Here is a 138,970-nt window from a genome sequence, read left to right as displayed (position 1 = left end):
GAGACAAAGACAATAAACACCATTTATTTGAAGCAGATGGGAACTCGGAAAAGGCTCTCCAATATTTTTTTTTTTCAATAGCCAAAACTAAACAACGTTCTGAAGAGTGCCAGAGACCTCCCATCCCACGAAAACACCCAAAGTCTCAAATGGCCCTTTGCTGGCCAGGCTGGAGCGATTACACCACGCTGTCTGAGTCTCTCTCCACAAACGCTGCCCTTTTCCCTCAGAAAAAGGCACCATGTTTATAAAGTAAAGCTCAAGTAGGAAAACATTGAGCCAGGCCAGTGCAAAACCAAGCCTGGGAAAAGGTTAGGATTAGCTCCTCTAGAGCTGAGCAGAGTTTGTTTCCTGAAGAAGAAGGAGCATAAAGATGGGTTGTCAGTGAGCGCTAGCGAGGGTTGCTGCAGTTATTTATAGAAGGCATTCATTTCCTTCATGATCTGGATAAATATCCATTAGCTTTTGAGGTGATGAATCAAGTATTAATTAACCTGCTAGGGGAAAAAAAATAATATGGATATTAATGTTTTAAAAGGAAGCTTCCAGCTGAGGGAAAAAAAAAAAAAAAAAGGAAGAGAGCTAAGCTGAACTTTTCAAATAAGGCCTCATTGTATTGGAAAGGAGCAATGAGCAAAGGACAGACCTGTTGGATACACTTACTGGGTACGTCAGCCTCTGCTTTGGTAACAGGAAAAAATAAAACCTGTGATCTTGGCATGCCGACAGAGCTTTCAGGGTGGAGAGGAGCTGGGAGTGAAAATGTAATGGGTGTTTTTCACCTGGCAGTGACAGCACCCACACCTCACAGCTGCCACCTCCGGGCAGGGCACAGCGGCCGGGTGCGGGAGCCAAGGCCCCGGCCGGCACGGAGCCATTCTCCCCAGGAAACCATCACACACCCTGGCAGAGAGGGCAGAGTTATTTCTCCTTCAGACACTGATGCAACAACTGTTTTTTTTCCTCTACGTTCCCTCTAAGCTGTTCAAACTACAGACCGGACCCTTCTTTTAGTGCAAGCAATAAAAATCCAGAGCAACCATCAGGAAATCAGCAGAATAGCCAGAACATGCTCTGGCTGTTACACACTCACGTAAATGGGAGGAGACCTTGGCCCTCTGACACCCCGCCTTCCCTCTGCCCTGCTGAGAGACCAGCTGAGCTAACTCTTCATTTTTTGGATTTTCTGTAAAGCAGCAGCATCCCTGGTGCCTGAGCCTCACCCTGAGACTGGTACAGCTCAGCTCAGCCTAAGCATGAATAACATGGAGAAAAGAGACCTACGTCCTGAAGAAGATGACTAGAAAAAAAATGCAAAAATGAGATTTCTCACCAAAGCTGAACAGCAACAAGAAACAAATTTCCTGGTGGCACCAAGACTTGCAAGACCACCACACTGTCATGCTCCCAGCACACTGGCCTTGGCTCCATCTCTTCTCCTCTCTGCGGAGCAAGGCAGCTTCTAAGTGACAGAAATCAGAAGTTTGGACTGATTATTTTGCAAACTGAGACAGAGCTCTTCTGTAGCCGAAGAGGCACAGTGTTTAATGAAGCACAAAACATCCTGTATTAGATGCGGTCTTCAGGATCGACTTCCTTTGCCATGCCTGTGCTCCACCCCCACATACCCAAATCTTTAACAACTTCGAGCTTTTTTTTTTTTTTAACTTAAGAAAAAAAAAAACAACCTATGCAGTCAGCCTGTTCCTGCCCATTTTTAGCTTTTTTTTTTTCCCCTCTGCATATTCCCCAGTTCTCTACCCACACATACCCACACTACAGACAAACTATCCTAAAAAAATGTGAAAGAGGTCTGAAAAACCAACAGTAATCGAGGGCGTCATCAACTTCCAGGAATGCAAACTGGCTTAAGAAACCACAACTTCTTTTTGTTGTTGTTATTTTTTGTATGGGTGGGTTGGTTTTTGGGGTTTTTTTTTTTAGTCTTTTACAATCTTCATTTTTTAAAAATGGCATAAATTCACTCCTCCTTCACCCTCCTCAGTCCCCTCTTTCCCCAGCTATATTCAGAAAACATTTCTCGCCAGCCTCGTTTAGCTCACATTTCAGGGCAGAGCAGTGTGTGTGCATGGGGAGGGGGGGGCAGGGATGATGAGTCAATTAGGCACCTAATAAAAATCCGATTTTAAAAACTCCCTTTCCAACTGCAAGCGTGATGCGAGCTGCAACAATCACAAAATCAGCGCCGCCAGCTTGGTCCAGCCTGCCCAGTGCCTCCCTTGCAGAGAGAGAATGGGTTCCTACAGAGAAACCACTCCCATCCTGCATTAAATGTTGTGTACGATGAGGCATCTGCCACTTCGTGTGAAAGACATCATCAGAGCCTAATAAATCACATTGCCAGAAGGATTTTTGTGCTGTCACCAACGCTCTTGTAACTATATGGCCTTCCCCCTCCGTATGTTCCCGTTCATCACCCTGCCTTGCAGACCTCACGTGTTATAGCTGATTAACTCCCCCCCAGAACAGGCAGCTGAGTTAAGCCCTTTGAACCCACTGGTCTTGCAGTGACCTCTTCTGTTCCCATCACTCCAGCCCCAACTTTCTGAGTCTCCAAAGGGAAGCCCTAGAGATGCACCATTTGTCATACAGATTCCATTTATTATACAGACAGCACCTACCGCTGCCTTTTTCAAGACATGCCCGAAATTGGAGGGGGTGGAGGCGAGAGATGGTGCCTGTTCATCCTCCTTGCAGATGGTCAAGCCACAAAGCACCCAAGCGAAGCCGTGTGCTTCCTTCCAACCTCCTTGCCTTGGCCGAGACCCAATCCACCCACTGGTGGAGTCATGTTGGACTTGCACACTCTCTCCTAGTGCATAACCCTCTCTCATGGTGCAGCCGCCCTGGCAACACGTCTAAATGTGTTCGTTTCTCATGTATGCAGTGCAATTCGAGAAATGTGAGGATTTCGGGTTAGATTTTTGACTTCATGGGACTGGTCAGGTTTAGAAAGAAAATGGAACAAAATGCCCTGAGCTTTGGCATGTTAGAGCAGCAGTAATTTCAAGCAGAACACAATGCTTCAAAATTCATACTAGTAAAAAGCCAATTCCATATTAAGAAGAGCTCAATTTTTAAAACGTCACTGTAAAACCAGCCATTTCATAACCAATAACCCCGCAGGATGCAACCAACTTGGACAGATATCACAAAGAAGCGCAAAGACATTTCTGGGACTGCATCAGCCCTCCATGAAGCCTGCTACGAGGCACATCACCCAGCCACACTCACCGGCACCTACTGATGCCAGTAGTCAACTGGACTGGGATGAGAACTGGTCTGGCTCTGCTGATCGTAGTCTGGAAATCACGGAGGAGTGGAAGGCCATAGGATCACAGCATGCTTGTTTCCTTCAACAGCTTAACATCCCTCCCATCATCTGGAGCTGGTGGTTTCCTTTGTAAAACAGACTATTCTGTTGCACCAGGAGGGCCCCTGTTTAGTTTTGCTCTGGTTAAATATGACCAGCTTTGTGGCTGGGTAAAGACACTTAACTCATTCTTCAATCAAACTTGCTTGGATTTTCCTCTTCCCTCAGTGAGCCCTGGGGACTCCAGGAGGATTCCAGGCAGGAGAAGACCCTGAACAGGCAACAAGCCATGACCAATGGCCAGGGCAGCTCCAAACCCCAGAGAGGACAAGGTCCACGGAGTCAATGCCAGTGCCAGAAAACAGAGCAGGAAGAGCATCAGCCGTGTAAGGATTTATCAGCCAGCCCAGACTAATGGGTATATTTTCTACTGGACAAGTCTAGCCTCCATTTTTTGGACCAGCATAATCCAGCCCATGGGAGTGCAGGCCTGCATTACAAAACTTGGGTTTCTAGCTGCTTGCTGGGGATAGCACATCCCAGAGTAACAAACACAGGAGAACGATACTGCCCTTGGATCTGTCCTTTTCAGCCATGAAAACAAGTTAATGTTGGTGTAATTAGAGTGACCGTTATTTGCCATTGAGCTTCATAAAAATGTGAGGAAAGATGTATGCATTTTAATTAAATTCTGGGAGAAAAAAATGTGTACCTGGCTAGACTGCAGACAGATGAACTCATTACTTCATCCATGTCTCTGTCTGCTGCCTATTTTCCTCTGCAACAGAACGATCAGCCTCGGCTGCAGGCAGCGAGTTTAAAAAGCAAATAATCCCTCCGAAAGAGCCAGGCCAGCACTTTATAATTCCTGCGTCTTGGAACTGGGAGTCTTCATACAGCCACACGTCTAGTGAGACTGATGGGCAAGCATTCAAAATCTTAGAAATCTGACGGGGAGCACTCCCCAAATCAGGGCATCAGAAGGGGACCCCGACAGAGCTCACTACAGATTTTTCCAGCAGCCAGACGGCTCCTGCAGCTGCCAAACTTTTCCATAGATTGCCCAGGTCTGATTTTCTGCTACGAAACAGCCTGGGCCTGAGCTGCCCTTTTCATCTCAGGAATGCACAGCTGCGAAAGTGAAGGCTCAGTTCCTCTTGCAGAACGTGGCTCCAGGAGTGCAGATTTGTGCCCAAGCCATCGAGGCCACGCTGGGAAGGGGGTCACATTCGTACTCTCGCTGCATACGACGAGTGAAGGGTATGGGGGTGGGGGGTGCAGACACTCAGTTGCCTTTGGGTGCGTGGAAAAAAGAAATGGCAAAGCTCATCCAGAGTTTGAACAGCAAAATAAATCAACCTAAACCCTTAACTAGATCTAGAAAGTTTCTAGGGCATAGAGAAAGGAACAGCAATCGTCATCAGCTTCCTCTCCCCCGAGAGTCAGCTGAGCAACCTTCCGTGTGAGAAAACACTTTCTGCTCTTCGCAAACATTCAGACAGATCCTCTGTGAAAGTCGCTATTCCTCTAACAGTCATATTCAGAGTCTGTGGGATTTATAAAGACTAAATAATCTGCTTGTTATTATTGCTCCTTCTGTGATTAACCCAGAGCAGGTAGATCTCACGCTCCGAGGCGCCAGACGATAGTCCCAGGGAGGAAATCCCGTGTAGCCCTCAACGGCACTGCCCCACCCGATGGGCCAGAATCCTTCCCCAGCCAAACACACCTCTCTAATCCCCTTGGAAATCAGTGAAACAGATCTGTGACCTTACAGTTAAGCACCTCTTTAAGCGTTTGCCAAATGGAGTTTTGTGGAGCGAGCACTGAGGTGGCCAAGGCAATGTCTTCAGCTCCGTTTGCCGCGTGGGGCGGGCTGACACGATGGTCCAGACAGGGAGCGCTCAGCGCAGCAATGGGGCTGCACCTTCACAACATCTTTATGGGTAAGCGAGTGCATCGCTGAGCAGGCATCTCATGTCCTTCATGGTAGATGATAGATACCTTCCTGGTATCTATTTTAGATACCAGCCCTGCCCAAGGTGGGACGGTCTGGAGCAAAAACATTTCACAAAGAGCTGACAAAACTGGGCAACTTCTAGTTCTCTACCAGTGACATGGTCTTTGCAGGCAGGGAATTGAACCAGTCCCTAGAAGCTGCAAGACCCAAGACCACAGCTCTGAGAGATGCTGGCGTGTCAAAGCTGTGGAGGTTCAGCTTTGCCCAGCACGGACACAGGCTCCCTGCCTTTCCCCATCCTGCTGGGAAGAGCTTGGCTCCAAACCCAGCGGGCTGACCACAAACCCTGTCTGCATGAATATATTTGTTAAAACGCTCATTCACACTGTAGCCACGGTGCTGGCTGGAAGAACATATATCAGGTTTTTTGTCAAACAAAACCCATTCCAACTGTCTGGGAGGACAGTAAAATCTGCCATCGCACTGCTTTGAAGGGTTTGCAGTTCACTGCAGCACTTTATATCTGCAGTTGTTTCCATAAGCAAGTCCAAGAGGGCCTGTGAACAGGGAGGAATTAGGCACTCATGCAAAGACCATTAAAGTCAAGGGGAATCTTTCCATTGACTTGAGAGTGTTTGGCTCCCAGCCCTGGATATCAGGGTCTGCTGTGCGGGATTTAGAGCAGGAAATGGGAGCAGGACTTTGCAGGTTTTCTCAGCATTTGTTACGGAGTTTAGCACAGAAGCTCTCTGCGCCCGTTTCCCTGCATGTAAATTAAGAAGTGAAGGCTCATCCATGATGCGAGGCCCTAACTGACCATCCTTCTGTTCAGTCTAGGCACCTCCTCCGTCCTTCCTGGGACAGACAGACCTGACACTGTAACAAGCTGGTCTAGCCCTTTCCCATAGCCACAAGATTTCTTTATGGGTCAAGTCAGTTCCCGATGCATAACCCATGTATGAGATGTCAGTCAAAAGGCAAAAATACGACAAACCCGAAGCTTCAGGTGGTCTGAAAATTTCGTTAATCCAAAATTCAAATTCACATCGGGGCTGAACCTCTTACTGGGATCTAGGTAGAATTTTACAGATCTCACTTCTGCCGGTTCAGTTAGAGCCAACAGTTTTGCACAGGGATGCCCTGCCTCTGGATGGAGTACAGGAGCGTGCACCGGAATGACAAAAGGCCTGAGCTGCCTCCATTCTCACCCAAAGAAGCCCAGATCTGATCTGTGTTGTTTGGGACTTAACCTCTGGAAGCTGATGGTCTGCGAGAAGCGTCTTCCCAGGCACCCCAAACTGCCAGCACACAAACGACAAAGAACTCTGGGAAATTCCAGGCTCTTTTAAAATACAACCAAGATCCTCCTTTCCTGCTAATAGGAGCAGCGATGGTTCTCCGGGCGTGCAGTGAGGCAACCTCTCAGGTGAGTTTGGTGAAGTGCTGTGCCAGGTCTCGGTGACTGCGAGTCGTTGGCACTTGGAAGACGATGGTTCATTTTCTGCCTCAAGCCCATGCCCCCGGCTTTGTTCAGCTCTGTCACTTCCTTACCTCCTAAAAATCAGGGAGGACATTTCTCCACTCTACATGCCATGGGAAAGGTCGTACCAGAACTCCAGTGAGAGCGAAATGAGGAGGCTTTGACTTGGTGCTGGAGCAAAGGCAGTGAATCTGGCCAGCGCCGTGTTCCCGTCGGGCGGGGCTGCTCCAGGCAGCGAGGATGCGGTGTGCTGACGGCCACACACTGCTGGGTGCTTTGGAGGAGGCAGCATCCAGCGGTTAGAGACGTCCTTCCCACTCCTTGTGGGCAGCATGCATCTCGGAGAGGAGCAAGGCTGTAAAAAATGAGTTCTTCAAACCACGGGCTTAGGGAAAACCTCTGCCTCCTGGCAGATGCTCATTACTTGGGCTGGATTTAGAAAAACAGAGGTGGCCAAGCCCTGCTTCAGCCTTCAGTGGGAAATACAGAGACAAGAGAATGTTTAGCTGCAAGAAACTTGATCCCAGAAAGAGGAGAAAAGAGGGTGGAGAAGGAAATACATCCGAATGCCAGGGGTGACCCAAACCAACTCTGCACAGCTGAGCTCTGCCAGCAGACTCGTGGAGCCAGACAGGACAGAAACATCTAAAGAACTGATTGCTTTTGGTGGCTAAAACCTCTCACAGACAGCGCCGTGTTCAACGGGACGGGCTTTGAGCAGCAAGGGTCACTTTTCCAAGGTGACTCGACAGCTCTTTGACTCGAGTGTGAGGAGCCAGTCCAAAGATCACCTCCGCAGAGCAGTGTCCTGCACAGGACACCCATCCCCATCCCCGGGCGTCTCCGGGAGCCTGGAGGGAGATGCGGTTGCCCCACTACGGGAAGTCAGGCATGGTTTTCTGTTTCCAGGGGGATGTAGGTTTAGGAAACGAGCTTTGCTACCACCTGCTGCAAGTTCACCGGTTTAGTGGGAGAAATTGCCAAATTTGACAGGAACTAGGGTCTCATTAGTGTGACTGAGGCTTTGGCAGAGGGAAGGCTTCTCAGCTTCCTTTTATAGGACGCGCGGAGAGACGCCGTGGCAGGAGTTCAAGGCAGGGCGGTGTGCACCGTTGCATTATGAAGTCTAGACAGCACTGGAGCCCCGCAAGCCCAAAGAATGCCTTTTCCCTGCCCTCCCATACTTATTCAAAACCCAGCAGCATTCCTCAGCCAGGAGTGATGCAGGGAAGTATTTAATTCCCTTGTTCAAACACACCCTTTTGCACCATTGTCTCCCTCGAAAACCTCCAGAGCTCTGCCTGGAAGATGGGAGGTTGCCAGCGCTGCTGCATGCACGCCAACACCAACTCTCATTTGACCAAACACTGCCAGGATCCTCAGAGGAAGGAAGTGGGGAACAAAAATTGTAAAATCTGCCCTAAACTCCATGTTTTTATTCCCACCTGGAATGAAAACAGCACCTTTGGAGCAATTCTTGAAATATCTGCTTTTAGCTAGTTTTATTCCTCCCTTTTCTTCACTCTGAGCTGAGCAGGGAAACCCACCTGCCTGAGACTTTGCTGCCTCCGTAGACCTCCGAGCAGTGCTCCCTCCTCTGCTAAAACACACCCAGCTGAAAAACGTCCAAGCAGCTGTGCTCATCAATATCTGCAGCCAGGCTCAAAGGGAGCAGGTAAAAGTTTGAGCCTAAAACAAAAAAATAAAACAGAAGTAGCTTTAATTTATTGGGAGATTTCTGTTGGGCCTAAAGAGCTAAACACACTTTTCATGAGTTGAGGGGCAACTTGTGCTTAGATAGCATTTCAGCAGCTCCTGAAGACAGCCTGGGTCAAGGCTGGGGGAAATGGGGCAGCACTGTCTTACCCAGCACCAGACATGGGGATGACATCTGGGCAATGCCTCCCCACCTTTAAATGTTCAAACGGTGGCAAGGACTCGGTCATTCAGCAGCAATTCAAGGGAAAAGAAATAGGATCAAATGATACTGCTTTAGAATTTACCAGGCTGCCTCTGACTGCACCGAGCATGTATGCTCTTTCCATAAGTGGATTGATAAGCACTCTGAATCAGTATTAACACATGCCAGATGCTGGGGAATCATATCCCACTTATGGCAATTACGAGGATGTCCCAGAATCCAATAAAGCAACTGAGAAGATGAGCATCTGGTGGTGGTTGTCAGGCCCTGACACAGTGAGATAAATCTATGTAATAAAGAGGTGTGATTTTTTTTTTTTTTTTTTTTTTGCTTGAGTCATATGCCATTTAGCACTGGGTACGTGTGGTTCCTTCTCCCTCTGAGGGCTCTCCTCAGGAGGAGATGAGCAGAGCATCCTTCCTCCAGCGGGATGTTGAGCTGCTCCCCCCACCCTGCCCTTTCTCTGCCAAAATCCACGTGCTGATGATCCCCCGACTCCATCAGCATCACCCAGCCACAATTCTCCAGAGATAACTGGGCAAAGCGACCCTGCACAGCCATCAAACAGCACCTCGAGCCAGAGAAATCACCAGGTGAGACCATCTCCCTCTCTCTGACCTTGCCCACTCCATGCTTCCAGCCAAGGGCAAAACTCCACAGCTCAAGATAAGAGAATCAGATTTGTTCAGATTTGTTAAAAGACGTACAGAGCGGTGAAGCAGGGAAGGTTACTTCCTACATAAATCAGCCAAAAAATAATCATCGTGCCCAGGGAACGCTGCGGATTACACAACAGTGATCCCATCTAAGCGCAAACACAGGGGCAAACACGTGGCTGAGCAGCATTTTAAAAATACTTAATGGAAGATTCTGAGGAGTAATAGCCAGCAAATTTTATTCGTGTGAAAGGCAGTAGAGCTGAGCTGTATTTAATAGAGGAAAGAAGATAAAAGTAATCTCCAAAGGTCTGATAATGCAGACTCTGTGCTTAGATATACTTCAGTACATCTTTACGCAGTAAATGCCAGCGTAGCTACAAGGATGTTTTTCTCGGTTTGGATAGCAATTCAGGGACTCATTGGTTTTAAGATCTGAAGCAGCCATTAAAACATCTCGTATGAGCTGCTCTCCGCTACAGGCAGAAACGCTTCATCCAATAACCGAACAGGGTTGGAGGTTTGATAATTTAGTGCTATTTGCAAGGAGCAACACGCCAGCCTTTGTCCACAGGCAAGGGCCAGCCGCGCTCCAGCCGTTCTCACTGCCAGGGCCCTTCTCCCACAAAAGGCTCTTCTTTAATTATTCCCTGCTCTCACAAACAAATTTTACTGCTGTTTTCCTTCCCAGAGCTTTCTCAGACAACATGAGGAAAATGAGCTGAGGAAGAGAACAGCATGAAGAAAAGTCAGCAAGCAAACATTGGGGACCATCAGTGCCAGCAAATGCCGCCCCTCTGGGACCACGTGCTCACCTCTGGAGGCCCCAGCTGCCACCGTGAGCATCCTCCAGGCGCCCAACCCTCCCACTCCACTGGAAAGCATCCTGCCAGGACGACTTCTAGAAGACTTTCAGACTCAGCAGTCCTTGAAGAATCTCCTCCTTTTCATTCCATTTTCCTTTGGGCTTTTCCTAAAACAGAGCTTTTTTTTCCTCACAAAATTTCCTACAAACATCTGAAAAGAAACATGACCAGCATCTGTTGTAAAGGCAGCATCCGTTTAAAAAACATTGAGCGGACCCAAAGTCACATAATACACTTCCAGCGTCACTTACAATGTTAACGTTGAAACAATTTTAAAAGTCAATTTTTATGTAAATTTGTGCTCATTGTTTACTTTTGGTAAGATTAAAATTCTTGGCATTACTTCCAGGTTTTCAGGACTTTGGATTCAATTTGCAGAGGGTGCCTGGGAGAGAAGGGGACATTTTTTCCTAGAGAATAATACTGGTTGTTTGAAACATCTTAAAGGCTACGAAACAATCAGTCCGGATCCTGGCTTATGTGAAAGTCAAAGGTGGTTTTTTTTAAAAAAAAAAAAATTACATTTGGAGTCAAACTTGCTTTTTTCCTTTCAAGAAGCTGCTGATTTTCTTCTTACACCTTGGTTTAACTTTGATCCTTTCTGTGTTTGAGATCCCTGTCTCTGTGTACCCAGTACCTGGGCTAATGAGTTCCCCTTCTATTGCCTGGGATATTTGACAGCACAGTGTTACGACTATATTAGCTACACACACTTTTAATTTCCCCATTAGGGGACACTAAAAATGGGCTTTAAAGTATTAATTTAATGACTGACCTGGGATAAAATTTAGAACATATGCAATATTTGACTTAAAAAGCATTGTGTAAATATTTAACCAATTAATGCACCGAGTCCCATTGCAAGGGAACACAGTTAAGCTATTTTGGCTCCCATTTTTCAAAAAGTATATCCGTGAGAGAGCTTTCCTAAGTGTTTGACGCAAAGTGCTATCAGCAGCACCAGCTGCAAGGCTCTGCAGAGAAAGATGTTTTTGGGAACCTAAAAGGTCTGACCCCAGGAGCCCAGGGCTCATCATGGCCAAGCCACCCTGCTGCTCCCGGGAGCCCTCAGCTTAACTAAACCCAACCATTACAACTGGTTTAGGGACCTCTACACTATTTAATAAAATGCAGCATTAACATCACCCAAGACCACAGATTGAGGTAGCGTTGGGGTGTTTTGCCCCACTGAGGTCGGTGCAGAGAAAGGAAAGGGAAGAGTGCGTTTGGCCAGCTGGATGCCTTCAGAAAGCACGTCCATCTCCGTGCCTCTGGGTACGTGTCTGTAACGTGCTGAACAACAGGAAATCATTTGACTTGTATCAGACCAAATCCAGAGAGTATCAACCCTGCAATTAGCTATAATTAGAAATCCACTCCAGCAGTGCTCCCCCAGGCAGAATCCATGCACACCCACACGCGCTTCTGTGCTAAAACGATGCTGGCAGAGACACGCGTGACGACCACCTCTCCCAGGGGTGGTCGGTGTGCTCACTGCAGGTCCCTGTCCCCCACGAGGTGCAGGAGCCAACCTGAGACCAGGGCTTACCCGTGACCTCCCAGATGCTGAGCAAGGAAATGGTTTGTACCACGGAGCCAGACCTCAGGTCTTTACAACTAAACCTTCCAGCCAGGCAGCTCCCTTCCCTGCTGCTCAAGTAGCCATCCCAAGTCATCGGTCCCAGGCCCAAATTCCCCTTGGATAAGCACATAGAGTTGTTTTTTAATGTGCTTTTCTGCACTGCAGCTTTTCTGTCTTTAATAAGAAAAGATAACCTCCTGATGTGAGCTCCCCCGGTGAGCAAAAGTGAATTAATTCCCCAGCCTCCCACTCCAGCCGTCCTCAGCCCTTCTCCTCCACCATCACCCAGATACCAGGAGGCTCCTCAACCAGCAACTTGGACACGGCCAAACCCAGTGCTATTTTCGCATTGCTAATGCCCCTCAGAGCCTGTGCCAGCTCTCAGAATAACATCTAGAATATAATGGGAGAAGCTCAGTCCAGACAAAGAAAGATTCAGCTGTCACCTTATTTTCAAGGAGATTTTGCACTTGTGATTCCCTGGCAGTTAGGATGCGTTTTGAAATCTCCCTACTTAACTGTGTCTCCAGCTAAAGCTAAACATTGCCATATGAGCAAAAAAACCCCAGCGCTTATGGGATCTTGGTACTTAAGAATCTAGTAAAATGACAGCAACCTCAGCTATAATTACTGCCCTGTAATCTGGCTGTCATGAATAACGATGTAATTCAGCAATAGCTGCAATCACTGCACACAGTTATTGGCTCTTTGCATTGAAATAAAACGGTGGGGAAGATGGACAGCAATTGAGTTTCTGTGTAAATATTCAGTCATTTTCAACCTTTTTCTATCAACAGACCTTTAACATTTTTCCTGCAGAGCCCCACGCAACAAATAGAGGAAAGGAGTGCACAGGCTTGCCTCTCTGAGATATCTTCTGCACAACCCCAAAACCACCCGTTAGCCACAGCGCGAGCTGAGGGCTGGGAAGAAAGGTGGGTAATTTGGAAAAAGAAAAAAAAAAAAAAAGAAGACTTTAACCACAACTAAAATTAAAGCTTTTTTCTTGCTGTTCTCTGAGCCATTTGGTTCACAGATGTTTTTAACAGCTTTCAGAGCGTGAGAGTCAGAGCCAACCGGGTACCCACGTCACGGCCAAGGGGAAAAACTTGATATTTTGATCTCACTTTGGGCACATGGACTAAATGTTCATGTCTTGTGAAGTGAAAAAGTACTGAAAATTTTGATTTGTAGACCGTGAGAGGCCCCATCCAACACAAAGCCAGACTCCTCTTGTACCTCCCAGATCTGCTAGATAAGGTTATTACTTCCAGCTATTCAGCACATCTTTGCACATCAGTTGGTTTCCTCTACAACTTATTTTTGATGAAATAAGCCAGGTTAGCTCTGCAGCCAAGCTCAGCTTTTTAAAATGCTTACAGCCAGCTGGTACCTTCGCTGGGCTGAGACGGGAGCGCTCGCAGGAGTCTAAGGGGAGACCAGATGGACACCAACCCCCGGGCACGGGTGGTGCTGAGGGTGACACCAGCCCAGGAGCCACAACAACTCACCCATGTCAATAACATCAACTCACAGTGGTACAACCGGAGGCCCCGAGCTGCAATTCCCATGAGGCAGGTAGAGATCAACCTCTGAACCTAGCCAGAAAGAAACCTTTCCATGTCATCAGAGATTAAGTTCAGCAAAACTAAAGCTGTTGCATAACTGCAATTCCCACTCAAAAAAAAAAAAAAAAAAAAATCGCATCAACAGAAACCTCCTGACTGTGCTAATACATCCCACGCAGGACGGCATCCCCAGCACATGACAAACACAATGACTGAACGCTCCACTGCAAAAGAAAAAAGGACAAGGCCAAATTCAAGATTTTCCACTGCTAAATCCACATGATTCTGTTGGATATAATGGATGTTTATTAAATTACATACAATTCAAATATTTCACTAAGACTCTTAGTGCTTACAAATGCCTCCGTGTGCATAGTAGCAGCAGAGATGGACAAAATGGTTATTCAGTGATCGCACAGCTCCTTCTTTCCCAGAATGTCATTTGTTCATAGACTGAAGAGACCCTGGTGTTTTAAAATTTTAAAATAATACTTATTTTAAATTAAATGCAAGACTGAGGAGAGGAGAAAAATCTTCCTGCGTGTGTCAGGTTTCCTTATATCTTGCTAATTCTCCCTCCAGAGCTATAGCTGTTGGTACTGACAGACATAAAATCAGCTGAGCCGAAGACCAAAGCCCTGCACACTAGAGGGGTGCAGTAAGAAATGCAGTAGGAAATACTTTCACACTCGAGCCAGGAGGATCATGCACTGAGCTGCTGAGGTTTCGCTGACCTCCACACCACTGTGTGCTACAAAAAACACGCTGAATTCCAGCTGGCACCACTAAGCAAGCATCAAAATTTGAAGGGAATTTTCGTATGTGAGCTAAAACACGGGAGCAGAGAGATGGTGTAAGAGGAGCCAAAGGATCCCGCTTGCTTGAGCAAATTTGGAGGACAGGAGAGAGCATGAGGAGGTGGCCTGGTCATGAGACCAGCACCCAGGTAGACAGGAGGTCCCTCACCCCTCTGAGGCCAAACTGTCCCTCTGCCCATCACCCTCTGGCCGTCAGAGGTTGCTCTAGGGTGTGGAATGGCTGGCAAACAACGGGCATATTATGAGCGATCCAGATCGAGTGGCCCCACTGTAAGAACAGGCTGTAGCTGTTGTGAAGAACACCTGCAAGGCCAAGGGGCTGAGAAACTGCGTGCGTTGCAAAAAGATAAGCAAGCTGGACTGTGGAAAACAAGATGTTTGCCTAACAGAAGAACTGCGCATGGACACCACAACGGGACCAATCACAGAGGGCAAAAAGGGCGCGTGGACAAGTAGTTTGAGCCTATTAGCAATCAAGTAGGTGCGTGTGCGCTTTATGGTAGTTTATAAATTGCTGCGTATCCTTTAATAAAGTGGCATTAACTTGATCACATTGATCGCATAAGTTGTGTCCAGAACTTCCGTGTCAACACTAGGGTGACAGACAGACCCAGAGGAACATCTGGAGCAACAGCAAGAGATAATTTCATCAGTTTGCAGGAACAGCTGGAGCTTCTCTTACTGCCAATTAAACAGTTTCCCTGATCATTTGTGGTGAAAAGATTAGACATCCCTACACATCATCACGGCTCCGCAGTTCCACCAGCCAGGACACCAACAACAAGGGCTCCACAGCTTTTTGCTTCCCACCATCACAGAAGACTAAGGGCAGAAAGAAATACTCCCTCTCTGTGGTTATTGCACACAGCAGGTGAACAAGTTCGTTTCATTGGCATTTGCCTCCGGATGAGCAACAAAAGCAGAAATTAAAAACCCAAGAACAAGCAAAAAAAAAAAAAAAAACAAAACAAGAGCTCTTGTGTTACGCCTGGCAGCTCGTTGGAGAAATGTGATGCTATAGAAATACCTTGGCTCCAGCTGAATCCATGTGTGAACATGAATTATTAAGTGGAATAACTCATTGTGCATTGACTTTCACCACGGGTCCTAAGATTCAAATCCATGTTCTTTCCAAATTACTGTAATCGTCAGCCTATCTCCTGTGATGATGTACATAGCCAGCCTGAAATCCCCCTGTGGCACTTTAATAAATAGTTTAACGTGAGGTATAATTTACTAAGATTTAAGCGTGCATTCAGGAATATCTATTTCTGTTGCAGAAACTTGTACTAAAACTGGCATCACTTCTGTCCAAGGCTTCCTCCGCCGAGCGCGCTGTGCTTGGGTGGAGGAGGTTACTTGTGCCCTTTCCTGGGGGCCGCAGAGGCTTGAAAATATGGAGAGAAATAAGGTTAAGGACATTTTCTGTTCTTGGAGGTCCTAGGAGAGGAGAAAAGTGACCTTCTCAGGCCCTGTCCGGAGACCCTGGCTGCACCCCAGGCTTTCATTGCAGCACCCAGAACTTCACACTGCTGGGACACGGTGAAGCAACAGAGGCAGAAATCGGCATAGCTGAAAGTGACTAATATTGCCCTAAATCCCAGCAAAATATGCCAAGGATTAACCACCAGAACCTCCAGACTGGGTGCAGAGCTGGCAGCTCACCCAGCTGAGGTTACCAGCTTGTCCCCGTGTCCCCTCTTCATAAGCTGCCCCTGACATCCATCCCGGCCCTTTTCTGTGAACCTCAACCCTTCAGTCAGCAGCTTTGTTCAAGCGTTTTTCTCAGGAAAACCTGCTGATTTGACAACGCGCCTGAAAAATCAGTGCAGTTGTAAACAGTGCGGGTACTTCTGTGTTCACTCTAGTCTCCAGATCAAACTTTTCCCTTCAGGCAGCAACTCAGTCTTTGCTCTACAGTATTCCCTGGCCTTGGTGGAGACTAAGGGTTTGTTGGAGACAAGACAGGGTTAATAAGGAAGTCAAGGAAGGACTGAGTTGAGTAACAGCTGAATTTTCTGCTGATAAGAGATTCCTCCTTCCAAGGCTCATTAAAACCACCCTGATTATTTTCTTGCTTCAAAAAATATCTCATTGCTGGTTCTCCAGCAAGACAGTGAATTTTCTGCATCTACATTGGGCTGAACCAACCCCTCCACAGTAACTGACCCCTAAAGCTGTACTAGAAGGCAGATTAAGTCAAAGAGCATCGTTGTGGCTCAAGAACCCATGTCTAAAATGCTAGAGACACTTTATACAGAGACATTTGAACGTACAAGAAGCCCCAGTGTCATAAATGCATCTTAATCTGATCCGAGCACACAATTGTGCTGAAGACAGACACAAGCTCCTCCCAGGAAAAGACATAGGCTCAGCAGTTCTTCAGCAGGATGCTCATTTTCTGTTAGTGCAAGAGATTCACTGATCCTCCTTATTTTTATTTTTATTTTTATTTTTTTTACCAGTAGGATGTAAAGCACAAACAACTCAACACTACCCTTGACTTCCAATAAAGTGAGAAAACGGGAAGCAGAACTGACAAGCAGTTAAGGCCCAAATAGTTCAAGCTGTTTTGACGGCAAGGACACCCAGAGAAGCTGGCAGGCAATCAATCTGGATGTCGATCGCCCAGACCCAGCAAACATCTATTCTGGCATCGTTAGGAACGGGGCACTTGTCCTCTTGAGGTCCATCCCAGGTCCTCCATTTTTTCCGATTTTTTTTTTTTTTTAATTTATGCCGCATTTATTGCAGAATAAGCTATTTAATAAATTCTTGTGGCATAAGTCCCTGCACCAGCTCTCTGTTCCAAAATCACGGCTTCTATTAGTGAAGAAGAACATTCTACTATGTCCACAAAGAGAGTGACCCCAGAAGAGTTATTGCCAAACAGCTCATTCCCATCGGCCAGCTGCCGAGCCAAGGTTAAGACGACCCTGGTGAGCAGCAGAGATTAATACAGTCAGGAGGGGAAAAAAAGCAAACACCAAAAAAAAAAAAAAAAAGCAAAAAAAAAAAAAAAAAAGCTCAGGAAAAGCTGAGTACGGATGTGGTGCCACAAAGGTTGCCTGGGAAAAGGGAGGATTTTCCCCACTGGCTGACATGGTGCTTACACACACACACACCTACGAGCATCCTTCCCTAGTGGGAAGCAAAGGATTGCTGCTCTGCAGTTTGCTTTTGACCATCCCGATTTACTGGGGCTTTTTGATTAACAATGTTAACTGTGGACTGAAGTTGAAAGGTGTTTCCTTTGTTCCCTCAGTATAACAAACAATACTGAAAAACAGCCTGTGATTCAGAAGATCGCTCCCTTTGTTTTTCTTTCCCTTGAAGTTTTGAAACACAAAGGCGTTTCCAGAAAATCAAAGTATACAGAGGTGCTGGAATGAGACACTGATTTATTATTATTGCTTTTATTACTATTATAACTAGTCTTACTATTATTAGGCATAGACTTTCCTTTTGAAACTTGTGACTAAGACCCAACCCAAACAAGTGCATGACTGACTTCAGACTGAAGCTTGGAGGACTCAGCTCTGCTCCCCAGCCCACTTGTGTGCAACCACAGAGGAGGTCTGAAGCATTTGCGGGGTTCAGAGGCCCAGGATCTCCTGCCCTTATCCCCACCCTGCTCTGCCACAACCATTGCCTTGGCAGAGGTGCCCCCACCGACGAACCAGCCACAAGCAAAGTGCCTGCACAACCCTGAGGTCACGGCTGGTTTTCACCCTTTTATTTCTTTTTTTTGGGGGGAGATGCCATCTCCTCCATCATTTTCCTCTTTCTCCTTCTGCAGTGCCCTTTTCACTTGAAAACACACAAAGCCAAGATCAAACTTCATCCCACGACTGATCCCTTGGCACTTCCAACGCCACCCAAGGTCCTTCTCAAACCCACAATCTCACCTATAACAATATGTCCCCAGGATAAACTAAAGGCATCCATCCTTACCTGGTTTTACAGTTTCACTTTATCTTCCTACTAAAAAACAGCCATCATTTTACAGCCCGTCTGCCTGCGGTTTTCACTGGGACAAAAGGCGCAATCGTAATAACAAACAGCAGCCAAGCCTCTATAGTTCCCTCTAAATAATTTAAAGGACTGTTCTTGCAGACAAAGAGGAGTCAGCCAGCCTCCTCCATGGAGTGGCATAATGTATAAACGACTTTTAACTCATGAGAGAACTTATTATCTACTGATAAATTAATGTTTGGGGGATTTTTTTGGAGAATAGATACTCCTGAGGATAAAGGTGTCCCAGTTGCTATCACAATGCCCTACCATGCCCAAAAAACAGAGATTGGCTATTTTCCTTTGTGGTCTGGATGGACCGGCACTGGGCTGGGAGTCAGGGGTTTGGGATCCATCTGTGATTTTCCCATCAATGGAAGAAAGCACAAAGCCCTTCATTTTCTCTGGTTTGTAAGCAATCCTTGTCCCATCCACTGACACGCTTTTAAATTATTATATAGGGAGTCCCACTCCAGCCCTTGGTGGTTTTACTAAGAAACTGGTGGGCAGATGAGCTGTTGCAAGGTTTGGAAAATGTTACAGCAGCTTCGGAGGGAGGTTCAAACCCTTTGCCCTGGGTTTGGGTGCTTGGCCCAGCCAACAGCAAAGGGAACATCTGTGCCTCTTCCCAGCCTTTCGGCTTGGTTTCCACTGCACTGTCTGCTAACAATAGAAAAGAAAAAAAAATCAAAGTTCCTCTCTTTGAAAGCCATTAAAATAAAATAAAAACCTCTGCAAACAATCTGCATTTTATCTTCTTAATGGCTCTAAAGCCTCCACTTGTATCCAAAAATAATTGCACTCAGCAAGGGTTGAAGAATATTCTTTTCAAATCATGGACCAGATGTTCCACCGAGACCATTACACAGTTAACTACCAATAAAAGTAATTCAACAAACTAAATACTGATTAAAGAATGCGCACACACAGCCCAGCATCATTTGCAGACAAGAAATGTGATTTGCTGTTATTTAACCTTTAACGACACAGACGCGCTGTTCCCCTCCTCCCTGGCGAAGGCGACGTCAGCCAGCGAGTCCGGCTGTTGGGGAGGGTTGTTTTGTTTTTACTGTCTCGGAAATCAGATGTCATAAACTCAATGCAAGCTGAGCCACTGGCTGGATGGCCAATAACCCCCCAGCATTGCTTAAGAGGTCAACGCTGTTTTCCAGTCCGCGTCAGCACGTCCAAGACAAACAGCTCCGTGTCACCCGCTCTGCGGGGGACATACAGGCAGCGGCGAGAACAGGCAGCCCTGCCCACATGCAGGTCACCACCACCTTTCTCCACGAGCTCTGATTGTTTACAGACCTTTTTTAGGCGCTGAGGGTTGGTGTCCATCAGCTGAAGTTCGGACAAGAGCAGGTGCCTGGGCAGCACAGCCAGGGCCTCCGCGGATCCCATGCGCCGGGTAAGAGTTTCGTGACTTGGTCACCGTCTGTATCATCCCTCCTGAGACAGGATGGTGTCAGCACCTGCCACAGCCACCCAGACCTTTGCTCTAAACACTAACACCAACTTCAGACATGTTTAGAGGGAGAGAGGTGCAAGGGGAGAAGCAAAGTTGCGCTGAAGGAGACGACCCTGAAACGACCCTGGCCCACAACAGCCGCTCTCTTGGACCGCGAATGTGGTTTCATCTTGTTTGTGCTTAGCAGTGCAAAAGCTAATTGCCAAGTAGAATAGGAACCACCCAGCCCCCCGAGCCCAGAGCAGCTGAGAGCTTGCTGAGGCCAAGGAGACGAACCTCGAAGCACAGCCAGGAGAGGTAGAGGAGGAAAACAAAACCACGAGCTGAGGGGAGCTGCTGCCAGGGCCCGGCAGGTTGGATGAGGGAGCGTTTGGGGGGGGGGGGGTGTTGTGCCTGGGGCATCTCTCACCTTCTGCCTTCCCCGTCCTGCAGCAAAGGAGGCTTCGGGCTGCATTCCCACTTTGCATGTTTCTAAGCGCTTCCTTTTATACCCTATAATTGCATTTTTGTACTAAAAGATCCTCTGGAGTGAATAGGCTTCCTCTCTCAAAAGATTCATCTCCAATGCAAGTGGAGAGGCACTAATTGCCCTATCAGGGTCTCCAGGGCTTTCCTCTGTATTGTTAGCTAACAAAAATGTGTTCTTAATTTAAGCACTTAGCCCAAATATTTCATTTTTAATTACAAACTGAAGCAGAGCGCGAGACAGCCCAGAGCAACAGCGACCACTTCCCCCACCTAACCGTCACAGCAGGGACCGGGGCAGGATTTCACACAACCCTGGTGATGAAAATCCCCCAGCCCTGGGGGGGTTGAGGCAGAGGGTGACCCCACCAAACACCCTAGGAGAGGTGTCGCCTTCCCTGGGAAATAAACCCCAGCCCCTGCAAGGGCACAAGGCTGCGCCCAGCCTGGTGGATGCACTTCAGAGAACCCCAGTGATGCCCCAACACCCTCTGCCCTCCCCAGCTGCTCACAGGCAGCACTTTTATAGGCAGCACCACTCCCTGATTGGCCCTTCCTGACCACACCTATTGGGTGGAGCTCCCAGCCCGTGGCTCCTCCCCCCACCCCAGGGGCTGGCAGAGACTCCTGCCTGCATCCCTGCCTGCATCCCTGCCTGCACTGCTGCCAAAGGGGGGATCTGCTGCTCCGAAGGGGCTTCGGGTCCGGCAGCCAGGCTGGGAGCGGGTGCTCGGCCCTGGGAGCAAAGGGGAAAGGGGGGATGAAACCCCACGAGGGTCTCGGGCACCTCCCTGAGCCCTGAGCGCAGTGGCCAGCACGTCTGTGCTCTGTCTGGGGCCCTCCCTTGCCAAAAAACCCGGGTTGGATGCGACCACTGAGCACCTGTTGTAGGGCAGGAGCCTGAGCAAGCAGCTGCATCTCCCCAATCACGTTATGGGTGGAAAGGGCGCACGAGGGGAGGGTGGTGGAGGTGGTCGGGACTCACAGCCAAAGCTCCGCGGAGGACAGGAGGGAGCAGCTGGACACGCGGGGACAGCCCAGAGAGCCACAGGGGCAGCCAAAACAGCATCACGGGGTCAGGGACACGGCAGAGACCTCGGATGTGGACTCACGTTCCAGAAGAGCTGCGAATCAGCCTGGCTTTTCCCCGGGAGGGTCCAAGCTGCAGCTTTGCCTCTATTTCTAGCCCTGTGCTAACACTTCCCGAGGGCTCTCTTGCTCCTTGTGGGCTTTTCTCCCTCCTCACCAGGGATACAGACCGGAACCATCTTTTTTCAGCAGCTCCATGTGAAGAGCAAACCCCTTTCCCCACTGCACCATGGTGTCCCCCATGGTCCCCCATCACACCCCTGTCCCCCCACACCATGGTGCCACCAGCACTGAGCAGCTCCACGGGGTAAAGCGGGAGAAGCTGGACCTGGTCCTCCGAGCCCCGCCTGGATCAGCTGGGCTGGGAACAGAACTGGAGCCGCGGGACGTGCTTCTGGCGTGGCTGCACCACGGTCTGCTCAGACACATCGTGACAGTGAAGGAGCAAATGCGGAACTTGGCTCTGATTCATTTTTTTATTTTCTGTATAATGTTGTATAGCTGCCTTGGCATTTAATCCTTGTAATTAATGAGAGAGGGAGAAAGGGATAGTTCTCATCTCTTTCTCATTCTTACAAACATTCTAATCTGCAGGGTGGGACTGGGTAAGTTCTGTAGCGTTTCAAGTAGAATAAAAAAGACAAAAAGCAGCAGACAGAGGATTTACCTTTTGGCAAGTAAGAAGCGTCTCTAAGGAGGATGGTTTTTAAATCAATAACGTGTGAAAGAATTCAAATTACATCCTTAACATCTCCAAATATTTTAAGTTGCATGACTGGAAAACAAGAGGAATATCTTTTGTTTATTAAAAAATGACTTTGAAAATGACCTGGCTGCGTTCTATCTGAAATACAAAGGAAGTCTTTCTTAATATGAGATGTCATCATACATTTATTTAAAGCTTTAATGATATGTTTTGGGACATCATCTACGCCTGAATATTTCTCCATTGCAGTTGTCTGGAAGAGGGAGCCTTTTTTTTTTCAGTCTTAAAATAGTAAATGAGGCCAATTATCTCATGGTAATTCCAAACGATAATTTGATTCCGCTTTAGCTGTCAGTGTCCTATCAAACCAGGTTAATTTTAGGAACACGTCCACCCGTCTCGGTCCGCTCCGATGAGCCCTGCTGAGACTCGGGGTGGGAAGCAGTGCTTTCCTTCCAGCCCCGGGACCGCAGCCCCTGCGCACGGCCCAGCTACGGCGACGAACCAAGAACCCAGAATATGGTGAGATGCTGAGGGACGCGTGCGGGATGGAGACGAGCTCCAGTGGGGATCCCCTCCCTGCTCCCACGGGAGCGGGCTGGGCTGGGGGCTGTGCCAGCAAAGCCCAGGTAGTGCTGGAATTACGGGGGCATCGCTGAGATGCTCTAAATAATAACGACAAGAGTGATTTTGCATCCTGGCGTGTTAGGAGCTGGCAGTCACTAACATTTTGGGAAGGACTGTAGTGCTTCAATTTCTTACAGATTAATGGGACTGATTTATTATTTTTTGCTTCTTTTTAATTAGTCTCATTAAAAAATGAAACGATCTTCCTGCGGAGCATGCAAACAACACAAAGACACAGGCCCAGCAGATGTTTTGTTCCTTGATGCACTCGTTCAGAATTAGTGTTGCAGACCAGAAAAGATTTAATAATGGTTTCTGGGAGAGATGAGCAACGGGGAAGCAGCTCGGGGAGGATTAAGAGCGAAGCAAGTATTAGCCAGTTTTTTGATGGAGTGTTTGTCAAAAGTTTCTCTGTAAGTTTGAGTGAGTCAATGAGTGCCCTTCAGAGGGCTGACAGCCACGGAGCAGTGTTTGCTCCTGGCGATTCATTCGGGTTTGCTGAATTCCTGAGTTTGCTAACTTCAGCTGGTTAATCTCATTGTTTTTTAAGCAAAAAATAATTTTTTAAAAAAGATGAATCCTATTGTTAGTCCCAGGCCGTGGAATATTATTGGGTTTATGATGATGCTGGCTTGGGGAAGCTGCCCAGCTGCCTGGCCCATGGAGGGGCTGAAGACCACGGTGTCCCCCCGCAAAGTCGCTGTGGCACAACACCCCTCTGCTGTCTCCTAAGCAACGTGGCCAGATTGCTGGCAATCATTTTCCCGCTCTTTACATCCAATTTTATGTCCTGAAAGCTTCTTCTGTACTTTGGTATCACAAGGATCAGCTCTAAGCGTGGTGGGAGTCCTTCCCGTCCTGCAGACCCTAACCCGGTGCCTCTGAGCAGAGACCCTGCCCATCCAGTGCCTCCAAGACTTTCCAGTACAGGCAGGACCCTAAAATTTTCTCTCTTGATACCTCATGTCTGGTTTAGAGCATAAAGGAACCAATTTTGTCCTCACAGAGCATGGAATTGAGAGCACAGCCAGTGACCCTGAGCAGAAGCACAGTGGTGTGGGGAGCGCATCGTTTCCTCTCGCCGGCCCTCGCACCGGCTGCAGTTTCTGCTCATGATTTTCCTGATATATTGTGGAAAATACATAAAACTTGATATTACAGGAGGAAAAAAAAAGAAAAAAAAAAAGCCTTAGAGCAAGCCCCCCAAACCTGAAACACAAACTCTTCAAATACCAAAAGACAGAGCAATTTTGAAACTGCATTTCTAAATGAGAGCATGAGCTACCCCTGTCTTCCAAAGATCAAGAGACCGAGGGCACAGATGTGCTCCAGGTCCCTCCAGCCACAACCCAGGGGACCATCTCCTTGCCCATCCTCGGCAAAAGGAGCCTCCCAGGCGCCGGGACAGACACCGACAGCCCCACTGATGCCTGTTTGCCCAGCCCTGATCCCAGCACGCTTCCCCCAGCCTCCCTTCGCGGTGCTGCATGCAAAACCGAACTCTGCCTCAGCCAGCTGAAAACATAATTGACTTTTCCCTCTTTCTGCAGTTTATTTTTTGTTCTCCCTTCAGCAGAGTGCCGGAGCCAGGCTAGTCTCGTCACGCTCCCTTTGTTTACAGCCAGTTTCTCCTCCATTTCCCTCCCTTGGCCTGGTGCTCCTCAACCTGCTCCTCGCTCCGCGCCGTTCTCCTTCCACGCCGAGCTCGGGGGGGGCCCAGCCCAAGCACATCCTCACTCCAAGCCTCTCGGAACAAACTGCCAGGAGGAGTTTCCTCGAGTAATTTATTTCTTTTATTTATTTATCTATTAGTAATTAAGAAAATAAAAGCAGAATCTGAACCACGTGCCCGAAAGCCCCGCAGCCGGGCTGCAAGCCCACCGCCCGACCCAGACCCTGCCCGCAGCACCCCCGCTCGCCGGCCCCCCGCTCCCGGTGGGGAGAGGTGGGCTCTCCCCCTTCGGCAGAGGGAGCACAACCCCCTGAGAGACCGCCGGGGGGTCCCGCAGCCCGCCGGGGCCGAGCCGGGGGGAAGCCCGGAGGCTCCAGCTCCTCCGGCCGCAGCGGGCGGCAGAGCCCGGGGGCGGCTCGGTGCCCGCCTCCCTCGGGGCAGCCTCCGCCGGGACCGGCACCCTAAAGGGAGACACCCCCCCTACACACCTCGTCTCTCTGCCTTCACCCCATCCCCGATCCCCCGCCCCGGGCCCCGAGCGCCGGGCTCGGTCCCCGCCCCGAGGTGCCCGCACCCCCCGGCTCCGCCGCTCGAGCTCCCCCGTGCGCTCTGCCCCGGGAGGCGGCGGCGGCGGCGGCGGGTCCCGGCGCTGTCCCCGTCCCCGTCCCTATCCCCGTCCCCGTCCCTGCCCCTGCCCCCGCCCGCGGCTCCCGGGGCACCGGCCATGCCGGGGCCGCGCCGGGACCGCCCGGCCGTGCTGCTGCTGCTCGGGGCTCTGCTGGCGGCCGATCTCTACTTCCACCTCTGGCCGCGGGCGCGGCGGGAGCTGGCGGCGGGACTCCCGGGCTGTCCCTGCCGCCGCCGCCGCCTCCCCGCTCCCGCCGCCCCGCTCCCGCCCCGCGCAGCCTCCGCGCTGCGGCGCCTCTTCGCCCACCCGCTCTACCGCGCCGACGGCCCCGCCGAGCCGCTGCTGCGCGCCCGCGAAGCGCTGCGCTACTACCGGCGGAAGGCGGCTCGCTGGAACAGGTGCGTCCCGCCGACACGGCACCCCCCCGCCCCGGGCACCCCCCCGGCCCGGGCACCCCCCTGCATGGGCATCTCCTGCGCACCCCCTTCCCGGGCACCCCCCCGGGCATCCTTTGTGCGGGCGCCCCTCTCCGGACACCCCACGGGCACCCCCTGGAAGAGCACCCCAAGTGCAGGCACCCCCCCAGGCACCCCCTGCGTGGACATCTCCTGGGCACCCCTTTTCTGGGCACCCCTCCTGGGTATCCCTTCCCAGGCACCCCCTGGGTGGGCATCTGCTGGGCACCCCCTCCCCGGACACCCCCTGCATGAGCACCCCAAATGCAGGTACCCCCCAGGCACTCCATGAACGGGTGCCCCTCCCTGGACAGCCCCCCGGGCACCCCTTCCCCAGGCACCCCCTGCAAGAGCACACCAAGCACAGGTTCTCACCAGGCACCCCCTTCCTGGGCACCCCGTGCCTGGGTATCTCCTGGTCACCCCTTTCTTGGGCACCCCCTGCAAGAGCACCCCAAGTGCAGGTACCCCCCCAGGCACCCCCTGCACGGGCATCTCCTGGGCACCCCCTTCCCAGGCACCCCCTGCAAGAGCACCCCCAAGTGCAGGTACCCACGGGGCACTCCCTCTCCAGGTACCCCCTGCACAGGCATCTCCTGGGCACCCCTTTCCCGAGCACCCCCCCAGCAGCCCTCCTGGGTACCCATTGCACAGGTACGCCCCAGGCACCCCCTTTCTGGGCAGCTCTCCCAGACCCCCCTGCTTAAGCATCCCCTGCCTGGGCAGACACCCCTGGGGTACCCCCAGCCCACCTTGTCCCCCACTTCCTGGCTCTCTGCCCCACCGTCACCCCCCTCCCCAACAACCAGCACCCCACAGGCAGGTGGGGCTGAGCGGGGGGTTCCTGGGGTGCCTCCCACCCCGCTGTTAGAGCCCCAGGGGAGGGGACGGGTGGCTGTTGGGGCAGGGGGTGAGACCCCACGAGCCGCATCCTCCCAGGGGTAAGCGCCTGCTTTGTTCAGCGTCGCCTTTTCTGCTCGGGGCAGAAGGGGAGACAACCCCCAGGCGCTGAACCCCAAAGCTGGGTGCACCCAGCACCCGCAGTCCCCCAGGCCAGAGCTCTGTGTGCCCGTGTCTGCCTCCTCTGATCCAGACAGCGGTGTCGGGGTGCTGGCACCCCGTCCAGCCCCTCGTCCCTGCAAGAAACAGTGTGGAGGCTTTTACTTTTGGGGAGAAAGGGATTCTCCTCTTGCTGCCTCTCCGGTGGCAAGAAAACTGCATCTCCTGCCCCTGGGGTGGGACCGTCACTAACCCCGGTGGCCCCAGCGGGGAGGGTCACCCACAGCACCAGCCCCTGCGCGGGATCCAGCCCCTGAGGCTTCACACCACGGGGCCCTGAACCCCTGACCTGCCCCCCCCCCCTCGCAGGAGGGCTGTGGCCAAGCTGGAGACAGCCAGCACCCTCCCGCGTCCCCCAGCTTCTCCCTGCACCCACCAGCTTCTTCCTTCACGCACAAGCTCGGCTCCAGCAGGGATGGCCACGGTGATGCGGTGCCGGAGCGGGTCACCGAGCTCTCAGCATCGTCCCGCTGCCCCTTCACGGCACAGGGACAGTGCCCACCTGCACGGGGACAGCAGAATCTCCTGGGGACCAACCTCTGAGGTCCCTGTCCTGGCACCTCCCCGCTGGCCAGGTTCGGTTTCCAGTGTCGGAGCCAGCCCTGCTCCTCCCGCCACACACGCTGTTTGCTGAGCAGGATTTCCAAGCTCCCACTTTCTCCACTTCGATGCATATTCCTCTTATTTCGGAGAGACTCACCCAGGCCCAGTTTCGGGTGCGATTCGCAGGAGGAAATGATGGAAAACGATAACGGAAGGAACCAAAGAAGGATCTCCAGGGCCTGAGCAACACCCACGGTCTGGAGCCGCCCGCTGCGCTCGGCCGGGGGTCACCCCTGTGAGGCTCATCCCTTGCCCAAGTGAGTCTGGAGAGGGTCAAATCCTCCTTCGCATGGCTCGCAGTCGGGGGGTTTGTGTATCCTTGGGACACAGGCCGTGGCCAGGCTGTGTCATGGGCCACCCTCGGGTGCATCTTCTCAGAGCTGAGCAACACCTCCTGAAGTCAGCAGGAGCTGGGCAGCAAGATGGATATTTCCCACGAAAAAGCCGGGTGGGGAAAGGGGATTTGAACCAAAGCAGATCACGGCACATACTTGACAGCTTCTTGAGCACCCCAGAAGCCCTGAGCACCCAGTGCCAGGCACTTGCAGCAGCACTGGCATTACGCCCGTGCCAGCCTTGCCTGCGGGACAGCCCCAGCTATTTGATAAGAAGTCTGCATTCCCTGACCTTATTTACCACTTGGTTTAAACGTGCTGTTTGTAACGAAGCTGTGGCTGCACGTTGCCTTTTGTTCTGAGGTTTGGTTATGATGTGGTCAGGAGGAAAGCTGTGATGCTGTTTGCCCTTGATTGACTTCGCTTTGCACCTCCGGGAAGGAGAAGGGAGGCAGAGTATTGATTATTCCTCAGTCACTTTGAAATAAAATATATGATGCTCATAAGCTTGTAAAGCCTTCAGAGAGCGTGCACAGGACGAGGTGACACACAACCTCCGCTGCCATTGGCGCTGCAAATTGAATATATAATAAGACAGCATTTGCTGGGGCTGATGCATTTTGTAAGACTTAATTTGCTGTGGGCTTGGAGGAATTTCTGCCTCACCAGAAGCACTGCAGAGCCCATGTCCCCTCCGACGTGGTCACTGAAAGAGCCGTCCCTGAAATTGCTGAGAGCGAAGGGCAGTGGCCTCTGTGGGACCCGGGAACCGTGGCTTCCTCGCCCAATCCGTAGGTTGAGCGAAGCTGCTGCTGTTGTTGGGGGTTGGAGATAGTGCCGCAAGGTCCACGCCAGCTCTCACCGAGGGGTGACCACATCCACTACCAGGTGGAAGAGGGTCAGAGCTGAGGGTCCCTGGGCCACCCTCTCCTGGTTGATGGCAGGTTTCTGTGCTGTTGGCGAAACAGCTTTCAGAGTGGCAGGATGCTCCTCTTGAGTGGAACAAGCTGTGGTTTAACCCTTGTACCTACAGCTCAGCGTGCCCGTCTTCATTTCTGTGGCCAGCTGGACATCAGCTGGGCTGGGACTCTGCCAGCTCATGGACCGGCCCCAGGATATGGCCCGATTCGCATCCCCGTGCCCAGGGGATCGCAGCAGCCCGTGTCCCACCTCCGCCGTGCTCACTGTGTGCTGCCCATCACCGTGCTTTTCCCCGGCTCTTCAATTAGGACCAGGAATTTGATTGCAGGATGCAGAACCAGCTGGAGAGACTGATGGGGATGCAGGAAGGAAACAGCAAAAAAACGATCCACACCTCTTCAAAACCAAAAAAACCATCCTCCTTTAAAAGTCTGGAGCTTATTTTTATCCTTTAAGGAGCAGCTTGAAAACCCCAAACTCTGTGGCCAGCTCGGTGCTGGGGGAGGCACGGGGCGAGCAGACACCAGTGGCCTGTGCCCAGTGTCACCCCATGCCGTGCCCCGCAGAGCCCAGCAGTGAGCTGGCTGAGCAGGGCTAGGGCAACCCCAGGGCTATTTATAGCAAGATAGAAATGAGCCCAGTTTTTATATCATTATGTCTTTTGCAGAGATCTGTTCTGACAGGGAAATATTTCAGGAATCCTGAAGGAAATGGGAAGGCAGAGGGAGCTGTATTTTGGGTTTAAAGGCTGGAAAGGGGCTCGCTGGCCCTGCAGCCGCGCAGCCGGGGCAGGGACCGTGTGGGCGCTGGGCTGGGAAGCAGCCGCCGGCTGGGAACTGCCTCCCCTTGCATAACCGCTGCATTTTTTTCCCCATCAGTAATCTATTGCTCACTGCCACCCCGGGGGGGGGGACCAGCCTGCGTGTATGGGAGGCAGGAGAGCAAATATGGTAAAATATTTGGGTAGCTTCCCTAGGGAAAAATCCTGAGTCATTCTAAATTACACTGGGGTCTTTATCGTCCCTGGCTGCGGCGGGGGGTTAAGGTTGGGGGTAAGGTTGTGCCTCAAAGACTTGCCCACGCGAGACCTGGTGTGTGGCAGCACGATGGAAGGTCAAGGCACGTCTGCCGGAGCTGACACATCCCTGTGCCACGAGGACGTGCCAGCCAAACCCACCGACGAGTCTCTGCGTGCTCCCATGGCCGCCTCATCCCACCTCGGGAGAGCTTCTGCCCCCCGCGCAGGCAGCCCGAGCAAAGAGCCGGACCGACGCTCTCCTCTCTGACCACGCACACGTGGACTTTGCACCGTCGCTGACCCGATCCACCTGAAAGGCAAACAAACTGGGAGAGGGACCGGGCTGCTCTGACCTGCAGGCACACCACATCTCTCCATTGCTTAGATTTCTCCCAGGACGCTACTGAAACGTGTCCCTCACCGCCTTGGCTCATGGTTCGACTGGACTAACCACGCTGTTTAGCCTGCTTGGATGGAGGATGACGGAAAAAAAAAAAAAAAACAAAAAAAAAAACCCCAACGCTTTCCTGTTGGTTTGAAGCAAAAAAAAACCAGCCACACCCACGGGGCAGAGCTCTTTCCAGCTGCCAGTGCCAACACCTTGGCTGGTAATGCCTGGGTGCATGGTCAGCACCCGTGTGCTGCAGCCACACAGCACCGCAAACCCCGCGCACGCTCCCCTCTCCCACTGAGCTCGAAAAGCGCGGGCAGCCAGCCTCCCCCTCCTTGACACTTTTAGTTTTGTTTGCGTTGGGCAAAAATGAAAAAAATTAGGAAAAACTAAAGGCAGGCAGGGAAAAGTCTCTTTTTATCTCCCTGTTTCCCAGAGCGTGTTTTGCCAAGGGTCTGCAAGGCACGTGGCACCTCCCTCTCCCCAGCCGCTCCCTCCCAGGCTTGGTTAATGCCCCCCTCCATTACCACCAGCCCCCCTCAATATCAACCCCCAGCTCCTGTTTTCTTTCACGGATGTATCTTGGCACTTTCAGTGCAAACTGAACTTCCTTTTCCCTGTATCAGGACCGACTACTCCGTACATGGCTCGGGCGGCGTTAATGAGAAACTAACGCTCTGCCCTCCGCCGGGTGGAACAAGTGACCTTTCGATTGCAGTTTAGCGAAGCGCAGGTCCCAGCTGTGAAGGTCTCAAGGTTGAGGAAAATGCTGATCAAGTGGGGGGACGGTTTTGGGTTATCATTGAACTTGAGAGGCCCCTTCAGCTCCACCTGCCAAGAAAGGGCTGGGTTCAACCTTGATTTTAAGAGATGATGGGCAAGACACTCCTTGCATCCCTGCTTGCCAGACCAAGGGCTGCGAATCTGGTCACGGAGGCTATTTGTGGCTCTAACAGTGATTTTTTTTTTTTTCCCCCTCTTCCTGCGACCTCTGGCTTCAGGAAAAAGCTCTGTCAGAGATATAACAACCGTAAGGACAGACCTCTGCAGAGGCTCGCTCGGACAGGACCCTATTGTTCTCCTGGGCTCTGCAGGCACCTCACTGAGTAGTTCAGACCCAAGTCATCTGCTGTCACATCACATCCCCTCCCCAGGTCTGGCCTGGAGCCTGCAGTCCCTCTGGAAAGCACTTCATCCATCACTTAGGCCCGCCCTTGTGTTACTGGAGATGTGGTTTAGCTCCAGCCATGCCCTGACACCCCTCCTGGTCCTGATGGGACGAGGAGAAGACAACAGAGCCCCTTGTGTTCCCACTTGAGGCTGCTTTCCCAGGGCTTTGCAGAAGCAAGAAAGCAGCACAATTTGTGAGCCATTTGACCATCTCAATCATCACTCCCTGTCTCAGTTTCCCCTCGGGTAGCACCCATAGTCCTTATCCACCCCGTGCCCCCCAGCACCCTCCCCACTCCCCAACAGCCTCTGGGCTCAGAGCAGTAAGGGTGGCTCATCCTCATCACCCCATAACCACTTTCTTCCAGGAGACACAAGCTTTACAGGGAGGAGCTCAACCTAACCTCCCCCGCAGCACCGCTGCCGCTCCGGCCGGAGGCCAGTTGGCTCCAGTTCCACCTGGGCATCAGCCGGGATGGGCTCTACCCGCGCTCCAGCCCTGCCGTCAACAGGCTCCTCCGGGACATGCAAGACTTCACCACTATCAGTGCTGGTAAGCCCCCTCCTGCCATGGGGATGGGGCTGGTGGGAGCTGCATGGGGCTGGGGGGCTCCAGCCCCTCCCCAAAGTCACTTTTCAAACAAGGCAGGGGATGTTGCTCGCTGGAGGAAGCCCTGAGCCAGCTTCCCGGCAGGTTTTGGGCTCTGCAGTCGCCAGGCCCTTACCTTGAGATGGGAGAACCAAGCTGTGGCCCGTAATGCATCATTTTTTGGTGCTTGTCATGCTGGGGGCCCGTTGCACAGTCGTTCAGTCTCCCCAGGCTGCCTCCAAAGGGGACTATGCCCCAGTGGCACTGGGGCTGCCAGGCTGGGGCAGGCAGGGAGCACCCCCCTGCATGCCCAGTGTGGGAAGGGGGGGTCAGCAGCAAGAGACTGAGCCCAGCGGGGTCTCACCACTCCTCCTGCCCTTGCAGACTACAGCCAGGATGAGAAAGCGCTGCTGGGAGCCTGCGACTGCAGCCAGAGTGAGTGTGACACTGCGGGTCCCTGCTCTCCCCTCGCACGCCCTTGTTCCACAGAATCATCATCAAGGTTGCGAAAGACCTTGAAGCTCCTCCAGTCCAACCATGAACCTCACCCTGACCATTCCAACTCCACCAGATCCCTCAGCGCTGGCTCAGCCCGACTCTTCAACCCCTCCAGGGATGGGGACTCCCCCCTGCGCCCTGGGCAGCCCATTCCAACGCCCAACAGCCCCTTCTGCACAGAAATCCTTCCTCAGAGCCAGTCTAGCTTCAGCTGACCTCACTCCCCAACTCCTCCATCCTAACCTCAACAAGGGAAATGTAAAGCCAGGCAATGCCAGGCCCTTCTCCCTTCAATTAAAACCCATCGCCCCAGCAGAGGCTGGGATGTGGGTGCCACGACACCAGTACACCACTGGTTTCTGCTGGGAGACAAAGGAAAAAGTCCCCAGGAGGACGTAACAAATGGCTTGTGGGACAAGTGGTGGAGGGAAATCTCTATGGCACAGGGGAGAGGGAAGGTAAACTGCAGAAGCAGAGGGGACAAGGAAAGCAGCTGGAGGGAGCGATGGGATGGGCTCACCAGGGTGGGATGATGGATTGTGTCCGAGTGCACACCCGGTGCTTCCCCGCGCAGGGGAGGCTTTCCAGGCAGCTAATGTCCCGTTTCCTCCCCAAGTCGTGAAGCCCAGCGGTGTGCACCTGAAGCTGGTCCTCAGGTTCCAGGATTTTGGGAAAGCCATGTTCAAGCCCATGAGGTAAGACACGCTGGCAGAGCTTCCCCCGAGTCCCCCAGAGCCACTTACTGAGGCACCTGAGCATCCTTCCTCGCCTGCATTCACCTACCTTGACAACCAAAAATGTTTAATTGTTATTGACTGCTCGCACCATCCCAGGGACGCGCAGACAAACACCGATGTTCCAACACTGCTTATTGATGTTGGAAATTTCTCGGTTCGCAGATGCCAGACGGCGAAGGACCTTGGGACACTTGTTCTCCCAAGAGTTTTGCCCATTTCTTCCTCTTCCCCAGCTGACTTTGTGTTTTACCTTGTTTCTCCTTGGATTCCCCTGAGTATTTCCAAGAAACAGCCATCAGTCCCGGTCACCTCAAACAAGAGTTTCAAATTGCTTCTTGCACTTACTTGTAGCCCCTCGGGACTCTTCACATCTCTTCCCAGTCACTTTACTTTCCGTGCCAAGGCAGGGCAGCTGGCAGCACGCCGACTGGGATGGTTTGCTCAGCCAGAAGACAGCCAGCTCCTCTCCCCCTGGTTTCCATCCACCTCTGCCCCATGTCCGGCAGGTCCAGGAGGGGAAGGAAAGTGTCTGTGCACTCAGCTGAACCAGGAGGGCTCCGCTGTGCCTATGGGCTTTCCTGCAGTACACAGCTGCTTGGGAGGCTGAGCATGCAAATTCACATGCTGCACATATTGGGGCACTGTGTGACAGACAGAAAATGAAATTAAATGAACTTCTGTTCCCATCTGAGGGGTGAGAGGATCAAACCTAAGCTCTTCTCTGCCTCCCACAGGGAAACAAGAAGTGGAGCGTGGCCTCTGGGGTCCCCCCATGTTATACCCACTCGAAACGCTGTCCTAAGTACGTGGGTCTAAACTCTGGCACAGAAGGTTTTAAAGTCCAGAGTCAGCCCTCCAGCCTCCCTCACCCACCTGCCAACGAGACAGGGCACAAGTGCTGCTCCCCAGCATGGCGGGTGATGGCCTCAGCTCAGCACCAGGCGCTTTGGGTCCTGGCCTGGGCACTGCAGCTCTGCCCGGTGGCCCTGGGACCAGCGTGGTGGCCACACACCCCGAGTGCGGTGTCCTCGCGCCTCCGCTCTGCGTCCGGGCTCCTGCCAGCTGCCTGCAGTGCTGCTGCCCGCACTGCCCTGCTCCGTTAGGTTAACCCCCTTGCTCTTTCCCAGGCAGAAACGTGAGGAAGAGACTCCCGAGGACTTTTTCTACTTCGTTGACTTCCAGCGGCACAACGCGGAGATCGCCGCCTTCCACCTGGACAGGTAGGGCCCTGCCACGGTGCCAGCACCCCGTCCTCTGCCCACGGACAGCTCTGGCATGAGAAAAGCCGTGCTGAGCCCTGCAGAGCTGCTCAGCCTTAGATAAGCGAGGGCTTTGCAGCACCCCTTCGGGAGCTGATGCGCCTTTTGGGCATGGGGGTGGCTCTGGCTCTCCTCTGAAGCCCAGGGGTCAGCTTCGCCTTGGCCACTGCACGAGAAGAGGCTGGTGGGTAAAGTCCAGGTGGTGAAGGGGTCAGGTATTTGCCCGGCTACCACATGGCCACACGCTTGTCATCCCTCCCGTGCATCAAAGTGCAAAGATGAGCTCTGGGCACAGCCTGGATCCCCTCCCGGTGAGGGAGTCACACGCTCAATCAGCAATCAAGGAGTGTTTTGGATTGAGATAAACTGCAGCCATGCAGTTTCAAGCCCTCAGCTGATGAGCAATTAACCTGGCGCCTCTTGCCAGCTGGCTTTGTATTTAATAAAATCAAAAATACCCTTATTAGAAGAGCAGAGCAGCAGCCTTCTTCCCCTCGATGGGATGAGTACTGAACATCAAGGGAAAGTGATCCCTGATGATGGTCATGGATGGGGGTCTCCAGTTCCCACACCCAACTTACACAATAAGCAGGACTAGACTTAAGTCCTGCAGCTCAAGCTCCAAGTGAGGGAATGGAGAGCTGAATTCCCTTCCCAGCCCTGCCCCTGCATCACCACAGTGACTCTGGTTGACTCAGCTACCCTCAGCTTGTCTCTGCAGCCCAGCTCCACTGCCAGAAAAATGAGACCCGACTGCTTTTCTGAAGTGCTTTGTGGTTTTTAGAGCTGAAAGATGCTAGATGAAAGCATATAATATTTTTTTTCTTTAAACGTTGCTCAATAAGTAACAGGCTAAATCCTGTTTTGTGCCCGATTCTCAGAAGCAGAGGGCATTACCCAGGGAGCAAAGCACAGCATTAGCTGGTTCACGCCGTGTTACTGACTCAGCAATCAACAGCGGCTTTCCACTCACTGCCATGAATGCCTTTCTGCCCCAGGCCCTGATTTTTTCAAGAATATTTGAGATGAATCAGCCGGGCATGAGTGTCTCTGAGTGGGGTGATGCCTCCTCACCTCCCACTGTCTCAGTCGTCTTGTACCAGGTTCAACACATCTTTGCTCCATGTCAAACTCAACATTGTAGAAGGGCCCAAAAGGCTCTTCTGGCTCCCAAAGGACACAGCTTGTGTGTGAGGGATGGGAGAAACCATTTAGGGAAAAAAACATTAATCCTGGAGAACATCCAGATTGTTCCAGGCAGCAGCTATTAAAATACCAAAATCCAAACTCAGCCACATTTTGGTCCAGAGGGTAAAACGATCCTGGCTATTTTCTAGACAGAAGCTGGCAGAAAAAAAAAAAAAAAAAAATCCATGCAGGTACAGCCCTCAAAAGGTTTACCAACAGAAAGGACAGGGCAGCATCTGCCGTCCCACGCTGCCATCCTGTGTGGTGACATCCCTTTGCACCACAGGCTCTGAGCCGCTTCCTTTTTGTGCAGGATCCTGGATTTCCGGAGGGTGCCGCCCACAGTCGGGAGGTTGATCAACGTCACCAAGGAGATCCTGGAGGTCACCAAGAACGAGATCTTGCAGAGCGTCTTTTTTGTCTCGCCAGGTAGGCACTTGGCTGCCACCAGCTGGGATGAGATGTGTTGGTCCGTGTGGGTGGAAGAGCAGGATCTGCAGGCAGGATTTGTGCTGTTGAGCAGAGGTTAAATTCTTCACTGAAACATGCACAAAGACACGGTTACAGCAGGAATGTCCCTCAGCCTCCAGCTGGAATCATCTGCCAGATCTAGTCCCACACCCAGTTTTCCCTCAACTCTTCCACTAGCACAGAACTAGGTCTGTCCATCGACCAAACTCCAGGTATTGTCCACGATTTGGCAGTTTCACATCCACGACGTGCTTGCGTACACCACAACCTACGCAGTCACTGTCACACGATGGGGAAGAAGTCAGCCCAGGCTACCTTGCGGTCTCCTGCAGATCACAGCTCCTTTCCCCATTCTCCTCTCTCTTCTCCTCCCAGCCAGCAACGTGTGCTTCTTTGCCAAGTGCCCGTACATGTGCAAGACTGAGTACGCGGTGTGTGGGAACCCTCACCTCCTGGAAGGGTCCCTCTCCGCCTTCCTGCCGTCCCTCAACCTGGCACCACGACTCTCCATCCCAAACCCATGGATCCGGTCCTACTCGTTCGATGGAAAAGAGGAGTAAGTGGGTAAATGATGCTGCTTCCCATATCTGCGCTGCAGGGAGCACACGGGAAGGAGAATGAGCGGGGTACAGACACACAGACGTACGTACAGAAATTGTATGTCCAGGCAGAGGAAGGCCAAGGTTTAGAGAATGCCCATAATTAGTCTAATAACTCTTAATGCCTGGACATCGACTGGGTTTGACTTCCAGTCTCCTGCACTCACAAGGAGGGAGATCTAAGTCCTCCTCATTTCCATCTCCACACGGGAGACTGGCTTTGGGGTGCTGTTGGGACACGGCAACAGGAACCACTGAGTGTGTCTCCCCTTCTCCTCCATCTCCTGCAGGTGGGAAGTGAATCCGCTCTACTGCAACACGGTGAGGGAGATCTACCCCTACAGCAACGGCAACCGGCTGCTTAACATCATCGACATGGCCATATTTGACTTCCTCATAGGTATGGTGAAGGGGGAAATAACATTCCTTCCTTCCACGGGGGTTTTCAGCATCAGTCTGTCTGCCTTGCTATGCCACGGGGTTTCTTGAAGCCATCCCTTCTGCTCCAGAGACAGTTTTTGAAGACTCCTGTCTCCCCACAGCCAGCCAGCACGACCCCTCCTGATGTGCTGCCAGCAATGGGGGACCCCCCAGGCCCACCCCAGCCCACTCCCCGGGGGGTTCAGCAAGTTGAAAGCAGCAGCTCTGAACATCTTAGATGCTTCCAGCAAGGCAACAAGTATTTCATACAGATCTGGAAGGAAACATAGGATAGTTTAGAAAATTACTCCGTCACACGCAAGGGAAACTCTGTTGCTCTGTCTGCCCTTTACCAGGGAACATGGACCGTCACCACTATGAAATGTTCACCAAGTTCGGGGACGATGGCTTCCTCTTGCATCTGGACAACGCCAGAGGGTGAGGCTGTGGGAGGACTCTGGGGAGGGGGGGAAGGTGGTGGGCAGGCACTAAAGCTCTGTGCTCTCTGCTTCACCCACCAGGTTCGGGCGACATTCCCACGACGAGACCTCCATCCTGGCCCCGCTCTCCCAGTGTTGCACGTAAGTGCCAGGTTCATCCCCCTTCCCAGACACGTCGGTGTTTCCACCATAACAGACCAGCAGCGCTTGCTGCGGTAAGTCATCCAGGCCTGGCTCCATCCAGAGCGCAGGGAAGAGCCCTTGCTAATCCCAGCCAAGGGGGCAGGCCGGGCAAGTTGTCCCTGAAGCAGGGATTAAGCTTTTATATCAGAGTATTAAGCTCTAATGTGCTGCAGCCTGCTACGGTGTCATTCAACTACCCTTCCTGGATACTTCCCTGCTGAAGCTAAAAGGCAAGTGTAAAAGCTCTCACCGACAGACCAGGAGACACTGTCCGTTGGATCAAACCCTTCCAGAAGTGCGTACTGGCATCTCCCAGCCCATCAACACGAGGTGCTCTCAGCCCTATTCATCTGACATGGAGCTCAGAATCCATCCAAAAGCCTGGTAGAACTCTGATACAGTTCATCAGGTTTCTTCTTCCCATGGCATTAAGGAGAAGCTCATAAATTTTACTATCTGAATCCTATCTTCCCCCTTAATTCATTCACATAAATCATCCGCTGAAAGTCAAATTTAAGAGACAGAAAAAGCCGCTCTTCCCTGTGGTTTCTCTTTAAGGGATGCCTAACCTATTTCCTCGCTGTACCCGCTCCATCTCAGCCTCAGGGTGTTAACTGCACTCTCCCCAGACATTTGTATTACTGGATCTAATTTTAAGAACTGTTATTTGCACCCAGTGAGTCTTTTCATTTATAATTGCAGGCTCGCAGCGAATCCTTCTCTTGAACTCCTATTTTGTGCAGTTTAAATTAAGTCTACCTCTTAATTTGACCTGTATACAGTAATATCCACAGGTCATATATCCTTCCTATTCTTCCACCTCCCAGAAGCTCTTCTTAATTTAGTTCCTCTTGTTAAAGAGCAGTGGTAAGAAGACCTGTGAGTCGCACCTTGTAATAAGCCAACTAGGGCCAAGAGCAGCGTAAAAGCAACTCACGCTGCCCGAGGGAGACACAAAACCTCATTTCCCACAACAGCCAATCCATTCGGAGTAGGGGAGCATCCACAAACGCTTGGAAAGGCAGTAAAAAAGTTTGAGTAAGTGCAGAGGCCACAGATTTCACCTGAGCGGGACCAAAGTCCTCCAGCCACTCCAGACGAGAGGAACCACGCAAACCGCAGGGACGCTGAACAGGCTGCTCGCCCCCCGGTTAAACATGGTCATCTCCTTCCCAGCAGAGCTCTTCTCTGAAGTTTGGCTTCCAGCAGATTTAAGTCTGGTATTTTTAGCTTCCTTTCACAGCTCCCACACCAGTCCTTGTCCCACACGTTGAAGTCTGCTGCTCTCCTCTCCCAGCGTTGCTCAGAGTACAGTGAATGGCACAAATACAGCCACGCAGGAAGAGATGGTTCTTTTCCTGAAAGGGTCAAACCCCTCGACAAGGCACAGACAGGCCTGCAAACGGCCCCCAGTTAACCTGGCACATCTATCTGCTTGGCTGATGAAACCCCTAGAAGGCTCTGGGTCAGATCTTCAACAATTCAGTACCTCAGCAGGGCTCCCACTGCCCGCTGCCAGGATTTCCATCTCCGGCTCCATGTTCCGCCTTATGTAACAGTTCCAGCAATAACTCAGCCATTCCCCGCGGGGTCAGACTAGCCCGTTCTCCACCTCCGAGCCCCGTCGCTGTTGGGACCAGAGCAAACACAGCTGGTGTTTACCCACAGCAGCTCCTCGGCCACCCCTTGCCTAGACGGAGAGCGCACGCACGCTCGATTGCTGCGGTTCGCATCTGCTCCTCGGGCAGCTTTCTCCAGCAGCAGCAGCAGCAGAACCTCCCAGCTGTGATTTAAAGCCTTGTTGCTGGGCTTAGCACTTTATCAATTGATTTTTTTGCTGGGCTTTTTTTTTTTTTTTTTTTTTTGGTTATTTGTGCAAGCCAGGACAACAGCCGCAGTTTAAATCGCCAGCAGCGCGGAGGAGGCAGCCAGTCACAGCACCTTTCTCCCTCCTTCGTGCAACACCGCGGGCATCACGGACCAAAGATGAGCACTTGGTGCAGCTCAGCGGCTGCTCGGCCTGGAACAGCAGCTCCAAGCAGCCTCTCTTGACATCTGAACAACACGTGGCCTGTTAGAGCTGCAGAGAGCCAGATCGCTGTTCCCAATCGATGCCCTGGGTAAACAACAAGCATACAAAAGCAAATCCTGGAGCTGGTTAAAATGTTCCCAACTACACCTTTTTCCACCTGAAAATTCTGGCTCAGCTTTTAAATAGGAATGGCTCCACGGACACAGACTATTTTGTTTCCCAAATTTAAAGGGCAATAAGTAAAACCACTGATTAATTTCGGTATTAGAGATACTGAAGTCAATACACTTTTGCTGAGGATTAAATAAATGATTTCAGAATCCTTAGTTTCATTCCCAAAAGTGTTCTAAGATTATGGCTTTGCATCCCACTTTCTGGCAAAGGGATATAATATTTAATTTCAGTACCTATTAAGGTGAAAAGTCACAGTTGAATCAGTTCCAGGAACTATTCCCTCATTTTGCTCAGTTTTGATACAAGATTATTTTTCCCTCATTCATGCCTCTCCATTTTACCTCCCCCTCTGCCCGCACCCCATAAATGTCATCCCTGGGAACAGGGCACCACCCTGCAGCAATCTGGGGAACTGGGTCATCTCTGACTCAGAGGAAAAACACTCATTACTGAGAACTATCATGTTTTTCTCTCTGATGACAGAAATCTGCAGTACAAATACTCTGCAGTCTGGAAAAACAAAGGAAGCAGCAGAGGTTTCTGTAAAAACTTTAATTTCCTTCAGAAAGGGAAAGTTTTTGTCCGAAGTTTTTTTGTGAAATATCTTCACCTATCTCTGCCCTCCCTCCTTTCCCTACTACCAAGGGGCACAGACAGCTGGTTCTTGCTCGGCTGTCACAAGAAGTTTGCATTAAGATGTCTGATTTTTTATTTTTTCCCCCAGAATAAAGAGGACAACGTTATTACGACTCCAGCTCTTGGCCGAGCCCGAGTATCGGCTCAGCGACGTGATGAGGGAATCCCTCCTGCAGGACCGCCTGGCCCCGGTCCTCACCGAACCCCACCTCTTGGCTTTAGACAGACGGTTACAGCTGATCCTGGAGGCTGTGAGGAAATGCATAGACACGTATGGAGAAGCCAAGGTGGTGGCCAACGACACCACGCAGCCCGAGGCTCCTGCGTCCGACAGAGCGAAGCTGACCACTTAAACCGTCCTTAACTCGTGCTCAGAGGTAGGGAAAACCCCTGCAAGGCAAGTGGCGAGTTTTAATAGCTGGTAATTTCCATCTACAAACACTTGCGGAGACTGAGAGGGGCAACTCCTCAGATGTTTGAGCATCACACTGGGCTTCTCTGCTGGGTACTCAACCAAAGCTGCTGTGCTCCGGTGTGGTGTTGAGCTGTGGTCTGGCTGCAGCAGACCTTTACACCCTGAACACCAGCACTCTGGTGGAAAAGCAGGGATCTGTTCTGTAGCTGGTTGTGCCCTTGGGAGGGTGGGGGAACACATGGCCATTGGTTTGCTCAACCTGCACGAGCTCTCGGTCTTGTAGGTGAAGGACACAAACTAGATCCAAAGGTGAGGCTTGAATAAAGAGATGCCAAGAGCATTTTCCTCTTATTAAGTCTGTTCTGTAATCAAGACTGGGTATGGGAAAAGAGCAATCTTACGTCACAAGGGCTGTACCTGCCACGGAGACAACAGCACATTGATGGGGCATGGCCAGACTGGAGAGCGTTTGCACAGTATTCACCACCAAGTCACACAGTTGCCTCTTGGTCTTGATCAAGAGTGATCAACCCACACCGTTTTGATCTGTGTACATCCCTCAAAAGCTTCAAGGGCAGTAAAACCACTTCCACCTGTCTCCCGGGTAGAAAAGCCTGTCTGGGTTACAGGAGAAAGGCAGGTATATGTTGCCTTTGACCCCAAGAAAAAAAAAAAACACACACCAAAAAAAAGACAAAAACCCAAACTGCTCAGAGGCATATGACTGTACTTACAATTCAAGAAGCCACCCACTTCTGGTGAAAACATGTTGCCAAAGTCAGGGGGAATCTATCTCAGGCCATCTTCCCATAGCTTTAAAACTGCTTAAGTTGTCAGAATTCCCTGAAAAATAGTATCCGCCCCCCCCCCCCCCCCCCATCTTTGTGCATTTTGAGGGGATGCAGCAGGAACTGCAGACCAAATAAAGCACAGGGAGAGAGTTAACACAGACCTTCCAATTTGCAGTTTTCCCCTCAACGAAGGCTTAAGAACAACTTACTGAAGCTCTCTAATAGCTTTTTCCTTTAACTGTTCAAGAACGATTACACTGAGCCTTTTGGCAGCCACGGGAAAGTAGTTGAGAACTTGGTTGATAATTTATCATCCTTAAGGGGGAGGAAAAAAAAAATAAATTAAACCCAAACACACCTCACAACCAATCTACTAGAAGCTCATTCTAAACTAACCTTTAAGTTAAACAATCCCCACATACAGCACTGCAGAGCTCTCAGAGGAGAACGCTAAAACCCACAGCACAACCGTAGTCGGGCAGCAGGGTGGTAACAGGTTCTCAGCAAGCTGCTGCCCCCACCGCTGCCTTTTTCTCAGGGGCTGGAATTTTGCCCAAGCTAAAGGGAACCCGGTGACGCTGGCGGTAAGTCCCTGGATCATGCAAGGAAGGAACAAAGCTCGTTTGGCCACAGCTATCGTTTTCCACAGGGGTCTGTGCTGACATTTAATTCAACTCCACAGTAGTTGTACAATTGCCTACCTGTCTCCACGCTGTAAAACTAGCAGAGACACACTAGCTGTAACGTGAGTATGTCCCTACAGGTGCCTATTCTGTTCGTTTGTATGTTTGAGGAAGTTTAGAGTGTTTTTACTTAGCAAGGAGATTCCTCCAATATTCTGAAGCCGCAGAGGTTCACAAACCCAACCAATGAATTAAAAAAAAACCCAACCCACCACACGACGCTCCTTCAGCCTCTCCAACTCTTCTATTTCCAGCTTTCACAAAACCAAGGTTTTAGACAGCTTCAGTCAAACAGAATTCTCAGTGTTGGTGGGCTTACAGGCCTTTTTACTCTTGTGGACAGAGAACAGATGAAAATAAAAGGATTTAAGTCACCCAGCATGGGCAGTTGTTTCAGTCCAGGACACTGTATTCCCGAAGTTGGATCTCCCTCTACCGGCCACATTTTGTGAGTTTACCAGAGATAAGACCACAATTAATTTGGTCTGTGTCCTGGAATGGTTACTGTTGGCTGCTTGAACAGGAAGAACATGGCAAGAGAAGATAAGTTTAAGAGTAAAGTTGTAAGGTTAGAAACAGAAGTTTTAAACTTTCATTTTAGGTAATAAAAACAGTTTTCGGCCTTTTCTTTTTTTTTTTGGTCAAGGGGATGGGGGAAAGGGAGAGGCACATGAAGGAAACAAACCCATGGATGTTTAAATGGCTGGTACACTAACAGGGGTAGCAAGGTTTCTTTCTTCTTATTTTTATTCTCCCTTACACAGCAGCTTTTTAATGTCTCTTCAAAGTTGGGTGATAGCTTTCTCAAGAGCTGGCTGCAAAATATGTCCTGAGCTGCTTCAGGTCACCATTTCTCAAACTTTTCCTACTTCATCATAGCGTGAAAATCCCCCTCTTCTATTTTTCACTGTCTGTCCAGCAGAACTCATTAATGATTAATCATCACACGTTCAAAACTTTCATTAAGGGTATGCACAGATGGGAGCAGACAACTTACAGGAGCTTATGAGCTCCAAGAATAGTGGCTGGGCCAGGAATTAACAACCTTAAGAAGAGATCAAAGCAGCACGAGTTGTGGAGAGACGCTCGGGCAAGATGCAGGTACCTTCTCACTTCAAAAGCAGTGATGTGCACCCAGTGCCAGACTCCAGAGCAGTTCCTGGGTCACAGGCACGGGTTGGCTCGTGGGGACTGAGCTCTCCGGCAGGCTCGAGGGGCAGGTTCAGGTGTGCTGTAAGCTAAGACTTGAATTCAAGCCTCCAGAATTAACACCAAGCTAAACCATTAAGCTCCTTGGTTTCTACCATCTCATTAATAACGTATCCTCTGAGGCCGAGGGAAAACACAATTCAGGGATGGGGGGGGGGAAAAAAAAAAAAAAAAAAAAAGAGACTGATTGCATTTAAGAATTTAAATCATTTTATTGCTTTACCTGCCATTAGGACAATCTATAACAAAAGGAATATAATATAATATATTAGCACATACAGTAAATCAGACTTATATAGTCAGGTAACAATACAAAAATGGTCCTCTGGTTGACTATAGCTCTCTAGGGCAATAGACTTCATAAATTCGCTAAAGGTGGACTAGCAAAAAATTACTTCTAAAGCCCTGAATGTTAGCTAAGGCAAAACTATGCCAAGTGTGGTTTCAAACATATTTAAATTGCACACAAAGGTAAAGCTATAACTGTGATTAATATTTAACTCAGACTTAGCTGATTTATCTTAAAATCTTGTAGGTAAAACTACAAAAGGGAGTAAACAGCAAGCTAAAAAAGATGCAGTAGTGAAACTTGATTAGAAAGCCTTATATAAAAAAAATGTGCATTTTTTTTGTGGAGCTCTAACTAGTTTACACAGTTTTTGGTGCTTTAAAGTAACACAAAGAACACATATGAAGAAAAAAACCTGGATAGAGTCAAAAATTAAGAAAACAGTTTTACCATTAAAAAAAAAAAAAGAACCAAAAAGGTAGCATTTGCTTACTCCTTAAGGACTCTGGCAGATATTCGCTACTCAACATCTTCTGAATAGAGAACTCAAACCACAAATGTTTAATTCCCATTATTGGGATTTCAGGTTCAGAAATACCCTGAAACCTTTTGTAAAGGCTTGATACCCTCCCTATTCTTTTGCATCAAATATCAGACTCCTTCTGGTTATCTACATGCCTGGGAGAAAGTCTGTTGAATTCACATCACCTCAGAAAGGAAATAAAATGAGGGCTCCATCATTAGAAGTAGTTGCACAACAAATGCAAAAACTGCTTGCTGTCACTCCCAAATACAAACCTACGCTACGTTATATAAATTACAGTTTAAAGGAAACCTTAAAAATTACCTACCATTATTGAACTGTGGAATTCAGTAAAAACTTTTGGGAAGTATTGGTGCGCACGGAATAATGGAACACAAAGCTGGTAAATACTGAAATACATTTAAGACTCCGCAACATATCGAACTTGGAAAAAAGAGTGAGTATGAAATATGTGTCATGTAAATTCCATAAGTAAGGAGAATGCACCTTTTGTATTTAAGCTAGATTTATAATTTTAAAAATTATGAATTGACCGATTTTAAAAACTTAAAATAACCGAGCGTTGCAGGAAAGTTAAAACATTCACTTTTTCTGCCTCACATTCTCTACCAAGAATAATGGCATCTATACAGACCAGCAAGCTTGCCACCTGCAACTGGTGCTGGCCATAAATACTCAACATTTATTTTCCCTGGTAACAAAGGGTCACCTGAACCGATGATCATTTTTTTCAAAAGTCAACTGAGGAATACAAAGCAAGCAAAGAGTCGCAGGGAAAATAAAATGTTTGCTTCTGACTCCTACATCAATCTAAGTACTTGAACATTACTAACAGCCAGACAGCCGCACCATTCTTACACCAATCTATGTACTAGAGACCAAAGTTAGGCATTCAATGTAACATTTGGTTCTTGCCACTTTGAACAGGAAGAGTTTTAAATGGCATATCTATCGCTGAAGAAAGAACTAGAAAAAAAAAAAAAATCAGTTGCGGCAAGTCAGCAAATTAAGTAACAACTGCAGTAGTTCACCAGAACTATTAACCTTGAAAGCTTTGATTTACACTTGACAAAAACGTAACTAAGCAATCTTAAACCAGCAGACACAGGAACAATTATACTGTTAAATTCCAACTGTGGCTTTCTTAGCAGCTGATGCCTCACGATTGAACCCAGGATTACAGTACCCAAAATAAAAATGAAAAAAAAAAAACCCCAAGCCCCAAGAAGCTCAAGTACCAGGGCAGCTCTCATTCGAAAAGAAATACAGCAGATTATGACCACAACCTTAAAATCTGTCCGACAATTTGAGAAACACCTCGAAAAGAATTTCTCCACCCCCCCTCTGCTGTCACCTCCTCACTCTATGGCAACTGGCATGGTGGCAGGAGATCTTTCCCTCGCTGAAGCAAGGCTGCACTCGCCTGAGTTGGACACTTGCACAGAGAGAAGCCGTAAGAGCAAACGTCTCCATAGAACTTTTTCTATTAATTTAATGGGACAGAGAGCACAGAACTAATATGCTCTAAATTAAAAATAGTGCCATGATAAGCTGCTTTTTTTTTTTTTTTTTCCTTTTTTTTAAACAGACAGGAAGCTGCAAATGCCAGTGGCAATGTGGCTCTGCACAAGGGTAATAAAGCAGTCTGCATTCGTGAAGCATGTTTCGGATAGGGAGGAAGGTTTCAGACAGACAGCGATACAAAACTGTTGTACTGCTGGATGTTTCGCTTGAGAATATCCGAGCACGGACCCAGGACTCGTTCAAATCGGGGTCGATCAAGCTTTACACATTTCAACAGGCCACGAGCAACAACTGTGGCAGCACGGGGACGGTTCATCAACAGAGCTATTTCACCTAGGGCAACAGGAAAGTGCAAACAGTGTTAAAAAAAAATAATAAAATCAACGTGCAAAGAGGCGAAGCAATTACCCTGTTGTATTTCAAACTGCTGCAGGAATTGAGCAGAAGGTAATTGAGGTTTTAACATGGATCAGAGCAAGTATTTATATAGTGACATTAGAAGCAATTGTGAAGGCAGTGTAAAAAGACTACTTGAGGAACTGAATGAGGACTTTTTTTTAATTAAAAAGCCCATCTGCATTCAAGCCTCTCTGAAGGAGGAGTAAAGAATTTTCAACATTGGTTCCATTTATGAAAAGGTCATGTCTCAAATAACAACTGCTTCTTGACAAGGAAGATTGTGTGATTTTTCTCCTATGTAAGGTATGCTACTGTTCAATGCTGATATTTCTAGGAAACTCAGGACACCGAGACCAGCACAAGCCTTTGACCCACAGCTAGCCAGAATCAAGGATCTGACTTGGCCGTGGGGCTGTGGAAGATAAAGTCTCGGATTCTCATTTCATAAGTTATGCACAAACATGCCCAAAGCTTTGTTTCAAATAACTGTCACAACTGCTAAACAACGTATTTGGAAATGAAGTTTTCAACAATCCCCTGTTTCCATTGGTGATGAGGGCTCCCCCCAACACTTCCAGCAACAAGAAAGAAACCACAGCATCAACACGAGGGTTTGTTTTTAAGCAGTTGGGCTGCTTATCTCCATGTTCAGGACTGAGGAAAGACCTCACAGTGCTCCTTGGAGAATAAGTTTGCCTGCATTATCAGAAGGCACATTCAAAAGAAACTTTTCCTCTGTGCCCAATTAAAACTCTTGAACTCACTAGCCTCCAAAACACAGGCTTGCAAAAGAGTAAGTAGGTGCTAAGGGAGAGTCAAACCCCTGGGGGACAGGTCTGCAGCACCTGAACACGAGAGATAATGTTTAGTTTAAGAGTGGGAAACTCAAAGAGTACACATCAAAGGAAACACTAGAAGAGACAAAGGACATACACAGAACAAAAATCTAGTACTAGATACTGAGCTAAGCAGACTTTGGGACTTTGGCAGTACTATTAGTGCACTCTTGAGTACATCCCCCTTCAGGCCTTGCAACAGTGTTTGTTGATTACATCACCTACAAAGCCGAGGAACTGAACAACCAACAGGCTTCAGCAAAAGGACTACTTAAGAGCAATAAAGAGAAAGGATCCACCTTAAACAGGAGAAAAATGTTAGGCTTTTTGTTTGTTTTGAGAGAGAGGGGGAAGTATTTAAGCATTAAGTAGTAGATTCTAAACAGGTTGCTTGCTTTGTTTCAGAACTGCAAGCCACTTTTCTTCTGAACCCAAAATAAGGCCACCAGGCACATATTGTTATATACTATTACATTATACTGCAAGAATGCTTTGTGAGCATACGTATCCAGTCTTTATCTGTGACCCAAAATAAATCAACATGCACTAGATAAGTGATTAGTTCCATGTGAAGGTTATTTCAAAGTCTTCACAACTAACTACTTATAATAGGATCTTAACCTTTTTATTTGCCAGCATACTCAAAGTGTTTTCAAGCCAAAGCAACTTACATACCATGTAACTTTTAGGGGAGTAAGAACACCTTCAACAGAAGGAGAAAATGATCTGCACTTGGGAGAGCACACGCAGAGAACCAGTTTTGTGGTCTCCAGTACAAGATGCTGACAAAGCAGAGCAAATCCAGCAGTGCCACCCAGATGGTTTGGGGACTGCAGCACAGGATGTACAAAGAGACGCTGAAAGAGCTGCATGAGTCTGAGCCGGAGAAAAGAAGACTAAGGAGGGAATCTTATTGCTGTCTTCAGCTACATAACGAGTGATTATAAAGACAAAACTAGACTGCTCTGCACAGTGAAAAGTAGAGAGAAAGCAACAACTTGCAGAACAAGAAATTCTTGTTGAGCATACAAGAAAATTATTCACAAAGCCGGTTAAACAGTGAAAGAAATTGCCCAGAGAGGTTGTGGGATCTCCACCCCTTGGAGACACAAAAGGCTCAAATGGACACAGCCCTGAGCAAATTTCAAAATTAGCTCTGCTCAGAGTAGGGATGTCAGACCAAATCATCACCAGGCCCCTTCTAAATTAAAATATTATTGAACAACCACATTTCTGTGATAAACGAGTGAAACCACAGGAGTTAACCAAAACAGTACTTAAGCAAATCCATCCCATCACTGTCATCAACACAGCGCAGGTAAAATGGTGACCGTGGTGTATGTAATCACAGTTGTCACTATGCAACTCACCAAAATAATCAGAAGGTGCCAGTCTGCCCACTTCAACAAATTCTTCATTTTCTGATCGACGCTGTAACACTGCAGCTGTGCCCTTTAATAAATCACAGCAATTAAACAACTGGAATTTCCAGCATCACCTGAAATGTTGAATCCCACAGGGAATCGGCTGCTTTGCAGAAGTAACTGTTACGATGTCTCTGTCTTAAACCACTTCACAGTGCTTGCAGAGTTCACCAGACTGCCCTATAAAAACAGCTGGTCCTCCCTCCTCTCCAAGCATAAAATGTCTTGGGGATTTACGTATCCACTGCACTGATTTCTTCCTGGTTTTCCTCATGATACTAAGAATATTGTGGTATGACTAGCAAGAAAAACAAACAAATAACCGAGACAGAAGACAATGATACCAGTAGCAAGACATTACTAGCTATCTAGAATGGGTCTCTAGTTCTCTGAAAAAGATAAACTGATTTCAGTCAGAAACTTGTTACTTTTCCTGGAAGTACCATTTGTAAAAACAGCAAAACTAAGTATAAGCTTCTGCATGTCCAGCAATATTATATTTCTTTAGGGATTCTCTACAAGCACATTCTAACATGTTGTTTTTCTCCAAATGTCTATTTAATGGCAGAATAAGCCACATTTAAAAAAAAAAAAAAAAAAAAAAAAAAGAAGCAGCAAAATTCTGAGCTTCTAATTTTGACCTTCCTTACCTCCAGGATAATGAAGAACTCATCTCCCGGTTCTCCCTGGACCACAATCTTTTGCCCATCTTCAAACTGTACTGGTTCCAAGGCATCAGCTACAGTGAGACGCTCCCACTTGTCCAGAGATTCTGTAGAGTTAATGGTTCATTAACAGAGTATCTTTTCAAGGCACAAATTGTATTTTTTGCTCTGTCTTTATATAGGTCAACCTGTATAAAGGTCAAAGATTTACAGAGGTCAACCTATTTCTGTCGACATTTGTGCATCAGGTATCAAGATGTGAATCAGAATTATTTGGGAATGATGCAGAAAAGCAGGACAGGCTTTGGAGTCAGTTTTAACAGATTATCACAATAGCCTGTAATCATTATAATGCTGAATAACAGCTTTATCAGATTATGGTCACTTATTCCACTTCAGAACAAAAGTCTTCTCACTTACCCAATATAGATACTTTACTAAGGAATTCCTCATACATCTTCCTCTTTCTCAAAGTACTCCCCTACAAAAAAGAAAAAAAACAAACCCAAGCAAAGTAAGTTTGCTTTCTACTTCACGTTTTACACGATGCTTCAAATAAAACTCAAGACAAAAAAAAAATTTAACCCGACATACCGCATCCTGTCTCAGATCCCAAACCCACAAGATGAAGTGTTTTCAAATTTCATTTTAGAGTTCAGCAACGTTCATGAAGTACTTACCATTTATTGCAGCCTTAATGTTTCTAAAATGCATTCTAACTGGATAATCTTATCAAAATTCAGAACACCTGCTCGAGTTAGTTACAACTGTTGTTCACCCATACTACTTACAAACAGCAAGATAAATGCAGCACAGAACTGAAGTATCTGACATGTTAACCCATTTTTAGTCCTGTTTAATACTGCACTGGTATTTTTTTCACTAATCCAAGAATTCCCATGGCCCCAAGCCTGATAAATGTATGCCAAGTGATCAGTTCTCTGATTACAAAAGAGAGATAGCAGGATTTTGAATAAATAACTCCAGCAAACGACAGGCACGGGTAGAAGGTCAAAGGACCAGTATAAGTTGAGTGAACAGTAAAGCCAAAAGCATAATTCCAGGTCACGCACGCAGCTAGAGTCAACAGCAAAAGCCACACATCAGCTAGAAAAATACTTGCCATCAGGATCCTTCGATAGCTATCTCTATCAATGCCCCACAACTTCACGTTCGTCTTCGCTTTGACAGTTGCAGCACGGGGAGTTCCATATATAAGGGCAAGTTCTCCAAAGCTTCCACCCTCCCCGACGCTGGTGGCCCACTCGTTGTTCACATAAACCTGAAAGGCAGCACGTGGTGGTGAGCCAAGGCCCGTGGCACCTTGTCAGCTGCTCAAGAGACAACATGAAGCTCCTGCTACCCCTAGTTCCTTTGTAGTAAGGGGAAATTCTCATGTCTGTACAGCCACAGTTGACCATTTCAGGGTTTTATCAACACTTCACAGCCAACCCCAGCCCCAATTTTTACTTTCATCTACAAAAAGATTCTTCTACATCACGTGCACAGAGACTACACGTGCAGACTGCTCAGACCCTTTGACAGGAAATAAAATCCCAACAAAGTCTCTGTCAGAGAAAGTTGTGGATTAGTTGGACTGGAAAAAAAATTAAAAGCCTGGTCATTCTTAAAACCTGTCCCACACTTCAACTGGACTCCACCCTGCACTTGTAAAGCATTAGTATTGTGCTGGCGACTGAATCATTCATTTTGAAACCCAACACAACCCACAGTCTGTGCAGCCAGACTGAGCCATTAAGCAGCAAGGAGGCTCCAAAGCAAAACAAGCTTCTACAAGTAGAACTTTTTATGAGAAAAGCTGCTAAAGGAAGGACCCATAGAAGAGGCCTCAGAAATACCAGGTTATTCTTCTGCTAGGAATGAACATGTCATTAACAAACTACCGATAATGCTTACATCCATTTCTCCTTGATCAACGACATAGAAGTTATCACCTTCATCACCTAAAGAAGAAAACAAAAATTGAATACACACTAAGAAGAGTAAAACTATGCAAGCATTTGTGTCTCACAACTGGCATCTCTGTCAGCTTTGCTGTTTAGAATCTAACAAGGTTGGCAGAGACAAGTTTTGCACAGCTTATGGGGTGAAATTTCACATTTTGCTATTTCACACTCCCCTCAGCCTGTGAAAGAGCGCATCTACTGGTATGTGGGAGATCAGCAGCATTTCCACGATTACTGGAAAGGTGTACCAGATCCATGAACTGACAGAGTGTGTTCTACAGAGCCATCGAATGACAAGCTTTCCAAGAGGTAAGATGTGCAACAAGCCCACATCTTCCTACAATGGCTCCAGCCCTCACCTCTGCACAAGCTGTGCTTCAGATAACACAGCAAGAAAGGGTCACCGCATCCAATTTTTTTATATTAAAAAAAACACCAAAAAACTAACAAGAGCGCTAGGTCAGAGTCTGCTCACCATCTCCAACTTATTCACCAATGTAAATGTTGTCACTTGCCTTGCTGTATGACAGTCTCTCCTGCGATGTAAGTGACGGGGAACATTGCATCAAAGATGTCACTGAAGAGAAGGGTATCACAGTTAGAGAACTGCTCGCACAGCTGCCACGCATTCATACAACCCTACCTCCCACCCATCAGCACTCTTCCTCTGTACAGTTACACCGACTGTTGGAAAGAGGCCGTGCAGCTTTGTGCGTTATGACACATTTAGTTCTTCTGAAGCTTGCACTTTAAGAAACTGTCTTCACAAAGATTCATTCCTACCTTCTTTCGTTATCATCAAGATGGGCAAACAGCACGTTCTTCTCAATAGCTTTTGCCAAAGCAGCCATAGTCTTATAATCTTTTGGAATAACCTAAGATATAACCAGAAAAAGTGATTCATTTTTTCAAGAAAAATTTCTGCATTCCATAGGGTAAATAAATTGCTACAAAACACTGGCTGAGTTTTTCCAGTTTTTTGCAAGCACTACAGAACTAAAAAAGAAAGTCAATATTTACAGCCAGTTTGTGCAGAAGGTAAATAAAATCTTGTATTATTTTATACAACTGTAAAAATCATCATTCCATGCTAAGTCTGTAAGTATTTCTGCAAGAGTACAAGTATCTGTTCAACTTGGGGTTTCCTACGAATAGCAGCAGGTCTGCTCTGCCATTGGGCTAAATGTAATGTTGCTGCAGCTGTCAACTAACTGGAAGCACTTTATATATATGATATATAAATATATGTACATCTAAATATATATTACTTCAAAGGGAACACGTCTAAGTAAAGCATAAATGGTTTAATTGCAGGACAGTTTATTCCAACCTCCAGTTAAACAGCTCTACACAGAGGTCTTTTTTACAGTTATCACAAGACTCAACAGGCTACAGGAGCTTTGTGTTAAGACACTGGATAAAAGTTGGTCTCGGATTGTAGATGCAATTTCTAGCAGTGTTTAAAAGTTAGAGCACCTTTCTAACATATGATGCAGCATCCTCTTCTGTATAGACTTCTGCACTGATGGCCCCACGCCTTCTTCGGCCCTTAACCACAGGGTTCATAGGAGGAGGAGGAGAGATTTCATCCTCCCGTGAGTCTGAGCGTGAACCAGACTTCTGTTGATTCAACAACTGTTTTGTTTCCTCCTAAACAGGAAGGAAGACATGTTCGTGTCACATAATCCAGTAAAGAAAAAAAAAAAAAGTCGTTATATATCATATTCCAATTTAGCCTGCCAATGCAAAGGAGCTTCCTGTGTACTATTACTCCCACACTAAGGCAAACAGGAGACTACAGCAAGATCAAAGGCCTTCCAAAACAGACGGCAGATATGCCTCTCATCCATAACACTCGTATCACAATGGTGTTTATTTTAATAAGTTACACTAATAGTTAAAAAAATTAAGAAGTTTAAACAAGTTGATTCTAGTTTCCACTAGTCTATTCAACAGGCAATGAAGACATTCTGCAAATGCTAAAGACATTTTCCCAACTGTAAACCCAGCAGTCCTGTCCCTCAGCTACGAGGTGTTAAGCCTTTTTCGATTTGAAAGACAGAAAAGCAATTCCTCAGGAATCTGTGTTACAGGAGAAGCGTTTGAAACAAGGTCAAGTCATGGACCAACTTGATACTCAATAACCAACAGTTATTTTAGGAGAAAGAAATATGAACACTGCTTACAAAAGAGCTGGAGGAAGGATGCTAGAGACCAAACCGTAGGGATTTTTTTCTGCAAACTTATGCCAACTTTGCACAACGTTACACATTTCCCTTATTTCCCTCAGTTACCTATTCCGCTGTGTTGTAGTGATACTGTAGCAGACTACAATAAAATGAAGTCTAACTACAATAAAATGAAGTCTAACTACAATAAAATGAAGTCTAACTACAATAAAATGAAGTCTAACTACAATAAAATGAAGTCTAACTACAATAAAATGAAGTCTAACTACAATAAAATGAAGTCTAACTACAATAAAATGAAGTCTAACTACAATAAAATGAAGTCTAACTACAATAAAATGAAGTCTAACTACAATAAAATGAAGTCTAACTACAATAAAATGAAGTCTAACTACAATAAAATGAAGTCTAACTAACCTGACACACAGAAATTTGATTCTTCTATACATCAGAAGATTCACCTTCATCAACTAAAATCTGATTAAAACCAAAACATCCTTGGAGCCAGAGCATTTGCATCATAACAGCTCAAATGACTTTCGCAGCGTTAAGGAAACAGGGTTTTGGAACATGCCTTAAAAGAACAAGGAGTCATCTGTTCCCTGTGAGCTCCTGGCACTCTGAAAAGCTGGGTTTGTCCCAGTGTCCTTGATGAAACCATCCCCTGCCCAGGCGGGCAGCTCGCTGCTTGGCTGCCACGCTTCCCCCGGAGGTGCACGAGGCTATGTATAACACCAGCACTTTGAGGAAAGGGACATCAGATAACCATTACACTGTGAGTTTACATTTTACACCTCTCGGATGGCTGAAGAGCAAGCACTGATCCACCGACTTACATTTCACTTCCTGCTTTTTGCCCATTGATAAAATAGTGCTACGTTTCAAAATGATGGGAGCAAACCATATTTAAAACTTTGCTTCTGTCTTCTGATTTTAGAGAAACAAGTCTCAACTGAGATGAAGTTAAAAACAGCTTGAGCAGTAGTAAGTGTTCACTTTAAACTGCCTCCCTACAAAGCGGGCAACACCACCAACCACAGAAACATACTGTTCATTCACACACAGAATACTTAACCCAGGAAAAAAAAAAAAAATTGACACTCTTTAAAGAAGTGAACACCAGCTGCTGTGTTTTTTCCAGTATCACATAAAATACGGAGATCTTCGAACTTTCTGAGTTAGAAGCACTTCAGCAGCATTTAGCAAGGGAGCTGTGTATCAAAACACTGTTCAACTCATCAGGGTAATGACCCACTCAAGGAATGAGGAAACTGCACTAACAGAAAAAAAAAAAAAAAACCTGGTAACTTCTGCCTGATCTAACATTACTATATTAAAAAGTAGGTTAAGATAGGGCACAGACACAGAAACAAGTTACAGGTGGGTAAGATAATACATTAACTTAAAATATACCACCCATTCTAAATAGTCTTTATAAACACTCATCAAGAGGAAGATTATTGATGAATGAGTGTAATCTCCATATATTCACGTTACACATCAAACTGTGCCATGGAGTGCCGTGCTAAAATCTCACTGTTGTCACAGCAGTAGCTTTTCATGTATCCGTCTTTTTAAAATACACCTTTTATAATTTCCAGTATTAAACCACGTTACACCATCAGATCACAGAAAAATTACACCAGAAACTGAAGAAAGAGTGGCAGTTGTCACTCTCAGTTACCTTTAGCCAGTGTTTATGAGTGAGAAAAGGTATTTGTTCAGGTTTAGAAACTCCTCAAACTAAACACATAATAGACAAAGGCATTCATTTTGCTCTGTGCTGATCAGTATAACCATTACCAGGATTTTAAAAAGGGCTAGTAATAAAGTTAGCCCATTTATTACATCCAAGTGTTGATCCTGGTCTTTCAGCTGATCAAGCACTTCAAAGTTTTCAGTGGCAGTGACCACTGACTGTAAATTTTATTCTTCCTGACAAGAAATAGTTACTAAATCCATTTAAATTATTACAAGTGAGAAATATTAAAGTGATGAGACTTCACATACTCATATGTAAGTCTATCAGCTACCGAAGACAACCTTCACCATTTCAGAATTATGTTTTACGCTGTATAGGCTGGCATCTGGTAATTGTCATTACACCAGAAACAGTCTCAATTTCTGGCTAATTAGTATTTAATTTATATCAGCTCTCCAAATAATAAAAATAACAACCCAAACACTCAGAAACTAAAGAAGTAGCGTTGAAATTCTCACCTGCATAATATATCCTTCTTAACTACCATGTTTTGCAAAAGAAACACTTAAGAAAATAGGAAAATATTCAGGCACGTATCTGTGGAGGCAGGGCAGGTGGTGGGGAAGGGGTACAGTGACTAGGTGTCAATCACACTTCATAATTCCAGCTCTCTATAAAGCCCAATATGCACATAACTGCATTACACACAGTATTTCAAACATGCACTTACTCCAGCGGACAGCCATGTCCAATATCCAAGATCCATCTGGCAGGCTGTAATAATGATCTTTACATTAAATTTCCATAGCTCAGACTACATTACACTGCCAAGCACAGCACTGGACAGCTATTAGCTTTTAGTATGCATTGGTGTTACCAGACATGTTTGCACAGCCAAAAAACAGGGGCCTTAGTACACCGAACAGATAAAACTAAAACATTTATACAATCAATGTGTAGTAATTAGATTCATGTAACAGCTTTCGTAACTCAGAAGAGGACACGTGAATTCCTATAGTAGCTACCCCAATCTCAGAGGCAGTAATTTTAATGTTTCTGAACATAAATTCAAAAGCATGTTTAAATGTCTTCAGTGTATTTTAATAACATGACAGTGAATCAGCTCTGTGTTTGCGCTCTGTGGAAGAGATGACTTGTCAGGATAACTAGAGAGAAAATAGCAACCTCGCTTCAGTTTTAAATGGTGTTCCTTCAGAATTCAGTCTTAAAAAAAAAAAAAAAAATACTGTATCTCAACTTCAATTTCATCCAGCCTAACAGATTAACAGATTTAGAAAGTATAATAAAGCAGAGCAGCTTTTCAATAAATATATAACAGACATTACTTCTGGAAAGTGACGGAGATTCCATTTCAAATATTTTTGCTTTACCAGAGCTAAGTACCAGGTTAGAGCTGGTTAATAATAGTACTTAACATTTATGCTTTCCAGACACGGATGTCAGAGGAGTTCACGTAGCACAGGATGTTCACTCTCCTGTTACTTGATAGCTATTAAGGTACCACAGTACCTGGTTAAACTAAGACCAATCCGTTAGACTCAATAGTAAAATTACTGAAGAGAAAGCTGCAGCAATTTTTAAATTCAAGAAGGCAAGAAGAAAAATGCTATGGTTTCACTTGCAGCTATAGCTGCACTAGTGGGCATGCATAACCCATGCCAACACCACTCATAAAAGACCCTGACCAAAACCGTTAAGTGTAATTTAAAGGGAAAAAAAATTTACCTAAGCATTTTTATTTTTACCTCCCTTATAGCCTGAGTACTTAGCTTATTTACACCAGAATCAAATCATCAAGTTATTCAACTCCTGAATACATGTGATTAAGTTCAAAGCTAACTTCTTGTATTGCTGAAAACAAATTAAGTTTACTTTAATCTTAAAAACCACGCGTTGACCATAAATCCACTACACAAAAGCATCCAAACATTCCTATTTTATATCCTTATGTATATGGATTGGTTTAGTTTATTCTAAGTGGAGTAATGCAGTTTACTTTGTAAAGCTTTATATATCAACACTTGTGATGATGTTTTAAAAATTACCAATCTATCAGTACTCAGAAACTCCAGAATCCGAGGTGGGGAAGGAGGCACACTAACAGGCAGGGACAATGGATTTTTAAGACCTGATTACTACCTGGTTTGCTGCTGGCATTCTCTCTGAAATAGAATGTACTCAAGATGCAACTACCCCCAAAAAAAGTCAGACGTACCATGGAGTTCTTGTTCATTTAGTAAGCAAAACGTTCCTCAAACACATTGTGTGTTACAGGAGGGTGGTTTGCACTATTTAGTAATTTTCTAGTATCTACCTTGAACACTTCCATTAAAAGATGATTTCCACTATACATATTTATGCTCTCTAGTGTTAATTTCTTTCATTTTTATGTCAGCAAGTAGTAAGTAGCTAGAATAAAAATAAGAAAAAGCTGTAACTCCCATATACAAGTACTGCAAGCAGCACCTGCCAATGACTGCTGTAGGTCACAGCTACTTTATTCACAAATTGTGTTCCGAGTGGAGTCACTGTACCTAACCCCTCCTCCGCATGAGCCTTTAAAACCTCCCATTTTCATAGCAGCTTTCCTATCAGCTGAGATATCAATATATAAAATGAACAGTTCAAAAGAATATGAAATCACCATTTCAAACACGAGCACCGAGACGACAAAATGCTTTCCAATCCCAAGATCCCAGAATGCTTCCAACAAGAAAACCACCAAAGAGACCTTGAGGACAAACACAAGAGGAACAACAAAGCAAAACCCCAACACCAAGTTCCCAAGAGAAGGCAGACACAGGCTCGCTCTCCTACAGATTTGGAATGCAAATACTTGTGTCTGACTTCACCTAGGCCTGGGTAGCTACCGCTGGCTGACTACGGGTGCAGCTCTAAACCATTTGTCTCAACAGAAGAAACCAAACGCCTATTGCAGTGTCTAACCAAGGCCAAACGCCATGGTTATCATCTAGCTGCAGGCATGACCGTGTGGGCTCTTCTCTTAGCTTCTGTGAGTAAGCGTGAGGCAGGGATTACATCTTCATCCCAGCTGGGTTAAGTCTCCTTGTCATTTTACATTCTGCCCTGCGTGCTTTGTTATGACAGAGGTGCTTTTAAACCCTGATCAACTGGCCTGAAGTACTGGAAAACAGGATTTGTTTTCCAAAGGCATCAGTTCCCATTTCAAACAGCCAATACAAGCGCTGGTCAAATCTGACGCTCAGCCTCTAAATCACAAAGAGATGATGTACATTTATGTTGTTCCACTCCCCTCCCACCACATATTTTTTACCTTCTCCAATCTTTCAAAATATTCTCTGAGGAATCCCATGGGTCTTTCAGGTCTCACTGTGCATAACTGTACAATGCAATCCTTCAGAAGTTGCTGGATGTTGTGTTTTTGGACGTAAAGTTCACATTCCCGAAGACTACGCTCCTCCTCGCTACTGCTGCTGCTAGAAGCTGCCATTGCTGAAGAGATGGGAAAGAGAAGGTTAAATAACGAGCAAAAATGAAAATCCTGCTGCCCGATATAGTCAGGCATGTTATGCTGCCTAAAAGAAAGTTATGCTGCATCATCATGTTACTGATAACTCAGCACAGAACTACCTTCATCTCTAAGACTAGTAACTAAGCGAAACCATGAAAGAAAAAGCTATGAACTTACTTAGCACCTGGGAAGAAATAAAAAATCTGGATGCTCTGTAGCCACAGGCACAAAACGAAAAGCATTCGATTGAGCTGGGAAAGCTTCAGCAATTCAAGCCCTGCGAGCACTCAAAGCCAGGGAAGCTTCCACCTAAACTTTCTGCTGATTAAACCTACTATTTTGTAGGACTGGAGCTCAGTGCACAGAGCTGTACGGTCTGTATGGGGTCATGGGGATGATGACCAGGAGATCAGTGGGTGGAAGCTGGGAATCCGAGAGGCCGATATAAAAAGTATTAGGAAGTGCAATGTGTTAAGGTTGGAGCCAAAGCCAGTTCGCCAAACGCCAAGGCAGGGTCCGCTAAGGGAAGTTATGGGATTAGGTGTGTTACTCATAAAAAGCTACTCTCCAGTTTGAACTGGTCCATACTTCATAACTATACACTGCAATCCCCAAAATATTTTGTCAACTGTAAATAATCACGATTACATCTTTAAACACATCTGTTACGATGCCAGGTTTTCAAGAGGCTTTAAAATTATCGTGTCAGCTGTAACACTTTCAAAAAATATTCTTAAGAAGGTTTTTTCCCCCCTCCTTCAGGTAACAGAACCATTTTAAAATATATTTTTATATATATAAACATTTCACGTCATTTTTTTCAGAAAGCAATTAACACTGAGAGACAGGTTATTTTTTGCAGAAAGCAATTAACACAGCTAAAGAAACAGGAAAGAATTTCTCAGGGCATTTTTGATGAAATACAAAGTTACCTGGTACAGGGCCAGTGAGAACAGCTTATGAATATGCAGTAAGGTATGTTGATCCCAGGATCAGCTTTTGAAAGGGAAGAAAAAAAAAAAATTGATTCAGACAAAATAATTTTGAGAAATGACAAGTCACTGAAAAGCCAAGCGGTGCAGTCATAGTATGAGTTTTATCCTAGTGAGGCAGCAGATAGAGAAACACAGACGACACAGACAATATAACACTGTGTGCCTCTGAATTATGCTCCTAGAGATTACAGGAGAGCTGCAGTTAATACGAAATTGCTCACACTTCAAACAGGTTTCATTCTTGTCACAGTTAATCCCCGCGTAAGGACGCGCAGACAGATGTACGATGTGTTGCATAAACACCAAGTACGGGCTTCCCACCGACTGCAAAAGTGCCTTAAAAGTTCTCCAGTTACTTCTTTTGTTTTGACAGCTCGCACAGTGAAGGTCAGTTCTAATTAACAGCCCCAGAGAAACTCGGTGGCTCCATGACAGCCTACTAATTACAATCTCTGGAAAAAGCATCGCGCTGCTGACAGACGGCACACCCGGGCCACGGCTGCTCACGAGAGCTGCAAGACCAGTGCGGAAAATACTATAGAAATCGTCAAAACTCCAGCATTTTTACAAGGTTATGCAAACCCGAAGCTCTCCGGAGCCCCGTAACGCAGGGCTGCCCTCGGGCTGCCGCGGACCGCCCGGGCCCGGCCTGCCCGCCGCGGGGCTGCCCTGCCAAGCCCAGCCCGCCCCTCACCGCAGGGCCGGGGCTGCTCGCCGCTCCCCGGAGCCGCCGCGGCCCAGCGGTGCGGTGCGGGCAGCCCCCAGGGCCAAAGGAACCACCCGGCGTTCCCAGGCCGGGGCACAAACCGGGCTGGGGGAGCGGTTCAGCGTCCCAACGCCTGGAGGCGACGCCCGGCACGGCCCGACGAGCCCGCGGGGGGCCCCCACGCAGCGCGGCCGTTCTCCCCCCCTCGGACACGGGGCCTCAGCCAAGGCAGGAAAGGGGACGCTGCCCCTCCAGCCCGCCCGCCCCCGGGAGCGGCCGGCTCCGGCACGGGGCCGCTCCCCCCAGCGGGGCCGGCCCCCGCCCCCAAGGCCTCAGGCCTCCCGCTCCGCGCCCTTCCCGGCCTCCCCGCCGTCCCCTCAGGGGCTGCCCCGCCGGGCCGGGCACCGCCGCCGCCGCTCACCTGGCGCGGGCGGCTCCGCCGGGCCCTCACCACCGCCCCCCCCCCCCCCCGGCTCCGCGCCCGGCCCGGCCCTCGGCGGCAGCGGCAACGGCGGCGGCGGCTCCACCGGAAACCAACCGGGGCGGCCAATCCGCGCGCGCCGTGACGTCAATGCGCCTCGCTCTCACCCGGCCCCGTCGCCGCGGTAACCTTAAAGGGGCAACGCGCGCCGCCGCTGCTCTAAACGGGGCGTCTCGCTGAGCACCGGCGGCGCCTTTAAGGCGGGGAGAGAACGGCCGGAGCGCTGAGCGCCGCGGGCACCCGCGGCGGGCCGGGCCCGGCCCCCGGGGCGGAGGGAACCCGCCGGCTCTGCCCGGTGCGGGCCTCGTCCCGCCAGCGCCAGGGTTCCCGAATCCTGCGGGATAGCGCCGGGTTAAACAGGGACAGAGCCGCGGCCTTGGAACCGCCGGGTGAAGAGATGAGAGAGACTGTTGGGGAGAGGGAGGAACAAACTGTTCGAATTTGGCAGAGATTTCGCTGTGATCGGTTCAAAATCCGCGTGCAGAATTATTTCATGTGTCTGCGGCTGAGGCGAGCCGGTCGAATCCCTTCGCTTTGTGAACTCGAAGCCTCGAAGAAGTCACCGAAGATCTCGGCTGCGCTGGCCGGGAGGGACAGACCCCTCCGGGACTGGGGAAGGTGCGAAGTGAACCCCAAATCCTGCGTCTGCGAGTGTCCTCAGGACTGAGAACATAGCCCCCTTCTGCACCTCGGTGTTACGACTGCTGTGAGAGCATCTCAACCAGAATTCAGTGCTTAACTCATCAGAGAATCAAGTAACATACAACCAAAACAACTAGTTTAATGTATACGTCGAGATTAGACGATACTGGTGCTGTTGCAATGACGTGACGAGCCGTCAAGAACTACCAGCCGTGGCGTTTCTTGTTGACTAGTTCTCATATTAAAGAAATAAAGGATAACAGCTTAGGTGTAGATCTTGGATCTGCATTTACGACACACCAAAGCTAACCCCTGAGTTCACATTCCTGAAACGGTTGCTAGCTTCTGCCTGTGACAGCTTAATTAGAAACCAGGATCCAGGATTTTCTGACACCAAAACAAAATTTGGAGCTTGTACAAAAAATATGAATTGTAAGGAATCATTAATATTTGTGAAATGTATGTGAATATGTTTGTGAATAGTATTAATCAAATCTACTTGCTCACCTGGCAAGAGAATATTTCTCTAACTGAAAACTACTGGAAGTTTCTGAACGATAGAAAAAAGTTGTGTGCGTTCCCTCTTACGCACTTATTTTTGTGCCTTTTATCTTCCCTTTTTGCAAGCTGTCTATTGTCACATCTCACTTCTTGTTTGGACAAGTCCCGGTGCTGTTTTGGGATAGAACCCATCTGGAACAAAGATCAGACCCTTATGTAAAACCTGTTCTGCAACATTCTCTGTACGAAGAAAACAAGTATATTGTTGTACAGCGTGCTCTTGATGCAATCCTCTCCCCAGCTCTGGAGCCAGAGTTCAGATGGTGAGGCAGGAGTGTAATAAAGGGAACAGCACAGGCTTTCAAAAGGAGCCTTGTGATGCCAGCCTGAGATCCCTCATCATGCCGCCCGTAGAGTACGTTCATACATACTCGTGTTAATTCTTACACTGCTAAAGACATAAGAGAAATTAAAAACAAAGCCCTGTTCAATTTAGTCTGCTCTGAATTACAGTCAGACCTTGGTCTTAACTGTCTAATTAAATAATAAACATTCCTGAGAAAATAACTTGCATTACCATCAGCACCATTCCCACAACTTTCATTTCAAACAATTTTATGCATTAGAGTTTCTCATGAAGCCATCTGCTGCCTGAGGCTGTGCCTGCTGAAGAGCAGAGGAGAGCTGCCCAGTCTGCCAGCAGAACATACCAACGCAAGAATATATCAGTGCAAGAATATACCAGCACAAAATAAATATACCAGCGCAAGCAGGAGAGATGTAGCATGACACAGCCAGCAAGACACCTTAAAGAGGGTAAGGTGGAGAGCTATACTGGCTGTTTCTGGTGACATTTAACAAGAACTCCACAAAACCATTTTTCTAATTCAGTTTCATCTCCTATCTTGTAGCAGGGGCTGTCCTAAAGCACCATTCTATTAGTTTTTTAGACAAATCTTGTAGTCAGTCCTTGTTCAAACCCCAGTGACAAGTACTCTGGGTTAGCTTGGTAGTGATTTCAGTGATGGTAACCATCATGTGTCCTTAGCGGTAGGACATTCAGTTTTTGAGACTGGTAAATACTGGCAGAGCCTGAGCATGGAGGAGACGAGGCGCCTCCCCAGGCGGGGACTACGAATCATCATGCGTCACAGCAGGGACTTGTAGAAAACTTGCAGATAGAACTTCCTGGATTTTAGCAGCCTGATTGCTTTCATTTTTAAACCAAGAAACACTGCCCGAAGTATGATATTTCTAGGCAGATTCTGGATGAGAGTCCGGAGATATTTAGGTCCCTGCAAGTTAAGAGGAGTTGGCTACTTAACTCCCTTGGAGAACCTGAACCAGTACGTCCACTCATTTTTGTAAAGTACTCTACCGTTAGGTTTATGTATTTAGCCACTTCTGCTTCAGCCTCATAAAAAAAGGAGTGAAAAGCACTGATTTCATGATGAAAAGCAGCAGCGCTCTTCATCAGTGTAATTCCTTCATCAACTGAGTGATAATGCCACCTCATCACTCTTAGGCATTTGGCTCATCTCCATTCTACATTAAGTCATGTAGGATACATATTCCTGCTCTCATAAAAGACCAATAAATTTGTCTGTAAAAAGCATCTGAAATATCCCAAGTGGGAAGATAATTTGTTTGCTTTTTAACAAAGCTTCCCAGAAGTTCTTACAAAGACTAAATTTATTGCTCTTAATTTTTATGGTGCTATTTATCAACGTGGTGATCAACAGTAATAGAAGCTAAGAATGGTCACTGGGAAGGAAAGAAGTCAAAGCTTTCTATTCTGCTTGCCACTACGCAATCATAGAAACCCCCCGGAGATACTAACTCAGTATTATCCTGCAAGCACAAAGCATTGCAGCATTCACTGAGGAAGTAAATGAGAGCACACTGGCACGGCGGGTTAGCTGGGGGGAAGGAGATCCAGGGCACGGCGGCTGGGTAGGGCGGCTGTGCACGGAGCAGCGAGGATGACGTGGGGAGGAGGGCACAAGGAGCAGTGTTAAAGGGGTGTGAAGAACAGCTTGAAGCTGAAGTGGCTGAGGAGTTGCTGGATCCAATCTGAAAGGAAAGCGAAAAAAAAAAATCATAGATCACCAGGCCAGAAAAAATACCTCCATGAGTAATCACGCTCTGCCAGGAATAACAGTGGGGCAGCGATTGGGGAGCTCAGGGAAGAGAAAGTTATGTGAGCCAAGATGAGAAATAAGAGCATGCAGGAAGTGTACCCCTGCTGTGTGCGTAGAACAAAAAAAAGCTTCTTGACAGGTACATTAGTGGCAGCAAAATTTAACAGCACCTGTGGGCAGCTGGAAGGCTACCCAGGAGTTCTAATAGCAGGGGTTTGTACTGAAGTTTCCATCCCGACCTAGTATCATGCTCTGCCCACGAGGTACCGCCACCTCAGAGAAGCCATCAGGACTGAAAGCAAATGAATTGAGCAAGTGTCAGACTGAAGCAGCAAAACTTTGTGTCTCCCCCCCCCCCCCCCTTCCCAAGTTTTACGTGTTAAATCATGCAAATCTATCACCCTTGATGTACAAGCAGGGTCCAAAGAGGCACAGCCCAACACGCAGCACTGTCTTGCTGGGGGTGACCGTGCTGCCTTGGGGTGGGGGTGATGGGGAATGGAGAAGCTGTAGAGGTTACAGAGAGATTTCTTCTACCAACAGAAACTACCTTTAATCCCAACGGCTCCAAAATCCACATTGACCAGCAATGAGAAACTCAGTGGAAGTAACACCTGTGAGCTCACTGTGCACTGTGACAATGTCAGCGGTAGCGATCACGCTGTGTCCTTTGGGTGTATCTTCGTGTATTTTGTTTAAGCTTTGACTAGCATAGAAAATAACCACCTCTTGCTGCTGCACACCACGTCTCACTGAGACTATAGTGTAATTCATAGGAAGATCCACAAATTAGGGGCCAAAAGGCAGAAGAAAAAAAAAAAAAGTATTCCTGTTTAACAATAGACTATATGAGGGCTTCTGGGTTCCAGGCCAAACTCTGGAGTTGACAGTACAAACTTGACAGCTTTCAGGGTGATACTTCAGTATACCTGCATGCAAGGAGAGAAAAAGGGTACTTGGCACGCAGTGCCCAGCAGTGCACAATGTTTGCCAAGGAGTCTGAGCCTCTGGATGAGTTGCAGCATAAATAAATCTGGTATCAATGTCTGTAATTTTGCCACATGAAAGGCGATAAAGGAACAAAGCAAGGAACTGGTGTGAACAAAGGAATTACTGTGAACAAAAAACATACAGTCTGAAAGACAGCACTTGAGCTTCCTGCTCTAACCCCATCGTGACCTGTGCCGTGGGCTAAAAACCACTCTGGACTCTGAAAGATGGGGCATGGAAGCTGGCTTTGGTCTTGCTGCACGTCAGCTGGGCAGACAGTTGTGTGAAATGGTCCCCAGCGCAGAACGAGTTTGCTTTGAGCAGCAGATCTCAAATCATTTCCATATGTTACTTTGAAGAAGAAAATGACTGGTAAGATTCAAAACAGAGTAACCAAGAGCCAAGAAGAAAAAAATGCCCCGAAGTGCCCAGATCTTAAAGATAGGCCAGTCGGGAATCCATTTACATCTGCAGGACGTGCCTGCTGCAACACAGCCAGTCACACGCTCAGTGTGGTTCCCAGCTGGAAGGCTTCCAACACCCAAGGGGAAACGCTGGGAACATTTTACCTCCTGAGTAAATGCTAAACAGCTCAGCAGTGTGGTGCCCATCATTATCTGAGGTATGTCACAAAGCTGTCCTGTGTTTGTTTAAGAACAGGATCAATGACAGTCTGAAAAAGCCACGATACCCTGATTAAATTCTAACACAGATAATTGCGTTCTGCCTGCCATCCAACCGTGCTTAAACTTGAACTCCGTGTTCTCTCTTCCTTCTGACCTAAGGAGCTGTCTCCAGACCAGCAATTAACCTGCACCTCAACAGCGGGGCAAGAAGTTTCTAAGCACCCTCCTGATAATATTTATTGGAAACTCCTCCCTTAGGTGCCTGTGCACAAACCTGAAGGACTTCAGGGACATTCCTTCTGCTCAACTCTGAGTGAGGACAGGGATTAGCACAGTGGGAAACAGATGCAGGTCAGAGTGTGAGGCTGCCTCAAGAACTGGGAGATGGAAAACAGCATCTAAAACACAGGGGGAAAAAAAAAAAAAAAAAAAAGCAAAGCCCCTGTGAGGCTCAGGCCTCCAGAGAGAGGGGAGGAGATGGGAGAGCAGCAGATCTTTGCCTCCTGCAATTTGGATGTGAACTGTCTTTGTTTTGCATCATTGACTTTATACAACCTCTGGGCAGCTTCAGCAGTTTGTGAACTGCCCAAGCATCTGCAAATGCAATTCTTGACTTTAAAATCTCTCTGACGCAAACCACATTAAAGAGCAATGAGATAGTGTGCAGCTACTGTTGACCTCTTTTCCAGGAATGCGTGTGAAATACTACCAGTGTTTGTTCTGTAATAGAATGTAAATACCCCCATTGAAAAGCATCCTCAGTTCCCCCGCTTTTAACACAGAAGCAGTTTGGGGAGAGCTCCCTCTCTGAGCATCATCTGTGACACAGTTCTCTTGCAAGCTAAAGGCACACATGAAAGCATTCAAACCAGCCATTTGCTTCTGTGCTTGTCTCTGAAAGCAGGTGGCAAAGTAAACACATCACGCAGTCGGTCAGATCCGCTATTCTTGGTCTGGACTGACATCCAGACAATGTCTGGACCGACATCTAACAAACTGGCTACAGAATCAAGCGATTTCTGATGCAAGTTTCTGCCTCCCTCCCCCCCAAGATAATAGAACATTTTCCCAAATGGAAGGAACCCACTTTAAAAACAATAGGTCTTTGAAATGTCAGCTAAGGCTAGCTTGGCATGCGCTGTGCGCCACAGGAAAACGATATAGCCTTTTTCACTCTCCAACTGTAACCCTTAGATCTGAAGCAGCAAGATGATTAGGAGATGTAAATCCAGTTTCCTGCTCTGCTACCGATTTCCAGCCTCTCCTGTGGAAGTCACTCAGCCTCCCTCCATCTCCGCTCCCCCCGGCGGCATGAGGATAAAAGCACCTTCTGGGCTGAGGATGAATCCAAGCTCGTGAGACGTTTTCATGCCCCAGTAATGGGGATTGGTAGTTGAATTACTTGAACGAGCTTTAAACCAGTCACACGAGAACCGACGCAGAATGGTTTGCAAAAGAAGCCATGAAGCTGCATCTTGGAGGCTATGGCTAGCAATGGCTACGGCTACCTTGGCTCGGTGTACACCACAGTGGACAGTATAGATGCCTCTCTGCATTCTGTTTGAACAAGAACCAACTTGTTTCTGCTATGAATGTATTTATTTTACCCGTGTTTTATGCTGTTTCTCCTCAAAGCCCCTCCTTGTCTCCTCTAGCATGAAAGGGGGAGAAAGTCACCCAGGTCATGAGACTGCCCTACGTGCCAGGAGCTTGGGCAGCCTGTCCCTCCGCAGCCTCCCTGCGCAGAGCTGCTCCCCTGGTCTGCTCACACCAGGCTGTGCCCCTGTCTGCCAGGGCCTCTGTGTGCTCCCCGTCTCCCTCTCACAACGTTACTAGTTCTGATCCCTCACGTCAGAGCATTCTTTCATCTCTAGGTAATTACAGAGGAATTACAGTTAGTGCTGTATCCAAGAGGTAAGGGGTTGGCAAAAGTTTCTCTCTCCTCTCTTCCAGTTTTAACCCCTTTGCTCTCTGTGGTACAGATCTTTTGGTTCTCTGCTGAAGAGACTCCAAGGCTTTAAGGAATCCGGTGTGCACCCAAAAAAGACGTGGAGATCAGCCACCCCCAGCCTGTACCACTCCTGTGAGCAGCGTGTCAAACCAATTCGTGAAAGCCTCCACTGAGATAATCCATTACCAGGGTAAGTGTGATGCCCTAATCCTAGTTAGGGAAATGGGATATTTGCCAGAGCACGGACAAGATAAGGAGCATTAATCCAATTTACACGGAAACGCAGCATTAGGTTGCGAGCTCCTCCCTGACCTTGGCAAGCACTTCTGAAAGGGCTCCTCACTAACAACAGCTCATTAAATGGCAGGATCTGGCTCAGGGTCAGCATCAAAAACCGAAAAGGAAAAACTACTACAAAGCTCTCAAAACTTTGGTGACATTCAGACCAGCTGTGGAGTCAGGCATGACTGCTCTTGTCCTTCCATCACCCTGATGGATTTAAGTGCCAGCAGATGGCTCTCAAGGTCTCGATGCATCTTGCCTGATTTCTGTTCCTAAACAGAGTGCAGTGACACTGCTTGTGTGCACGTGGCACACACACTTCCACTCTGTACCCCTTCCCCTCTCCACGCTGGGTTAGGATCTGTCCAGACAATTTAGCAAGACAAGTCAGACTGCTGGTGACTGTCACAAGTAGGTTCTATCCATTGTTTTCTCTTTCCCACATTTTTATATTTGTTACAGGAATTGTGATATCCAAAAGAAAAGGCTTTGAACTGATGACTTCTCTGGAGTCTAGACCTTGTGATCAGGGTTCTTCACTCAGTCTGCCTTCTGACACACACAGTCCAGCTCTCTGCTTTCTTCTCACTTTTCCACTGTATAAGAGGAAAAAAAAAAAAAATTACCTGTCCTGACATAAACAAGTAGGAACTCAGAGCAAGTGGAGAATGCAAGGTGTAAATACCACTCTACAGCATTTTATTAGCAGGACTACTCGCCTCTCTCTGAAGTCAGCAGTTTTCCTACATGAGTACTGAAAGCTAGTGGAGGTGCAGGTACTCCACTGGATAACCCACGGAGTTACCCACAGACCGGCAAAGACTGCTCTGTGGAGGGGCTGCTCTCTCCATTTAGCAAGTGCCGTGTAGAAGCATCTCTGTGTGCTGCTGCTGGACCAGCATGAACGATGTGTGCAGCCGGACACAGGGCACCAGATGGCAGCATTTATTGTCTGGAGGGCCCAGGAGCAGCCGGACTGGCAGTTCAGTGCTTGACAGTTCATGGTATTAAAGCCCCTAAAGACGGGGCTGCAGCCCCTGCTTCTTCTTCCACCCCTCGATGATCGTTGTACCACTTGGTAAGGGTAATAGATAAAAGCAAAGTGTGGGTACGTGCCACCTTTCCCCACGCCTTTCACACACAGAAGATGGTTTCTTTGCTTTGAGATATGTTTGCTCTCCTTATTAGACATTCACCTTTTGCCTGTTCCCTCCTGCCCGTTTTTTCCTGGAAGGTTCTAGTCCCTCAAGAGGCTCCTGGTTATCATGAATACCAGTGAAGGATATTTAGCAGATTTAGCCCCTGCCAAAGATCTTTTTATTATTTTTTTTTTCAGCAGATATCATTCAAATAGCAGACCTATCAGTAGGAGCAGGGTTTTATCTGAGAAGGAAGAGCTTGGTTGGAATTTAAACGCTGAGCTAGGGGAAAGCCTAAAATCTGTCAGAAGGTACCTAACCCTTCTCATGTCGAGCGGCAACACGCAGGGCTGGGAAAGGCCCTTCTAGGCACAGGGGCTGGCTTCCCAGCTTCTCCACCTTATTTCCTCCTTAAGGCTTGAATACATACACCCAGGGCGGAGAACGCAAACCAACATCTGTCACACAAAGTTTTCTGCATTGAAAAATATTCACAATCAGATGGCCACACTCTGGACTGGTTTTAGAGTTAATGACTAAGTTGAGGTTGTTTCTGTCAATGGTTACTGCACACAAAGTAGAGTTACTGCAATCACAGGATTGTCAGGAAAGGGAAGCCAACTCCTGACATATTCTTCCCAGCAAATGCATACATCAGGGCAAGAACTATCCTTCTGGTGTCTGGCAGGGCTCTCTGCTGTCTCTGCCAGACCATTTTCCCCAGGTGTGACATATACCCAGATCCCAAGAAAAATCCTGGGATCTAACTACTACCCTAACTACCATCTCCTTCCAAAGCTGTGTTCCTGAAAAATCAGTTTAGCTGTTTCTTGACATTTGACACATTAGAGGTACCTCATTTCTTTACCAGAAAGACCCACAATTTCCACACGCAGCCCCTCAGCTTCTATTTCATGCCCAAAGCCCAAATGCCCCCATCTACCGGAGCACAGATCCCGAGATGTCCAAGGGCTCTTGTGAGGCTGGGTGTCACCAACACACAGAAGCTATTCCAGCCAGAGGAGCAGCTTGCCCTGATGCTGGTCCTGGTTTTAGAGCCACTGCCATCCCTGTGGCATGGCTGTACTCAACAGCAACACCTGCTCCAAAGGTCACCAAAGGTTTTCACACTGTAGCAGAGGACAAGAACTCTCTGTTCCTCCCACCTCTGCTAACTAAATGGCCCCTGTAGGCAGCTAGCTGAAAGGAAGATTGACCAACATAGTTGCATCAGTCGAGCTACAAAAACAATTGTGTTGCCCAAGTCTCAGATACTTCTGTGGCTCTGCTCTATCAGTCTTAATTTTAAAACCAGCTCATGGTGATTACCCAAGCAACAGTTGCTCAGAAGCTGGTTTTTGAACTACAAGGCACCGACTCCCTGGTTTTGTTTGTTGGGTTTTTGTTTTGTTTTGTTTTAAGCTTTTTCCTGCTCCACAACTCCATTTTCCATCTGACATCCCTGTTTCAAAATCCAAGTGTGCTGATCGACAGGGACAGTCTCAGGACATTCAAAACCAGCTATTCTGTTGAATTTTGGGGTTTTATTAGAGCTTCCCACTAGGCCCCTATGAATAGAAGATGTTTTCCCCCAAAAACATGATGAATTTAAAATTATTTCCCCTGCAGCAGCCCTTGCAGTGTCCCTCATGCGCTGTGTGTCCCAGGGACGTTCTGCCATCCGCCTCACTCCAAGCTAATGTTTTGAAGCTGTGTGTTTTCATACTTCCTCCCCATAATCTATCATTGTCACAGTTGCAGGTTATAAACTCTGTGACAGGGGAATTATTACGGACACTCGAAGGCCCACACGCTGCAAAGGGGGATTAATCGAGGCGGATATATGCGTCCACATGGAGTCTGCCTCATGGAGATGGTATTGCATGTGGCTCTTTTTTCCAAAGTCCTGTGGTGCACATCAAGTGATCGAGGGCCAATGACTTCAGCACTCACATGAGGATTACTCATCTAATGAGGGGGTTTGCAGGCTCTGCCCCTGCGTTTCTGTGCGCTGCTAATGTCATCGGACTGACTTGCAGAACATCGGTCATTTAGGGACTGGCTTGGGGTTTGTTTTTCCTTGCCTCCCCCCCCCCCCCCGGCCCAGTTGATGTGACCCCACAAGGCAGCAGCGGCGTTAGAAGCTGTTCCCTACGCAAACGTTGCAAGTTTAGCGTCTAAATTTTGTCAAAAAGGGAAAAACCGCCCCTTCGGAGCACCGGCCCGCGGGTGGGCGGCGGTGACAGCGGTGTCACCACCGGCTCCCCCATCCCTCTTCCCCCCGGGAAGCCGCCACCCCCCCGTACCGCAGCGATGCGCCCCCAGATGTGCCCCCCCCCCCCCCAACATCTGCCCGGGCCCGTCTGATGCAACGACAACATCACCACGTGGCCACGCGCAGCCGTTCCCCGCCGCCAGCCAATAGCAGCCGGTTCCGCTAACCCGGGAGGCGGGACCGACCCGCCTGCCCCTCGTCCATAGGTCAATCCGCGAGTCTATCCGCGGGTGGGGCGGGTTCTCCGGCGAGGCGCGGGCCAATGGGAGGCGGCGCCGCCCCTGGGCGCCGTGGAAGCGGGCCGGGGCCGGCGCGGGGGCCGGAGCGGGCCGAGCCGCCGCGCCCGCTCCATGGAGGCCGCGGCCGAGGCCCCGGGGGGGCCCGCGGCGCTCAGCTGCTTCTCCTACAACCAGGACTGCACGTAAGCGGGGCGGGGGGCGGGCGGGGGGGCGATGGCAGCGCGGCGGAGCCCGAGCCGGGCGGGGCTGGCCCGGCCCCACCGCCCGTGACAGCTCGGAGCGGGGCCGGCCCCACGGCGGGACCCCCGCGGGATTACACACACACACACACACCCCTCCACGGGTCCGCGGGGCCCCGGGCGAGGCGCTTCTCCCCACGGCCCGAACGGGGCTGGCCCCGTGGGGTCCCCCGGCTCACAAGGCCCTACCGCTCGCCCCCCGCTTTGGGCGCACCCGGCTCTCGGTTGACATCCCAGTCGCCCCCAGGTTGGGTCCCTGGGAGGCGGCAAATTCCGAGGAATGGCTGGTTTGTCGCTTCCCCAGCAGTCTGGGAGGCAGTTTGGATGGTCAGGGAAGTGACTCCCTCCGAGGGCTTTTTCCCTTGGCCTGTGCTGTGGCCACTTTGTAGCTGGCAGAGTTGCCCAGGGCTCCGTGCGGGCTCTTGGCAAGCAGCCTGTGCCAAAGCGTGGCCCCCCCACCACCTCAAGACAACAGAGGGTTTCCTTGGAGCCTCTCGCCCTTACACCGTTGCTAACCTGGGGTTTACCCGCTGCAGAGCCAACCCTCTAAGAACCATTTCCAACCGGGACGACAACCACCCCAAAGCAGCGAGCCACATCTGGCAGCCCTAGCCCGGATTATGGGGTACCAGATAAGGATCACAGATACCAGCCTCACCCCTGGAGATATCGTTACCTGTGCAGCCCCGCTTTGCATTTGCTGGGGCTAAACAAAGAGCGCTTTGATGGGTGGTGATGTGCTGCTGACAGGAACCTACTGGCCACCGCCACCAGCACAAGCGCTGTGCGGTGGTATTCTGGGCTGGCTGCTGATTTAAGACCTAGAGCTTGCTGCTTACTATATCTGGAACCGAGTGGAGCCAGCACTTGGCATGAGCGTGCCTTGCGCTGCATGCCTGCACCCACTGCTGTGGGCAGGGAGAGCAAAGCTTCCCCAGCCCTCACAACTCAGGGTGTCAGTGCAAATAGGTCAGCTCTCGGTTTAGGAAACAGCCCCTTTTTATGTCACAGAGGTCCTGTTTGCAGCCTCCTGGGTAGAGCTAATGCCTGTTTGTTCATTTACTAGCCACAGGACCATACAAATGTCTCAGTGGTTTACTTGCCTTCTGTTGGCTGCAGTAGCCTCAGATGGAAAGCTGAATTCTTGGGTTTGTTACTTTATATGCTTTAGGTTAAGAGTGGAAACTGAGGTTGTGCCTTCACAGATCCCTGTACCAGGAACTACCCATTTCCTCTCCCTGCAGGGACTCTTGCTGTCACCTGGAGGCCTTTAAGATCTGAACTAGCCGGTTTTTGTCTTTGCAGCTCCCTGGCAATTGGAACTACAACTGGATACAGGCTTTTCTCCTTAAGTTCTGTGGAGCAGCTGGACCAGGTCCACGAAAGCAGTAAGTCTCCTGTTTCACTGCAGTAGAATATTGGCTGACAGACTTTACCTGTATTACTGCACTCTGGTCTGCCTCGAGGGATGATTTTGCTCACTGCTGCTGCAGAGAGGGCATCTGTTTCTGCTGTACCCCTATCAGGAGAGGAACAGCTCTGGTTCTTGCCCATGCACAGCAACCTTTAGAGTGAGCTACAGCCTTGGAGAAGCTTCTGAACAGCCAGCAGTACTTTAACAAAGTTGAAGGGCTCCCGCAAGTTTAGAGTCTAGTTTCTTTTTCACTGCTGTCAGCCTGACAGGAGCAGTTTGTCCTGCAAACCAGCATTTGGAGGTAGTTTACCACTAGCATGTTTCAGATACACAGACAGGAGACCACAGACACCCAGCACAGACGCTGGATAACTTGCAGGCTTTTAGTCCAACATGGTATTTACAAGGAAGATGTTTTGAACAGGTTTCCCATGTAAGAAGGTCATTTACAGCAGGCTTTCAGCTATTAGCTGTGCTCAGAGCAGCATGCAATGCACTTAACAGCCTGAAACAAGTCAGGCCTCATGGAACATGCACTCTAGTCTGGTTCAGGCTGTGGCCAGAAGTGTTTCAGCTGAGATGCACTAAAGACACCTCACAGCTGGGATGTACTAGGCTCTCTCCACTGGCTATAGAAGGAACTCCAGCAAACAGATGTAGCTGCATCATCTGGAGCAAAGTGCAGGCTCCTTTCCTCTTTGCCTCACAGCAGCAGGCCATAGACTTAGATCAAAAAGTATTTAGGAGTTTGGATTGCACCTAGAGTCAGGCCAAAGAGAAGCAGATCCCTGCTGGTGACACACTCCACAGACAAGGTGATGGCCTGAAACACAAGCAGCCCTTGTACCTCCAACACAGCAAAGCCTAAGCACTGAGGACGTTCAGGGCTGCCTGCATGAGAAGCCCTAGTCACTGATGATTTAGGTACAGGTCCACCATAATCATGCCTTCTCAGGACAGCAAGAGCCATCCCAAACATGGTCTCTGCAAGACATACCACACCACTGTTCACCACAGCCATGCTAGAGCTCTCAAGAGACCACAACCCCAGTGACATGTTAAAAAGTCAGCCTAAATGTCCCTGAGGAAGCTGGGAGAAATCAGACACCATGCAGAATAAACAGTGGGTTACACACAGCTTGTTCCTTACCTCAGTAAGTCCTAGCTTGCTCACACCCTCCAGAAAAGTCCCCAGCCAGGTTGGGTGAGCTCCTCTTTTGTATATCCCGTTCCCAAAGATTAGCTTCTGGTGGAGGGCCCTGCCCAAGAGAGGTACGAGGGCCCAGTCAAAGGGGGCTGGCTTAAGTTCTACCTTTGGGGGAGGTTCGTTAACCCCTTTCTGCTCTGACCTAAATGTGCCAGGTAGAAGAAATTTTCAACAAAAGCACCTTAGCACAGAGTGTTCCAACTCTTGAGTTGAGTCTTTCTTGTTGCTGCAATCAAACCAACTGTAAGCCAAGCTAAAGACTCTGCCTTGGTTTCCTTCTGTGCCCAGATGAAATCCCAGATGTTTACATCGTGGAGCGTCTGTTCTCCAGCAGCCTTGTGGTTGTGGTCAGTCATGCCAAGCCACAGCAAATGAATGTCTACCACTTCAAGAAAGGGACAGAGATCTGCAACTATAGCTATTCCAGTAAAATACTGTCCATCCGGCTGAATCGGCAGGTAAGAGGTTGGGGAAGGGGTTAGCCAGGGTTGTCCCTCTCTGGTTCTCTGCTGGTGTTGATGGTGCCTGGGGAGGTGTGCACAGAGGCTGTGGAGTGGGACAGGAGGGGTGGGTACCTGTCCTCTCCGAGCAGCTCCGCTTCAGGCTCCTCTGACAGAGGAGCAGGATGGCTGGGGGTATCATCTGCCCTGACTGTTTGCTTCAGTAGAACAAAGCTAAGTCCTTGTTTTCACAGCAGTTACACAAAGGCTTTTTGTTGTCTGCCTTCTTGCCTATTCAGCATGCAGCCCTGCCAAAAAAACACCTTTTCATCTTCCTCCCTCCCTTGGATTCCACATCCTGACTTCAGGCCCACTTCTGCCATCTTGGTTGCAAATGAGACCTTCGAAATTGGTAACCAAACCCAGGAGTAACTTGAACTCTGTGGATGAGGTGAAAGGCTGCTTCTCAAATATTGCTAGCAGCCTTGTTTTATTTTTAAAGGTATAGAAAGCATTCAGGCCACTTAGAAGAAAGCTTTTAGAGCGTTATTCTCTGAACTGATACAGCCTCATGCAGCCCTGAGCCCTTTTGGAGGATTTTAAGTCATCTTTTCTTTTTGTTCATAACTATTTTCAAAGTATATGCCATAAGAAGCAGAGGAAATTTTACAATGAAGAAATAAGCAGTCTGTGTAATTGTATATAATCAGCCTCTCCTCAGTTAGCAACAGTGAGTCCTGCAGTAAGGCTCTCCCATAAGGAAACTCTGGGTTGAGCTTCCAGTAAAGCTGTGTTTGACCAGAAGTTCCTGTACTACAATTAAATCTGTCCTAAATTGATTTTTTTCACTTAAACTTACAATGAAGCTTTCAAAATAAGGACTTCCTTTGAATTGCAGATAGATGCATGTGTATAAAAATAAACTGGGAAGTTCTGCTTAGCAGCTCTAGGAGATTAGTGTGAGAATAAAAGAAGTTCAGGCTTTTCCCCATGCGCTGCTCTGGACATTGCCTGAAGATGACGCATAGACCCAGCCTTGCATCAGGGTTCCTTGGCTGCTTTGTGAGCTTGTGCTCAAATCCTGGGCTCAACTCATCCTCTAGTCGTAACAGACACACCTGGAGAGATCTGAAGATGCTACAGATACTTGGGTAGGCAGAAGAAAAATCACTGTTTCAGTCTATGTTCAAGATTTAAATGGGTGGCTGTTGGGTTCTGCCTGTGCTGTGACATGTGAACCCCTTGCCTGGGCTTCTGTATAAAAACTACTTCGTTAAAAGTCCATAGAAGGCTAAATCCCATACGAGGCATTAACACAGGAAAATGGTGGCAAATAAACCAGGATCAGGACTCAAACAGATGGTGCATGTTTCATTTTGATCTCTCTGTGAAAAGTGCTCCTTGTGCAAACAAGCAAGTCCCTCGGTGGTTGTTGATCCATGGGAATGCTTTGTTCCAGGCTCCATCTTAACTCTGAGTTAAGGTGGATTGTGATTTCTCTCAAAGCAGGGAATAAGGCCATGCTGTGGGACTGCTGAAGAGCTCCAGAACCTCCCTGGGTTTTCATTCACTGCTGAAACCCTGCAGAGCTCTTTGGAGAGGTTTGATACATTTTGCTGGCTGTGTCCCTACCCACCACATTTAAGCCCTCAACACACAATTCCCTTATCTAATTTGATTCATGATAAACTGAAGTACTAGAGAAAAATACCAGTGAGCAGTAACATTTTGTACAAGCCACAGTGCCTTGAACCCAGTGCAGCAGTCCCAGCACTGGGCACCTTCTCTGAGGCTCTGTCTGTGTGCACAGTGAGGATTAAACCCATTCCCCACCTCAGCAGGGCTTGTGCTGACATTAGTGTGGGCTACAGGGCTGCGTGGAGGGCAGGAGGCAGAGAACCAGCCCTCTCCAACTCGTGGTGAGCTTCTCCCGGCCTCCTTCGCCTGTTCAGCTCCCACCCCCATCGCTTTCCTGGATTTTTGTCCCTGTCAGCGCCAGCATCTTGCTGAGCTCGGGCTGCTGCTTTGCCATCCTCTGGCAGCCTCCCTTCACCTGTACAGCAATAGCAGCGTGTTTTGCAGTTCTGGGAAAGCACGTGGTGGCTTTGCCGAAGTCAGCTGTATAAATATTACTCTGACGGTCTCTGCTAGCAAGTTGATGGCTGTTACTGTAGAAAAGGCAAAGTCTTCCTGGAAATGCAAAATGGCTCTGACACAGCCCCAGATGCTGTGGTTAGCAGGAATAGAAGTGGGAAAGAGTTTGATCCGAGAGCAATGGTGGAACAAGGCAAAGGTTTTCTAATGTGGGTGTTTCAAGTCAGTGACTAAGCTCCACATTTAGATACTAAATAAGTGGCCTCATTTCTAAAGAGGTGGAGGCTTCCTGTACATGGATTCGGGTGCTCCAACTTCAGGAGCCTGGATGGAGTCTGGCCTTAACATTTTTATTGGGAGGTTTTCAGCACTTCTGGACACTTGGCACTAACGTAGGTGGAGCTGTGCGCTCACTAGACATAGAATGCACAACCCTTCAGGCAGATCCAAATCCTGGGCCCAAAAAAGCCTGTATGCAAAATGTTTCCCTGGTAACACGTAGAGATCTGGACCAAGCTGAGACATAAAGCTGAGTGGTCACTGAGATGGTGGCCCAGTGCTCAGGTTACAGCATTAGGCTTCCTTTCTCCTTCCTGCCTTCCCTCCCCATCGCTTGGCAGCTGGCTGGGTGGGTGGCTGTTCCTGACGAGTGCAGCAGAAGAGGTACAAGCACATGAACTTGGAAATACCCATCTGCCAAGATGGTGTAAATGTGACTGTCCCTGAACAACTGTTTTCCAGCCCAGTTTTTATGCAGTTCTGCAGGGGCGCATAAAGCAGAGTCTTGCCTGCTGGTCCCAAATGGGAAAAGAAACATTAATTTGCTGAACAGATGCATTAGGTTTAGCAGCAGTGGGAGACCCAGCACCTAAATGATCGCTCTCTTGTCAGGAAAAAGTCAGGGCAAGGCGTACATAGTCCCATCTGTAGGCATCCTGACAAGCAGGATCTTATGATCAAAAAGTAATTTGCTATGAAAAGAACTGCAAAGAAAAGTTGGGGTAGGTAGACGTCAATCAAGGCCCATGGCAGGGTATAACCCTGATGGGTCTTCGTGTTCCTGGGGTCTGGGGCTGTGGAAGATCAGCTCTTAGCAGAGAAGTCATGAAGTCTTATCTGCTTTCTGAAGGAAGACCAGAAGCAGGCAGCTCTCAAAAGCAGAGACATACAAAATCAAAGGTTGTCCAGTGAGAGGGGATGGAGGAATGTTCTGACGGTGACGGTTTGGGTGTGGGAGCAGCAGACAGAGGCACTGTGCCCATGCTGGTGAGGTTCTGTGCATGTCCCTTGTGTCCTTGCAGAGGCTGGTTGTTTGCCTGGAGGAGTCAATTTACATCCATAACATCAAGGACATGAAGCTTTTGAAGACTATTATGGATACACCTCCAAATACAACAGGTAAATGTGGGAGAACTGTGTGAAAGGGAGAGATCTGCAGGAGCTCTGTAGAGCCACAACACTCGAGTTAGAATTTAAACCAGCCTGTGGCTTGTGTATCCCAATGCGAGAACTGTCAGTGTTAGGTTAATGGTTGGACTAGATGATCTTCAGGGTCTTTTCCAACCTTGATGATTCTGTGATTCTGTAATTCAGCACTGGGGAGCCAAGAATGCGTGGAGGCAGGCAGGCTTGGGAGAGCAGAAACCCTGCTCAGTCCTGAGCAAACCCCTGCTCTGTCCTTTGCAAATATGTCAAAGGAGAGGAGAAATGGTCAGCGTGGTTTGACTTCACCTCCCAGGTCCGGTCCCTTCCCGTTCCCCCACGAGATGTGCGTACAGCTCACAGCTTCCCGCAGTGTGCCTTTATTCTCTTTCACAAGCAGAAAGCTCTAGGGGCAGGCCAGGGCCGCAGGTTTTCCTCCACACATATGACAACCTGAAATTCTCCCTCCGGGGCTCCCTGCCTTGCCTTCACCATGCCCTGCATCAGAGTCCCGTGGCGTTGTTGCTCTCCGGATAAAGGAGCCCCGTGAGTCAGTTCTGTGGTGTCACGCCGTGCTGCAGAGCTCCGTGCTCCCTGCAGACCTGCAGTTAACCCAGGTTCTCCTTTGCCCATGGACAACTGCTCCAAGGTAGAAAGCTCCTGTGATTACTTACAGGCTTGGGGTCAGTTCTCAAAGTGATTAGCTCTGTGAAGATCACCCGGGGCAGAAAATGCAGCCAGGCACAGCGCTAATTCCCTGCCAGGAATCTCAGGAGCCTGGGTTGCCACCTGATATTATTCCATATACGCTGCAAACCCCACGGGCAGGGCAGGTGGCTGCAGAGCAGATCCACTCCGTGCAGCGTAGGTGAATCCAGCTTTCCTGCTCATGGGAGCTATTTTTAGCCACGGAGAGGAAAACTTGGCGGAGCGCCTGCAGCGGCGCTGCTGTGTGTTGCTGTGATATCCCGGTCGGTCGCAGGCTGCAGCATCATTTCACGGGTGGTTGATTGGGAAGTTGCTGATGCGCTCACGCCTGGCTTCTGGGCTTTCAAGGGATGCTCTTCTGGTGGCTCCCCTGACCTACTTCAGGTCTCAACAGATGGCTTCTCCATGTGGATTAAACATACTAATACTGCAAATATAATTAAAGTTTAAAACCCTCCCAAGGAAGCCCAGCAGCGGCAGGAAGGGCAGGGATACCCAGGCCTGAAGCTGTTCTGCGGTGGGGCTGAATGATCAGGTCATGGTTTAAGAGCAACAGCAGTCACCACCCGCCAGGCCAGGACTGGGCTGCTGCAGGTCACAGAACTTCATACAGGCTTAATGTTTTAAAACCCTTTTACGGCAGCAGCTGTCGTTGAAATGAGCTGAGTGACAAGTGCTGTGCCACGCGTGCTCCCTTTGTCCCTGGACCATCTGCTTTGGTCCCAAGCTTGACCCCAGGATGGCATGTCCAGGAGGCCGAGGCAGTCCAGCCTCACCACACAACCTGTTTTGGAGTGGGGATCTGTGCTGGGGGGCTGTAGGAGCATATGGCAAGTGTACCACGCCCCCCCCCCCAAAAAAAAAAAAAGTGTGTGCCCTGGGCACGGTAACACCAGCACGGTGAGGACCGGGATTTGCTGCTCACCCCAGCCAGTCGCAGTTTCCTGGTCAGGACCCACCTCCCAGTCCAGCCTCCTCCACGCAGGAGAGGAGAATGCCCACAGGGGGCCAGCCTGTTGTTTTTCATGTGTGCTCAAGCATGTTGGTTTTCACGTGGCTCATGTCAGGGGCAGGATTTGTGCCGAGGAAGTCACCGTGCTCATGGTGACATGTGCCACCAGGGCACATCTCGGAGACAACTGCAGCTTTGGAAACCACCTCACGTGGCTCCCCCCAAGCCCCACATGCGCCTGGATCTGCTGGTTTGGGGGCAAAGCCAGGCTTCTCGGACATGGTAGCTTTTTTCCGTGCTCCTCAAGGAAGCCACCTGCGATGCGGCATTCCCAGAGCTGCCACCCTGAGCAGCACCAGCCTGCCTCCTCCCTCCTGAGCCTGCCACTGCATGCACCAACCCTCCTCAAGGCTGTGGGGCTGCCGAGAGCAGAGGAGCATCTTCAAAGGCTGCCCGTGTCCCTTGTGATCCTTGTTCTTTGTGTGTCCCCGAGGTCAGCCCAGTACACTCACATCTGTGTTTTCCCCTGGCCTGGTTTCCCGTCCGGCTCTCCCAGCCAGGCGTGGAGCAGAGGGAGCGGGTGACTCACCAGCTCAGAGCTTGCTTTGTTTAGCTCCAGCGTTCTCTAGATCCTCCTCTTGGAGAAAGGGCTGTGCTGATCCCCCCGTGCTGCCTGAGCCGGGGGAAGACCATCCTGAAAAGACAGGATGCTTATCACGAGCGAAGTCTCTGGACTGTCTTTGCCCTCCTGCTATCCCTCCCTCTTTGGGTGCCTTTTAATTGCCTGCGCTTTGCTGGTGCTGGTGCCTCTTCTCCCCGGTGCGTGCGGTCCCTGGCATGATGTAAATGCCTCTGATTGATAGGGAGTGCATCCCTGGGGCCCCTGGCTGATCCTGCAGCTCCTGGCTCCACTGCGGTCTCTTTGTTTAGTTATAAACAATGACCTAAAACGAGAGCTTCGGCCGATCCTTCCCCGCTGCTGGGCCTGGGCCAGGGCCATGTCCTGACACAACGGGTTGCACGGCATGTGGCCGCATGTCCGTGCATATACGTGCAGCATGCGGGCGTCCTGTTTGGGGAGTGTGGCAGCATCCCCCGCAGCCTTTAACCCCACGGCTTCCTCCACACGTGGGATTAGGTGGGACCCCCGGGTGGGGGCCAGGAAGCTCAGGTCATGCTGAAGCCTTGAGTCAGATTTGAGAGGACTGTGAGCACACGGACGTGGTGCAGGAAGCAAGTGAGACCCGTTGATGTGACAGGATTCACTGGGATGGGTCCTCAGCCAGCGGCAGAAATGAGAGGCAGGAAGAGATGCTCTTCTCTGAGGTCACCTGGGGGACAGGCAGATGGATGTACCCACACACACATCCATCCATCCGTCCCTGTCTCATCCTGTAATTCCTGCTCACTTTGAAAGGGGTGTTGGGGAACCTTTATGCTCACGTTGGCATAAAACCAGATGGCTGTTATAGGGAAGAATATCCTCTGTGGTTAAAATTTAGCTAGGTTCAAGTTCCTTGTCAGCCAGAAACTCCCTGCACAACTGTGGCATTTGCTTTGTCTCTCTCTGCTTCCCTTTTCCGTTCAGAGAAAAAGGAAACAGTGCTGCTCAGCCCCACAGCTGCTGCCTTGCCGTGCCAGCCTTCACGTGCCAGGCTTCGTACGGGGGCTGCGGCCCTGCTGCGCTGCTCCTCTGAGCTTCTGCCCTGGCACCTACACCCTGCACACACCTGGAGGTGCCCAGATGTGCCTGGGCACGAGTCCTGTTAGCCCTGAGATCAAGATGTCCCTTGCTGTGCTTCATGCGCCTATTCCTGCCTTCTCAAAGGAGATGATTAAGGGGGAGAAGCCAAGAGTGTGTCCAAATTCTGAGCAGGGTTTGAGGAGGGGCCAAGGGAGCTGTACTGTCCCCCACGGCCGAGGTGTGGCCAGCACACCCGGGGCCGGAATCTGCCCCAAGATGAGGCACAGCCCCAACCCCCTGCCATGTCCATGGCCACGTTTCTGCTTTCCGTCCTCCACCAGCAAACAACCTCCTCAGCTGCGTCCTTCTCGCCTTGCCAGGTCTGTGTGCTCTCTCGATCAACCACGCCAACTCCTACTTGGCTTATCCTGGCAGCGCGACCAGCGGAGAGATCGCGCTTTACGACGGAAATACTTTGGTAAGTGCGAAGCTCGCCCATTTGGATACCGGCAGGGACTGAAAACAAACAGAACCACAGCAAAGCCAACCCAACAGGGCCTTTGGGAAGGATAAATAAATACACTCCACCGAGCTAGACTGCAAGGGAATTGCTCGGAGAGGCACATTCCCCATCCCCCTTGCTTGGATGTCATGCGAAGCAGACAGACTCTTTGAGATCAGAACATCCATCTCCTGGTACAGGATATTAAGGGAAATGTGACCTGTTACCCTGTGGCCTGAGGGCTGCTGCCAGGCTGACAGAGGGGTTCCTATAGGGGGTTCAGCAGTGTATCCCATGGGAGTGGTGTGGCTGGGGTGCCTCGGAGAGGGTTGGGGTGGCTCCAGGCGCAAGTGCAGGACCTGGAGCAGCTGCTTTGCCACGCTGCAGGCTGGAAGAGATGCCAGACTCGAAGTCACAGAGAGGGCGAGGTGTCCAAAGCCCCCTCAGGAAATCTGTCCCTGGCTGAAAGCAGGGTCATGATTATCTGCTGTTTATGCCAGGGCTTTGGATTACATAAGGCTGTCGCTCTGTACGTGCAGCGGGAGCTGAGGATCTGCAGCAGGGGAGGAGCAGAGCGCAAGGGGAAAACACGCTGCTGCTGTGAGAGGTACTAGTGAGGGCCTGGGCTCCCTGCAGGCATCAGGGTGGTGGTGCTGCAGCAGGATTTGCAGGGAGGCTCCGGCTGGGTCTCTGCACAGAGAAATGCCAGGCTGTGGAGCGGGCGCAGCTGCGATCCCACAGCCTGGAGAGGTGGGGAGCTGAGGACCTCTGCCCCTGAAATGAGCTTTCTGCAATCACAGTGGCTGTAGTAAGCAGGGAGTGAGCTCAAGGCAGGGCAGAGATAAGTGCTGAGGATGTTGAAGGGGTACCCTAAGTGCGATACGATCCTGTGAATCCATACTGGCACGCCTGGATAGGGTATGAGGTGGGGAACACCCTGCCCTTACCCAGTCCAAGGAGCAGCGTGTCTCTGTGCTCACGTTCCCTTCTGCCCTACAGAAAACAGCCTGCACGATCCCTGCCCACGACGGGCCTCTGGCTGCTCTCACCTTCAACTCCACCGGCTCGAAGCTGGCAAGTGCTTCTGAAAAAGTGAGTGAGCGCTGCTGCGAGCACCCTCCCTGCTGCCTGTGGTCCCTGCCCGCGGCCGGCAGCGGGCACCCAGCCAGCTCTGGGGCATCAGCTGCCTGGAGTGTGGAGAGCAGGACCTCTGAGCTGCCCGTTCCTAAGCACGGCCAACAGGAGTGGCACTTAAAGGACTCTGACTTGGAGGAGGCCAGTGTATCGGGTTCAGATTGACTCCAGCTGGCAAACAGGAGGGGCCTTTGCACATCCTGGGTTTCCTGGGTGTGTCAGAGAAAGGGTTTATGCTCTTTGCCCTGCTCCTGCATGATCTTTCCATTTGCATTTTTTGCAGGGCACAGTCATTCGTGTATTTTCCATTCCTGGGGGGCAAAAGCTCTATGAATTCCGGCGAGGGATGAAAAGGTCAGTTCATTCTTCTGTCGGTGACAAGTACACAGAGGGCTCCCGGAGCAGAAATGTAAACAGAGGGACAGGGCAACGTCAGATCCTGGTGGCTTTGGCATCTTTTGCAGAAAGAAAACAAGAGCAAACGTATCAGATAGAAATGTCATTGCGCCAGACAGCCACGCTGTGCCCAGCTGCCTCCGGCAAGTTTAGTGATTCAATTCAGTGTGTCGCAAAACAGGGCGATGGCAGAGAATAGAGGTATATTCAGTCCATTTACCCTGTCCTTTCTTGTTTCTTACTTGAAATAATGAAGTCCCCAAAGTTACCAGCCCAACTCTTGCCTGACCAAAGGAGGTGCTTTGAAGCTACTAAGTCATTTGCTCAGAGCCCAAGTCTCGATGGCAGCAATGGGCTGTTGCTGCCCTTCTGCAGGCTCCCGCAGATGTTTTCAGTAGACCCATTCCTCACTTTTCCCTCTTCCCCATCCCTGGCCTGTCTGTGATTTTACACAAACTTCAGCAAGTGCAAAAACTGCCGTGACTGAGACACCCTGGCCCTGCTGAACCCGTGTGGGAGGAGTTGCCGTATGTATCCCACTGTCCAGTGGCTTTGGTTATCCTCCCCGGCCTTTGCAGTACGAGAAGCTTTAGCTGCTGTAGCGAGGCCGGCACAGATGTTCACTCCGCAGGCAGCTTTGCAAGCAAGGACATTCCCACCTCTCTGGCTGTTTGTCACTAGCTCGAGGCTCCCCCCAGCTCTGCTGAGCAAAGGGAAATGCTAGTCAGTCAGCCGGCAGGCTCAGCAGCAGCCAGGCAGGGTGCTCCTCACCACGTATGGGTCCTGTCCTCTTCTCTCTGAGCAAAACCAAGCGGTTCCCCCTGAGCAGTACGCCGTGAAGTGACCAGTGCTGTCCTTGCTTGGCCCTAGGTATGTGAACATCAGCTCTCTGGTGTTCAGCATGGATTCCCAGTTCCTCTGTGCTTCCAGCAACACAGAGACCGTGCACATCTTTAAACTGGAGCATCTCACTGACAGGTGAGGGGGTTAGCCTAGGTTAATCTGCCTGCCCCAGGGGTGGCTCGGCTTCAAAGGTCTGCCTTTACACAGCTGGCCTCCATTTCCTCACCACGTACTCTCCATGAGCAATACCAGCTGCAAACTGTCTCTTTGGCTTTGTGTCCTGAGGGACTCACTCCTTGGAAAAGCTACAGACTGCATCCCTGCTGTCTGCCTCTCCAGGCCTGCTCTGGGTTTATTAGCTGCCACTGTCCCCTGCCTCGGAATCACAGAATCATCTTGGTTAGAAAAGCCCTTGAAGATCATCCAGTCCAACCATTAACCTCACGCTGACCCTTCCCAACTCCACCAGATCCCTCAGCGCTGGGTCAGCCTGACTCTTCAACCCCTCCAGGGATCCCGGGGACTCCCCCCTGCCCTGGGCAGCCCATTCCAACGCCCAACAGCCCCTTCTGCCAAGAAATCCTTCCTCAGAGCCAGCCTGACCCTGCCCTGGCCTCCTTCCCGTGTGTCCAGCTAGGTGGGCACACACCGTGTGCAGGTGCTCCAAAGAAAGCCTTCATGTACCTCAGATCAGGATCATTTTGTCAGTCCCTGCTCTGTTTTGTCCCGCTGATTGCCGCAACCCCACTGATGCTGCTTTGTGACCCCCCTCAGCCGGCCAGAAGAGCCTCCAACCTGGAGCGGTTACATGGGAAAGATGTTCCAGGCTGCTACCAACTACCTCCCTGCTCAGGTATCGGGCATGATGAACCAGGATCGAGCCTTTGCCACTGTCCGCCTGAACATCTCCGGACAAAGGAACATCTGTGCCCTCTCCACGTATGTATCTGCATCCCTTCTGCCGCGCCAGGCTGTGAGCAGACACAACTATCTCTGCAGAACACCTCTCTCTGTGGCCCCTATCTTGCAGCCGTGCAGCAGGGGTGTGTGCTGTGCCTGGGTGGGAGTGCAGGTGTGGTTGGACTCATGATGCTTTTCTCATCAGGATTCAGAAGCTGCCTCGACTGTTGGTGACCACGTCAGATGGACATCTCTGTATCTATAACTTGGACCCGCAAGATGGAGGGGAGTGTGTCTTAATTAAGAAACACAGGTAACTGTACCTCCAGACACATCTGATCTTTAAAAAATTAAGGGATATTTCACCTGAAAGCATGAAACGGAGCTGTAGGAGCAAGAACGTTAGAACTGACTTTGTGATTTTAGCTGCCTGATCTGACGGATGTGGGTGGGGACCGTGTCAGCAGGCAGGGCCGTGGGGCTCCTCGCAGCAGAAACCAGAGACACCTCAGATCCCTCAGCAGCTGCGGGGCACCTGAGCTGAGCCAGCAGAGGCGGGCAGGCTGTGCCTTGGGAGATGCCTCCGGTGGCAGGGGGGCACAGCACCTTCCCCAGGCGCGAGCGGGTGCAGGAGAGCTGACTTTGGGGGCAGGATGGTGTGGAGCCACGCTGGGAGCTTCCGTAAACAAACCCGGCATGCAGTGCCAAAGCAGCGTCCTCCGTGCTGCTCCGTTTGTATGCAAATTTGATTAAGCACATACAGCCCCTCCTCCACCCCACACCCCCCTCATCTGGGCTACTTGGCTCCAGATGTGAAGCCTTTGGGGTGGGGTGCGATGTAACATGTGCTCTAAGCTGGGAGGTGGCTGACAGCCAGGAAAATGCCAGCAGTTTTTTGAAAAGCCACAAAAGAACCGGCACTTCAAAGCTGCGCTGTCCAGCGTGCTCCGGCCGCCCTCAGACACCGCTGACGCCCGCCCGCCCGCTCCCAGCCCGAAGCAGCCGTCCGGAGCTGGCGGAACAGCTTTGTATGTGGGTTCCTCTTAGCATCAGAGGACTGAAAAGGGCCCTTGGGTCATGAGTTACGTTACATCATACTATATCTCTGTTCAAACTCCGTCCTAAACTAGCCAGGGCTGCTTTTCCCATCTAGTCCGCTCCTGTTGGAAGCCCTTTGGAGCCCCCTCTGTGATTAGAAACACTGTTCGCCTTTGTAACCTAAAGCTTTTGTGGTCAATCTCTTCCCTTCTATTCTCGTGCCAGCATTGTCCTCTAGCCGAAGTAGTGCTTTCCCTATCTTCTGTTTCCCCCCCTGCTTTATTTGCAGAGCACAATGCTCTCCTCCTCGGCGGCGCTGCTAGGGCTGCAGGCAGTGCCTGGATGCAGTGATGTGGATGGGTGATGTTCTTCAAGGAGATGTGGGTGCCTGTGCTTGTCTTAGCTGGTGCTGAGGGAGGAACGGTTGGGATCAGAACTAACTCTTCTCCCTTCTCTTGCTCCTGTACAATTAGTCTGCTTGGCTCAGGAAAGACGGAGGAGAACAAAGAAAACGACCTTCGGCCTCCGTTACCTCAATCTTACGCAGCAACTGTAGCCAGACAAAGTACAGTGCCTTCAACTTCGACCATGCCAGGTAGGCATCATATCTGCCCTCAGGCAGGAGCAGAAAAGCCACCTGGGGCAAAGTGGAAAGTCTCCCAACTTCCAAGGGTTGGACCAGAACCACCACTGGCGCAGTGCAGACTGAGGCAGCAGGACTCTGGAGCTCACCTCGTTCATCCCCTGCCCCAAATCCAGGCCAGGCGTTTTGTGCTCTGCTTCCCGGGGCCCCTCGCCAGCACTCCCCCCCCCCGGTGAGAGCCGTACCACAGACGGGTCTCTGGCAGAGCCAGCACCACGGCCGAGCTTCCCCGTGTGTCAGACAGCAGCTGCTGCCGGGCTGGTTTCCCGGAGTTGAAACCGTGGGTGTAGAAGTCAGATCTCACTCATTTTGTGGCAAGATTGCCACAGGTTCTCCCAAACCTGTGACACCTTACCCTAACGAAGCTCGCACTAAATTATTGCAGAAGGCTGGGTGACTATCTCATTATATTCCCAAGTCTAAAGGGCCACACGCAGATGTGGATCTTACTCTGAAATTGGGGCTTACAGCCATGGTGGGAGGAGGAAAGCCTGTGCCACAGGAGCTACCCAGGTAGTCCACTCCCTAATCTGTAGTGTCCGTGGGGATCACTTTCTCTTCCGCAGTCCCCCAGAGTTCTGCCAAAAAGCCAGAGAAAGCAGCTCAGGGCGAAAAAGGTGATAACACGGTGTCTCCACTGTTTGTTTCCAGCCTCCTTCCATCCATTTATCCGTAACATTCTGTATTTTGACTTGCACAGGTTATTCGGAGGACGGCGGTGCCCTGCGAGGAGAGGTTATCCCAGAGCATGAGTTTGCAACTGGACCAGTGTGTCTTGATGACGAGAATGAGTTTCCTCCTGTGAGCATTCGGGACCCCTAAAACTGCAATTCAGCCCTCATGCTAAGAAGAAAGTATTAACCTCTTACAGAAGAGATACTGTTGCCCCCACCTTGTCCCAGCTCACTGTGAAGCCTAAAATAACTAATTAAGTTATAGGGACAGTGCCAGGAAAAGTACACCTCCACCTCCACTAAATGGCAGCTAGGGACGGGGCACAGCTGACCAAACCTAATTAGAGATGGATCTGAACGAACTAGCTGAATGAAGTGCAGCTGCACAATGACGTTCAGATCCAGATCTGACCTTTGTGCCTTGCGCAGATTTCCAGTATTACCAGGAATAGCTTTAATTTCAACAAAACCATCGTTTGGATGGGGCTGTGAGCAACCTGGTCTAGCAGAAGGTGTCCCTGCCCATGGCAGGGGGTTGGAACTCTATGAGCTTTAAGGTTCTTTCCAACCTAACCCATTCTATCATTTTATTCTACGATTCTGTGATGATTTAGAAATAGAAACTTCACACTCCCTGTTGCATTTACAGTCAGTGGAATTAGTTTATGGAATGCAACTGGGACATACCTGAACCTCACCAGTCTCTTCATTTCCAAGTTAACTGAAAAGAAAACTCCTTTTCCAAGTACAAAGATGAAAGTCATAATGAATTTTAAACCGTTTTATGATTTTTATATGGCACTTTATCAGTTACCATTGGAAGAAGATACTGGCCTTTTAAAATCTAACTTAAGCCTGGCAGTGTCTCTCCTGCTCCTCTTCCTGTTACACACGCATTTGTTGTGTTAAGTATCTAACCCCTAAATGGGCAGATGTTGGTGCCGTGCTATCATCTGGTTGTAATCAACGGTGTCTTCATAATAGTAATGCATTAATACAGCAGAATGGATTTCAAGTTGTAGACTTGGCAGACTTTTGAATCCCTTACTCCGTTTTTACATATCCTGCTGTTGGAGTTTTACCTGAAAAGGAGGAAGGAAAAACTTTTATCAGGATCCCAGGATTTGTTCCATATGCTGAGGCTGACCTCTGTGAGGCACTTTCCTATTAACTGATGCAAAGTGTAATTTAGATAAAAGGTGATTAGCTCACGACTCCCTTTGAAACAACGCTACCTAAATCCGAATCAAGTCGCATAAACCTTAGACCAATTCTCTTTTGTTATCTGTGACATAACCTGCTGCAAACTGAGAACAAGAGTTTTCTGCAAACTGAGAACAAAAGTTTTCTAGTTGTCCGACTCCCTTACCCAAGAAGGATATTTAAAATGTCTCCCCTCTGGTCAAAGTTGTGTGGCCACAGAGAAGCTGGTGGCCCAGGCCCCTGGAAGGAGCAGCAGGGCCAGAGAGAAATCCTTTGCTTCCTTCTGATGAACCTGCTCTTGAACATGTGGTTTGGGGACGAGCAAATGCCAGCAAGCAGGAATCACGCTGCTCCTGAATGAGCCTTCCTGCTGGGACTCTGCCGTGTAAAAGCAGCCCCAGACCCCCGCTGTACAACAGCAGGTGCTTTATTAAATGAACTTTGATCTCTCAAAATCTTGCGCTGTAATGAACCTGACAGAGCAACTCACACGTGTCACGTTAGGGAGGAGGTTGGTGTGGGAGGGAAGGCGCCTTCCAAAAATACTCCCTGATACGGTGCCTTAGCAGTTGGAGCTTCCAGATAAAGTCCCTGCAGCTAGAACTTAGGGTTTGCCCCCCCCGTTGCTGACGGTAATGTGTTCTGCATCTGGTCTACCAGCTAGCGCGGCGCTGGCTCCCGCTGCGTTAGTGCATACGGGGAGTTGGTCGGGATGTTTTGATGCTCTGAATTTCACTGAACTTCGTTGTTTTCTCAGCGCTGAGATGTTCGGTCTCAGTGACGTGTTCAAGGGGGGTTTCAGGCATCGGTCACTTCTGTGCGGAGAAGGAGGGAGAGAAAACCTGACCTTATCCAACAAAAATGTTTTGACAGCATTCTGCTTTGTGGAAACATGGGAAGGGTTTTTGTTTGTTTTCCAGTGTGCAACAAAAAGACATTTAAAAACCTCAAAACTTGTGACAAAATGGAATATTCACCCACAGCCCACGCCACGAGTATGGCTTTGAACTTAAGACATACTTTTGGAGAAACAGCAGTGCTCAGACCCAGCAGTTCCTCTCCATTTTGAAACATCTTGCCTTCCCCCTGACCTCAAGCAAGACTTCAGAGGCTCAGCTGTTAAAAGCGAGGAAAAGCAGCTTCAGTCTAACATAAAATCTGTTGCTAATTGCTGAAAACTGCCTCTTCATTAAACAGAAGGAGGGACAGATCAGAGGAGAGATGAGAAGCCCAAGGAGGGCTCATAAAAAGTGGCCTCAACAAGAGTGAATGTGGATGGTGCTGCTGATGGTGCCAGGACTGCTGAAGGATCCTGTGCCAAGAGGTTAAACAAGTTCAGTTACGTCTCTTGCTTGCGCTGATGGGGTGGATTAAGCGCTTTCAGGTCTGCTGTTGAGCTGATGCAGGAAGGACTCGGTGTTATTGAGGTGGACAGCAGGCTAAAGCCTTCAGAGAGAAGGTGCCGCTCTGGAGTCGTGCTGGGAGGAGGCTGCGTCGCCCTCGCTCTGCCTGTCAGAAGGTTTTGTGGGATGGGAAGAGCAAACCCAGCTCTGGCTGCAAACGGTTGTGGCAATTAGGGCTGTTTTTCTAGGTACCTGTCTGAGCAGCTGCCGCTTTTCTGTGGGTTTATGTGCGCTGGTAAGGTTTCCAGCAGCGTCGGGAGCTGTTGGTGTGTGCTTTGGGCCAGGCAGGGCATGGCTTGGCCAGCTCGTCTTTCGGCTCACCCCACCAAGGCACGGCCAGAACAGATCTGGGGTAGTGCTGGGAGGTTTGACAAAAGAAATCCTACAGGATTCAGCAGGCAAGATGGCCTGCGTGGACCTGAGGCATGCAGCCAGGGGATCTCCTTAAAACTTCAGGGATTCAGTAGGAAAGGTGATTTCTTCCAGCAGATTGCTCGGTCCTTTTCCAGGCACTCATGAGCTGTCCTGCGTCTGGCTGAAGCTTGGCAGCTTCAGGACCAGAGTTAATGGGCAGGCTTTATCGGGAGAGCCATTTCATTAAGTCAGGCTAGATTGCAAACAGCGGGCAGCTCTTCAAGGACAGCTTCCCCTCCCTGCTATGCAGATACCTTTCACATTGATTTTTGGCTACCTCCAAAACTGGGCAGCCTGCCTGTGCTGCCAGAGGATGCTGCTGCCTTGTGGCTCCTGCCTGCAGTGTTGGTTACAGGGTGCTCAGGGCAGAATGAAAACTCCCCCCGGCAGCCTCCAGCAGCTCCCGGGAAGGACGGACGGGCAGGATCAGGAGCTCCAGCAGCCCGTGCACCGCGGCCACCCTCGCCAGCACGACGTCCCCGCGCCGGCAGCGCTGTTGTCTGCAGAGGGGAGAAATCCGTGCCCCAGCGTGGGGCCCATACACATCCCTTCTGCTCCAGACCACGGGTCTTCATACAAGCAATCAGGTTTGCGAGTGCATCTTCTGCTCCGTGGGATTGGTCTTTGCTCAAGTTCCTCCTTGCTGTTTCCTGGATGGTGTTTCTCTCATTCTGTATTGTGGATATGTGACATTAATGCTTTTAAGTGATTTTTTTTTTTTTTTTTTTTTTTAAACAGCTGGCTGTTAGCAGAGGAAAAGCCGTAGATTTTACAGTGAGACTCTCCTAGTAGTCATGTTTCACGGGGGATAAGCAAATTTGGCAGAACCTGGCCAGCCTCTTCTTCCTCACGGCAGCTCCTGCCCTGGTAGCTCTGACAGGCATTTTGGGCAGCGGGGGCTTGCAGGATTAAGCCCAGCTTATCAGTACATTATCTGAGGCCCCTTGGGAAACGTGCGATCCAGTGCCAATGCTTGTGCCTCCAAACTGGGCAAGTGATGGTCCTGAGGCCTGTGGAGAGATGGAAGCCGGGAGGAGGAGCTGGGGCCATGGGGATCGCAGCCGTGCTGCTGGCACACGCAGGTCACGTCTGGCAAGGCTGGAGCTGGTGAAGGGGTGATCTGCGCCCTGGCTCGGGGTTGGTGTCCGCGGAGGCACCCGCTGGGCACTGCAGCAGCCCCACAGCTCTGCCCAAGCCTCGGCCAGACGTCCCTGCGCATCTTCCACCAGCATCCCCAGCCTCCTCCCGTGGCGGGAGTAGCTGATGGGAAGGGTTCGGGGTCCTCGCTGCTGCCTGTTCTGTGCACCTGCTTTACTCTTCCACTCAGAGGTTTTGCTGATACTTAGGCGAGGCTTCCCCTCACCTAATCCAGTCTAACATGTAGGTGTTTAACTCCAGGCTCCATCTGCAGACCCTGGAGAGACACGGTGATGCACAGCACACACCGGTCCCCTCCCACCATGCCAGGAGCTGAACTTTTTGGGGAGGACTTAGTGAGGCAAAGGGACTTCACCCCCAGTAATCCAACTCCCGCAAGCCTGGCTGTGCTCAGCCCAGTGCCAGCTAGAGGCAAGACACGCTTATCACCAAGCCAGATGGTTCCTGTTCCCAGGACTGTAAATTTGGGGAGGGGGAGAGTAAATAAATAAACCGCTCACAAATCTGCCTTTGAATGGAAAGTAAAACACTGCAGGACATCCCTCCCCCTTCTCCTCCCATGTGCGTAAAACCAACTTGAAACACACCCTGTTGCTGGGAAAAGTAAGGCCATTCTGTTTTGATTTTGGTAGATAATCTTGTGCCGTGGAGGTCAGCCGGGCAAAGCGAAGAGGTCATGATGAGAAGCAAACATCCGCGCTTAGGACAGCTGCTGGGAAGAGCTTTGGAAAAGCCATGAATTTCGAAGAACAAATTTGTGAGTCCCCGAGACGAGGAAAAAAAAAAAAAAAAAAAAATCCAAGGTGGGCCACTGCTTTTTCCTACAGTATGTTTAAGTGAATACCTGGCCCCTTGTTTTAATTCGTGTCTGGGTGGGGTGTCAATGTACTGTATGCACATCGCTATATTTAACAAACTATATGTTAGAACCACAGTGTAAATGCTAATTTAATCAGATTTGTACGTAACCAGAATTTTATATACCCGTTTGTCCCTTTTCTAATTTATGCTGTTTTATGTGTATAAATGTACTTATAGGAAAATATATTAAACTTATGTCTTTGTACAGTATATACATACTATTTTACCCAGGCAAAGTATTTTTGCAGTGATATTAGAGAAGATGCCATTTGCTATGTTTAAAGACGGAATAAAGTCACGGTCTGTCCCTGGCAGCTCGCTGCCCGTGCTCCTGCTGTTCTTTGTGGGGCCCTAAAGATGTCAGTCTTGATTAAGTTTTATGAGTGGGAGAGTGGGTTTGGGGGGGATGGCTGCTCCCACACCACCCGACCCCCCCGGCCAAGTCCACACAAGTCCACTTAGGGCTTGTCCAAAGCAAGGTCGGGGTGTGTAAATCGGAGTCAAAAGTTGTTTCAGAAAACCCTGACCCAGCTGCTGAGAAATCCCTGTGGTTTCTTAAGTTTCGGTTGCAACTTTGATTTTGCCTTTGCAGCACCCCAGGCCTTTGCATCTGCCCAGAAATGGCCCCGTCAGAGCTCTTCCCCCCCCCGGCATCACACTGGGATCTCCAGGAGCAGCTTCTCTGCCTGGAGCCCTGATCTGGGAGACCTCGGGGCAGGGACCTCTCCCTGACCTCAAAAAAAAAAAATAAATGCAGTTACACCATTGCTCTTTCCATGCAGAGTTGGTGAGAAGCAGCTACCCCAGCGCTGCACTGCAAACCTCTTCCCCCACACCCTCCCAAAAAAAGCCTTTTCCGAGCGCTGGGACTGGGGTGACTGTCTCGGTGTGATCCCTGGCCTCTGCTGTGGCAGCACCAAGCAGCCGCCAGACCAGCCGAGGAGGGCAGCACTCGGGGAGAGCCCAGGACACCCTTTCCTTTACAGACAGTTGGGTCTTGAGAATAACCCCGTTACTGAACCTCAGCGGGCAGCTGGCAGGGCAGCTGCTCCGCTCCCAAGAGCGCTCACCTCCTGCCAGCCAGGAATTTTCTCTCTGCAGCCACAGACTTCCAGGCTCTCAGCACCAGAAGCGATGCGGCCCAGAGGCTGCGGCTCCATCCTCCCCTGCCTTGTGCCCCCACCAGCCACCCCTGTAAGGTCCATTTTAGAGGAAAGCCAAGTGAATTTCCCAGAGGAATTCTCTCCCAAAGCCAGCTCTCACAGGAGATTGCTTTAGCAGATTCACAGAATCATCTTGGTTGGAAAAGCCCTCGAAGCTCCTCCAGCCCAACCATGAACCTCACCCTGACCCTTCCCAACTCCCCCAGATCCCTCAGCGCTGGCTCAGCCCGACTCTTCAACCCCTCCAGGGACCCCGGGGACTCCCCCCTGCCCTGGGCAGCCCATTCCAACGCCCAACAGCCCCTTCTGCACAGAAATCCTTCCTCAGAGCCAGCCTGACCCTGCCCTGGGCAGCTTGAGGCCATTCCCTCGGGGCCTGGCGCTGGGGCCTTGGCTCCAGAGACTCATCCCCCCTCTCTGCGCCCTCCTGGCAGGGAGTTGCAGAGGGCCAGGAGGTCTCCCCTCAGCCTCCTCTTATCCAGACTGAACCCCCCCAGTTCCCCCAGCCGCTCCCCAGCAGACCTGTGCTCCAGACCCTGCCCCAGCTCCGTTGCCCTTCTCTGGCCACGCTTGAGTCATACAAGTAATTTGAGTAATTCGCTTTAATCCAAGACCTGGCTCTGTCTCAGCTAAAGAGCCCTACAACAAGCCTGTCTCCTTCCACGTGCCCCAAGCCACCAGGTACTGCAGTGCCCTGCTCCTTGGGCTGCAGGGACAGTCCTGCCAGGGGGACAGTCCCGCTCTGCAGCAAAGGGGACACCCCGTGTGCTCACAGACCCACAACTCACTCACCTCCCTGTTCCACAGCACGGAGCAAAGGGGACCACAGGCTCCATCCCTCTCCTCCGCAGCCAACCTCCAGCCTGGAGCCACGCGCCCAGCGCGCCCGTTCGCAGGAACCAGACATGAGAAAGGAGCAGCCTGAACAATTATTTGGTTAAAGACAAAGTTTCACTCTTCTTTCCGTGCGACGGCCCAGCACGGCTGCGGGAGAGCCGGGCGCCCGGCATCGGCAGGCCACGTGCTGCGCGTCGCAGCAGGGCGTCGCGGCCGGGTCTTGGGAGTAATCCACAACCGAGACGTTGTCGGCTGCGATGTCCTCCAGAGCCTGGGCGTAAGCCCTGCTGACTGCAGGCAGCACTGCCTGATACTCTCTGGATGCCACGTCCAAAGGCTCCTGCTCCTGGATATCGCGGTCCAGGTTGAAAATGAGGGGTGGCTGGTGATGCTCCGCTGGCCCAATGCTCCCATCGCAAGCCATTGCCCCTCCTGGGGAGGGAAAAAGAGAAAAACATTGGAGTCCCGGGCTGCCCAGGGATCACCTCGCTATTCCTCACCCATCTGGGACAGCTCAGTCCCACCATGTCCCAGCTTTGGGAGCCTGGGTCCTGCTCCTAGGGGCACGTATGTGCTCCTCGCTGGGTCTGCTCCTGCTTGAATTAACCTGAGTTGGTTTTTACCTGTATCTGAAAGGAACCAGAAGGTTTTTTCCCAGACTTTATGCTCTCTAAAAGGCACGTAGTACCTGTGGTGTAAAACGCCTTGTACTGAGCCAGCCGTAGCGCCTCTATCTCGCCGTCCTTCCCAGCTGCTCCGCTGTTGGGGTGGAGCAGAACCTGAAGGAAGAACAGAAAAGCGCCTGGCAGCCTGTTCCAGAGAAAACCTGCTCTGTGAGACCCACTCCCTCCCCAGATGAGACCATGTCTCACCCGTGCACACTTTTAGAGACACCTGGGCTCTGAGCAACCAACCGAATTTTGCTCGCTGAAGTGTGGGGTGACAGCAAAAGGGGAAACAGCAGCATCTCTCTTGTGCCTTCCTGGCCCTGCATGCCAGGAATTCAACTCCCCAGACCAGTTCTAGGGATCATGAAGACGTGGGGGATTTCAGCAGAGCAGGGCAGAACATTTCAGAGCTGGGCCGGTCTCGAGTGCTCTGCGTCACCCACCGCTGCCCCATGCTGACGAGACACCCATCTCCTGGGTGCCCAGAGCTCAGCTGCTGGCAGGGACAGCTCAGGGAGCCGAACCGTTGCCTGGGGCCAGCAGCGAGGCACAAGCTGAGGGTGAGCTCATGCGAAGCGGAGGCTGCACGGGTAGGTGAGGTGCTGGAACATCACCCCCGGTCCGTCTCCACCGCTGACTCACCCCGCTGTGCGAGCGCTCCCTTCCCTAACAACAGCCGTCCCGGCACAGGGAATGGGGGTGAGAAGGAAGGGAGGAAGGGAAGGGCGGGTCGAATCTCTCCCTTTCGGTATTTAGGACACTTGATCCACGCAGGACGACAGCTTTGGCACATGGGAGGGAGAAGACAAGTGAGCTGGACGCTTCAGCGGGCTCATCTGTCAGATAATATCTGCCGCGGAGCCAATGGCTTCATTGAGGGGTGAGTCACTCGAGGTTTCCTCCCTGGGAATTTGAGTTTAAAAGTGATTCAAGAAATTTCCACTGTGTTAAAAATTAGAAACATCTGCCGAAGTTGTAGGCAGCTGCGGTGCCAAGTTTAGTAACAGCGTTTGCAGCTGACCGGAGCAGTAATGCCTTAACAGGTGCCCGGCACAGAGCCCTGCCCCGGCACGCAGCACCGCCGGGCACCCGCTCGGGCACCCCGAGGTGTCGGTCCCACGCTGCCTGCTCTGGGTGCGGCCGCCGTCCGGGGGGGCTGGTTGGTAACTCACCCAAGAAATGCCAGGATTCAGGGTGGGGGGTGATTTCCAAACGCTCTCGGTTTCCTGTATTGCCCTCTGGTGCGAGGTAAAGTTCAAAAAATAAAATAAAAAAATCTCCTTCTGGAGCTTGGTTTAAAAATCATATATTAGGGATAAGAGTTAAGGGTGTAAAGTGGAAAAGGAGGTGCTGCACGAAGGAAACCCCTGCTGCAGAGTCCCCCTATGCTGACACTCCTCAGCCTGAATTAAAGCAGCTCCAAAGCAGAAATCAGCAAATACTCAAGGGCTTGGGAAGCCAAGGTACCAGCAACGGAACCAATTCGGCTGCTTCCAGCCTTAAAGCTTTGCCTACACCTTTCGAAGCACAGTTGGGATGCTGCCATCTCACTCTAAAGGGACTTAAATCTCCCTTGCTACCAGCAAGCACATTCCTAAACCTGCCTCATGAAACCTCACACTAAGAAAATCTATTATAATTTAATGGATAATCCTGAATAATTAAGGAGCTTGTTTCGATTGAGCCCCTTCAAGAAACATTCCCAGGTCCGCAACCCTTCTATTGACCTGTGACTTTGTTATTTTAACAGAAAAAAAAAAAAAAAGGGGGGGGGGGGAGGAAAAAAAGCCTTTTCTCCCCAGAAAACCTGTCGCCTGAACTCGGCGTTCCGGGTTGTTTGCACAAGCGAGCAAGCGCGCGGGGAGCAGGCGCACACCCCTCTGCCATTAAAGCTGGTGGAAAGAGCTTATTTGTCTGACACTTGTACCCTTGATACATCTTGTAGGATGTGTTTGTTTTTACTGCAAATAGCCTTCGCTCCAAACAGGACCTTGGCGTCGCCCCAGCACCGTCACAGGTTGTGGCGGTGCCGAGCGCGCGGGCTGGGACGCGGAGCGAGGTTACCCCGGGCCGCTCGCGCCGGGGAGCCTCACCCGCCCCTGGGACCCCGTGAGGAAAGCGGCTGTGCGGAAACAGGAACCGCTTTCGGGAGGATTTGTGTCAAGGAAAACCCTGCAGCATCAAAGGGGGGGCTGCTATCAGCCTCTCGCCAGCGGGAGGTGAAAGGCAGAGAACCAAGAGGGGACGGAGCGGGGATACGTGCTTGATCCCGGTCACCCCGCAGGGCTGGGTGTCCCCCCAAGGTCACCCCGTCCTGCGGCAGCCGGATCACACGCCCTGGGGATGCCAGGACAGGCGGGGACAACTTGGCTGTGCGCCCCCAGCTCCCAGCCCCAGAGGGGTTAATTCCCCCCTGACTGCAGCACCAACACCCCCAAGAAAAGCTCTGGGCTGGGGCGATGCTGGGGAAGCCCCAGGAGCTGGTGGTGCATCACAGCTCAGGACTTTTATCCCTTGGTCTGAAACACGCCGGAATGGCTGACGCGGGCTCGTGCCCCTCCACTGTGCCCTGACACCCAACAAACCATCCCTCCCAGCAAACCATTCCCAGAAAACCACCCCTCCCAGAAAACCGTTGCTCTCAGCAAACCATCACTCCCAGCAAACCACTGCTCCCAGAAAACCATCCATCCCAGAAAGCCATTGCTCCCAACAAACCATAATTCCCAGCAAACCATAATTCCCAGCAAACCATTACTCCCAGTAAACCATAATTCCCAGCAAACCATCGCTCCCAACAAACCATAATTCCCAGCAGACCATCGGTCCCAGCAGACCCCCCGTCCCTGCTCCCAGTACCACGCGCACGGGAGAGGAGGGTTAATCACGCGGAGCACAGCGGAGCGCGCTGGCCGCATCCCATCCGCTTCCCCGCTTTATCTCACGGTTCAGCAGAGGGTTCCATAAATACAAAGCAAATACCAAAACCCTGATGGACGCAGAAAGCAAATCCAAGATCCCCACTGGGAGCTGGCTCGTGGTGCTCACAGGAGGGTGGACTTTAAAAGCAAAATCGGGCTTTATCTGCAGGACTGCTATTAAAGCCACTTTTTTTTTTTTTTTTTTTCCCCTTTTGGGTTCTGCAAAAATCTTGTGCAACTCTGAGAAAAATGCATCGCCATACTGCTCGTTCTGTAACTGTGTTTTTTTAGGCTTAAAGAAGCTGTCAGCAGCTCCTATTGTATGGGCAGAGAGCTGCAGGGTACGGGGCGAGCTGCCCTGCTCGAACATCAGCAATGGGCACGTTCCCCGGCCAGGGAGCTGGGGGGAGGAGGGCTTCATTATGGCTCGATCTGGCAAGATAAATAAAGCGGATGCAACTAGGTCCGAGCCCTTGGGATCTTTTCTTTCCCACACTGATGTATATTTTGCGACTGGGAAGGAGACACGCCGTGCCAGGCACCGTGGGGCTGCTGTGCGGGCACCCCTGGGCCAGCGGGCCCAGCTCACAGGAAGGCACGCCAAGCTGCCTGCATAGGCATTTTCACCTCTAATCCCAGATTTATGAACAAAGCGTAAACCAACTCTTCATTAACCCTAAAGCCCTTTAACCCCGGTTCCCTGAGCCCAGTCTTGGCTCTCCTCCTCCTCCTCCTCCTCCTCTGGGCCAGGGGATGATGCTCCTGCAGGGCCGCACGTTGCCAGCCCGGAGCTTTTTCCCCCACTTACCTGTTTTAACTCAGAGGCGGTGGGACCCGCTGTCAGGAGGGGGGTGTCACCGGGGGGGGGGTGGCTCTGCCTTACCTTGTGTCCCACATCCGACCACCCAAAGAGAACCGGGGACACGTCCAAGCCGTCGAAGCGCCTGTTCGGGGGAAGCGCCGCCCCAGCCAGGGCCACCAGCGTAGGGAAGATGTCCAGGGTGCTGGGGAAAGAGGTGGCTTTCATCAGAGCAAGGGGCAAAGCACCTCGGAGGGTCCCCCCAACCCCACCTGCACGCCACAGCCCCTCGCCTGGGGGGCACTGGGTGTGCTGATGGCAGGGGAGCACCTTGGTGGGGTGGGGGGGGGCCGGCTGCTTCCCAGCACCCATCCCAACAGCTGAGCTCTGCAGAAAAGGTTAAACCCAGCCTCAAGCAGCGGCTGGGCCCCAGCAAGCCCTCGCCTCACACACCTCCCACCCCCGGCGCCGGCAGCTCGCCAGCGGCGGGTTCAGCCAGGATCGGCCGCTCCCGCGCCCGGCAAATCCCACACGGGCACGGCGGGGAGCGGGGCAGCCCCCGTCCCTCCGCCCGGGGACACGGGGGGAAGGCAGCGGGTCACCCTCCGGAGAAAGTGCTAGCACAGGGACTTTTTACGCCAATGACAGCAGATCCAGTCGCCCCAGGAAAATGTGGTCTCGCTTTTGCATGGCGCAGCACGAGCCGTCGCAGCCAGAATGGAAAATGAGAGCGGTGCTATTTTGTGCACTCCCACCAAAACGCCCGTCAGCATTTCCACCGTAAACCTCTCGGGGTTTTTCAGGGGCCTCAGCCACAAAAGAGTGCTCAGGGCTCGTCCTTGGTCACTTCCCGGTGCGGAGGGATGCAGGGAAGGAATGGGTGGCCGCTGTCCCTCGGGCTCCGTGGGGATGCGGAGAGGGACAGTCTCTGCTTTCCCACCTGCTACCTGTGGCCCCGCAGCCGGAGCTCGGCCGCCGGCACGTCCCCGCGGTGCGGAGGGACCACGGGTCGAGCAAAGTCATTGCTGGGTGGGACGGGGATCACCCGGCCCTGCTGCCAGCCCCTGGACCAGCCTGGGCAAGGGCTTCCCCCTCTACTGGCCGCGTTGCCCGGTGGGCTCAACTCCAGCGGGACGGGGACAGCCCACGAGCAGCCCCCACATCTGACTTTGCCCCCCACATCCTGCTCCTGCGAGGCACAAGCATCTGTGTCCCCCCCACCACCACAAAGCGCATCCTTCCCTCTCGCAGATGTGGTCACGGGGTGACCCCGCACCTCTAAAAGAAGCCGCCGGAACTGGGGGTGTCCCACGGCCCCGGGGACAGCGGGATGTCGGTGTGGCCAGGTGACACATCCCAGCGCTCCCTCCCCGGGGACGAGGCCGTGGCACGGGAGCTGATGAGCCGGGAGCCACCGGCGCTGAGCGGCCGACGGGGACCCAGCCCGCACCCCTCCGGCTGCAAAACCCTCTTGGGGGATCAAAACCCCGGGGGCAAGGAAATCGCTGGGGGGGTGGGAAGAAAACACCGGGGGGTACACAGGGTGCTGCCACCCCCATCCTCCCCATCACCCTTCTGCCACGGCTGTGTGAACAGAGAGGGAAAAGAGTCCAGGGCTTAAGGGCCCCCGTTTCTGCCATTCAACAAGTTTTAATTTAGCTGCTAAGAGACGGCGAGAACAAATAAGAACAAACACTGCTGAGAGGCAGCCCCGGTACGGCACGCTCGCCGAGACGGCCCCAGCAACCAGGCGAGCCGGGAGGCGCCCAGAAAAATTCCAGCTCCCCGCTGCGCCCGAGGCAGGGCACGACCCTGCAGCACCTCGCTGAGGTCATCCCAGGTCCACCCCAGAGGGAGCCCAGGGCAGTCCCATGGGTGCTCAGCACCCTCAGGATCAGGCCCCCAGCGTGGTGCATGGTTGGAACTACTGGAAACAGTCACCGGGGTGGGAGGACAATGGGACTGTGGGCAGAGGTGGTCAAAGATCCCTCCCGGCCACAGGCAGATGTAACCCATGGAAAAAGGCATGAAAAAACAGGATTTTGGTCAAAGTTGGCATCGAAGCCAAGGCCTCAGCAGCAGGCACATCCTGGGAGCCAAGCTGGGGAAGCCACGCTTGCAGGGAAAGGGGAAGCCACGCTGCCACCCCCCTGCCCCGGCCAGGAGAGGTTTAATAAAAAAAGTCACTCCAGCATCCCGCTGCTGCCCCGAACGCGGAGGAAGAAGGCCCCGAGGGGCAGAGCTGTGCGGGTGCTGTGCAGGCGCTGAGCACCCCGGGCAGGATGGCGGCAGGGAGTGCTGCCCTGCCCCGGCGGTGACGGGGTGCAGGCAGCTGCAGGCAGCTGAACCAGCTCTCCCCACACCCCAGCCAGCTTGCCCAACCTGCCCAGCCCCACGCTGCTGGCGCAGCCAGGGTGGTGCAATTCTGCTTCTTCACCACCCCACTGACCTATTTCTTCCGTGCCCTACTTTGGGTTGGGGCAGGGAAGGGCAGAAGTACAGCAGGTGGCTCCGACAATTATATATAATTAAGAAAAGCCGACATGGCAGTTTTCTGCAGAAACCAGCGTGCAGGTGCAAGTCCACGGCGATACATCAGCATTTTTCTGCTTCCCTGGCCCCTGGGCACGCTCACCCCTGCTCACCGGGCTCTCTGCGCCGGGGAGGATGCAAAGCCGAGCGACGCCGGGGAGAGGCAAGGCACAGGATTTTGTCCCAAGCCGGGTGGCAAAGGCTGTCGGTATTTTCATAACCTCAGGGGCAGAGGGAGGCTCACGCAGGCAGCTAACGCCTGTCCTCACCCAGCCCTGCCCTGCGGAGGTCTCCCAGCTGCACCTGCACCCAGATGTCATCCCCTCCCCAGCGTCTTGGTCCTCCCCATCAGCTGCGGGGACAAGTCCTCAACCGCCCTGTTTCACACGCTTGTCCTGTGGGGGATGTCCCCAGGGTGACTCTAGGGGCAGAGAAAAGCCACCTGCCCTGACACAGTGTGAGCACTGACCAGCCCCTGCTCTCCATGTCCTTCCACGTCCCTCCATGTCCCTCCACGTCCCTCCGCATCTCTCCATGTCCCCTTCTCAAGAGCTCAGGCTGTGGCTGGGATCGCAGTAGTGACACATTTCTGAGCATGAGCTATCACTCATGTCCCCCAGGCTGGCTCCCTGCTGCCTCCCGAACAGGGGGTTGCCCCTTCCTGATGCCAGGACATCGCCCCACACCCGGGCACAGCCCCGTGGCAGTGCCGGGCTGTGCTGTGGAGGATGCTGGCTGTGCTGTGGCTCCTGGGAAGCTACAGAGCTGCTTCCCGAGCACCCAGCGTGCAGCACAGCCCGTGCTGCCGATGGCTTTCTAGATTTCCAGCTGTCTGACCTGCTGGACTGGAGCTGGGGAATGCAGGAGATAAGGTCTTCGAGGAGATAAAGGGAATGCCTGGGAGGAGGCCGGTGGGACAGGGGATGGGGATGGGCACTGATCCCGCAGGGGTTGGCAGCTCAGGCCATGTCCCAGTGGTCGGTCCATCCCCCAGCCATGGAGGGGAAGGGTTTGGAGGTAAATCCCAAGGGGTGCTGTGGGCACCCCATCCCCTCCACCACCTCAGTGCCCCAGCTCACACCTTGAACCTTCCCCCACTTGCAAAGATCCAGCTCCCAGAGCTGCCCTCAGGCCATGTGAGGAGTAAACGGCTCCAGCTTATCTCCCGGACCTTAGAAACACCCAACACCTCCCGGGGGCCCACCAGTCCAGACCAGCTTCCAGCAGTTGGGACACGTTCCCAACTCCCAGCAACCCCCCCCGGCACCACCACCCTGACCTCCACCGTGTGCTTCAAGGGCTGAAAGGGGACGGGGCATCCCACTGCGCTGCCCCCAGCCCAGGCTGTGCCCCCCCTCGGCTGCGTCTGCTGCAAAGGAGGGCTGTAAGGAGGGGTGCACTCCGCATGGAACGGTGCACTCGCTGCACGCAGAGGTGCAGTATTGCTGCAACAGGGACCCCTCCACGCTCCCCGGCGAGGCGAGGAGGGGGAGGCAGCAGCCCCTTCCCTCCGCTCTCTCCGGAAACAACAAAAGTCACTCGCTACCTCCCAGCCCGGCCGCATCCTGCGCTGATTGCAAAGCACCATCTCTCCGGCCAGCCTTTCCCACAACCGCACCCTCCTCCACATAAAGCCATTCACAGACCACAAAGCCTAAGCCTGCTTCTTGGTGGAGAGAGAGAACATCGTCATCTTTTAATTATCGGGAGGCCCTCAGCCACCGCGGCCAGGAGGCACACGGAGCCCAGTGGCTGCTAACGCCAACCCGCCAGCCTCACAAAAAGCCCTTTCAGTTCCTCTCTGCTGAAGCATTAAGTCTTACGGGCTTGGGAGAGGACGAAAGTACAGAGTCTGGCACAAGGCAGGCAATAACCAGTGCGGGGCAGCTGCTGCTGCCAAGATCCAGATCATCACCTGGGTCTCAGCACGGGGACGGTGGGTGCTTCCAAAAAAGGGGGCTGCCCTGCTCCCCGACACGATCTGTCCAACCTCTTACCTGAGCAGAGCGTGGCTTGTCTGCTTGGCAGGGATGTGGCCAGGCCAGTACGCCAGCGCCGGCACCCGGTGCCCTCCTTCCCAGGTCGTTCGCTTTGCTGAGCTCCCACCTGCAAGAGAAAAGGGCAGCACTCAGCATCCCGCTGCCCAGGAGCTCTGTGTGGAGGGGAAAAACCTCCTGACCCCAGAGTTTCCCTGGGAAAGGAGCTATTCAGAGGCAGAGATGGAGTAAATGACCCCAAAGGAGGGTGATTTTGGTGGAGAGGGAGCTGGGTCAGGGAGGGAGGAGAGTTACAGGGGGGTTTTAAAAGAAATAGGGAAAGGGGGCTCAGTTCAGCAGTGCCTTGTGTTTCTCCTCTGCCCCAGCAAGAGATGAGAAATGCAGTCACTGCCAGAGCCACCACAGTTCCACCCATTTTTGATACTGGGTGAGAATACAGTGCAAGCAAAAAATAGAGGAATTCATGCCAGGGGCTGCCTGCGCAGACGGGCTGCGGCCCTCTGTGTAGTAAAGCACCAACAGCCCCCCCAGCCTGCTGGAAACCTGCTTCGTTAAAAACACCGTCTTGCTGATAACCCTCCTGCCGGCTAATTAACATGTTGAGTTGTTTCCCTGACATCACCCAAAAGGCCCCTGCTCTGCCCTTGGGTTTGAGATGCACAGCTCAGGGAAGCTGCCTCGTCCCTTCCTCCATCTGGGAGGCTGAGCACTGAAACGGGGGTGCTGAGCAACAAAACGGGGGTGCTGAGCAACAAGATGGGGGTGCGGGGCACTGAAATGGGAGTAGTGATCATCGAAATGGGTGGAAGGGCGTTAGAGAGCCTCTGCTTTGGCTGTAGCCCAAAGGGCCCCAGGCAGCTGCAGGGGGAAGGGGCTGGGAATGGGGCAAACAGAAAACCCCGACCCGATTCACCGAGCAAACTTCCCAGGCGCAGCCTTTGTCCACCCGCCTTTCAGCGTGCGCATGGCAACGGCGCTCGCCCAAAGCCATTTCCTCCGGGCCGAGCCAAGAGCGAGGCGACGTCCCTGCTGCGGCACGGCCACCCCGCGCTCCCCAGCCCAGCCTGGCCTCCCCGGGAGGAGCACTGGGACTGATCCTGCCCCCCCCGAGCGCTGCCGCCCTATGGAGCCAGAGCGGAGAAGGACACGTGTGCCACGGATGCCGCGGTGCCGGCGGCACGAGGAATAATCCAGGGAAAAGGTTTCTGACCCTGGTGCCCGTCCTGCCAGCACGGAGCAAGCACATCCTTGATCTCTACCACTCCCCACCCAAACTTTTGGTGTTTCTCGCTGAGGAACATCTCTCTGGGGCCTGAAGCAGTGGGGCACAGCCGGTACCGAGGTCTCTTGTGGCTACTGGAAACGTAACTGCGCTTCCAACACGCGTCACGTACAGATTAAGGAAGGTGCCTCGCCTGCCTCAGACACCTGAGGAAATTATAGCAATTATAGCAATAAATAACAATTCTCCTCGCTGAGCTTAGATTAAATAACTCATCCTCCCCGTAAGGCAGCTGCATTTCAAGGGCTTTTCCATGCCTGGTCGAGGGGTCTCTGGGAGGACATTGGGTGGGTATTTCCCTCCAGCCACCCGAGTCCCTGTGGCTGGGCAGGAGGCTGGAGCTGCCTGTGAATTAACTCACGTTAACACTTCAGGCAGTAAATGGGGCTGAAACACCCCAAACCCGACCAGGGATTTTTCTCCAGAGCAGGGATGATGCAGCCCTGCTGCTGTGGGGACCACGGAGGCCGTGGCTTTCCAGGAAAACTGAACTGAGCATTCCCATGCTGGGATGAAACCCCCGGTCCCTCTCCTGCCACACACAGCAGGTCCCCGGCACAGGGACACCAGGTCTGGAGCCTCCCAAACCTGCCTCAAAACACACTCAGCATCACATCCCCAAAACGTGCATCTCCATCCCGGCACCCCCTTGTTGGGCTCTTAACCCCGAGGTGGGAGACGGGTTTTTGGGGCGGGCTGGAGGCCACGGGAAGCTCCCCACCAGGAGAAGGGGTCAGCACACACAGACGTGCTGCTCTCTCCGTGCGAGGACCGACTCCAGTGACCACCCGAAATCAATGGAAAACATCTCTGGAATTTGGGTTGGACCCTAAAAGGAAACGCCAAGCTCTGTGTATAGAGCGCGGAGCAGCCCCTTGCCCCCTGCCCTCCTGCTCCTCAAAGGGCTTTTCCCAGCCAGGGAAGGGGGGGACACACACGCATCCCACCCTGCACACCAGCGGGTGTTTGCAGCGTTAGACCAGCCGGCAGCAGACAGTAACACTGGGCTGGCTTTCAAAACATCCGTGCAACCCCCAGCCGAGGGATTTCAGAAGTCATCCTTCCCAGGCAGCATTTACAGCCAGCTCCGAGAGCCCTGCCAGCCCGACCTCCTCCCCAGCCTCCCGTGATAGCGAGGGCTCGGGGTGTTTTTGCAGGGCAGCGAGAGGCTGGAAAGGGGCCGTGTTTTCCCAGCTTTGTTCCCAAACGCTGGACTGTCTGTACCATCTGCTTCGACTTGTGACCGTTGGTTGCTCAAGAGCAACCCAGGTCGTCAGCAGGGTTTGTTTACTAAGAAAAAAAAAAAAAAAAAAAAAAAAGGAAATAATTAAGGTTACAATTTCATCCCCGGGCCAGCCGAAGGAAGGGCTCTGGGAACGGGAAAGCGAGCCAGCCTGGCGGCAGCGTTTGCCCAGGGAAGTGGCCACGGTTGCATCGCCGGGGTGTCAGGAAGCGGAGGAGGAAAGAGGCGCTGCCGCCTGCGGCCCCTCGGCCGCCGCTCCCTCCCCGCTGACCCCGAGCAAAGAGGGGAACCGAGCCCGGCGTGCGTTTACACTGCGTAATACAAGCAGAAGTGGGAAACGCCTGACTCATGCATGCTTCTGGCCGCTCCGACTGAAATAAACCCACCAAGCAGATGGCTTGGCCGGAAAAGGAGGAAAGGCAGGAAAAAGAAAGAAAAAACAAATGATGGAGAGAAAGAAAAGCAAAGTTCCAAGGTGCTGAGAGGGCTGCCGGGCACTCTCCTCTGGGTGGGATGGGGCTGGGGGCTGCGAGACCCTGCCCGAGCCGTGGGTGGTGAGGGCATCCCAGCCCCAAAACCAGCAGCCACTCGCCTCAACCTCCAAGGTAACAGGGAGCAGGGGGGGGCCCCATCCCCCCACACCCCCCCCAGCAGCAGTTTTAGGGGAAAACTTGACTGTTTGAAAGAATAAAATTATTCTGGGCTGTCTTCAAGGCAATGCACCCCAGCCAGCGGAAACTTTGGGGAGTGAAGTGTTCCCCATGTCTTCCTCGGTGGGTGATGAAGGGCTTTGTGGAGCAGCCCCCCCTGCACCCCTGGGGACAGGGGTACCCCCCCACACACTGCCAGGTTACCTCGCTGCCTCTGCCAGGCCCCCACGAAGGGACCCAGGCGTCCTGCCAGCTCACACTTCTGTGCCCAGGGCCCGTTGTCACCTGCAAGAGAAAGAAATGTCCCCGTGAGAGACACCGGGACCATGGGGCTGGGAGGGGACACCTCTGCAACGGGGGGAGGGGGGGGGGGGTGGGCAAGGACAAGTGACCCTTCCATCCCTCCTTCCCATCCCCATGATGCGTTCCCACATTAGCAAGTGCAGTGGGTCGATTTATTTTTGTTTCTAAAAGTTTATTTTCAAGGGCTGGGGCTGCCCAAGTCCCAGGTGAGGGGCTGGAGCAGAGCTGGGGTGCAGGGGGGGGCAGTTGCCACCAGCTTCGGGCGTTAATGAGCGGCTGAGCGGTTCCTGTCATCAGGAGCAAGACATCCTCATTAGGGAGGCTGCTCAGCGAGAGCGGATTTGGGCTTCTTAATGAATGAGGATTTGCAGTTTAATTAGGCACGGCCCTGCCGGTTCAGCCTCGTGGCCGAAGGGGGGGTGGCGGGGTGGGGACCCGGCTGAGCGGCCGCAGCCCCGCGGGACCCCCATCCCCATGATGTGATGGCGCTGGGCAGCTCGGCTGTGGCTGCTGGTGTCCCCCCCAGTCCGTGGAGCAGCTGGGAGCACGGAGGGCAGGGGACAGACACGGGCCGTTCCCCGGCGTCGAGCACCGCAGCCGGTTGGGTTTCCTGCTGTACCTGTGAACCACAGGAGCGTGTTGCCCTTCCCGTGGCTGTCGGCGACCTGCTTTATCCGTCCTACCAGGGCATCCATCTCGCTCAGGGAGGCTCCGTAGATGCCCCTGCCCGAGGCGGGGGGTGGCGGCGGGGGGACCCCCAGCGGGACGTGCATATGGGCCAGCGCCAGGTAGAGGAAGAATGGGCGGCCGCTGTCGCTGCGCAGGGAAGAGGGGGAGAGCGTTCAGCCGGGCTGGGGAAGCAGGAGGTCACCAGGGTGGTGGCACAGCCGAGCCTGGGGACACAGCCCTGGCGCCACCCCTGCCTCTGCCACAGCTCGGGGGGAAAAACCTCCCCGGTGTGCACCAGAGGCTGCAAACCCGCCGGGCACCTGCTCCCCCTGCACGGGCAATGCTTGGTGCAGTGTGAGCCGCTTCTGCCCAGCTCCTGCGTAAACCTCCCCGCATTGTCCACTGTCCTTCCGTTCGGGATGGGCTCGTCCCTTCCTCCACCTCCCGGTGTCCCACAGCCAGCGGCATGCCAGCCGCCAGCCAAACACCCGCCCTCGGTGCACCCCTGGCACCCACCTGCCTTCCTCCCCTCTCTCACGGGGCCCGTTCTGGCCCTTCCTCTCCCTCCCCAGCACGCACTTGGCCCTCGCCGGTGATTTTAGCAGAGGCCGAGCAGCAGCAGGACACCCCCATGGACCCTGAGCGCGGCCTCGGTGCTGCCGAGCAGCCCCGGACAGGGAACGCGGCACGTTCGCTCGCCGCGCGCTGCCCCGCTGCCTGTTTGCTTTTAAATCATCGGAGGACATGTCCTGTTTTCTTGTTTACGGCTATATTTATCTCCTCCAACGAGGCCTGCTCTTCCTCAGGGACCTCCGAGGGGAAGGGTGGGATGGCGAGCGGCGGGGAGGGGCCGGATCCCGGGGACGTGCCCCGGCCCGCGCACGCGCCCGGCTCCGGCCACCCCATCGCTGCCTCCAGAAAGCTTTCGGGGCCCCTCCGACGTGCGTTTCGGCACTTCCTTCCTTTACCCGTCACCCACCTGGGGATGGAAAATGAGTAAATCCCATCCTGGCCAGAGCTGCCGCATCCTTCCCCAATGGCACCAGAGCCCTGCGAAGGGTCGTGTCCCCCCGGCTCCCTCCCCAGGCCCTGCAAAACGCTGCTGGGGTGCTGATGCATCGCCCACAAATCACGGCAGCACCTTTCCCCTCAGGATGCCGGAGACCCTGGAGCGGGGAGATCTGCTTCCCCAGCTCACATCCCTCCCAGGAGCACCCGCTGGGCTCCAGCATCCAGACAGACTCATGACCACAGCGTTCAGCTGAACATCCCCCTTGCTTTTCACATCAACATTTCAGAATTCTCCTGAAAATTGAGCAAACATTTAATCAATAACTTAAGACAAACGCCCCTGGCTTTTTGCTCCCATGTTCGCTGAGCTCAAAGTGTCCCAGACAAAGATAAGTTTCACTGCCATGAATTGCTCAACCTTGACACGACTGGTTAAAAAAACACCGAGATGACAAATCCGGTGTTCTTTTGTTGCCCCATAATGAACGAGTCAGGCAGAGGAAAACTAGAATAAGCCATCAAAGAGAAGGAGAGAGAAGGCAGGCACCTGCTTAATCCTGTTCTCCATGAACGCAGATAACCCCAAAACACTGTTGTGCAGTTTAAAGGTTTTTCCTATTAACCCGGAGCTCACCTGCTTGGTTTCACAGCCAAAGAGCATCCTCACAGCCCCGAGGACTGGGGGTTTGCAGGGGAGGGGGGGCCGTTGCTGCCCCACAGCCCTGGTGCAACGGCCGGGCCACGCTGCGGCCGATTCTTGGCATCCAAAGGGGATGAATTATAGATATTGTGCGCCCAAAACAGTACCCAGGATTATAAAGAGCCATTTCCCCGCAGGCTGCTCCCTGCCCAGCCCTTTGTTTGCCCCCGTTACCCAAACCTTTTTCCCAGCTCATCCTCAGGCCCCCCCCGCTGCGGCCCTTCCCTGGGTCTGTGTTATCCCTGGGTGCAGGCGCGGGACGGGCTCGGGCACGGCTGCCCGGCAGCGCTTCCCCTCCTCGCGCTGCAGCGAGGCGTTTTGCAAAGTCACAGCTCATAATCCGCCAATAATAGGGATTAAAATTACACAACCCGTCAGTAAGGCTTTGGGGTTGTTGTCTCGGAGGAGCCACTTTGCTCTTCGGGGAAGAGCACGCCCGGGTTCCTCGTGTCCCCGCACGCCTGGGGAAGGCTGACCCTGATCCCAGGGATCCTGGAGCACTTTATCCCCAAAATGGTTCAAATCCCACATACGGGGTGAGTTTAAGCACCTCTGGGTGCTGCTCCGGTCCTGCCACCTGAGCTGCCATCAGCACCCACGCAGCACCCGCGCCCACACCCCCACCAGCAGCCCCCACCCACAGAGGCACCCCCACTGCCCACCCCACTGCTGCCTCGTCCTGTGCCACACGGAGACGGAGGGAGGGATTGGGGGACAGATGGGTGGCAGCAATTCACAGAATCCCTGAATCATTGAGGTTGGAAAAGCCCTCGAAGCTCCTCCAGCCCAACCATGACCCTCCCCCTGATCGTTCCCAACTCCCCCAGATCCCTCAGCGCTGGCTCAGCCCGACTCTTCAACCCCCCCAGGGATTCCGGGGACTCCCCCCTGCCCTGGGCAGCCCATTCCAACGCCCAACAGCCCCTTCTGCACAGAAATCCTTCCTCAGAGCCAGCCTGACCCTGCCCTGGGCAGCTTGAGGCCATTCCCTCGGGGCCTGGCGCTGGGGCCTTGGCTCCAGAGACTCATCCCCCCTCTCTGCACCCTCCTGGCAGGGAGTTGCAGAGGGCCAGGAGGTCTCCCCTCAGCCTCGTCTGCTCCAGACTGAACCCCCCCCAGTTCCCCCAGCCACTCCCCAGCAGACCTGTGCTCCAGACCCTGCCCCAGCTCCGTTGCCTTTCTCTGGCCACGCTCGAGTCATTCAATGGCCTTTGTGGGGTGAGGGGCCCAAAACTGAACCCCCTCCCCGAGGGGCGGCCTCCCCAGTGCCGAGCCCAGGGCTCAGATCCCTTCCCTGTCCCTGCTGGCCCCACTATGGCTGACACAAGCCAGGATGCCACTGGCCTTCTGGGCCCCCTGGGCACACTGCTGGCTCCTGTTCATTCTCTCCCTCCCTCCCGTGCTAGCTGGGATCTCACTGCAGTCACCCCGAGAGCACAGCCCGACTCTGAGGCTCTGACCTTCCTTGTAAATCACAGAATCCCAGAATCATTCAGGTTGGAAAAGCCCCTCGGGATCATCGAGTCCAACCCTCAGCCCGACTCTACAAAGTTCTCCCCTACCCCACATCCCCCCACAGCTCATCCCAACGCCCCTTAAACACCCCCAGGGATGGGGACTCCCCCCTCCCTGGGCAGCCTGTTCCACTCTCTGACCTCTCTTTTTCTGAAAATTTTTTTCCTAATGTCCACTGTAAACCTCCCCTGTTGCAGCTTAAAGCTATTTCCTCTTGTCCTATCGCTAATTCCCTGTGAGAAGAGACCAGCACCAACCTCTCTACAATGTCCTTTCAGGGAGTTGTAGCGAGTGCTGAGGTGTCCCCTCAGCCTTCTCCTCCTCACCCTAAACAGTCCCAACAGTGGTTTTAAACACACACAACCCTGTTAGAGGGGACGCACTAAAAGGCTTCCAGGGCGAGTCCTGCAGGACCCCAGTGACAGCTTCGGTGGCCTGTCCATCCTCCAGTGGGTTGGGAATCCAAGCCACGGAGAGCCCAGATCTGCTCCCCAAGAACCAACAGGCAACACCCATCTCCCCCTTGGCCCCAGCACCGCCCCAAAGCGATGCACAAGCCTCTTTGCAGCGACCCCCGGGTGGGTGGGGTGGGCTCTCACCTCGCCCGGCGGATGAACCGTGCTGCCTCCTCCGCGTAGCGCGTCGCCAGGCTGCTGAGGTTGACGGGCTGTTGGACGATGGTGACGTTCTCGAAGAGAGGAAGGGCCACCTCCGTGTAACAGTCCTTCCCCCCGATCCTGCCGGGAAGAGGCCACCCCACGCTCGTCACCGGAGCAGGGACCAGCCATGGCAGCAGGCGTGGAGCCCCACTGCTCTCCTGGCTGTGCAGAAGGATGAGGAGGGGAAAGGGAAGGATGCCGATGTCCCCATGGCACAGGGCAGACCCCCCTCCCTGACCTGTGCCCTGCTGCGGGGTGCCCAGGGCAGGCACTGGGTGCATGGAGAGGCAACTGCAGCAAAGGGCAGCTCTCAGGGCTGGGGACACCGATGCAAATCTGCACCTCCCTGTGTCAGCACTCGAACCCCCCACGTGCCCCCGTACCTGGCAGCGGCGCCGAGCCGCGGGCAGGGCGGGCAGGGCGGCAGGTTGTAGCCGGGGGTGTCTGTGCAGCCCATGTCGTGGCTGTAGGGGATCCCAAAGAAGTAGTCGAAGCCTGAGGGGCAAGCGAGGGTGTCGGCGGGGACAAGGCGACCACGGGATGCTCAGCTTGTCCCCGCTGGCACAGTCCTTACCGCGGAAGCTGGGGTGATGGTGGCCGTGGTGTCCCAGGTGCCACTTGCCTGCGTGGAAGCCACAGAACATCATTTCAGAGGTTAAAAGAGCTACAGCCACCACCAGCCATCACCCACGAGGTGCCCAAAGTGCTGGGGGCTTTAATCTAGCAACCAGAAAGTCTATGCTGGCCACATTTCCAGAACGTCTTTTTTTTTTTTTTCCAAAATTCAGAAAATATGCATAAGGTATCTCGTGCCTGTGCAAATCGACTGCTCCCAGCTTTAAAAGGCTCTTTCATGCATTTATTGTTCAAAGGAGACAACTTTCTAACCCCTCCCAAACAACCAGCTTCATCCTCTGACCTCTGCCAGGCGCCTGCTCCCACTGAATGCCCCAATCCAAGAGGGAGAACTGCAAAAACTGGGGAGGGGGGGAAAGGAGAAACCAAGGGCTTTTCTGCCAGCGCATTGTGCACAAGCAACAGGACCTGAGGGTGCAAAGGGCTTGCGTGGGCCGGGGGGAGCCACGGTGACAGGAGGGTGCCCAGAGGCACGGGGCCAGCACCGGTGGCATCACTCCGGTGTGGGCTGCGGGATGGCAGAGCTGCTGTGACGGGTGTGTTTGCTAAGGAAAATCGGGTGCGTTCCCTGCGAGGTGAAGCAATTAGAGCTTAAATGGAGAGCTGGGGAGGGGCTGGATTTCAGACCACATCGTATGTTTGAAAATGAAGACTTCAAGCTTGGCATTGCAAAATCCAAGGGGGAGGTGCAAAATCTCTCCCATGTGATCCTTTAGACTTTCCTTTATTTGCCAGTTTCCACCTGCGGATGGACACGGGCACATTGGACACCCCCCCCCCCGCCATCGCCCCCCACCCCGGACGCACCCTCAGCACGGCGGGTGTTACCTATAGCCCCCGTGCTGTACCCAGCCTCCCGCAGCACCTCGGCCAGGGTGGTCTCATTCAGGGGGAGGCCGCCCACCGACGTGATGGCAAAGTTGTGGGTCACCCCGTTGCGCGCCCCGAGGCGCCCCGTGAGCAGAGAGGCGCGGGACGGGGAGCAAGTGGACGCAGCTGAGTGGAAATCCACGAACCTAGAAAATGAAAGGACCCTTCGCTGCACGGTCCAACGCTGCCCCCTCCCTCCCTGCTCCCCTGCATGTGTCCCCTCCTGCCCCACGATGAGGGTCTGGAGTTGAGGATGAAGCTCGCAGGTCGCAGCGGGGATGGATGGACCTGCACCCCAAGGTGCTGGGCGCTAGGCACCTTCCCCATGCACCCAAAACCACCTCAGTGAACCCCCTTCACCTGCCAGGAAAACCCCTTTTGCTGCAGGACAGAGTAACCAGGGATGCTCAGAGGGGGCTGGGGAGGGGGGACAGACGTTACCTCATCCCTTCGGCCGCCAGCTCATCCAAATGTGGGGTCTCCTTCGTCTCTGCCCAGTTGGCCCCAAGATCCCCCCAGCCCACATCATCTGCCAGGATGACGATGAAGTTGGGCCGCCCGTACGCTGCCCGGGGAGCCGAGAACCCCAGCAGTGCCACGGCAAGCACCAGCACCACCCGCGGGGAGGGGGTCCCCATGGTGCCACCCACACTGGGGCACTGGCAGCTTCGTCTTCCCCAAATTCCCTCCGCTGTGTCCCTGGGGATGCAGCTGAGCTCTCCACGGGCCCTCGCAGCGATGCAGATGTCCCCTCTTCAGCTGCTCCCGCAGGGCTGGGTCCGGGTGGTCCTGGCTTGCCCCCTTGGCTACCAACCGAGCTGCAACATCTCCTCCATGTTTCGCACCCAGGCACAGCTGATATTCCTGAAGTTGGCGCCAGCAAAGGTGTTATTCTTAGAAGACAAAAACACCCTTTGAAGTCACTGTCACTCTATTTTTAACTTTCCTTCCTTCCTGGTAAATATCTAATTAGACACCAAACCAAAGTGGTGTTTTTCCCTCCAGAAGTGTGCTCGATCTGTGGCAGAGGCTCCTCTCCCCTCACCGCAGCCGCAGGGATATTTGCATCCAACAAATGGCTCTTTCCCTGCAGACCACACTCCTCGGCTCACCAAAGCGCTGCCCTCCCTTGCTCCAGGAGGATAAATAACTGCCGTGGCTCTGCCTGTGACTGTTGGTCCGTCCTTCACCTTGCACAGCTACAGCATCCCCTGTGCAAGAGAAACAAGACACAGTCAGGACCTGCTGGAGCCCTCCTGCATCCCAGCCCAGGGCAGGATGCTGTATCCAGGCACCAAGACTTTGCCTTTGAAGTTGTCTTTTTTGCTGCCTGGATCACGATGACTCAACTGGAAAGGACTGGAAAAAACGAGTGCCCCTTTCCCGCATCCATTGCCCAGGCTGGGATGGTTTCCCATGGTGCTGTCATCCCCAGGGAGCAGCGCTGCTCCCTCCCAGCACCGTGGGGGGCAATGTGCAGGGCCTTGCCTTCATTTGTAACAACTGAGAAGTTTCTAAAGCTCATTTTTTTAATTTAGTTCTGCTCACGATGCCCCACTGCTGTCAGCGGGTCAGAGCAGGCAGCGCAGCTGCCTTGGGGCACTGGGAGGAACCTGGTCCCGGAGGCAAGAATGCAGAAATCCAGACAAACCCAGAAAGCAATAAACCCCAGAAATACCTGGGTTTGCAGGATTAAGCACATAGGGTTGTTTAGGGCAGGATTTGGCCTCCAGGGGTGGAGAAATTCAAGGACAAACACCCCACAGACCGATGGCAGAGATGGAGCTGTGAAACCCCACGTCTTGAGCACAAAGTTATGGCCAAAGGGAGATGAAGCAGCAGAGATTTGCCAAAAAAACTGCCGATCCCTGTGTGAGGAGCTCTGCACCAGCCATGGGGACGGTGTGGGGACCACATGGGGACAGCCAGGGCCAGCAGGACCCAGCTGGGACCAGCACTGCAGCAGATGTCCCCAGTTGGTACCAGCAACCTTGGGGGAGGAACATGTCATGAAGGATGCAGCTGCCACAGGATGATCACTGAGCCAAGCAGGACAACAACCATGAAGACAAATTGGGAGGGCGAGGAGAGAAGCTGATGCTGGAAAACAAAAGAGAAGGGGACAGGAGGAGGCAGGAGAGGGAATACGATGAGCCCCATCTGTAGGCCAAGAGGTCTGTAGCTGGCAAAGCAAATTATTCCCAGGTTGCGCTGTTCGCATCTTTAAAAGCTTTGGGCTGTTTCTCAGATCAGCAGCTTCAGGACTGCCAGTGATCAGGGGTGTGATTCCATTCATAATTCGTAGCTCAGAGCATCAATTTAGAAACTTCCAAGCGATGGGCCTCGAAGCTCTCGGGACATGAATTCAGGGGGGTGGGATGCGGTGGGTCGCTGAGTTTTGCCGCAGGTGGGGGCTGAGCTGTGGGAGAGGCTGCACGGCCCTGCCCGAGCGAAGCGCACGAGCCCAGCTCCCGTTCTGCACCCTAACTGCAAACCCACAGCTCATCCTCGCGCCCTGAACCGCCACAGAGCGAGGAGAATCAAGGTTAGGACATGTTTGATGGCGGCTAAATCGCCTTTATTTTCCCATTACAAATTCCCTTTGCAGTTTCTGTGGAAAGCCCTTGGGGTTTCTGTGGGGATGGATGTTTGAAAGGAGCGGCTCTGCTTCAGTCCAACGCCCCCACGCAGGGGCTGAGCCCAGCTGGACTTGAGCCACCAGTTTCACAGGAATAACATGGATTAACTCGGGCACGGCCCGGGGTGATCTCAGCCCCATCTCAGCCCTCTGGCAGAGCTCTCCACAGGGGGATGGAGCAGATCACCCAGCACTGGAATCGATTTTGGGGAAAAAATAAAGCGACAAAGTTCAGTTGAGCCCCACATAACCCTCCCAGCCGAGCCGTGCCCAAGGCGGGTGATGTTCAGGCTTTCCAGGAAGCCACACCACGTAATCCCACCCTCCGGCCCCTTCACCAGTGTCCACCAGCTCCTGGGCCCCTTTGCCAGGCTGAGCGCAGGCCCTGCGCCGAGCCCCAGCCCCTCTGAGCATCTTCCACCCATCCCATCCCCAGGGGGTGGCCCTGCACCACACAACATGCGCCGGGGACCCCCGGTCGGCACCTGCAGCCACCCAGAAAAACTGAGAAAAACCCAAGGGAGCCAAATCCATGTTCGCCCACAAACCTCTGTCCTTTCCATTTACTTTGGGGAGCGACGCCAGGATGACACGGCTAACAAAAACAATCAAAACCATTTTCAAAGGACACTCTCTTCTTTCTAAATTACAGGGGAAAGTCATCCAGGGCTGAAATTTATGCATTAGAGTCAGACAAAACTTGTTGATCTCTGGTGCTCGGAGGCCGTGTGAAGGAGAGGTGGAACGCAGCCTGTGGAAGGGGGGACGATGCCGGCGCAGCTCTCGCCAGGCTCCTGCAGAACCGTCCCCGTCCACAGCAGGTCCAAGCCCCAGCACAGCACGAGGCCGCCCTTTGGCGTCAACTCCAACATCTCTGCTCCCAGCCCCTTGGCAGAAGCACCTCTGCGACCCTTTTGATCCCGGATTCCCGGGTGAGGCGGCTCTGTGCTGCGCACGTCCCGCGGCAGTGCCAGGGGGGGTCTTGGGGAGCCTCCCTGGGATGAGCCCCGGTCCTCCCACCCCACGCCGGGACCCACGCTTCAGCAGCAACTCTGTTCCCCTATAGCTTTGCTACAACCATGCAGAGCTGAAGGACCATCTTTTAGATATTTTTTCAAAAAAAATTAAATGACGCAGAAGAGATTCCCCCAGGCTGACTACGGTGGGAGCGCGGTTGTCGCGGCACCTCACTTGGTGCCAAGCAGGACAGTCACGTCCGTGGTTACAGCTCGATGAGCTCCCTGGGCAGAATCACAGCCAGGGATTGAAGTCTCCAGATAACCAGCACCGGCACCGTGCTCCTCACCGGCATCGCTCAGGCCGGACGCTGTGCACATGGGCTTCCCCGCACCCACCTTGTACCAGAGAAGAATTAAACGAATGAAAAAGTGCATGTCTGCAAGCCAGACAAGGGGATTCACAGAAAGAGAGAAAGGGATAAGTGGAGACCAGATAAACCAGTTTAGAAAAGCCCCCAAACTGCTGCTCAGGACACCCTGGGGCTGGCACCAGGGCAGGGCAGGGGAGATGCCTCCTCGGCTGGGGGATGCCACCGCCGGCTGTGCCACCACTGAGCAGCCGTGGTCACCCGCCCAGAGCTGGGAGTATCTGTCATGTATTTATTACACATTAACCAGAAGTTTACAAATCTTGGGGCCAGCACGATCATTTTCACATTTTTCACATTCTTTCACATTTTCACGCCTGCCTGGAGAGCAAAACAGCAGCCGGAGCCCGGAAAAACCTGCCGCCCTTTGAAACACGCCTGGCTGTGCCAAGCTGTCCCCTGCCAGCACCCGGGGCTCACACCCCACCCGGGACATCACAGCTCTGATCTCCAGCCCAAACCCGCCCGGCGGGCCTGCTCTCCCGCCAAAAGCCCTGCAGACATCCCCATCCCCGCTGCGAGGAGTGAGGAGATAAGGACAGGGCGGGCACCTGCTGTTATCCCAGGGCTGCCCTGGGGGCTCCCAGCATCACCCCTCGCATCAGCCAGGCTGAGTTAGGGAAACTGAGGCAGCCATGCAGAAGCAAGCGCTCAAGCTGCATGTGGACCCCACGGCTGCCGAGTGACGTGGGATGGGGACGTGTCCCCACAGCCTGGCTCGTGGCGCTGACCCCGACCCCGCCGGGGGATGCCTGGCCACAGCCTGGAGAGGATGAACAGTGGCACATCCTGGCAGGGACAGCCGGTCTTTCAGAGGAGAGAAAAAAGAAAACCATGTTTTGTTTGCAAATTAACCACGCACAGATATCTTTTTTTGGTACGAGCACAGCAAAGGGCAGCAGGTGCCTTCTGAGGGGCTTATCCGTGGGGCAGAGGCTGCCCGAGCTCTGTGTCTGCCCTGTTAGGGCTCCTCAGTCCCGGCATGTTTACCAGCAAAGCTCTGTTCCCGGTATAAAGTCCTGACAATGCTCTGAACAGAGTCAAGACTTTATTCCAGGAAAAGGTTTTCTACTGGAATAGTTTATACTAGTTTCCCTAACAGAATAAGCAGCACCGACAAAAACATAGTTCTGCAGATTTACTAGGATTTCTGCCAGCTCCTGAGACAGGAGAATGTTTTTCACCCATCTAACTGCTAAGTCTTTCAGAGAAAACATGACACATGCCGAGCAGGGCTGGGCGAACCCCAGCAGAATAAATGAACTGGAAGTCCCTGACCATCCGGCGGCAGAAAGCAGGGGCCCGCGCTCCCTCTCTGTTTGCAGCCCGCCCTGTTTTCCAGCTCCTGGCTGATTTATGCCCGCTGACGGGACACTTGCTCTCTTCTGCTATGGTTGACAGAACCCCCAAGCCCGCCCCCCCCCACGCACCCGGGCTGGGAGCGGTGCAGAAGCCCCTGGGAAGATGGAGAAGCAGGTCCTGGTGCAAGCGGCTGCCTGGCACTGGCCAGACCCACAAAGGATGTGCCGGGGCAAAGCGTCCTGGCAAGACACGGCCAAGTCCTCTCCGAGGCTGGGCTGCAGCAGGAAAAAATCCACCCAAAGTGGGCAAACAATATGGGGGGAAAAAAGGATTTTACAGCGGAGCTGGGAAGCTGGTGAGGCTGCAGCCACCAGCCCTGTCCCTCCCACAGGGCCCCTCCAGCCCCCATCGCTCCCCAAAGCCTTATTACACTTGGAAAGCCCAAAGGAAAGGAATGAGAAGGTGAAGCAGAGACAGATGCAAAGCACTGACAAGAAATACCAAGGAGTAAATCGCCTTTGTTTTTTCATGCCAAAGATATTTGCATTCTTATTTCTCCCCTGGAGGCACAAACCTCTTTTGTTGTCCCATAACCACTTGCACTGTCGCTGCCAGGAAGAATTACAGCTCGGGAAGGGTGACCCATTCTCAAGGAAAAGCTTGTGTAACGGGATATCAGCCCTTCGAGGCCAGAAGAGGTGGTTGGCCTTTACCCGTTACCCCTGAACGGCACAGCCCGGCGGAGGAGGGGGCTTCCTGCAGGACGGGACGACAGGAGGCTCCCCAAGGACACATCCTCGTGTCACACATGGCTCCCCATGGCCCCAGCGCCTGCATTTGAGCTTGTTTAGGATGGGACTGCGAGGGGTGAAGCTGATAAAACCTCCCTGCAAGAACAAGAGCACCAGCAGCTTGCTGGAGGCGGCAGCCGTTGGACCAGCATTGCCATGAGAAACCAGCAGCAAGCTTCCTTGAAGTGACTGAGCGAAAGCAACAGCTCGTTGGTTAGATTTGTCAGAATTTTGCCTCCGCTGCCCACTACGCTCACCTGTGCTGCCCATTGTAAAAAAAAAAAAAAAACCCAAAAAAAACCCAAGAGAAGGGACTCCAGCCAAATCAAACACAGCAGCCCTTGCTGACGGGTGAGGCGCTGAAGGAACATTTTAACCCGGGCAGCTTTTCCAAGGGTACAAACCAGAATCACCAGATTCCACTTTAACCCAGCAAATTTTGGTGGGGTCCTGGGCCAGCATGGGAGGGTGGGCGAGGAAGGGCCTGGCCACTGCCTCACTCGGAGCCCTCTGCTACTGCCTGTGGGCAAAAGTCACTCACTCATGAGCCCCGAGGAAGGGTGCGAGGCTCCAAACCCCCCCGGCAGCGTCCGTCCGTGCCCGGCGCATCGAAGCCAGCACCGGGTGGTAGCGGTGGCTGTGGCACAGCGAGCTGGGAAATGCAGTGCTGTCAGGTTTTTTCCTCTGTTGTACTTAGGAAAATTTAGGGGAAACCCTAGTGTGTCCCTCACTTCAGCTCCATCCCCCTTTGCCGAGTGCTGCTGAGCCCCGCGCTCTCCGCGCCAGATGTCTGACCCCGTCGCTGCCACCCTCCCCCATCCGTGAGTCGGTCTCACCTGCTTCCAGTTTGACTCACAAATCGCTAATTTTAAGTTCCCTACGTAAAGGAGATGTTCTCCCCTAAAACTGCAACGTGTGCTGCCCACAAGGATGGAGCACGGAGGGTTCCTCGGAAGCAGTGTGCGGGGCTTCGGCGTGTGCTCAGCCCCGTCCCGGCGGCTCCTGTCCTGTCCCCGGCCCCTCGCCCGGCAAACGGGACGGCCACTGCCTGCTCCGCTGTGAGCCCAAACCCGGGATGCTCCGGGCACCGTGTCCCGCTGTGGGCCCAAACTCCGGATGCTCCCAGCACTGAATCCAACTGTGGGCCCGAACCTGGGATGCTCCGGGCACAGAATCCCAGCTGTGGGACTAAACCCAGGATGGTCCCCAGTACCACGTCCTGCTGTGGGCCCAATCCCGGGATGCTCCCAGCACCAAACCCCTCTGTGAGCCCAAACCCGGGATTCTCCCAGCACCGCATCCCGCTGCGAGCCCAATCCTGGGATGTTCCTGACACCGAATCCCTCTGTCACCTCAATCCTGGGATTCCCCCAGCACCAAACCCCTCTGTGACCTCAAACCCGGGATGCTTCCGTCACCGATCCCTCCGTGAGCCCAAACCCGGGTTGCTCCCAGTGCCACATCCCACTGCGGTGGGATAAGGGAGGGGGGAAGCAGGCAGCTGCCCCCCGAAGGGCCTGAAGCACGTGGGGTTCCCCTTTCCCCGCACCCCAACTCACACCACCCCCCCCGTTTCCCATCAGGAAATCGAGGCCATTCCTACAACCCCAAACCGTCAAAACTTCGGCACCAAACCGCACCGGGACCCCAGAACCCCCACCGGGACCCTCAAACCCGCTCCCCGAGGGCAGAGCGCTGGGGGCTCCCCCCCCCCACGCCGCGCTCCTTGTTCTTTGGAGGGGGGGGGCGGACCCGCAGCGCTCCGGCAGGTGCCGCCGGGGATGGGGGGGGGGGGGGGGTTTGGGGGTGTCAGCGGGGCCGTCGCGGGGGCGGGGAGCGGGGCGGGGGGGGGGTCCCCGGCGGCAGCACCGCCCCTCCCCGCCGCACACGCGGAGCCGGCGCCGGGGCGAGCCGGGCCCAGCGCGCACATGGCGCTGCGGAGCCGCCGGCGGAGACCGGCTCCAGCCGGTATATAAAGGGCTGGGAGCGAGCGCAGAGGCACCGCCGCCGCCGCGGGCAGCGGGAGCAGCAGCGGCCGGCGGGCACCGGGGCCGCCTCCTCGTCTTCCTCCTCCTCCTCCTCGCCTTCCTCCTCCTCACCGAGGGTCGCCCGCCCGCCCTGCCCCGGCCATGGGCAGCCCTTAGCCCCGCCGCAGCACCCAGCGCCGCCCGGTGAGTGGAGACTGTCTGTGTGTGTGTGTGTGTGGCTTTGTTTGGCTCTTTTTTTAAAAAAAATTATTATTTTTCATTTTTTTCTTGCCTTTTCCTTTCCCCTCCCCTTTTTCCGCATCCCTTTATTTTTAGCTGGCGGCCCCGGCCGAGGAACCGGTGCGGCGGTGGCGATGCAGAAATCAGGTCTGAAATGTTCCGAAAGTGATGCAGGGAAGGGGGGGCCACGCCGGGTCCCTGAGCTCAGGCATTTGAATTTTTAATTTTTCCCCCATCGTAATTTAATTTTTAAACGTACGCAGTGTACGCCAAGGTTTGTGGTTTGTGGGGTTTTTTTTTTGTTTTTTTTTTTTTTTCCTTCTCCTTCTAAATCGCGTGCTTCCTCCTGATCCAATCTCCCCCCATTCCTTATGCAGTGACACATCGATTCGCTGCATCCCCGTTGTCTCTCTCACGGAGGGGGGGGGGGGGGGGAAATCCAGGCACTTCCCACAAAGTTTCGCTCCCGCCGGGGCACACGGGGGTGGTCCTGCCTGTGCCCCCCGCCCTGCCCGTGCTGCAGCAGAGCCGCGGCGCGGGCAGCACCGGGGGATGCTGGAGCCCACGCCTGGCTCCATCCCTCGGCAGAAAAGCCCCCACGGGAGCCGGGCACCAGCCTTGACCCACCACGAGCAGAGGGGTCAGTGGGGTGCTGACACACACCCCCCCCCCCAGCTCACGGGAGCCTTTGGGTGGGCCCCTGCATCACCCACCCCCGGCAGGCTCCCGTGGGGCCGCTCACGGGTCCCCGGTGGGTGCCGGTGTCACCGGGGACGCGCACGCACTCGCCTCGGTCCTGCGTGAGAAGTTCCCCGGTGGGACGGGGAAGCGCTGCCGGAGCCGCTCTGGCTTCCTCCGCTGCCAAAGTCGTGCTGCTGAGCGGCGGCAGAAAATGGAGGAGGGAAATGCCTGGTGGCTGCCGGGGACGGCGGCGTGGGGAGGAAACGCGCCGCCCGCAAGAGCCGCAGGTTCACGCTGTGCCCGGGACACGGCGGGCGTGGGGCCGGCGACAGCCCACGGGGCGACAGCCCCCGGCCACCTCGCGGTCCCCTCCCGGCGTGGCCGCTGGGAGCCAGGGCTTCACCCCGGGACCGGCCGCGTCCCCCCCCCCGCGCAGGTGTGACGGTGCTCGGGTTCAGCCAGGAGCCCCCCCCTTGCCCCGAGCAGGACAGAAACTGCCCCAGCACATCCCGGGGACACGGGGGACACGGGGACCCCCCTGTGCTGTACGGGGTGGTCCCCCCCACCCTCCCGGCTTCAGCTCCTCCCGCCCCGGGGGGTGGCGGTGACCCCGAGAGCTCAGGGGACAGCGGGGGTGACCCCCAGCAGCGGTCGCCGGGACTTTGTTGTGGGGGAGCCCTGGAGCGGCCATTCTGGGGGGCGGGCAGGCTCCTGTCGCCCCCCAGTGCCGGTGGGTGTAGGGCACCGCAGGCTGCGATGATGGGTTGTGGCACTGACCAACCCCACAGTGAATGGGGGGGGGGTACCGAGGTGTCACCGGGAACCCCAGGCCAGGCTGGGATATGGGTGGGTGCCCCTGGGGTGTTCTGGGGGGGTCCCCCAGCCCCGCTGAGTCCCGTGGGGGATCTTTCACCGACTGCATCCATCCCCGCACTGAAATACGGGTGACGGCTCCTGGGCGCTGGGTTTTGCTGCTGGAACAGCTCGGCCGGGTGCTGAGTGCAGAGTTTCTGGTCCTGGGCTCAAAGGGCACCAGCAGAAACAAGCCCTGTGGGGTGACAAGGCAGAAACTTCAGCCCAACTCCTGCCTTTAATCCCCCGGCAGCACAGGGACCGGCTTAGTGGTGCCTTAGGGATATTACAGCTTCTAGGCTGTGCCTCTTCCAGCAAAAATCGTCTTAAACTGATGCCTGGCTCTTTCTCCCCTCTTTTCCAGATCAAAAATGACTGTCAAAGCTGTAAATATGCCGTGCACCACTCCAAATGTTTATACTAAAGTGCCTGACGGAGGATGGGGTTGGACAATCGCTTTTGCTTTCTTCTTTGTGGAAGCTCTAACGTACGGCATTATAAAATCGTTCGGTGTCTTCTTCAATGACCTAATGGAAAGCTTTGACGAAACCAACAGCAGGATATCGTGGATAATATCCATATGTGTGTTTGTACAGACCTTCACAGGTAAGAGTAACGGGCATTCGGGTGGGAGTGCAAGGGGGTGGTTGTACTGCTGACTCAGCGTGTGTGGACCCTGTACCTGGGATTTTTTGTGTCTCTGATGGCTTCATTCGAAGTAAAAGCCATGAGGCCCAGAGGCTGCGAGCTCCTGAAATACCAATTAACAGCTGTCTCAGCCCAGCAGTCCCGCTGAGCCCCACCTCGTGTCCTGCTGTGGTACGGGGCCGTGTCGCTGACCCTGGCCCAGCCGTTCAGCTCTCGCCAGCAAGGGCTGAAAACAAGAGATCTGAACCCTAACTCTAGTGAAAAGAATTAAAACTTGAGCCTCACTGAAATCCACTGGTCTGTGGATGTTGCTGCAGGTTTGTCTCAAGCTGCCACACACCCGTCATAGTCTCTTCTGATGAATTTTTTTAAAATTTTTTTTTTTTGGCACATCCTGAATGCTGCGAGCTGTGCAGTGCTCCAGGGTGATGCTGTGCTGTGAGAGGGCAGGGGAGGTAGGATGTCACAGGGACTGGGGTAGGGGCATGAGGAGATGGGAGCTGGTGAAGTTCCTGACTTGGGTGCTGACCGCTGCTCTCTTGCTCTCCCCCCCATCCAGCTCCTCTGTCAACGGTCCTCAGCAATCGCTTCGGTCACCGCTTTGTGGTGATGGCTGGAGGGGTGCTGATCAGCACCGGCATGGTCACTGCCTCCTTTGCCCGCACTGTTGTGGACATGTATGTCACCATTGGTGTCATCTCTGGTGAGTTGTCCTCTTCCTGTACCCGCCAAACGCTTCCCGCTCTCCTGTGGCTTCCTGCAAGCGTGGCTCTGGCCTGGGGGGTCCGGCTCCCCATGACACGGAGAGCACTTGAGAAATGCTGCTGCCCCTTCCGAGCTGAGCTCGCCCTCCTGGCAGAGGTGCTGAGCTAGGCTCAAGGCTTGGCTTTCTGCCCTGGCTCACCCTGGGGACCACCCAGGGACTCGGTCCCGCAGACCGCAGCGCTAGCGCGGCTGCACCGATCGCTTCTCACTGGGATTCCTGGGGAGAAGAAAGCTGTTCACGGGGTCACATCCTCTAACCTCTCCCTCTATCTCTTTGCTTTTTTTTCTGGTACTTTTCCCCTCCTCCAATCTGGCCTCGTGTCCGTGGGCAGGAGCTTGCCTCGCTTCAGGGAGCAATTGCTACAGGCTCCAACTCTGTAAAGCAGATGAGGTCCTTGAAGTGGACCCCAGTGGCTGTCGGGGAACAGAAGGCATTATCTAGCAGATTTGGGAGGTTGGGTCTCTTGGTTTTGTTGTGTGGTTGTTTTTTTTTTTTTTCTTTTTCCCCCTCCAATTAAAAAAAAATAACATTCTGGTTTCCCCAATGATTTTCTTCCAGGGTGACTTGCTGAGTTGGCCGAAATGATACTGTAATCTCGCCACTGGGAAAGCTGACTTAACGTGTTCTTGCATCGGTGTTTCCCCCTCCCTTACTTGTTGTTATGGCAATTTTTGGCATTTATTCACAGGCCTTGGATACTGCCTCTCTTTCCTCCCGACTGTCACCATTTTATCACAGTATTTTGACAAAAGACGTTCGCTGGTCACAGCAGTGGCATCTACAGGGGAATGTTTTGCTGTTTTCTCCTTCGCACCAGGTACAGTGCCCGAACGTTGTGAGTTTGTACGTGCATGCCCAAAGCACAGTGCTGCTCCAGGCCTTTTCCCAAGCAAACGGGAGCCAAAGACCCATCGATACCAGGGTGCTCGTGACCTCCCCATGAGCTGCTGAAGCCCACAGGTGGTTGCTCACGTAACCCAGGGGCAGGGTTACAAGCAATCCTAGAGACTGGTCCAACAATGCCTGAGCCCTCCCCGGCATCGCCTGCCAGCGCAGGACGTGTCTCACTGATAGGCAGCCCAGCGGGTTCCCTGTATAGATCTAGCAGGCTAAAAATAAAGACTGAGAAACTCCCAGCTATTTAAAACACGCAGTGCACATAACTGCTCCTAAAGGTTAGTGGGCTTGTGCTCAGCACAGGGTGCCAAACCGCTCCAGCCTTTTGGGGACCTGTCCCCGGGGCAGCACGTCCCTGTCGCTGCCCTGTCCTCTGCAGTTCAGGTGCTGTGCTGTGCACGCTTGCTTTCAGCTAATACCCGTTGCAAAGCTGCTTTGATTGCAAATGAAGGCTTGTAATTAAAGCAGTGACATGCACCTTTGAGTAGAGCTGAGAGACTTCCTCTAGTAGCTGGTTTCAGGGTGGGGTTGGCTGAGAGAGGAAACTCGAATGTTGAGTTTGCTCTCATTCACTAAAAATAAAACCACCTTCGTCCTCGTGCACCCCAAACTCACTGGGACCTCAGAAGTGGCTACTTAGAGGGTAGCCTCTGTTAGTCAGATGTTAAATCCAACTCGTAGCTCTTTGCTGCAGCCGATGGGAGGAATGTGGGTGCCAGACCCCCGGGTGGCCCTGGGCAGGATGGACCAGGAGGGACCCCTGCTCAGCCTCTGCAAGAGCTGAGGTGCTTGGGACCCTCCAGTGAGGAAGCTCCAGTCACTTCAGTAGCTTTAAATTCAAATAGCTCCTTGGTGTGTAACTACAGGCTTTTCTAGTTACACTTTCTTCTTCTACCCTCTTCCCTCAGCAATTACTGCTCTGAAGGAGCAGATTGGCTGGAGATACAGCCTCCTGTCTGTTGGGGTGCTACAGCTGAGCATTGTCATCTGTGGATCACTGCTGCGACCCATTATCATCAAAGAGCAAGAAGAAGTGAAAGCACAGCCTCCGGAGGAGCCCACGGAGACAAAATACATGCTTGAAAATGAGCAAACACGCACCTCAATAGAGTCTATAGACTCAGGAGTAGAAATAACTACCTCACCCAGCAATGTGCCTGGAAACACCAAAGCAGAGCCGAAAAGTGAAGAACCAAAGGAAAACATTGAAAATGACAGCACCCCTCCCGAACCAAAAACCAAACTACTGGACTTTTCTGTGATGAGAGACTACAGCTTTATCTGTTATGCATTCTTTGGCCTGTTTGCTACCCTGGGCTTCTTTGCTCCCTCCCTCTACATCATTCCCCTGAGTCTCAGCCTTGGCATCAGCAAAGACCACTCTGCATACATACTGTCTGCCATGGCGATCGCAGAGGTCTTTGGAAGAATTTCGGCTGGCTGGGTTCTCAACAAAAAGCCCATCCGCAAGATCTACATCGAACTCATCTGCGTTGTTCTGCTGTCTGTAGCGTTGTTTGCCTTCCCTTTTGCCTCTGAGTTCTGGGGCTTGATGACATGTAGCATATTTTTTGGGTTCATGCTTGGAACCGTAGCAGGCACACATATTCCCCTCCTGGCAGAAGACGACGTGGTTGGTATCGCAAAGATGTCTTCTGCGGCTGGAGTCTACGTCTTCATACAAAGCTTAGCTGGGTTGGCTGGACCACCCCTTGCAGGTAACTCTAAAACTTTCATCTTGGGTTTTTTTTTTTTTTGGTTTATGTTTGACAGCTGTTGGTGCTGATCTCTGTCTAGAGAGTGTTCTGGCAGTGCTAATCACAGTACTATGCTAAAAGCCCTGCAACTAGTATTAGGAGACTCTCGGAGCCAGAAGGCTGCTGCAATGCAGCTCTGCAGAGTCCCACAGATGAGGCAGCCTCCACCGAGGAACCTCGGAGTGAAGGAAAATACTGCAGTGCTACCCTGCTCCTGTTAGAAACCTAAAACTGGCATCACTTCAGGCTCTAGTGAACAGTAAAAAAGAGTTGCTCTCGCTGTGCTTGTGTTTGTGCCATACGCTGCAGAAAGGTGAAGTCTCTATCATAATAAATAGATGCCTGATGCATCTTGGGCTTAGCATCCCCGCAGTGCCCAGAGGCTTCTGACTTGCCTGAGATGACGCTACGTACCCCTGAACACAATGTTTTGACTTGTTAGTTTTCAGGGAGCATCTGTTTGTCATTGAGTATCTTTTGATTGCAAATAAAATGATGCAGTGGCACCCGGATTAAAAATCCTGTAGGAGGGATGGATGGGCAAGGGGAAGAGAGAGAGTTGGTTGTGGCTAACTGCTGTGAATGTGTTTTCTGCAGGTGTCTTAGTGGATACAACACAGAACTACAGCTCAGCCTTTTACTCTTGTGCTGCTGGCATGGTCCTGGGTGCTGTGTTTCTGTCCCTGGTGAGACCATGCAAGGCTGGGCTGTGCCACCGCCAGCAGCAGTGCACAGAGGAGAGCACGGCGGAGGTCGTTCTGGAATTACCAGATGACTTTATTGAAATGGATATTGGAAAAGCAGAAAATTCAGGAAAAGGCTGCGATGGTGCGGCATAAAAAAAAAAAAATCGGTTCCTTCTCCGTTTAATGTATTCGGCGTAAGACTGGGGGAAACGTCAGCTCTGCTCCACGTTTTAAAACTACATTCTGAAGGGAATGTGAAATTTTAAATGTGAACAGTTGCTACCAACTCTTTTTTTTTTTTTTTAATTAGAAAGAACTTTTTTAACCAACAATGGAAAGCTCCGTAGAAAATACGGAGAGCCACATAACTTCTGTCTAGCATGAAGATGTGATGCACACTCCTGCTTTCTTGATAACAAGCATAGGTAAAGGTTCAACTGATCCCAGAAAAACTGAGAACAGCCGCAGCAGAAGCAGCTCAGCCTCTGACTGCCCTTACCCCATCTCCTATCGCAAATTCCATGCAGACAAGAAACAGATGATACAAACTGGAGACGAGCATTGCGTACGCCACCAGTAGCCAACTGAATCTTCTTCTGGAAGAATATGGACTCATGTTTTAGACTTGAGGAGGAGGCTAGGCTAGATAGCTGACTTAATTAGAAGAACATTAGCAATGGTTTAACTTGAACGTCACAAATGCTGGGAAATAGGAGGCTCCGTATGTCTTTATGGCCAGTTATTACTGCACATATTTCATAAGATCATTTTTCTTCTCCTGATTGGTATCCTTAGAACCGTTTTCTATTGACAGTCAGATCTGATGTACTGTTTCTAATTTAACTAGTATTTATTAATTTATTCTAAGATTGTTAAAGGAGGTTAGCTTAAATAACTGGAGAGGAAAAATCATCTTTTGCATAACGGAAAGCTGTCCTTGTATCAATCTCTTCAATACTTATCTTGTATTGCTAGCTTGTGAAATTGTTGGGAAACTTACTCTTACAGCATAGAGTGTAGCTGTTTTTAATAGGTAGGTCTTAGGTAACCCAGTTATTTAAAAAGGAAAAAAAACCCAAATAATAAACTACAGATCCAGCATCTCTTTCCATACGGCCTCAGCTGGGGTCACTGGACCCAGCTCTGCTGCCGTAACCAGCCCACCCCACAGGGAAGATTTGGCCCAGTATGTCTTAATGTACCCGAAACCTTCGCTTACAGGTGCACAAGGAAATCTTGGCCGCATCATCGCATGAATGTGGAAACGCCCCCCATAACCCGGCTCCTCGCAGTCTGCTCCCTGCATCTGCCAACTGTGGGGGCCTGGGGTGGCTGCTCTGAGCTGTACCCCCTTCCCCAGCTCTCTCTGCTCCCCCAAAGTCAGTGAGAGGCTTTTTTTTTTTTTTTTTTTTGCTGCTGACTTGAGAGAGAAATGAACCAGAGCCTGTGCACAACGAAGGCATGAAGGTTAGGATAAAAGACAATGTGCTAGCTGTTCATTTAGTCTTAATGGGAGAGATTCCTACTCATGGTGACACAAGCTTGCTTACCCCACCTATATGCATCTTAACGCCTCTAGGCAACTCAGGGGGACAAATAAAACAAGTCTGTTTTGGTTTGGAAAAACCCAAACCAACATTTCTGTGTATTTAAGTGGAATCATGCATTAACTGCTACGCTGACCCGTCTGTATTTTACCAGCCATAAAAATGTGGGACAATCTGTTTAAAGAAAAAAAACAAAAACCACACCTCTTTTTGGGAAGGTGCTTTGATTTGTTTTTTTCTGTCTTAGATGTCCAAAAAAAAAAAAAAAGAAAAAAAAAAGGAAACAGGCACTCTTGCAACCAAGTGGCTAGAGCAGTTCATCCTCACTGCCCGAGACCTGGGGTCTCGTGTCCTTCCTCTGCCTCAGCACTTTATCACGGCCAGCAGAACCTCGCTGCGTTGCACCCAGGACTGGAAGACCCCTTAACTGAGAACTAAAGTTTTGTGAATCAGTGAGTAAAGAACAAATAATGATGTTGCATTAAGGTGTGCTTTTTATTTATTGTTAATTTATGATACTTCAAGCATTTTGGTAAATGTTCTGTAGACTATAATTGTAAGATTATTGAAGTCTTTGTGATACGAGACCTCACTACAGCACTTTGCTATTACAACTCTGCTTGGAAGTGGAACAAGGCCTCCAGGTTTTGCGTGTGTGTGTAAGCTCCCTGTTCTGCAGATTTGCGAGGTTCTACTGTAATTTTTTTTTTTTACATGACAATTCCAATACAGATCAAATAATGTTTGTCACTGACCTCACAGTACGTTTCTGTTCCTGTCTGTGTCGCGGCACGAGCAGGGGAGCAAGTGAGTATGTGTGTGTGCGGGCGCAGAAGACCCAGAAGCCAGGCTTTAATGCGTTCAAAGCAGGATTTTCTGATTTGTTTGTAACGTATCTAGTGGACTCTGGAAATACTCCAAAACACTGAGTTTTGCAATAAATTTTTCTTTTTTTTTTTTCTCCTTTTTTTTTTTTTAATAAAGAAAATGAAAGAAACTTTGCTCCTCTCCCTCTTCTCCATCCCCAGGGTGAGGTTGGGGCGGGTTGGTGCAGGGTCTGGCTTGCTGTTTCTCCTGCCTGAAGGGCTGGCGGCAGCGTGGCCATCACATGCCACTTCCTCAGCCTGAAGCAGCCTGTTTGCCCTGCAAATTGGGCAATCCTACGCTCTTCTGAAGGGGGTTGCTTGGAAGCTAGTAGATGAGTGCTGACCTCAAGGGTACTCTTGTAAACCCTTACCCGGGGAGGCCTGATTAGAAGGAGCCTTTTCTTCTGCTGATTGGTAACTGAATTGGTGGCACTTAGGAACATTATCCTCATGTCTTCAAGAAGCATGCAATCATGTAATTATTTTATCATCTCTGAATTGCAGAATACTTTCTTCATGCCAGACTAGGCGGCTCCTGTATCAGAAATCAAGCTACTAAATAGCAGGATAGTTGCACTAAAGGGCAATTTTCTCTCCCTCAAACCTTATTTCTTTTTACACCCTTCCCTGCTTAGCCCATAACTCCCAGCATCATTAAACCCTACAAGGGGTAACACTGCTGTGCTGCTTAATTCCAAATGCATGTATTAGACTTGCAAAAGAACTACTTGTTGAAGGAATCATCATGCCACTGATACGTATTAAGTGCGATTTGTTTTCATTATGGTTGCAAAAGTCCTAGAACAGAGGTGATCACGCACGCAAGCGGCACAGAATTAACACAAATACCAAAGTCCCAGGAAGATAATCTGTCTCCAAATTTGACTCTGGCTCAATTACAGCAGTGAACAAACATTATTTGCAACAGCTTCCTCAAAAACAACCCCTCAAAAAAACAGAAAAAAAAAAAAAAAGGATTACAAAGGCTGCACACTGTTCACATAAATAAAAGCACGTAAAACTGTAACACTATCAGATGTCTTCCTGCACAGAAACAATCTTGGGTAATTTTTCCCACCTGGTTTAAATTAATTGCCCACAACCTCCTCTGTTCTCCTGCTACAAAGGCATTAAGGCCAGAACAAAATAGGATAAGAATACTTGTTCAGAAACACTGTATATCTACTTTGTACCAGTAAATAAGAGGGCAACGCAGGGCAGAACTCGCTTCTGCAAGCCTCGGTATTCCTCTCAAAAGTGGTTGTATAAACTCTTGTAGTCAATGAGGGCAGTGCCAGCCAAACATAAATAAAGGAAATTACACAAGGTCAGCTTGCAGAAGGACAGAAAGCCCTCGGACCATAGGTTATCTATCCTTTCTGAAGCAGAAAGGAAGCTGTACAGTAGGTTGGTTTGTTGTTTTGGGGTCTTCTGAGAAGAGATAAACCCATTTTCCCATTTGAAATTAAGAGGAAGGGCAACCTCCTGTTCTTCTTCACTTATTTTAGATAAGCTGACATCAGGTACTTCAGGGGACAAATGAATCTTTACTTTTTTCCAAAACCAGTTTAGCTCAAGTAGGTGCTTACAAAACAGCTCGAATGTTTTAATGCTTCCCTTCAGATGTTACTTGTTAGCATCTGAGATCATAATTTTCCAGCTGCCCATAGTAAACATGACCTGAATTTCGATGGTGACGCAAGCCCAAGCAGCGGCCTTCCTCCCTCCCTCCTCAAAGCTCATCTTAAAGGTGCTTCACAGGTTGGGTTTAGAAAAACATCCCTTTAACTTCTGGCTCGGTTTGAAGGCTGAGAAAGAAAGCAGTGCTGCCCAGAGGAATTATTTTAGACTTGATGTCCACAGCAAAAGACAGGAGCCCTGGTTCCCCCCAGCACACCGCAGCGGCAAGGCGTGGGAAAGGCTCCCGGGCATCCCGAGGCGGTTGGAGAAGGCGGTTTGCAGCCGCCATGCGTGTGTGCCTGCCCCGCTCCAGGACACCTCTGGGGATCCTGGCAGCAAAACACAGAGCTTTCCCCTCCCCGGTTTCACTCACATGGACTTTTACTTGCAGGATTTGCAAATTCGTGGTTGCGCTTGCATAAAGCTCACTCTTGCAAATTGCAGTAAGTCATCTAATAAATCAAATGCAATCCCCCACCCTCCTTCCTACTGCAGCTGTCAAGCTCCAGTTACAACAATTTGTGGTAAAATATTACTCACCAGCACTTTGGCCCGTGTGAGCAGCTCTGCCTCTGTAAAGACAGCCCCCTAAATCACTGCTTTGTCACAGAAGCCACAAGCATAACCAAAAGACTTATTACACACAGACATTATGAGAATAAGGCCGAGGAGACAATAGTTTCCCCCGCTTCCTTTTTGTCAAAGCTTTCATTAACGTTGTGAATGTCTTATTCTACTTTATCCACCGCCGGCTGCTTGCCACAGTCACCCTGGCAGAGAAACAGCCCAAACCAGCCCCAAAGGGCCTGAGCAGCAGCAAGACCGAGTCGGGCGACGGCAAACTGGGGTGCTGAGCAGCACCCTGTGCTCCTGCTTCAGCGATCTGCTCCCCCCCAGCGATGCCGGTACCCCCCCCTTCTGCCTCTCCGCTCCGCTAATTCACTTTAATCTCGACCAGTTTGTGTTTGTGCTATGGGAAGTTAGCAAAATTAGCCTTTTTAAGTATTTCAAGCACATCAAGGCTTTTGCATTTTGCTGTTGATGTGGCTGGTTTGGTTTTCTGGGTTTTTTGTTTTTGTTTTTGTTTTTATGTTGCAAAATGAGACAAAGACCCAAAAACACCAGCAAAGAGTGAAGGACATCTGAGAAGTTTTACCTGGGCTTCGAGGATGGCAGGGGACAGGCACAGGGGGGCCTGGGCAGCCAGCACCAACATTGCCAGAGGGGCTTTCCATTCCCACTGCTGCCCAGTAGCAGGGTGATGCTCCCACCTAAGCCAAGCAATGTCCTAACTCCTGCTGAGCATCCCCCTAACCCCCACCAAGCATCCCCCTAAACACCATCCTGGGGGCTGAGCAAACAGGGTCACCTCTCCTCTCAGTGTCCAACCCCCAGTTCAGCACACGCTGGCCCCCACGCTGCGTGTGATGGTAGGGAAGGTTTCCTTCAGTGGGCATAAACCGACTGTAAATTAATGACTAAATAACGCAGTGACGGATGCACAGATCGCCTGGAGGATAGGAAGACATGTGGCAAGGTCCGATTCTGACACTGCCACTCGGCCAAGCCTGCTGCTGAAGCCTTTTATCTGCTCCCAGGCACTGACCAAAGTTACACAAACCCTTCCCCTCGCAGCTCTGCATCCCTGCCTCTTTCAGCTGGCCGGCCCTGGCAGCCAGAGCGCAGCGGTGACCTGAGGACACCTCGACACGCACGGCCACTTCTACTCAAGAGGCAGAAGCCGCAGGCAGGAGCTGGCACTGCACTGCCCACACCTCGGCATTCCCACATCGCACTCTCCTAGAGAGCTCGTACCTGCCGAGAAACAGGCTCTTGTTTGCACAGAGAGGAGGGACCCCTCCATATTCCGGCACCAGACACCAGCCTCGCCGCGGGAGGGGATGCATCCCTGTGGATGCAGGGCAGGATGCACCTCTGCTGCTCCTCCGAATGGGGACGAGCCAGCCTTTGCCAAATGCTGCAACACACTCGCTGGGAAATTTGAAACTGGAAAACATGCATCGAGAAACAGCCCGTGCCCTGCTTGGGCTTGAACCCCTCCAAAAGCCAGCTCCTTCCCACACCCCGCAGGGCTCCCTGCCCACCCTGAAATCACTCCCTTCCCCTCCTCCTGCTGCAGCCCCAGGCCTCCCTCCGGCGCACGCTCTGAGTTTGCCCTCACTGTACCAAATAACAGCCACAAACACCCCGTGCGCTTGTATCTTCCCCCCTCACACCCGCCGGGCCGCCGCAACAACGGGTTATCAGCACCAGGCAGGCACAGGCCTTGCCCCCACGCCCCGCTGCGGGGCACCCCCAGGCGCTATCGGGTGCTGCGGGCCTCCCGTGCTGCTGCAATGGGCTCGGGCCAACTGGTCCCAGCAGGCGAAGTCCAGCAGGCAGTCTGGCACCGCCAGGGAAAGCCAACGCGAAGCCGGGTCCCCCGGGACGTAATCAGAAAAGCCCGAGGCCAAATCCCGTGCACTCACGGCGCAGAGCTGCCCGCCATGTTTTAGTCCTCCCCGCCGCGGCCTGACGGCGGGAGCCCCGCTGCTCCCCGTCCCCGCCGAGGGAAGGAGCACGGGCTGGGGAGTCAAGGCGAGGTGGTCACACCACCGCCCCGCAGCAAAGGGCCCCCCCAGTGATCCCCCCCCGGGGTCAGAGCACAAGAGGGGACACATCCCACCCCCACCTGCTCGGTACCACCAGAGGAATCTGCTCCCCGGCCTCCAGCCGGCCCTCGCGCGACAGACACATGATCATGCCCTTGTTGCCCTTTTCCGAACGCGCGGAGCAGAGTCCAGCGAGGGGCTTCGTCCCTGTCCTCACGCCACCGAGCCTGAAAACCCCCAACCGCAGCCTCAGCCACGCTCGCGTCCACCCCAACTGCCAGAGACCCTGCCGGCCTCGCAAGACTTCCCCTCCTTCAGTAATTCCTACAATTCCCCATGCTCTGCCAGAATAAAATACATTAAATAAACTGTACCTGGAAAGGAGTCTGCTGGTATAAAGTGAGTTTTTCTGCTGCTTCTCCCTTTTGCTGGCTCTTCCCCTCCCCTGGTGAGGACTCGGAGCCCTTCACAGCTTTTTCCAATATCTCAATCAAGAGCACTTAGAGAGAAGGTGGAAACCTGCTCCCTCAACAGCTGTTAGAGCAAATCCTGATGCCAACAGATCCCCCGAATATTTAAATACAAAGCCACGTTCAAGCTTTAGTTCATAAAATGTTTTCATGAGGACAATCCCTATCCTTCCCAGATCTACACTGGTATCGTCACATCTCAAAAGATTTTTACTCAATCTCCTTTGCAAAGCTTTGGATAAGACAGGAATTGCAACTTCAGTGTTTGTCTTCAAGGACTAGACACTGATCTTGCAGCCTGATCTGTATGTTGGTTTTTCTTCTTGCTAAAAAGCACCTTCAGCACAGCACAGGGGCCAAACTGGTCACCTGATAGTGTGTAAAGTGATAACTGGACATAAACTCTCTCTATATGTCAAATTCAATTTTAATAAGCAAGGAAACAACAGCAATAAATACCAAAATGCACAAGTGATTCTATTTCAAAAGAGTAATTTTAAAAATATATATAGATGCACTCTGGTGTGTACTTTTAATAGCAGATAATTCACACACTTTAGAGAAATTAATTGCTCACAGTGTGTAAGACCAGGAAGGGAGCACAAAAGTAGAATTGTGAAGCAGGGAGCAAAAATTAATCCCGAAAATTGTGCCCAGTGGGAATGCTCCCTGCAGTGGGAACTCTCCCCCACCAGCCGGATTTGGGGGCCCTGGTACAAGGGAGTCAATTTACCAGCGCAGGGGAGGAAGCATCCTACCTGGGTGATGTAAAGAAAGACGGAAGCCTAACCAAATCCTGGTCACAGTAATTAAAAATAACATCCTGACACAGGAAATTAAACCTCTCGCATAAAGCGGCAATTAAATTTGTGAACCTGATTTAAAAAAAAAAAAAAAAAAGAGAGAGAGAAACTATGTCAATAACCTGGATTAAAGTTCAAGGCGTCTTCTCTTGATCTTCACGCAAACTCTGAGATACAACTGGACTTCACTCCTCCCCTTGCGACCCGCGCTGTGGGCAGATTGTGGTGTTGGGGACCCTTTTTCAGGGCAGCACACTCCGGGTGCTCCCAGGCTGTTCCTCCCTACGTAGTGCCAGTGCCCCAAAACCCAGCTGTTCGTTCATAGTTGCCCCTCTCCCCTGCAAATACCCCTTTTACTTCTGATTAGGGACTCCCATTCCTGCAATTTTTTTATTAGTCTTATAAAATCCAAAGAACTAAACCACACAAGTCGCCTGCAGCTGTGTGGGACGCAGCACACCCCAGACCCTATTCAGAAAAGAGTGATGAAGACAAACATCCCTGGATACACAGGGCATCAGCAGAGACCAAATACTGCAGCATCACATTAGCAACCAGTGTCAGCCAAGAGATGATACAAACATGAGCTTTTCAGTGAAGAATTTTTAGTGCACTGGTAGTTTCTTGTCAGACAGCAAGTTTTAAAATAGTCCATAGTAAATGACAGAAAGTAACCCTTCAAATACCTGAGCTTTTCTGCACATACTATACACTGCTTATATGGTTTATTTTAAGGCATTTTAATAACCACTCGCGGCTCTTTTGAGCACTTGTAGGGGTTTTGGTGAACACGTTTGGGTTCCTGCCACTGTTTCGCTATCATCATGCATTCCTTGATAGGAAGGTCTTCAAGAAGTAACACACGGAATGGAAATGAAATAAGAAAGTTGAAAGATGTTAATCTTAATATTGAAAGACTAAAGCAAAATCCTTCTTCTCTCTCTCTCCACTGCATTCTGCTTCTTGCATTTAAAAACAATATGGTTAATGCTGGCTAGGAGGTTTTCAACCCCCAAACCCGTGTGAGCAAGGCAACCTTTCTGCCTCTTCCCCCAAATACCCTGACTCCTCTGTAACACCTGCTTCTACTTAGCAAAACAAATAAACAGTTACTAACCACAAGTATAACTCTCTACCACTGACATTTCTTTGCATGTCTCAGACCACAGTTTCCTTTTGGAAACCCTGAACTTATGTGCTCCTTCGGTTTTTACGTCTGTAAGACTGTAGGAAGATGAGAAAAACAAGAAAACACGCACAGAGAGAAGCTACAGTATCTACAGCAACAGCTGAAACACAAACTAACGTCGGGGTTGTGAAATTCATCCTGCAAGGAAGTTAAAAGCCGAGGCTGACTGATGCCCACCGCTATGTTGTAACCCACCCTCGAGCGGGAGGTGACGGCCCCAGGCAGAGGCACCCCCGTACCCGCTCCTGGGGCCCAGCGGGTCCGTCCCGTCCCTGGGAGCCGTGTCCCTGCCCCGGGATGGGGCCAGAAATCAGCCTGGAGCGTTTGGATGGGAACAGGCTGCTGCTGGGCACCCTTGTGTCCCGGAGGCCTCGGGTGACGCTGTAGTGCCGAGGGTGGGCTACTGACCCCCGGCAGCACTGGCCTCGGGTGACGCTGTAGTGCCGAGGGTGGGCTACTGACCCCCGGGAGCACTGGTTTCTGTGGGGCAGTGGGCGACCTTACTGGGAAGCAGCTGGCTGGTGGTCTGGGCTCCTCCAGCTCCCCCGTGCCACCAGAGCCACCCCTGCCGGGCTCTGTGCTGCCGGGGGTGGGCAGCGATGCCCTGCGAGGGGCGAGCAGCGGGGGGGCTCAGCGGCGGGGGCTGGAAAGGGAGGAGAGAGAAGAGCGGGTGCCCGGGCGTGGGGCCCAGGCTCCGCACCCTCCGTCCGGCCGTATCGCCGGAGCCCGCGGCAGCCTGCGCAGAGGCCCAGGGGACGTGTCCCCGATGCTGCGGGTGGCTGGAGCCCTGCGTGACCCCCGGCAGCCACGGGAGAACAAACCCGGCCGGATCTCCCGGGTCAGGGGGTGACAAACAGCCTGTGCGGGGCCAACGGCTCCCACCGCCGCCTCCGCTCCCGCACCACGGCCACGGGCTGCCGGCTCCCACCGGGGGGTGTGTGTGTGTGTGTCCGTGTGTCCGTGTGTGTGTGTGTCCGTGTGTGTGTGTGTCTGTGCGTGTGTGTGTGTGTGTCCGTGTGTGTGTGTCAGTGTCTGTGCGTGTGTCTGCACATGTGTGTGCGTGTGTCTGTCTCTATGTGTCTGTGTGTATCTGCGTGTCTGTGTGTGTCCGTGTCTGTCTGTCCGTGTCCATGTGTTCGTGTGTCCGTGTGTCTGTCTGTCTGTGTCCGTGTGTCTGTGTGTGTCCGTGTCCATGTGTCTGTGTGTCTCTGTGTCTGTGTCTGTGTCTCTGTGTCCGTGTCCCTGTGTCCGTGTCCATGTGTCCGTGTGTCTGTGTGTGTCTGCGTGTGTCCGTGTGTCTGTCTGTCTGTGTCCATGTGTGTCCGTGTCTGTGTGTCCGTGTCCATGTGTCTGTGCGTCTGTGCGTGTGTCCATGTGTGTGTGTCAGTGTCTGTCCATGTGTCTGTGTTTGTCTCTATGTGTCTGTGTGTATCTGCGTGTCTGTGTGTGTCCATGTCTGTGTGCCCGTCCATGTCTGTGTGTCCATGTCTGTGTGTCCGTGTCTATGTGTCTGTCTGTGTGTCCCCGTGTCTGTGTCAGTGTGTCCATGTGTCTGTCTGTGTGTCATTGTGTCCGTGTTGGTGTCTGTCCGTGTGTCCCCATGTCCGTGTCTGTGTGTCCGTGTGTGTGTCCCCGTGTGTGTGTCCCCGTGTCCGTGTCCCCGTGTCCGTGTGTCCCCGTGTCCGTGCCTGTGTGTCCATGTCCGTGTGTCCGTGTCTGTCTGTGTGTCCCCGTGTCTGTGTGTCCGTGTCCCCGTGTCTGTGTGTCCCCGTGTCTGTGTCCGTGTGTCTGTGTCCGTGTCCCTGTGTCTGTCTGTGTGTCCGTGTCTGTGTGTCCGTGTCCCCATGTCTGTCTGTGTCCCCGTGTCTGTCTGTGTGTCCCCGTGTCTGTGTGCCCATGTCCCCATGTCTGTCTGTGTCCCCGTGTCCCCGTGTCTGTGTGTCCCCGTGTCGTGTCCCCGTGTCCGTGTGTCCCACTGGTGGGTCCCCCCGCCCCCCAGCACCTCCCGGCTGCGCGGCCCGCGAGCGCCCCCTGGCGGCCGGTCCCGCCGCCGCCCTCGGGCCCGGCTCAGCCTGACTCGGCCTAACCAAGCCCGGCCTGCCCCGAGCCTAACCAAGCCCGGCCTGCCCGAGCCCCGAAGGCTTAGAGCAGCGGCAGCACGGCTGGGGTGGCAGCTTCCCACCCGTGGAACCCGCGGGTGGCTCCTGGGAGAGCCCAGCCGCCTGCAAGAGCCGGGGAAGCCAGCGCGGGCCA

At 51.7% G+C, this 138,970-nt stretch overlaps 5 protein-coding genes and 1 long non-coding RNA gene across 8 annotated transcripts; 4 read left to right on the top strand and 2 right to left on the bottom strand.

The window, feature by feature from the left end:
- The first annotated feature begins 9,008 nt into the window (after positions 1-9,008).
- LOC141967813 (uncharacterized) lies at positions 9,009-10,563 on the top strand. The gene is made up of 2 exons (XR_012634763.1): positions 9,009-9,288; positions 10,043-10,563. It is a non-coding gene; the product is annotated as an uncharacterized LOC141967813 (long non-coding RNA).
- A 14,201-nt stretch (positions 10,564-24,764) lies between these two features.
- On the top strand, positions 24,765-40,862 carry FAM20A (FAM20A golgi associated secretory pathway pseudokinase). The gene is made up of 11 exons (XM_074922069.1): positions 24,765-25,255; positions 31,178-31,362; positions 31,783-31,833; positions 32,513-32,591; positions 33,761-33,853; positions 35,394-35,509; positions 35,927-36,107; positions 36,441-36,550; positions 36,927-37,008; positions 37,092-37,151; positions 40,124-40,862. The coding sequence occupies exons 1-11, from the start codon at positions 24,954-24,956 to the stop codon at positions 40,386-40,388; spliced, it is 1,524 nt and encodes a 507-aa protein (XP_074778170.1). The 5' UTR covers positions 24,765-24,953; the 3' UTR covers positions 40,389-40,862.
- A 2,458-nt stretch (positions 40,863-43,320) lies between these two features.
- Positions 43,321-60,370, bottom strand: PRKAR1A (protein kinase cAMP-dependent type I regulatory subunit alpha). Its single transcript, XM_074922002.1, has 12 exons — positions 60,309-60,370; positions 59,119-59,182; positions 57,989-58,167; positions 52,258-52,431; positions 51,565-51,656; positions 51,297-51,358; positions 50,732-50,778; positions 49,938-50,096; positions 49,235-49,295; positions 48,800-48,921; positions 48,096-48,177; positions 43,321-45,823 (listed from the first exon to the last, which is right to left on the bottom strand). Exons 3-12 carry the CDS (start codon positions 58,163-58,165, stop codon positions 45,651-45,653), a joined length of 1,149 nt encoding a protein of 382 aa, XP_074778103.1. The 5' UTR covers positions 58,166-58,167; positions 59,119-59,182; positions 60,309-60,370; the 3' UTR covers positions 43,321-45,650.
- A 10,826-nt stretch (positions 60,371-71,196) lies between these two features.
- WIPI1 (WD repeat domain, phosphoinositide interacting 1) lies at positions 71,197-92,803 on the top strand. The gene is made up of 13 exons (XM_074922047.1): positions 71,197-71,336; positions 72,699-72,781; positions 74,303-74,472; positions 77,850-77,946; positions 81,695-81,792; positions 82,816-82,908; positions 83,234-83,304; positions 84,217-84,324; positions 84,964-85,128; positions 85,295-85,402; positions 86,601-86,722; positions 87,471-87,571; positions 92,255-92,803. The coding sequence occupies exons 1-13, from the start codon at positions 71,266-71,268 to the stop codon at positions 92,300-92,302; spliced, it is 1,335 nt and encodes a 444-aa protein (XP_074778148.1). The 5' UTR covers positions 71,197-71,265; the 3' UTR covers positions 92,303-92,803.
- On the bottom strand, positions 87,598-122,375 carry ARSG (arylsulfatase G). 3 transcript variants are annotated; one of them, XR_012634771.1, is made up of 13 exons: positions 122,053-122,375; positions 113,380-114,149; positions 112,897-113,084; positions 112,007-112,054; positions 111,816-111,927; positions 111,373-111,510; positions 107,498-107,694; positions 106,780-106,860; positions 103,401-103,509; positions 98,956-99,076; positions 95,172-95,262; positions 94,439-94,915; positions 87,598-88,526 (listed from the first exon to the last, which is right to left on the bottom strand). XR_012634771.1 is itself a non-coding variant. In XM_074922045.1 (12 exons), exons 2-12 carry the CDS (start codon positions 113,574-113,576, stop codon positions 94,584-94,586), a joined length of 1,614 nt encoding a protein of 537 aa, XP_074778146.1. In that variant the 5' UTR covers positions 113,577-114,149; positions 122,053-122,375; the 3' UTR covers positions 94,266-94,583. The 3 variants fall into 3 exon arrangements, 2 of the variants coding, with proteins under 2 accessions (XP_074778146.1, XP_074778147.1); XM_074922045.1 differs by lacking the exon at positions 87,598-88,526 and having other exon boundaries at positions 94,266-94,915; XM_074922046.1 differs by lacking the exons at positions 87,598-88,526; positions 112,007-112,054 and having other exon boundaries at positions 94,266-94,915.
- Positions 120,944-130,085, top strand: SLC16A6 (solute carrier family 16 member 6). Its single transcript, XM_074922044.1, has 8 exons — positions 120,944-121,227; positions 121,360-121,410; positions 123,161-123,402; positions 124,004-124,147; positions 124,899-125,027; positions 126,016-126,825; positions 127,462-127,670; positions 128,797-130,085. Exons 3-8 carry the CDS (start codon positions 123,168-123,170, stop codon positions 128,935-128,937), a joined length of 1,668 nt encoding a protein of 555 aa, XP_074778145.1. The 5' UTR covers positions 120,944-121,227; positions 121,360-121,410; positions 123,161-123,167; the 3' UTR covers positions 128,938-130,085.
- Positions 130,086-138,970: the final 8,885 nt, after the last annotated feature.

Source organism: Athene noctua, chromosome 18, assembly GCF_965140245.1.
Source record: "Athene noctua chromosome 18, bAthNoc1.hap1.1, whole genome shotgun sequence".
Classification (NCBI taxonomy): Eukaryota; Metazoa; Chordata; class Aves; order Strigiformes; family Strigidae; genus Athene; species Athene noctua.
This window is presented reverse-complemented; position numbering and strand designations above follow the sequence as displayed.

What these genes read in the sequence shown, in the direction of transcription:
- SLC16A6 (XM_074922044.1), top strand. Translation starts at nt 123,168, where the DNA reads ATGACTGTCAAAGCTGTAAATATGCCGTGCACCACTCCAAATGTTTAT. An exon ending in GTTTGTACAGACCTTCACAG is followed by an intron (nt 123,403 to 124,003) that starts GTAAGAGTAACG and finishes CCCCCCATCCAG; the next exon opens with CTCCTCTGTCAACGGTCCTC. An exon ending in TGGATATTGGAAAAGCAGAA is followed by an intron (nt 127,671 to 128,796) that starts AATTCAGGAAAA and finishes TCTTGGCCGCAT; the next exon opens with CATCGCATGAATGTGGAAAC.
- FAM20A (XM_074922069.1), top strand. Translation starts at nt 24,954, where the DNA reads ATGCCGGGGCCGCGCCGGGACCGCCCGGCCGTGCTGCTGCTGCTCGGG. An exon ending in CGTCTTTTTTGTCTCGCCAG is followed by an intron (nt 35,510 to 35,926) that starts GTAGGCACTTGG and finishes TTCTCCTCCCAG; the next exon opens with CCAGCAACGTGTGCTTCTTT. An exon ending in CCGCTCTCCCAGTGTTGCAC is followed by an intron (nt 37,152 to 40,123) that starts GTAAGTGCCAGG and finishes TTTTTCCCCCAG; the next exon opens with AATAAAGAGGACAACGTTAT.
- WIPI1 (XM_074922047.1), top strand. Translation starts at nt 71,266, where the DNA reads ATGGAGGCCGCGGCCGAGGCCCCGGGGGGGCCCGCGGCGCTCAGCTGC. An exon ending in TCCTACAACCAGGACTGCAC is followed by an intron (nt 71,337 to 72,698) that starts GTAAGCGGGGCG and finishes TTGTCTTTGCAG; the next exon opens with CTCCCTGGCAATTGGAACTA. An exon ending in GGACCAGGTCCACGAAAGCA is followed by an intron (nt 72,782 to 74,302) that starts GTAAGTCTCCTG and finishes TTCTGTGCCCAG; the next exon opens with ATGAAATCCCAGATGTTTAC.
- ARSG (XM_074922045.1), bottom strand. Translation starts at nt 113,576, where the DNA reads ATGGGGACCCCCTCCCCGCGGGTGGTGCTGGTGCTTGCCGTGGCACTG. An exon ending in CGGTTCATCCGCCGGGCGAG is followed by an intron (nt 107,695 to 111,372) that starts GTGAGAGCCCAC and finishes TTCCCTGCGCAG; the next exon opens with CGACAGCGGCCGCCCATTCT. An exon ending in CACGCTCCTGTGGTTCACAG is followed by an intron (nt 106,861 to 107,497) that starts GTACAGCAGGAA and finishes TTTCTCTTGCAG; the next exon opens with GTGACAACGGGCCCTGGGCA.
- PRKAR1A (XM_074922002.1), bottom strand. Translation starts at nt 58,165, where the DNA reads ATGGCAGCTTCTAGCAGCAGCAGTAGCGAGGAGGAGCGTAGTCTTCGG. An exon ending in CTGCATCATATGTTAGAAAG is followed by an intron (nt 51,657 to 52,257) that starts GTGCTCTAACTT and finishes GTTATATCTTAG; the next exon opens with GTTATTCCAAAAGATTATAA. An exon ending in GGCACCTTCTGATTATTTTG is followed by an intron (nt 45,824 to 48,095) that starts GTGAGTTGCATA and finishes CTGTTGCCCTAG; the next exon opens with GTGAAATAGCTCTGTTGATG.